Here is a 144179-nt window from a genome sequence, read left to right on the forward strand (position 1 = left end):
AAATACCGCAGTAATTTAGCAATATAACTGCAGTATGCTACAAATACCGCAGTAATTTAGCAGTATAACTGCAGTATGCTACAAATACCGCAGTAACTTAGCAGTATAACTGCAGTATGCTACAAATACCGCAGTAATTTAGCAGTATAACTGCAGTATGCTACAAATACCGCAGTAACTTAGCAGTGTAAATGCAGTATGCTACAAATACCGCAGTAACTTAGCAGTATAACTGCAGTATGCTACAAATACCGCAGTAATTTAGCAATATAACTGCAGTATGCTACAAATACCGCAGTAACTTAGCAATATAACTGCAGTATGCTACAAATACCGCAGTAACTTAGCAATATAACTGCAGTATGCTACAAATACCGCAGTAACTTAGCAGTGTAAATGCAGTATGCTACAAATACCGCATTAATTTAGCAGTATAACTGCAGTATGCTACAAATACCGCAGTAATTTAGCAGTGTAAATGCAGTATGCTACAAATACCGCATTAATTTAGCAGTATAACTGCAGTATGCTACAAATACCGCAGTAATTTAGCAGTGTAAATGCAGTATGCTACAAATACCGCATTAATTTAGCAGTATAACTGCAGTATGCTACAAATACCGCATTAATTTAGCAGTATAACTGCAGTATGCTACAAATACCGCATTAATTTAGCAGTATAACTGCAGTATGCTACAAATACCGCAGTAATTTAGCAGTATAACTACAGTATGCTACAAATACCGCAGTAATTTAGCAGTATAACTGCAGTATGCTACAAATACCGCAGTAACTTAGCAATATAACTGCAGTATGCTACAAATACCGCAGTAACTTAGCAGTATAACTGCAGTATGCTACAAATACCGCAGTAATTTAGCAGTGTAAATGCAGTATGCTACAAATACCGCATTAATTTAGCAGTATAACTGCAGTATGCTACAAATACCGCAGTAATTTAGCAGTATAACTGCAGTATGCTACAAATACCGCAGTAACTTAGCAGTATAACTGCAGTATGCTACAAATACCGCAGTAACTTAGCAGTATAACTGCAGTATGCTACAAATACCGCAGTAACTTAGCAGTATAACTGCAGTATGCTACAAATACCGCAGTAACTTAGCAGTATAACTGCAGTATGCTACAAATACCGCAGTAACTTAGCAGTATAACTGCAGTATGCTACAAATACCGCAGTAACTTAGCAGTATAACTGCAGTATGCTACAAATACCGCAGTAACTTAGCAGTATAACTGCAGTATGCTACAAATACCGCAGTAACTTAGCAGTATAACTGCAGTATGCTACAAATACCGCAGTAACTTAGCAGTATAACTGCAGTATGCTACAAATACCGCAGTAACTTAGCAGTATAACTGCAGTATGCTACAAATACCGCAGTAACTTAGCAGTATAACTGCAGTATGCTACAAATACCGCAGTAACTTAGCAGTATAACTGCAGTATGCTACAAATACCGCAGTTATACTTAGCAGTATAACTGCAGTTGCAGTTGGAGTTAATGTGCAATAACTGCTTCCAAAAAAAAACACAGTCCACAGCAGTTACTGCACTTTTACTGCAGTTTTAAAAACTGCAATCTTTTTTTTAGTAAGAGTAAAACCTTTCTTTAAAATGACATATCACATTTGCATCCAAATCAAATGCTATTGGTCGCATACACATATTTAGCAGTAGTATCTAATAATACACAACAATACACACAAATCTAAAAGTAAAAGAATGGAATTTAAAAATATATAAATACTAGGATAAGCAATGTCGGAGTCCAGATTATAAATATATAGATATATATACAGTACCACCTACTCATTCCAGGGTTTTTCTTTATTTTTGCTATTTTTTACATTGTTGATGCCGGAGGGGAGGGCTACTGTATAATCAGATCTTAACCAACCATGCCAATTTGTTTGTTTTTCACATTTTTCGTAACTTGTTTTGTACATAATGTTGCTGCTACTATCTCTTATGACCGAAAAGAGCTTCTGGACATCTGACCTGCGATTGCTCACCTCAATCTGGACAAAGAGTTCTTCTTCAATGAGTCGGATGGGAGGGACATACTACTACAGACACCCGACCAGGCCCAGATCCTCAATGACTCGGACGGGTGGGATATAATACAGACACCCGACCAGGCCCAGATCCGACCAGGCCCAGATCCGACCAGGCCCAGATCCGACCAGGCCCAGATCCGACCAGGCCCAGATCCTCAATGAGTCGGATGGGAGGGACATACTACTACAGACACCCGACCAGGCCCAGATCCTCAATGAGTCGGACAGGAGGGATATACCACTACAGACACCCGACCAGGCCCAGATCCGACCAGGCCCAGATCCGACCAGGCCCAGATCTGACCAGGCCCAGATCCTCAATGAGTCGGATGGGAGGGACATACTACTACAGACACCAGACCAGGCCCAGATCCGACCAGGCCCAGATCCGACCAGGCCCAGATCCTCAATGAGTTGGACGGGAGGGATATACTACTACAGACACCCGACCAAGCCCAGATCCGACCAGGCCCAGATCCGACCAGGCCCAGATCCGACCAGGCCCAGATCCGACCAGGCCCAGATCCGACCAGGCCCAGATCCTCAATGAGTTGGACGGGAGGGATATACTACTACAGACACCCGACCAAGCCCAGATCCGACCAGGCCCAGATCCGACCAGGCCCAGATCCGACCAGGCCCAGATCCGACCAGGCCCAGATCCGACCAGGCCCAGATCCTCAATGAGTCGGATGGGAGGGATATACTACTACAGACACCAGACCAGGCCCAGATCCTCAATGAGTCAGACAGGAGGGATATAATACAGACACCCGACCAGATCTGACCAGGCCCAGATCCTCAATGAGTCGGACAGGAGGGATATACTACTACAGACACCCGACCAGGCCCAGATCCGACCAGGCCCAGATCCGACCAGGCCCAGATCCGACCAGGCCCAGATCCGACCAGGCCCAGATCCTCAATGAGTTGGACGGGAGGGATATACTACTACAGACACCCGACCTGGCCCAGATCCGACCAGGCCCAGATCCTCAATGAGTCGGACGGGAGGAATATACTACTACAGACACCAGACCAGGCCCTGATCCTCAATGAGTCGGACGGGAGGGATATAGTACTACAGACACCCGACCAGATCTGACCAGGCCCAGATCCTCAATGAGTCGGACGGGAGGGATATACTACTACAGACACCAGACCAGATCTGACCAGGCCCAGATCCTCAATGAGTCGGACGGGAGGGATATACTACTATAGACACCAGACCGCTGGAGAAGGAAACTGAGAAAAGATCAGGGTGCCTTGTGAGGATCAGGCGAGGATTGGCTAATCTGCCCTTGCCTTCCGTCCTGCTAGCTAATGTTCAATCACCGGAAAATAAATGGGACGAGCTGAGAGCATGTATATCCTAATGGGACATTAAAAATCTTATGTTTATAGGATAAAACAGCAGCCTCTGGTAAGACATGGGGAAGGGGCCTATGCATACATGTGAACAACAGCTGGTGCACGATATCTAAGGAAGTCTCAAGGTTTTGCTCGCCTGAGGTAGAGTATCTCATGATAAGCTGTAGACCACACTATCTACCTAGAGAGTTTATCTGTATTTTTCGTAGCTGTCTACATACCACCACAGGCCGATGCTGGCACTAAGACCGCACTCAATGAGCTGTATAAGGCCATAAGCAAACAGGAAAATGCTCATCCAGAGGCGGCGCTCCTAGTGGCCGGGGACTTTAATGCAGGGAAACTTAAATCAGTTGTACCTAATTTCTATCAGCATGTTAAATGTGCAACCAGAGGGAAAAAAAACTCTAGACCACCTTTACTCCACACACAGAGACACGTACAAAGCTCTCCCTCTCCCTTCATTTGGCAAATCTGTCCATAATTATATCCTCCTGATTCCTGCTTACAAGGAAAAACTAAAGCAGGAAGCACCAGTGACTTGCTCAATACGGAAGTGGTCAGATAAATTAGATGCTAAACTACAGGACTGCTTTTCTAGCACAAACTGGAATATTTTCTGGGATTTTTCCGATGGAATTGAGGAGTGCACCACATCAGTCACTGGCTTCATCAATAAGTACATCGAGGACGTCGTCCCCGCAGTGACTGAACGTATATACCCCAACCAGAAACCATAGATTACAGGAAACATTCACACTGAGCTAAAGGGTAAAAGAGGTTTCAAGGAGCGGGACTCTAACCCAGAATATTATAAGAAATCCCGCTATGCCCTCCGATGAACCATCAAACAGGCAAAGCGTCTATACAGGGCTAAGATCGAATCGTACTACAATGGCTCTGACGCTCGTTGGACGTGACAGGGCTTGCAAACTATTACAGACTACAAAGGGAAGCACAGCCGAGAGCTGGCCAGTGACATGAGCCTACCAGATGAGCTCAATAACTTCTATGCTCGCTTCTCTCAACCAGCTTCACCTGGAATGCTTTTCCAACAGTCTTGAAGGATTTCCCACATATCCTAAGCACTTGTTGGCAGCTTTTCCTTCACTCTGCGGTCCAACTCATCCCAAACCATCTCAATTGGGTTGATGTCGGGTGATTGTGGAGGCCAGGTCATCTGATGCAGCACTCCATCACTCTCCTTCCTGGTCAAATAGCCCTTACACAGCCTGGAGGTGTCCTGTTGAAAAACAAATGATAGTCCCACTAAGCGCAAACCAGGTGGGATGGTGTATCGCTGCAGAATACTGTGGTAGCCATGCTGGTTAAGTGTGCCTTGAATTCTAAATAAATCCCTGTCAGTGTCACCAGCGAAGCACCCCCACACCATCACATCACCTCCTCCATGCTTCACGGTGGGAAACACACATGCAGAGATCATCTGTTCACCTACTCTTATTCTCACAAAGACACTGCAGTTGGAACCAAAAATCTTAAATTTGGACTCATCAGACTAAAGGACAGATTTCCACCGTTCTAATGTCCATCGCTCGTGTTTCTTGGCCCAAGCAAGTCTCTTCTTCTTATTGGTGGCCTTTCTTCGCAGCAGTTCGACCATGAAGGCCTGATTCACACACACTCCTCTGAACAGTTGATGTTGAGATGTGTCTGTTACTTGAACTCTGTGAAGCATTTATTTGGGCTGAAATGTCTGAGGCTGGTAACTCTAATGAACTTATCCTCTGCAGCAGAGGTAACTCTGGGTCTTCCTTTCCTATGGCGGTCCTCATGAGAGCCACTTTCATCATAGCGCTTGATGTTTTTTGAGACTGCACTTGAAGAAAAATGTCAAGAACTTTGAAATTTTCCGGATTGACTGACCTTCATGTCTTAAAGTAATGATGACCGTCGTTTCTCTTTGCTTATTTGAGCTGTTCTTGCCATAATGTGGACGTGGTCTTTTACCAAATAGGTCTATCTTCTGTATACCACCCCCCTACCGTGTCACAACACAACTGATTTGCTCAAACGCGTTAAGAAGGAAAGAAATTACACAAGTTAACTTTTTAACAAGGCACACCTGTTAATTAAAATGCATTCCAGGTGACTACCTCATGGGATGTATAGACATTATGGACGGTATGTGGATAGAATACATAGTTTATCTGACGAATACGTGGATCCAATAGTACATTCACAGCAATAGTTGAATAGGATGGACTTGACTAGAATACAGCAGATATATATGAAGTGGGTAAAACAGTGTGCAAACATTAAAGTGACCAGTGTTCCATTATTAAAGTGACCAGTGTTCCATTATTAAAGGGACCAGTGTTCCATTATTAAAGTGACCAGTGTTCCATTATTAAAGTGACCAGTGTTCCATTATTAAAGTGACCAGTGTTCCATTATTAAAGGGACCAGTGTTCCATTATTAAAGTGACCAGTGTTCCATTATTAAAATGACCAGTGTTCCATTATTAAAGGGACCAGTGTTCCATTATTAAAGTGACCAGTGTTCCATTATTAAAGTGACCAGTGTTCCATTATTAAAGGGACCAGTGTTCCATTATTAAAGTGACCAGTGTTCCATTATTAAAGTGACCAGTGTTCCATTATTAAAGGGACCAGTGTTCCATTATTAAAGTGACCAGTGTTCCATTATTAAAGTGACCAGTGTTCCATTATTAAAGTGACCAGTGTTCCATTATTAAAGTGACCAGTGTTCCATTATTAAAGTGACCAGTGTTCCATTATTAAAATGACCAGTGTTCCATTATTAAAGGGACCAGTGTTCCATTATTAAAGGGACCAGTGTTCCATTATTAAAGTGACCAGTGTTCCATTATTAAAGTGACCAGTGTTCCATTATTAAAGTGACCAGTGTTCCATTATTAAAGGGACCAGTGTTCCATTATTAAAGTGACCAGTGTTCCATTATTAAAGTGACCAGTGTTCCATTATTAAAGGGACCAGTGTTCCATTATTAAAGTGACCAGTGTTCCATTATTAAAGGGACCAGTGTTCCATTATTAAAGTGACCAGTGTTCCATTATTAAAATGACCAGTGTTCCATTATTAAAGGGACCAGTGTTCCATTATTAAAGTGACCAGTGTTCCATTATTAAAGTGACCAGTGTTCCATTATTAATGTGACCAGTGTTCCATTATTAAAGTGACCAGTGTTCCATTATTATAGTGACCAGTGTTCCATTATTAAAGGGACCAGTGTTCCATTATTAAAGTGACCAGTGTTCCATTATTAAAGGGACCAGTGTTCCATTATTAAAGTGACCAGTGTTCCATTATTAAAGTGACTAGTGTTCCATTATTAAAGTGACCAGTGTTCCATGTTTATGTACACAGGGCAGCAGCCTCTAAGGTGCAGGGATGAGTACCCGGGTGGTAGCCGCCTAGTGACGAGGTTCAGGGCAGGGTACTTGGTGGAGGCCGGCTAGTGATGACTATTTAACAGTATGATAGCCTTGAGATAGAAGCTGTTTTTCAGTCTCTCGGTCCCAGCTTTGAAGCACCTGTACTGACCTCGCCTCCTGGATGACAGCTGGGTGAACAGGCCCTGGCTCGGGTTGGCTGAGGTCCTTGATGATCTTCCTGTGACACCAGGTGCTGTAGATGTCCTGAAGGGCAGGCAATAGCACCCGTTAATATACAAGAATCATGCAATGAAAATAATGTATTTAAAAAAATAATTGTATTGTCATTTTATATATATATATATATATACATTTTTTAATATATTTTTTTACCAGTAGGCTACTATGTTCTTTACATTAATTTACTTACGCTCTAACCATTGCTTAATGTGGTCCACTTTACAATATTCTTTATCTTATATAAAGTAGTAATTGTCATTAGTTTAGATTCCCCCATGTTGTTATACAATTACATTAAAAAATTAACATGATGCACTATGAAAAGCTGCAAAAAATATTCATTTTTTGATTTCATACAAATAGTGTTTAATAGACCAGATGCTTTTCAACTTTCTTTGGAGAAACTGTTGTAATGAACACTTATGAGAATGGTGGACTGAATTTTCTGGACTTTTCTACTTTAAATAATACTCTTAAGATCAATTGGATAAAACAATTCCTAAGAAGACCCACTTCTATCTGGAATTTTATTCCTCATCGTGTCTTCTCTACTTTTGGTGGCCTTAACTTCATGTTGTTTTGCAATTATAATATTGACAAAGTTCCAGTGAAACTTTCTGCTTTTCATCGGCAGGTTTTCTTGTCATGGTCCTTAACTTATAAACACAATTTTTCTCCACACAGATATTATATATGGAATAATCGGGATATATTGTATAAAAATACCTCTCTGTTTTTAGAATATTGGTTCCGAAATAATCTATAAATATAAATAAGTAATAAAATAATATCCTATTGGTGAGCCAACTGGTAAATGCAGAGGGTCTTTTACCCTCAGGTGTTGCTTTGTTATTCAGGAACATGTCAAGACCTGACCCTCAGAGCCTACCTTCTATTGACCCTGTTGACTCATCAGTAGGAAAGATTTGTTTCTCTTTTGGTCCATTCAACAACAGAGCGATATGATCCTTCTTTCAGCAGGATGTTGTATCTATACCTTATGTCATTCCCTCAGGCGGGGCTGGGGCTGGGCTTTTCTGCTGCTTCCCTCACTTGAATCGGACCATTTGTCCTTCCTTGTCGGAAGTGGTCACATTTTTTTTTTAATTCATGATTATTGGGTTCTGGGCTTTCCTGTGTCCTTTTCGGAATGGGAGGTATAACTCCTATAACATTAGTCCTCATCATTCAAATTTTTCAAATTAAATCATGAAGTGATTAGAGGGACAATAGAGCACTGAGTATCAGGCCATCAATGAGGGACATTAGAACGCTGAGTATCAGGTCATCAATGAGGGACATTAGAACGCTGAGTACCAGGTCATCAATGAGGGACATTAGAACGCTGAGTATCAGGTCATCAATGAGGGCCTTATTGGAATGGATTTATTGACTGTTGGAAAAAAGTTTGGATGTTGCCACACACATACCTACTTGTTAACAAAATTAAGGAAGTTTCCTTTAAAATTATTCATAAATATTATCCTGCCAACCACTATATGAAGAAGTTTAAGGAAAACATCAACTCAAATAGCTCCTTATGTAATGACCACCCAGAAACAGTGTTGCATCTTTTTTGGCATTGTATGCATGTAAGAAAACTGTGGCAAGACATCAGTAGGTTTATAATTGAACACATTTATGAAGATTTTACACTATTGTGGAGAGATGTACTGTTTGGATTCTTTACATACAATAGAAATAAGCGGAATCATTTTTATGTCATTAATTTCATTTATTCCAAATTTCATATACACAAATGTAAATTTACAAACAGAAAACCACATTTTCGTACCCTACAAAAAGAAATTGAACTGTATTTTAAGACGGTTAAATGCTCTACTAACAAAAAAGCTGTTAGAATTGTAAGTATATGCATGTCCCTTAAGGTCCTTGTGTAATTGTAATGTGATATTGTAGCCCCCAGCCCCGCCCCCAGCCCCGCCCCGAGCCCAGCCCCAGCCCCGCCCCAGCCCAGCCCCCGCCCCCAGCGGGGCGGGGGCTGGGCTTTTCTGCTGCTTCCCTCACTTGAATCGGACCATTTGTCCTTCCTTGTCGGAAGTGGTCACATTTTTTTTAAATTCATGATTATTGGGTTCTGGGCTTTCCTGTGTCCTTTTCGGAATGGGAGGTATAACTCCTATAACATTAGTCCTCATCATTCAAATTTTTCAAATTAAATCATGAAGTGATTAGAGGGACAATAGAGCACTGAGTATCAGGCCATCAATGAGGGACATTAGAACGCTGAGTATCAGGTCATCAATGAGGGACATTAGAACGCTGAGTACCAGGTCATCAATGAGGGACATTAGAACGCTGAGTATCAGGTCATCAATGAGGGACATTAGAGCGCTGAGTATCAGGTCATCAATGAGGGACATTAGAGCGCTGAGTATCAGGTCATCAATGAGGGACATTAGAGCGCTGAGTATCAGGTCATCAATGAGGGACATTAGAGCGCTGAGTATCAGGTCATCAATGAGGGACATTAGAGCGCTGAGTATCAGGTCATCAATGAGGGACATTAGAACGCTGAGTACCAGGTCATCAATGAGGGACATTAGAGTGCTGAGTATCAGGCCATCAATGAGGGACATTAAAACACTGAGTACCAGGTCATCAATGAGGGACATTAGAACGCTGAGTACCAGGTCATCAATGAGGGACATTAGAACGCTGAGTACCAGGTCATCAATGAGGGACATTAGAACGCTGAGTACCAGGTCATCAATGAGGGACATTAGAACGCTGAGTACCAGGTCATCAATGAGGGACATTAGAGCGCTGAGTATCAGGTCATCAATGAGGGACATTAGAGCGCTGAGTACCAGGTCATCAATGAGGGACATTAGAGCGCTGAGTACCAGGTCATCAATGAGGGACATTAGAGCGCTGAGTACCAGGTCATCAATGAGGGACGTTAGAGTGCTGGGTACCAGGTCATCAATGAGGGACATTAGAGCGCTGAGTACCAGGCCAGACGACATGGCTCTGGATACACAAACGTGGTTGGCCCGATAAGTGTGACACCTCAACGTTGTTGTTATTACTGGAGTTACTGTCACCGCCGGTGAGGATCCTACCTCATAAATGGGAGGGTTTTGGTTGACTCAATGAATGATGAGTAGCCTGGTCCCCTATATGGCTTTCATTTTAGTTGGTAAGACGGCACAAACAGATCTGGGACCAGGCTAGTTAACGACCATAGGAGTTGACAAGACAACACAAACAGATCTGGGACCAGGCTAGTTAACGACCATAGGAGTTGACAAGACAACACAAACAGATCTGGGACCAGGCTAGTTAACGACCATAGGAGTTGACAAGACAACACAAACAGATCTGGGACCAGGCTAAATTATATCAGCCATGTTATTCTGTGATGCTGTATGCCGATTGTCCCCACAGTTGTGAACAGAAACACAGAAATATTGATCGATGTGCGTTTCCCCTGTTAAACAGGTCCCCCTCTGTTCCCCCTCCAGGCGACTAAGGCTCCAGTGCCAACCCAGAACCAGCCCACCGAGCTGAGGGTACGGGCCAGAGGCGGGGGCGTGGTGGAGCAGAATGGACAGCCCGCCATCACAGCCCCCCCACAACGCCCCCCCCCCAGGTGGTAGAGAGCGAGGAGGACGAGGATGAAGAGTTGACACTGAAGTACGGGGCCAAGCACGTCATCATGCTGTTCGTCCCATCACGCTCTGCATGGTGGCCGTCGCGGCAACCATCAAGTCCGTCAGCTTCCACACCCAGAACGACGGACAGAGGGCTGTGAGTACTGGCGACGTTATGACAATGTACTGGTGACGCTATGACAACGTACTGGTGACGTTATGACAACGTACTGACAACATACTGACAACATACTGACAACGTACTGGCGACGTTATGACAGTGTACTGACAACGTACTGACTACGTACTGACAACGTACTGGTGACGTTATGACAACGTACTGACAACGTACTGACAACGTACTGGTGACGTTATGACAACGTACTGACAACGTACTGGTGATGTTATGACAACGTACTGACAACGTACTGGTGACGTTATGACAACGTACTGACAACGTACTGGTGATGTTATGACAACGTACTGACAACGTACTGGTGACGTTATGACAACGTACTGACAACGTACTGGCGACGTTATGTCAGCGTACTGACAACGTACTGACAACGTACTGGTGACGTTATGACAACGTACTGACAACGTACTGACAACGTACTGGTGACGTTATGACAACGTACTGACAACGTACTGATAACGTACTGACTACGTACTGACAACGTACTGGTGACGTTATGACAACGTACTGACAACGTACTGACAACGTACTGACTACGTACTGACAACGTACTGGTGACGTTATGACAACGTACTGACAACGTACTGACAACGTACTGACAACGTACTGACAACGTACTGGTGACGTTATGACAACGTACTGACAACGTACTGACAACGTACTGGTGACGTTATGACAACGTACTGACAACGTGGTGATGTTCTGAGTTAAGGAGATGGAGGAAATAGAACGGGGGAGAGAGGGGGTTGTTGTAACCACGGTTACAGATTGAACGGGGAGAGAGAGGGTTGTTGTAACCACGGTTACAGATTGAACGGGGAGAGAGAGGGTTGTAAGCACGGTTACAGAGATTGAACGGGGAGAGAGAGGGTTGTAAGCACGGTTACAGAGATTGAACGGGGAGAGAGAGGGTTGTAAGCACGGTTACAGAGATTGAACGGGAGGGAGGGTTGTTGTAACCACGGTTACAGATTGAGAGAGAGAGAGAGGGTTGTTGTAACCACGGCTACAGATTGAACGGGGGGGACGGAGGGTTGTTGTAACCACGGCTACAGATTGAACGGGGGGAGGGAGGGTTGTTGTAACCCCGGCTACAGATTGAACGGGGGGAGGGTTGTTGTAACCACGGTTACAGATTGAACGGGAGGGAGGGTTGTTGTAACCACGGTTACAGATTGAACGGGAGGGAGGGTTGTTGTAACCACGGTTACAGATTGAACGGGGAGAGAGAGAGGGTTGTTGTAACCACGGCTACAGATTGAACGGGGGGGAGGGAGGGTTGTTGTAACCACGGCTACAGATTGAACGGGGGGAGGGAGGGTTGTTGTAACCCCGGCTACAGATTGAACGGGGGGAGGGTTGTTGTAACCACGGTTACAGATTGAACGGGGGAGAGGGAGGGTTGTTGTAACCACGGCTACAGGTGGTCTCAGAGTGAGTCAGGATTGCAGAATATGGAACAAGGAGTGACTTGTTGTTTGACATTGGGTGCAGTTGATCAGCAGAACCACTAGATGGCGATAATACAACACATAATATGTTGATGGGCCATCGTTACAGATCTAACCGGGCCACTGGCAGAACTATGTGCTTGACCTAATAACAAAAAGGCCCATTGTTCAGTGTTTTTTACCTGTAGGCTGTAGGTCAAACACCAGAAACACAGACTAGATAATAATACAAAGTAAAGGGAGGGTTTGTATATATTCAAGATAAGATGCTCTTTGAGTATTTCTGATAGTTGTCTGCAGCTGTAACAATGTTGTCTGGGATCATGATACAGTGCCTTCAAAAACTATTTATGCCGCTTATTAAACTTATTCCACGTCTTGTTTTTATAGCTTGAATTCAGAATGTATTAAATACCTAAAAATCCTCGCCCATCTAATAACCCATAATGACAAAGTGAAAACATGTTTATATAATTATATAATATATAATATATAATTATATAATAACAGAAAAATATTTCCTGTACTTGGCTCCATTTAGTTTCTTTTTGAGTATTCCCACCCCTGAGTCAACACATGTTGGAATCACCATTGGCAACGCCAGCGATTACAGTTGAGTCATTCTGGGTAAGTCTCTCAGAGCATTCTGGGTAAGTCTCTCAGAGCATTCTGGGTAAGTCTCTCAGAGCTTTCCACACCTCGATTGTACAATATTTGCCCATTTATTTATTATTTTCAACATTCTTCAAGCTCTGTCAAATTGGTTGTTGATCATTGCTAGACAGCCATTTTCAAGTTTTGCCATAGATTTTCAAGTGGATTTTAAGTCAAAATATGTATTTAATTCAGGACAAAAAAAAGTGAACTGCTTTGCCACATATTACTATATATTACATATATTACTATATATTACTATATATTACTACATATTACATATATTACTATATATTACTATATATTACTATATATTACATATATTACTATATATGACTATATATTACATATATTACTATATATTACTATATATTACATATATTACTATATATTACTATATATTACATATATTACTATATATTACATATATTACTATATATTACTATATATTACATATATTACTATATATTACTATATATTACATATATTACTATATATTACATATATTACTATATATTACTATATATTACATATATTACTATATATTACTATATATTACATATATTACTATATATTACTATATATTACATATATTACTATATATTACTATATATTACATATATTACTATATATTACTATATATTACTATATATTACTATATATTACATTACTATATATTACTATATATTACATATATGACTATATATTACTATATATTACTATATATTACTATATATTACATATATTACTATATATTACTATATATTACATATATTACTATATATTACTATATATTACATTTTTACTATATATTACTATATATTACTATATATTACATATATTACTATATATTACTATATATTACTATATATTACATATATTACTATATATTACTATATATTACTATATATTATATATATTACTATATATTACTATATATTACTATATATTATATATATTACTATATATTACATATATTACTATATATTACATATATTACTATATATTACTATATATTACTATATTTTACATATATTACTATATATTACTATATATTACTATATATTACATATATTACTATATATTACTATATATTACATATATTACTATATATTACTATATATTACATATATTACTATATATTACTATATATTACTATATATTACTTTAGTGCTTTGTTGCAAACAGGATGCATGTTTTTGGGATATTTTTTATTCTGTACAGACTTCTCTTCACTCTGTCATTTAGGTCAACGCATCAAAAACACACCTTCCACGTTGTTCATTACTTTCAATAGAACGCATAGCCCCTCGTTGATTATCCCTGACACGGAACCCAAACCGGCTGCGCGTGTGCGCCACCGTGCGCTATTTTGCATGCTATTGATGACCCTCTTGCTTTACAGTTGTCTATCACTGCTGTTTCTACTGGATACTACGCTAGACAAGGCAGTGAATCTGGTGTCCAGATGATATCTTGTGGATGTATGACGTTTGTCGTCTTAAACAGCCTCTGCCACAGTTTTCCAGCTCAACTTCTTCTAATCTCATATCCCCATAGCTGCCTAGCTAATGCATCTACCTCTCTCCCTCTCCAGCAACCATGGTGTGGCTGCTCAACATGGCAGACACTGGCCTCGGAAACAGACGGAGAGTCTCAGCCTGATAGTCAAGGTGACTCTACTTCACCTGTAGGAGAGTCTCAGCCTGATAGTCAAGGTGACTCTACTTCACCTGTAGGAGAGTCTCAGCCTGATAGTCAAGGTGACTCTTCTTCACCTGTAGGAGGGTCTCAGCCTGATAGTCGAGGTGATCTCTTCTTCACCTGTAGGAGAGTCTCAGCCTGATAGTCAAGGTGACTCTTCTTCACCTGTAGGAGGGTCTCAGCCTGATAGTCGAGGTGATCTCTTCTTCACCTGTTGGAGAGTCTCAGCCTGATAGTCAAGGTGACTCTTCTTCACCTGTAGGAGAGTCTCAGCCTTATAGTCAAGGTGACTCTTCTTCACCTGTAGGAGGGTCTCAGCCTGATAGTCAAGGTGACTCTTCTTCACCTGTAGGAGAGTCTCAGCCTGATAGTCAAGGTGACTCTTCTTCACCTGTAGGAGAGTCTCAGCCTGATAGTCGAGGTGACTCTACTTCACCTGTAGGAGGGTCTCAGCCTGATAGTCGAGGTGACTCTACTTCACCTGTAGGAGGGTCTCAGCCTGATAGTCAAGGTGATCTCTTCTTCACCTGTAGGAGAGTCTCAGCCTGATAGTCGAGGTGATCTCTTCTTCACCTGTAGGAGAGTCTCAGCCTGATAGTCGAGGTGATCTCTTCTTCACCTGTAGGAGGGTCTCAGCCTGATAGTCGAGGTGATCTCTTCTTCACCTGTAGGAGGGTCTCAGCCTGATAGTCGAGGTGATCTCTTCTTCACCTGTAGGAGGGTCTCAGCCTGATAGTCGAGGTGATCTCTTCTTCACCTGTAGGAGGGTCTCAGCCTGATAGTCAAGGTGACTCTTCTTCACCTGTAGGAGGGTCTCAGCCTGATAGTCAAGGTGACTCTTCTTCACCTGTAGGAGAGTCTCAGCCTGATAGTCGAGGTGATCTCTTCTTCACCTGTAGGAGGGTCTCAGCCTGATAGTCAAGGTGACTCTTCTTCACCTGTAGGAGGGTCTCAGCCTGATAGTCAAGGTGATCTCTTCTTCACCTGTAGGAGAGTCTCAGCCTGATAGTCGAGGTGATCTCTTCTTCACCTGTAGGAGGGTCTCAGCCTGATAGTCGAGGTGATCTCTTCTTCACCTGTAGGAGCGTCTCAGCCTGATAGTCGAGGTGATCTCTTCTTCACCTGTAGGAGGGTCTCAGCCTGATAGTCGAGGTGATCTCTTCTTCACCTGTAGGAGGGTCTCAGCCTGATAGTCAAGGTGACTCTTCTTCACCTGTAGGAGGGTCTCAGCCTGATAGTCAAGGTGACTCTTCTTCACCTGTAGGAGAGTCTCAGCCTGATAGTCGAGGTGATCTCTTCTTCACCTGTAGGAGGGTCTCAGCCTGATAGTCAAGGTGACTCTTCTTCACCTGTAGGAGGGTCTCAGCCTGATAGTCAAGGTGATCTCTTCTTCACCTGTAGGAGAGTCTCAGCCTGATAGTCGAGGTGATCTCTTCTTCACCTGTAGGAGGGTCTCAGCCTGATAGTCGAGGTGATCTCTTCTTCACCTGTAGGAGGGTCTCAGCCTGATAGTCAAGGTGACTCTTCTTCACCTGTAGGAGGGTCTCAGCCTGATAGTCAAGGTGACTCTTCTTCACCTGTAGGAGAGTCTCAGCCTGATAGTCGAGGTGATCTCTTCTTCACCTGTAGGAGGGTCTCAGCCTGATAGTCAAGGTGACTCTTCTTCACCTGTAGGAGGGTCTCAGCCTGATAGTCAAGGTGATCTCTTCTTCACCTGTAGGAGAGTCTCAGCCTGATAGTCGAGGTGATCTCTTCTTCACCTGTAGGAGGGTCTCAGCCTGATAGTCGAGGTGATCTCTTCTTCACCTGTAGGAGCGTCTCAGCCTGATAGTCGAGGTGATCTCTTCTTCACCTGTAGGAGGGTCTCAGCCTGATAGTCGAGGTGATCTCTTCTTCACCTGTAGGAGGGTCTCAGCCTGATAGTCAAGGTGACTCTTCTTCACCTGTAGGAGGGTCTCAGCCTGATAGTCAAGGTGACTCTTCTTCACCTGTAGGAGAGTCTCAGCCTGATAGTCGAGGTGATCTCTTCTTCACCTGTAGGAGGGTCTCAGCCTGATAGTCAAGGTGACTCTTCTTCACCTGTAGGAGGGTCTCAGCCTGATAGTCAAGGTGATCTCTTCTTCACCTGTAGGAGAGTCTCAGCCTGGTAGTCGAGGTGATCTCTTCTTCACCTGTAGGAGGGTCTCAGCCTGATAGTCAAGGTGACTCTTCTTCACCTGTAGGAGCGTCTCAGCCTGATAGTCGAGGTGATCTCTTCTTCACCTGTAGGAGGGTCTCAGCCTGATAGTCGAGGTGATCTCTTCTTCACCTGTCCACTAAAACTTCCTCTTTAAGTATTATGTTGGTTTAGCTTTGGAAATTGGGCTCTGAACTGTCAACTTTCATAATCTCAATGAGTTGTGCTCATGAGCAAGGTACTTAAAACCCTTCCTTTGTCTTCTCCAGTGTTTTATTTAAATGCCTCTCTATCCCCCCCCCGGCCCGGGGCCCAGACATCCACTTCCAGTGTATTATAGTTGATTCATGGGGAGGCAGGGTAGCCTTGTGGTTAGAGAGGGGTAGCCTTGTGGTTAGAGGAGGTAGCCTTGTGGTTAGAGAGGGGTAGCCTTGTGGTTAGAGGAGGTAGCCTAGTGGTTAGAGGAGGTAGCCTAGTGGTTAGAGGAGGTAGCCTAGTGGTTAGAGGAGGTAGCCTAGTGGTTAGAGGGGGTAGCCTTGTGGTTAGAGGAGGTAGCCTAGTGGTTAGAGGGGGTAGCCTTGTGGTTAGAGGAGGTAGCCTAGTGGTTAGAGGGGGTAGCCTCGTGGTTAGAGGGGGTAGCCTTGTGGTTAGAGGAGGTAGCCTAGTGGTTAGAGGGGGTAGCCTCGTGGTTAGAGCAGGTAGCCTAGTGGTTAGAGGGGGTAGCCTTGTGGTTAGAGGAGGTAGCCTAGTGGTTAGAGGGGGTAGCCTTGTGGTTAGAGGAGGTAGCCTAGTGGTTAGCGGGGGTAGCCTCGTGGTTAGAGCAGGTAGCCTAGTGGTTAGAGGGGGTAGCCTAGTGGTTAGAGGAGGTAGCCTAGTGGTTAGAGGGGGTAGCCTAATGGTTAGAGGAGGTAGCCTAATGGTTAGAGGTGGTAGCCTAGTGGTTAGAGGGGGTAGCCTTGTGGTTAGAGGAGGTAGCCTAGTGGTTAGAGGGGGTAGCCTTGTGGTTAGAGGAGGTAGCCTAGTGGTTAGCGGGGGTAGCCTCGTGGTTAGAGCAGGTAGCCTAGTGGTTAGAGGGGGTAGCCTAGTGGTTAGAGGGGGTAGCCTAGTGGTTAGAGGGGGTAGCCTTGTGGTTAGAGAGGGGTAGCCTCGTGGTTAGAGGGGGTAGCCTAATGGTTAGAGGAGGTAGCCTAATGGTTAGAGGTGGTAGCCTAGTGGTTAGAGGGGGTAGCCTTGTGGTTAGAGGAGGTAGCCTAGTGGTTAGAGGAGGTAGCCTAGTGGTTAGAGGAGGTAGCCTAGTGGTTAGAGGAGGTAGCCTAGTGGTTAGAGGGGGTAGCCTAATGGTTAGAGGAGGTAGCCTAATGGTTAGAGGTGGTAGCCTAGTGGTTAGAGGGGGTAGCCTAATGGTTAGAGGAGGTAGCCTAATGGTTAGAGGTGGTAGCCTAGTGGTTAGAGGGGGTAGCCTTGTGGTTAGAGCAGGTAGCCTAGTGGTTAGAGGGGGTAGCCTAGTGGTTAGAGGGGGTAGCCTAGTGGTTAGAGGGGGTAGCCTAATGGTTAGAGGAGGTAGCCTAATGGTTAGAGGTGGTAGCCTAGTGGTTAGAGGGGGTAGCCTTGTGGTTAGAGGAGGTAGCCTAGTGGTTAGAGGGGGTAGCCTTGTGGTTAGAGGAGGTAGCCTAGTGGTTAGAGGGGGTAGCCTTGTGGTTAGAGCAGGTAGCCTAGTGGTTAGAGGGGGTAGCCTAGTGGTTAGAGGGGGTAGCCTAGTGGTTAGAGGTGGTAGCCTAGTGGTTAGAGGAGGTAGCCTAGTGGTTAGAGGAGGTAGCCTAGTGGTTAGAGGAGGTAGCCTAGTGGTTAGAGGGGGTAGCCTAGTGGTTAGAGGGGGTAGCCTAGTGGTTAGAGGAGGTAGCCTAGTGGTTAGAGGAGGTAGCCTAGTGGTTAGAGGAGGTAGCCTAGTGGTTAGAGGGGGTAGCCTAGTGGTTAGAGGGGGTAGCCTAGTGGTTAGAGGAGGTAGCCTAGTGGTTAGAGGAGGTAGCCTAGTGGTTAGAGGTGGTAGCCTAGTGGTTAGAAGTGGTAGCCTCGTGGTTAGAGGTGGTAGCCTAGTGGTTAGAGGGGGTAGCCTAGTGGTTAGAGGACGTAGCCTAGTGGTTAGAGGAGGTAGCCTAGTGGTTAGAGCAGGTAGCCTAGTGGTTAGAGGTGGTAGCCTAGTGGTTAGAGGGGGTAGCCTAGTGGTTAGAGGTGGTACAGAAGGGTAGCAGTAGAGAACAGTAACAGAACGGTGCATAACAGAAACATTACCTAGCAGTAACAGATCGGAAACGTTACCTAGCAGTAACAGAACGGAAACGTTACCTAGCAGTAACAGAACGGAAACGTTACCTAGCAGTAACAGAACGGAAACGTTACCAAGCAGTACAGAACGGAAACGTTACCTAGCAGTAACAGATCGGAAACGTTACCTAGCAGTAACAGAACGGAAACGTTACCTAGCAGTAACAGAACGGAAACGTTACCTAGCAGTAACAGAACGGAAACGTTACCAAGCAGTACAGAACGGAAACGTTACCTAGCAGTAACAGATCGGAAACGTTACCTAGCAGTAACAGAACGGAAACGTTACCAAGCAGTACAGAACGGAAACGTTACCAAGCAGTACAGAACGGAAACGTTACCTAGCAGTAACAGAACGGAAACGTTACCAAGCAGTACAGAACGGAAACGTTACCTAGCAGTAACAGATCGGAAACGTTACCTAGCAGTAACAGATCGGAAACGTTACCTAGCAAACGTTACCTAGCAGTAACAGATCGGAAACGTTACCTAGCAGTAACAGATCGGAAACGTTACCTAGCAGTAACAGATTGGAAACGTTACCTAGCAGTAACAGAACGGAAACGTTACCTAGCAGTAACAGAACGGAAACGTTACCTAGCAGTAACAGAACGGAAACGTTACCAAGCAGTACAGAACGGAAACGTTACCTAGCAGTAACAGATCGGAAACGTTACCTAGCAGTAACAGAACGGAAACGTTACCTAGCAGTAACAGAACGGAAACGTTACCAAGCAGTACAGAACGGAAACGTTACCTAGCAGTAACAGAACGGAAACGTTACCAAGCAGTACAGAACGGAAACGTTACCTAGCAGTAACAGAACGGTGCATAACAGAAACGTTACCTAGCAGTAACAGATCGGAAACGTTACCTAGCAGTAACAGAACGGAAACGTTACCTAGCAGTACAGAACGGAAACGTTACCTAGCAGTACAGAACGGAAACGTTACCTAGCAGTAACAGAACGGAAACGTTACCTAGCGGTATAGAACGGAAATGTTACCTAGCAGTACAAAACGGAAACGTTACCTAGCAGTACAGAACGGAAACGTTACCTAGCTGTACAGAACGGAAACGTTACCTAGCAGTACAGAACGGAAACATTACCTAGCTGTACAGAACGGAAACGTTACCTAGCAGTACAGAACAGAAACGTTACCTAGCAGTACAGAACGGAAACGTTACCTAGCAGTACAGAACGGAAATGTTACCTAGCGGTACAGAACGGAAATGTTACCTAGCAGTAGAGAACGGAAACGTTACCTAGCAGTACAGAACGGAAACGTTACCTAGCTGTACTGAACGGAAACGTTACCTAGCAGTACAGAACGGAAACGTTACCTAGCAGTACAGAACGGAAATGTTACCAAGCAGTACAGAACGGAAACGTTACCTAGCAGTAACAGAACGGAAACGTTACCTAGCAGTACAGAACGGAAACGTTACCTAGCAGTAACAGAACGGAAACGTTACCTAGCTGTACAGAATGGAAACGTTACCTAGCAGTACAGAACGGAAACATTACCTAGCAGTACAGAACGGAAACGTTACCTAGCAGTACAGAACGGAAACGTTACCTAGCAGTACAGAACAGAAACGTTACCTAGCAGTACAGAACGGAAACGTTACCAAGCAGTACAGAACGGAAACGTTACCTAGCAGTACAGAACGGAAACGTTACCTATCAGTACAGAACGGAAACGTTACCTAGCAGTACAGAATGGAAACGTTACCTAGCAGTTCAGAACGATAACGTTGCCTAGCAGTACAGAACCGAAACGTTACCTAGCAGTAACAGAACGGAAACGTTACCTAGCAGTCCAGAACGGAAACGTTACCAAGCAGTACAGAAGTAGTTCAGAACGATAACGTTGCCTAGCAGTACAGAAGTAGTTCAGAACGATTACGTTGCCGAGCAAAACAGTAGCAGAACCGTAACGTTGCAGAACAGGAGCAGGACCTGGAACGTTACGGAGCAGAACCAAAACACATAGTAGTGTAAAATGTTTTATTAGAATAGGCATTGAAGCTTGCTAAATGTAATTATACCGCAGACACCGCTCTGTACCTCAGACACCGCTCTGTACCTCAGACACCGCTCTGTATCTCAGACACCGCTCCATACCTCAGACACCGCTCTGTACCTCAGACACCGCTCTGTACCTCAGACACCGCTCTGTATCTCAGACACCGCTCCGTACCTCAGACACCGCTCTGTACCACAGACACCGCTCTGTATCTCAGACACCGCTCCATACCTCAGACACCGCTCTGTACCACAGACACCGCTCTGTACCGCAGACACCGCTCTGTACCTCTGACACCGCTCTGTACCTCAGACACTGCTCTGTACCTCAGACACCGCTCTGTATCTCAGACACCGCTCCATACCTCAGACACCGCTCTGTACCTCAGACACCGCTCTGTATCTCAGACACCGCTCCATACCTCAGACACCGCTCTGTACCTCAGACACCGCTCTGTACCGCAGACACCGCTCTAAACCTCAGACACCGCTCTGTACCTCAGACACTGCTCTGTACCTCAGACACCACTCTGTACCTCAGACACCGCTCCATACCTCAGACACCGCTCCATACCTCAGACACCGCAGACACCGCTCTATACCTCAGACACCGCTCTGTACCACAGACACCGCTCTGTACCACAGACACCGCTCTGTATCTCAGACACCGCTCTGTACCTCAGACACCGCTCTGTATCTCAGACACCGCTCCGTACCTCAGACACCGCTCTGTACTACAGACACCGCTCTGTATCTCAGACACCGCTCCATACCTCAGACACCGCTCTGTACCACAGACACCGCTCTGTACCGCAGACACCGCTCTGTACCTCTGACACCGCTCTGTACCTCAGACACTGCTCTGTACCTCAGACACCGCTCTGTATCTCAGACACCGCTCCATACCTCAGACACCGCTCTGTACCTCAGACACCGCTCTGTACCTCAGACACCGCTCCATACCTCAGACACCGCTCTGTACCTCAGACACCGCTCTGTACCGCAGACACCGCTCTAAACCTCAGACACCGCTCTGTACCTCAGACACTGCTCTGTACCTCAGACACCACTCTGTACCTCAGACACCGCTCCATACCTCAGACACCGCTCCATACCTCAGACACCGCAGACACCGCTCTGTACCACAGACACCGCTCTGTACCACAGACACCGCTCTGTATCTCAGACACCGCTCTGTACCACAGACACCGCTCTATACCGCAGACACCGCCCCATATACCTCAGACACCGCTCCATACCTCAGACACCGCAGACACCGCTCTGTACCTCAGACACCGCTCTGTATCTCAGACACCGCTCCATACCTCAGACACCGCTCTGTACCACAGACACCGCTCTGTATCTCAGACACCGCTCCATACCTCAGACACCGCTCTGTACCTCTGACACCGCTCTGTACCTCTGCCACCGCTCTGTACCTCAGACACCGCTCTGTACCTCAGACACCGCTCTGTACCTCAGACACTGCTCTGTATCTCAGACACCGCTCCGTACCTCAGACACCGCTCCGTACCTCAGACACCGCTCTGTACCTCAGACACTGCTCTGTACCTCAGACACCGCTCTGTACCTCAGACACCGCTCTGTACCTCAGACACCGCTCTGTATCCCAGACACCGCTCCATACCTCAGACACCGCTCCATACCTCAGACACTGCAGACACCGCTCTATACCACAGACACCGCTCTGTATCACAGACACCGTTCTGTTTCTCAGACACCGCTCTGTACCACAGACACCGCCCCATACCTCAGACACCGCTCCATACCTCAGACACCGCAGACACCGCTCTGTACCTCAGACACCGCTCGGTACCTCAGACACCGCTCCATACCTCAGACACCGCTCTGTACCACAGACACCGCTCTGTATCTCAGAAACCGCTCCATACCTCAGACACCGCTCTATACCACAGACACCGCTCTGTATCACAGACACCGTTCTGTTTCTCAGACACCGCTCTGTACCACAGACACCGCCCCATACCTCAGACACCGCTCCATACCTCAGACACCGCAGACACCGCTCTGTACCTCAGACACCGCTCGGTACCTCAGACACCGCTCCATACCTCAGACACCGCTCTGTACCACAGACACCGCTCTGTATCTCAGAAACCGCTCCATACCTCAGACACCGCTCTGTACCACAGACATCGCTCTGTACCGCAGACACCACTCTGTACCTCTGACACCACTCTGTACCTCTGACACCGCTCTGTACCTCAGACACCGCCCCGTACCTCAGACACCGCTCTGTACCTCAGACACCGCTCTGTACCTCAGACACCGCTCTGTACCTCAGACACTGCTCTGTATCTCAGACACCGCTCCATACCTCAGACACCGCTCTGTACCTCAGACACCGCTCTGTACCGCAGACACCACTCTAAACCTCAGACACCGCTCTGTACCTCAGACACCGCTCTGTACCTCAGACACTGCTCTGTATCTCAGACACCGCTCCATACTTCAGACACCGCTCTGTACCTCAGACACCGCTCTGTACCGCAGACACCACTCTAAACCTCAGACACCGCTCTGTACCTCAGACACTGCTCTGTACCTCAGACACCGCTCTATACCTCAGACACCGCTCCATACCTCAGACACCGCTCCATACCTCAGACACCGCAGACACCGCTCTATACCTCAGACACCACTCTGTACCACAGACACCGCTCTGTACCACAGAACCCGCTCTGTTTCTCAGACACCGCTCTGTACCACAGACACCGCTCTGTACCGCAGACACCGCCCCATACCTCAGACACCGCTCTGTACCTCAGACACCGCTCTGTACCGCAGACACCACTCTAAACCTCAGACACCGCTCTGTACCTCAGACACTGCTCTGTACCTCAGACACCGCTCTATACCTCAGACACCGCTCCATACCTCAGACACCGCTCCATACCTCAGACACCGCAGACACCGCTCTATACCTCAGACACCACTCTGTACCACAGACACCGCTCTGTACCACAGAACCCGCTCTGTTTCTCAGACACCGCTCTGTACCACAGACACCGCTCTGTACCGCAGACACCGCCCCATACCTCAGACACCGCTCCATACCTCAGACACCACAGACGCCGCTCTGTACCTCAGACACCGCTCTGTACCACAGACACCGCTCTGTACAACAGACACCACTCTGTTTCTCAGACACCGCTCTGTACCACAGACACCGCTCTGTACCTCAGACACCGCTCCATACCTCAGACACCGCTCCATACCTCAGACACCGCTCCATACCTCAGACACCGCTCCATACCTCAGACACCGCTCTGTACATGCAAAACATGTGGCAAAGCAGTTAACCTTTTGTCCTGAATACGAAGTGTTATATTTGGGGCAAATACAACACATTACTGAGTACCACTCTCCATATTTTCAAGCATAATGGTGACTGCATCATGTTATGGGTATGTTTGTAGTCATTAGGGACTGAGGAGTTTTTCAGGATAAAAGAGAAATGGTATGGAACTAAGCAAAGGCTAAATCCTCGAGGAAAACCTGGTTCAATCTGATTTCCACTAGAAACTGGGAGATGAATTCACCTTTCAGCAGGACAATAACCTAAAACACAAGGCCAAATCTACACTGGAGTTGCTTACCAAGACGACAGTGAATGTTCCTGAGTGGACTAGTTACAGTTTGGACTTAAATCTGCTTGAAAATCTATGGCTAGACTTGAAAATGGTTGTCTAGCAGTGATCAACAACCAATTTGACACAGTTTGAAGACATTTGTAAAGTATAATGGGCTTATGTTGCACAATCCAGGTGTGAAAAGCTCTTAGAGACTTACCCAGAAACACTCACAACTGTAATCGCTGCCAAAGGTGATTCTAACATGTATTGACTGGTGTGAATACTTATGTAAAGGAGAGATTTCTGTAATTCATTAAAAAAAAAATCTTAAACATGTTTTCACTGTCATTATGGGGTATTTTGTGTTGATGGGTGAGAGAGAGAAAAAAAATATTTAATCTATTTTGAATTCAGGCTGTAGCACAACAAAATGTGGAATAAGTGAAGGGGTAGGAAGACTTTCTGAAGGTGCTGTATGTCCGTGGTGTTGTCCTGTGATATGTTGTGGTATCACATAGTCAAACAGCCATAGGTTCTACCAACAGAAAAATGTAATCTGTCAACATGACAGGAGAGAATTGGTTAAACAAATTATAATAATGTAAACTGTTTATAATAATTTATAATAATGTAATTCTTTTTAAATGTAAACTGTGCCTGGAAGGCTTCATCTTCTACAGAGTATGCTGTGGAGGATAAAGTTGGGGTTACAGGGTTAGGATCGGTGTGGTATTACATGGTTGTGTTCCCCAGAGGGAGTGAAGCTGGGTCTAGGAGACTTCATCTTCTACAGCATGCTGGTGGGGAAGGCCTCTGCTGCAGCTAGTGGAGACTGGAACACCATTCTGGTTTGCTTCGTAGCCGTACTCATCGTGCGTACACTACTCATTACCACAGTAACACACCTCTCTTCTTTCTCTCTCTTTCTATCTCTAAAAAACAGTTTTTTACTCACTTTTACATAAGTATTCAGACCCTCTACTCAGTACTACTTCAGACCCTTTACTCAGTACCACAGGGGCGCAGCCGACCCACTCGACAGCCAGGCCCACCCACTGGGGAGCCAGGCCCAGCCAATCAGAATGGGTTTTCCCCCACAAAAGAGCAGTAGGGCCTGTGGAGGTCCTGGGCTGGCGTTGTTACACGTGGTCTGTAGTTGTGAGGCCGGTTGGACGTACTGACACATTTTCTAAAATTACGTTGGAGGCGGCTTATGGTAGAGAAATTAACATTAAATTCTCTGACAACAGCTCTGGTGGACACTCCTGCAGTCAGTATGCCATTTGCTTCCTCAAAACTTGAGATGGCATTGTGTTGTGTGACACATTTTAGAGTGGCCTTTTATTGTCCCCCAGCACAAGGTGCACCTGTGTAATGATCATGCTGTTTAATCCGTTTCTTGATATTCTACACCTTGTCAGGGTGTTTGGATTTATCTCGGCGAAGGAGACATGCTCCCTTAACAGGGATGTAAACAAATGTGTGTGCAAAATTTGAGAGAAATAAGCTTTTTTGTGCGAAATGGAACATTTCTGGGATCTTTTATTTCAGCTCATAAAACACGTGACCCAACCACTTTTACATGTTGTGTTGATGTTTTTTGTTGTTGTTCTGTGTAGAATGAGGACTCTATTTCTATGGTTACTATCGTCATGCTGTTCTAATGTCGTCTTGGAGATCCACACAAACCGCCCCCCCCCCCCAAAAAAAAACAGAGGTGGAGGGAGAAGAACCCTGGCGCACTCAAAACGACCGACCTTCTGAAAAAGGACTTTTTAACAAAAAGGGGACTTTGTTTGTCATGTCTTGTCATATTATGTCTTGTTCCTGTTCTTTCTCTTCACTCTGTCTCCCTCTGCTGGTCGTATTAGGCTACCTTCTCTTTCTCTCCTCCAGCTGTTCCTCATCTCCTCTAACTACCTCGTTCACCCTTTTCCCACCTGTTCCCTTTTTCCCTCTGATTAGGTCTCTATTTCTCTCTCTGTTCCTGCTTCTTTCCTTGTCAGATTCTCGTTTGAGTTTCTTATGCCAGAACCAAACTATCGTCTTGTTTGCTTCACCCTTGTCCCATCCTGTTGGAATCTGCCTGTTCTTCTGATGCTACGTGTGATCAGGTACCTCTGTCCACTACGACCCGCGCCTACCCAGAGAGACCAGCAGTCTGTCGCCGCAACCCAGCTATTCTCCTCTGCTGCTAAGAAGGGGACTCTTTAGTAAATATCAGAAGGACTTTCTGTTTCATTTGTCGCCCTCTCTGAGGGTTGTCTATTTTGCCATTTTCTACATCTATGTCTTCCCTGTGTTTTTACATTAAAGGACTCTGTTTTTGTTAAATCGCTTTTGGGTCCTCACTCAAGTGCACTACATTGTTAAACTGACGGTTTAGGCCTCGACCTCCACTAACAGACGGTCACGTGACATGGTGATGTAACTGATGGTAATTAGCATAACTGGTCAACTTTTTTCTTCATAATTCCACATAGAATTTTGCTTTGTCCATCCATCAGAACTCCAGAGCCGTGCCCTAAACGGCACCATATTCCCTATATAGTGCACTACTATAGACCAGAGCCCTATAGAACCCTATTCCCTAATATAGTGCACTACTTTAGACCAGAGCCCTATTCCCTTCATAGTGCACTACTTTAGACCAGAGCCCTATTCCCTATATAGTGCACTACTCTAGACCATAGCCCTATTCCCTAATATAGTGCACTACTTTAGACCAGAGCCCTATTCCCTTCATAGTGCACTACTATAGACCAGAGCCCTATAGAACCCTATTCCCTAATATAGTGCACTACTTTAGACCAGAGCCCTATTCCCTTCATAGTGCACTACTTTAGACCAGAGCCCTATTCCCTATATAGTGCACTACTTTAGACCAGAGCCCTATTCCCTTCATAGTGCACTACTATAGACCAGAGCCCTATGGAACCCTATTCCCTATATAGTGCACTACTTTAGACCAGAGCCCTATTCCCTTCATAGTGCACTACTATAGACCAGAGCCCTATTCCCTAATATAGTGCACTACTATAGACCAGAGCCCTATTCCCTATATAGTGCACTACTTTAGACCAGAGCCCTATTCCCTATATAGTGCACTACTATAGACCAGAGCCCTATTCCCTTCATAGTGCACTACTTTAGACCGGAGCCCTATTCCCTATATAGTGCACTCCTTTAGACCAGAGCCCTATTCCCTTCATAGTGCACTACTATAGACCAGAGCCCTATGGAACCCTATTCCCTAATATAGTGCACTACTTTAGACCAGAGCCCTATTCCCTTCATAGTGCACTACTATAGACCAGAGCCCTGTAGAACCCTATTCCCTAATATAGTGCACTACTTTAGACCAGAGCCCTATTCCCTTCATAGTGCACTACTTTAGACCAGAGCCCTATTCCCTATATAGTGCACTACTTTAGACCATAGCCCTATTCCCTTCATAGTGCACTACTATAGAACAGAGCCCTATGGAACCCAATTCCCTAATGTAGTGCACAACTTTCGACCAGAGCCCTATTCCCTTCATAGTGCACTACTTTAGACCAGAGCCCTATTCCCTATATAGTGCACTACTTTAGACCATAGCCCTATTCCCTAATATAGTGCACTACTTTAGACCAGAGCCCTATTCCCTTCATAGTGCACTACTATAGACCAGAGCCCTATTCCCTATATAGTGCAGTACTATAGACCAGAGCCCTATTCCCTATATAGTGCACTACCATAGACCAGAGCCCTATTCCCTAATATAGTGCACTACTATAGACCAGAGCCCTATTCCCTATATAGTGCACTACTATAGACCAGAGCCCTATTCCCTATATAGTGCACTACCATAGACCAGAGCCCTATTCCCTATATAGTGTACTACTATAGACCAGAGCCCTATTCCCTAAATAGAGCACTACTTATGACCAGAGCCCTATTCCCTTCATAGTGCACTACTATAGACCAGAGCCCCTATTCCCTATATAGTGCACTACTTTAGACCAGAGCCCTATAGAACCCTATTCCCTAATATAGTGCACTACTTTAGACCAGAGCCCTATTCCCTTCATAGTGCACTACTTTAGACCAGAGCCCTATTCCCTGTATAGTGCACTACTTTAGACCATAGCCCTATTCCCTAATATAGTGCACTACTTTAGACCAGAGCCCTATTCCCTATATAGTGCACTACCATAGACCAGAGCCCTATTCCCTATATAGTGTACTACTTTAGACCAGAGCCCTATTCCCTATATAGTGCACTACTTTAGACCAGAGCCCTATTCCCTAATATAGTGCACTACTATAGACCAGAGCCCTATTCCCTATATAGTGCACTACTATAGACCAGAGCCCTATTCCCTATATAGTGCACTACCATAGACCAGAGCCCTATTCCCTATATAGTGTACTACTTTAGACCAGAGCCCTATTCCCTATATAGTGCACTACTTTAGACCAGAGCCCTATTCCCTAATATAGTGCACTACTTTAGACCAGAGCCCTATTCCCTAATATAGTGCACTAATATAGACCAGAGCCCTATTCCCTATATAGTGCACTACTATAGACCAGAGCCCTATTCCCTATATAGTGCACTACCATAGACCAGAGCCCTATTCCCTATATAGTGTACTACTATAGACCAGAGCCCTATTCCCTAAATAGAGCACTACTTATGACCAGAGCCCTATTCCCTTCATAGTGCACTACTATAGACCAGAGCCCCTATTCCCTATATAGTGCACTACTATAGACCAGAGCCCTATTCCCTATATAGTGCACTACTTTAGACCAGAGCCCTATTCCCTATATAGTGCACTACTTTAGACCAGAGCCCTATTCCCTAATATAGTGCACTACTATAGACCAGAGCCCTATTCCCTTCATAGTGCACTACTTTAGACCAGAGCCCTATTCCCTATATAGTGCACTACTTTAGACCAGAGCCCTATTCCCTTCATAGTGCACTACTATAGACCAGAGCCCTATGGAACCCTATTCCCTAATATAGTGCACTACTTTAGACCAGAGCCCTATTCCCTTCATAGTGCACTACTATAGACCAGAGCCCTGTAGAACCCTATTCCCTAATATAGTGCACTACTTTAGACCAGAGCCCTATTCCCTTCATAGTGCACTACTTTAGACCAGAGCCCTATTCCCTATATAGTGCACTACTTTAGACCATAACCCTATTCCCTTCATAGTGCACTACTATAGAACAGAGCCCTATGGAACCCTATTCCCTAATGTAGTGCACTACTTTCGACCAGAGCCCTATTCCCTTCATAGTGCACTACTTTAGACCAGAGCCCTATTCCCTATATAGTGCACTACTTTAGACCAGAGCCCTATTCCCTATATAGTGCACTACTTTAGACCAGAGCCCTATTCCCTAATATAGTGCACTACTTTAGACCAGAGCCCTATTCCCTATATAGTGCACTACTATAGACCAGAGCACTATTCCCTATATAGTGCACTACTGTAGACCAGAGCCCTATTCCCTTCATAGTGCACTACTTTAGACCAGAGCCCTATTCCCTATATAGTGCACTACTTTAGACCAGAGCCCTATTCCCTTCATAGTGCACTACTATAGACCAGAGCCCTATGGAACCCAATTCCCTAATATAGTGCACTACTTTAGACCAAAGCCCTATTCCCTTCATAGTGCACTACTTTAGACCAGAGCCCTATTACCTATATAGTGCACTACTTTAGACCAGAGCCCTATTCCCTTCATAGTGCACTACTATAGACCAGAGCCCTATGGAACCCTATTCCCTAATATAGTGCACTACTTTAGACCAGAGCCCTATTCCCTTCATAGTGCACTACTATAGACCAGAGCCCTATAGAACCCTATTCCCTAATATAGTGCACTACTTTAGACCAGAGCCCTATTCCCTATATAGTGCAATACTTTAGACCATAGCCCTATTCCCTAATATAGTGCACTACTTTAGACCAGAGCCCTATTCCCTTCATAGTGCACTACTATAGACCAGAGCCCTATTCCCCATATAGTGCAGTACTATAGACCAGAGCCCTATTCCCTAATATAGTGCACTACTATAGACCAGAGCCCTATTCCCTATATAGTGCACTACTATAGACCAGAGCCCTATTCCCTATATAGTGTACTACTATAGACCAGAGCCCTATTCCCTAAATAGAGCACTACTTATGACCAGAGCCCTATTCCCTTCATAGTGCACTACTATAGACCAGAGCCCCTATTCCCTATATAGTGCACTACTTTAGACCAGAGCCCTATAGAACCCTATTCCCTAATATAGTGCACTACTTTAGACCAGAGCCCTATTCCCTTCATAGTGCACTACTTTAGACCAGAGCCCTATTCCCTGTATAGTGCACTACTTTAGACCATAGCCCTATTCCCTAATATAGTGCACTACTTTAGACCAGAGCCCTATTCCCTTCATATTGCACTACTATAGACCAGAGCCCTATTCCCTATATAGTGCAGTACTATAGACCAGAGCCCTATTCCCTAATATAGTGCACTACTATAGACCAGAGCCCTATTCCCTATATAGTGCACTACTATAGACCAGAGCCCTATTCCCTATATAGTGCACTACTTTAGACCAGAGCCCTATTCCCTATATAGTGCACTACTTTAGACCAGAGCCCTATTCCCTAATATAGTGCACTACTATAGACCAGAGCCCTATTCCCTTCATAGTGCACTACTTTAGACCAGAGCCCTATTCCCTATATAGTGCACTACTTTAGACCAGAGCCCTATTCCCTTCATAGTGCACTACTATAGACCAGAGCCCCTATTCCCTATATAGTGCACTACTATAGACCAGAGCCCTATTCCCTATATAGTGCACTACTTTAGACCAGAGCTCTATTCCCTATATAGTGCACTACTTTAGACCAGAGCCCTATTCCCTATATAGTGTACTACTATAGACCAGAGCCCTATTCCCTATATAGTGCACTACTGTAGACCAGAGCCCTATTCCCTATATAGTGCACTACTGTAGACCAGGGCCCTATTCCCTATATAGTGCACTACTATAGACCAGAGCCCTATTCCCTATATAGTGCACTACTGTTGACCAGAGCCCTATTCCCTAATATAGTACACTACTGTTGACCAGAGCCCTATTCCCTATATAGTGCACTACTATAGACCAGAGCCCTATTCCCTTCATAGTGCACTACTACAGACCAGAGCCCTATTCCCTTCATAGTGCACTACTACAGACCAGAGCCCTATTCCCTTCATAGTGCACTACTACAGACCAGAGCCCTATTCCCTTCATAGTGCACTACTACAGACCAGAGCCCTATTCCCTATATAGTGCACTACTGTTGACCAGAGCCCTATTCCCTAATATAGTACACTACTGTTGACCAGAGCCCTATTCCCTATATAGTGCACTACTGTAGACCAGAGCCCTATTCCCTATATAGTGCCCACTCCATAGATCATAGGGTTGCTGTGTGTCCTGCATGCCAGGAGTCATTGGTTTTGTTTTTTCTCCACTCAGTCAGTCGCTCAGACCACGAAACCCAAGCCCTGTGAGTTTTACACAGTGTTGCCTCCACACAATGCTGTTTTTCACTGAACAAGATATTTTGGAACTTAACTGTACCTTAACAGCTTTGAGTTTGGTCACCCCCCCCCCCCCTCTCAGAGTTACATCTAAATCTAGACTCTGATACTAGCCTGGTTCCAGTGTTTTTTTGGAAATGACAAATGACTAACAAGGAATTAACGTGTTATAGCACGTATAAATACATGGGAGTACAGCGAAATACTTACTAAAAGGTTCACTGTATTGTGTAGTACTCTCATCATGTGAAGAAGTCTACTTCCTGTTTGTTTCTGCTCACTCCGAGGCATGACAAACCAAAATATATTGGGACAGGGCTACTCCTGTTCTGCTTTTTAAGGGAAAGCAAAACAAGTGAATCATTGCACTGAATGAGGCACACTAACTAGTTCTTTAGGGGGCAGGTTTCCTGGACACACACAAAAAAAAAAAAAAAAGCCCATTTTTTTTTAAAATCGTTTTTTACTCCAGGATTAGGCTTTATATGTGTCTGGGGAAACTGGGCCTAAATGTTGCATTAGATTAAATGCTTCGCTGCAGAGAGACCTGCACCTGGGACAAGAGATCAAATGCAACTTTGTCACGTGTGCCGAATACAACAGGTGTAGACCTTACAGTGAAATGCTGAATACAACAGGTGTAGTAGACCTTACAGTGAAATGCTGAATACAACAGGTGTAGTAGACCTTACAGTGAAATGCTGAATACAACAGGTGTAGTAGACCTCACAGTGAAATGCTGAATACAACAGGTGTAGTAGACCTTACAGTGAAATGCTGAATACAACAGGTGTAGACCTTACAGTGAAATGCTGAATACAACAGGTGTAGTAGACCTTACAGTGAAATGCTGAATACAACAGGTGTAGTAGACCTTACAGTGAAATGCTGAATACAACAGGTGTAGACCTTACAGTGAAATGCTGAATACAACAGGTGTAGTAGACCTTACAGTGAAATGCTGAATACAACAGGTGTAGTAGACCTTACAGTGAAATGCTGAATACAACAGGTGTAGTAGACCTTACAGTGAAATGCCGAATACAACAGGTGTAGTAGACCTTACAGTGAAATGCTGAATACAACAGGTGTAGTAGACCTTACAGTGAAATGCCGAATACAACAGGTGTAGTAGACCTTACAGTGAAATGCTGAATACAACAGGTGTAGTAGACCTTACAGTGAAATGCTGAATACAACAGGTGTAGAAGACCTCACAGTGAAATGCTGAATACAACAGGTGTAGTAGACCTTACAGTGAAATGCTGAATACAACAGGTGTAGTAGACCTTACAGTGAAATGCTGAATACAACAGGTGTAGTAGACCTTAGAGTGAAATGCTGAATACAACAGGTGTAGTAGACCTTACAGTGAAATGCTGAATATAACAGGTGTAGAAGACCTCACAGTGAAATGCTGAATACAACAGGTGTAGTAGACCTTACAGTGAAATGCTGAATACAACAGGTGTAGTAGACCTCACAGTGAAATGCTGAATACAACAGGTGTAGTAGTCCTTACAGTGAAATGCTGAATACAACAGGTGTAGTAGACCTTACAGTGAAATGCTGAATACAACAGGTGTAGAAGACCTCACAGTGAAATGCTGAATACAACAGGTGTAGTAGACCTATTTAGAGTAGAGGCTGTATACAGTAGAGAGGCTATATACATTAGAGAGGCTATATACAGTAGAGAGGCTATGTACAGTAGAGAGGCTATATACAGTAGAGAGGTTATATACAGTAGAGAGGCTATATACAGTAGAGAGGCTATATACAGTAGAGGCTATATACAGTAGAGGCTATATACAGTAGAGAGGCTATATACAGTAGAGAGGTTGTATACAGTAGAGATACTATATACAGTAGAGAGGTTATATACAGTAGAGAGGCTATATACAGTAGAGAGGATGTATACAGTAGAGATACTATATACAGTAGAGAGGTTATATACAGTAGAGAGGCTATATACAGTAGAGAAGCTATATACAGTAGAGAGGCTATATACAGTAGAGAGGCTATATACAGTAGAGAGGCTATATACAGTAGAGGGGCTATATACAGTAGAGAGGTTATATACAGTAGAGAGGTTATATACAGTAGAGAGGCTATATACAGTAGAGAGGCTATATACAGTAGAGAGGCTATATACAGTAGGGAGGCTATATACAGTAGTGAGGCTATATACAGTAGAGAGGCTATATACAGTAGAGAGGCTATATACAGTAGAGAGGCTATATACAGTAGAGAGGCTATATACAGTAGGGAGGCTATATACAGTAGTGAGGCTATATACAGTAGAGAGGCTATATACAGTAGGGAGGCTATATACAGTAGTGAGGCTATATACAGTAGGGAGGCTATATACAGTAGAGAGGCTATATACAGTAGAGAGGTTATATACAGTAGAGAGGCTATATACAGTAGAGAGGCTATATACAGTAGAGGCTATATACAGTAGAGGCTATATACAGTAGAGGCTATATACAGTAGAGAGGCTATATACAGTAGAGAGGTTGTATACAGTAGAGATACTATATACAGTAGAGAGGTTATATACAGTAGAGAGGCTATATACAGTAGAGAGGATGTATACAGTAGAGATACTATATACAGTAGAGAGGCTATATACAGTAGAGAGGCTATATACAGTAGAGAGGCTATATACAGTAGAGAGGCTATATACAGTAGAGAGGGTATATACAGTAGAGAGGCTATATACAGTAGAGAGGCTATATACAGTAGAGAGGCTATATACAGTAGAGAGGCTATGTACAGTAGAGAGGCTATATACAGTAGAGAGGTTATATACAGTAGAGAGGCTATATACAGTAGAGAGGCTATATACAGTAGAGGCTATATACAGTAGAGGCTATATACAGTAGAGGCTATATACAGTAGAGAGGCTATATACAGTAGAGAGGTTGTATACAGTAGAGATACTATATACAGTAGAGAGGTTATATACAGTAGAGAGGCTATATACAGTAGAGAGGATGTATACAGTAGAGATACTATATACAGTAGAGAGGTTATATACAGTAGAGAGGCTATATACAGTAGAGAAGCTATATACAGTAGAGAGGCTATATACAGTAGAGAGGCTATATACAGTAGAGAGGCTATATACAGTAGAGGGGCTATATACAGTAGAGAGGCTATATACAGTAGAGAGGCTATATACAGTAGAGAGGGTATATACAGTAGAGGGGCTATATACAGTAGAGAGGCTATATACAGTAGAGAGGCTATATACAGTAGAGATACTATATACAGTAGAGAGGCTATATACAGTAGAGAGGGTATATACAGTAGAGAGGCTATATACAGTAGAGAGGCTATTTAGAGTAGAGGCTGTATACAGTAGAGAGGCTATATACATTAGAGAGGCTATATACAGTAGAGAGGCTATGTACAGTAGAGAGGCTATATACAGTAGAGAGACTATATACAGTAGAGAGACAATATACAGTAGAGAGACTATATACAGTAGAGAGGCTATGTACAGTAGAGAGGCTATGTACAGTAGAGAGGCTATATACAGTAGAGAGACTATATACAGTAGAGAGACAATATACAGTAGAGAGGCTATATACAGTAGAGAGGCTATATACAGTAGAGAGGGTATATACAGTAGAGATACTATATACTGTAGAGAGGCTATATACAATAGAGAGGCTATATACAGTAGAGAGGCTATATACAGTAGAGGCTATATACAGTAGAGAGGCTATATACAGTAGAGGCTATATACAGTAGAGGCTATATACAGTAGAGGGGTTATATACAGTAGAGAGGCAATTTAGAGTAGAGGCTGTATACAGTAGAGAGGCTATATACAGTAGAGGCTATATACAGTAGAGGGGCTATATACAGTAGAGAGGCTATATACAGTAGAGAGGTTATATACAGTAGAGAGGTTATATTGTAGAGAGGCTATATACAGTAGAGAGGCTATATACAGTAGAGAGGTTATATACAGTAGAGAGGTTATATACAGTAGAGAGGCTATATACAGTAGAAAGGCTATATACAGTAGAAAGGCTATATACAGTAGAGAGGCTATATACAGTAGAGAGGCTATATACAGTAGAAAGGCTATATACAGTAGAAAGGCTATATACAGTAGAGAGGCTATATACAGTAGAAAGGCTATATACAGTAGAAAGGCTATATACAGTAGAGAGGCTATATACAGTAGAGAGGCTCTATACAGTAGAGAGGCTATATACAGTAGAGAGGCTATATACAGTAGAGAGGCTATATACAGTAGAAAGGCTATATACAGTAGAGAGGCTATATACAGCAGAGGGGCTATATACAGTAGAGAGGCTACATACAGTAGAGAGGCTATTCGTCATTGTGCAGAATTTTTTTTCTTTCCTTTCTGAGAAATGATGACGTTGGTTTGTCTTTGTCTCCACATGCAGACGATGATGTCTGCATTATGTTATTAGGCCATTCATTACAAAAAAGGTAATCCCATTCATTACCTGTTGTGTATTTAACCCTCTGTTTCCCCTCATGTCTTGGTCAGAGATTCTGTCAGGCAAATGTGTATAGGTGGCAGGGAAGTCAGGCGCAGGAGATTCAAACGGAGTGTAAAATGGAGTCTTTTAATAATGTCCCAGTAACATGCTCCATAACACTAAACAGGAAAAGAATATAAACAAATATGGGTACGAGGACCCGTCACGCACCTATACAACAAAAACACACTACACTGACAATAAACAATCTCTGACAAAGACATGAGCGGAAACAGAGGGTTAAATACACAACAGGTAATGAATGGGAATGAAAACAGGTGTGTGGGAAGACAAGACAAAACCAATGGAAAATCAAAAATGGATCAATGATGGCTAGAAGACCGGTGAAGTCGAACGCCGAGCACCGCCCGAACAAGGAGAGGCAACGAATTCGGCAGAAGTCGTGACACATGTACGGGGTTGCCTATGTGATTGCAGGGTACAGTGGGAAAACCTTAGGCTCCAAACTCAAACATGCTGGACAAAGTGAAATAAAATTATGAAAATGGTGTTTTAAAAACAATTAGAACTAGGACTATATACATAGCTGTGGCAGTGATGAATTAATAAATAAATATCCATTGGGGGTGGGGACAGAGTAAAGACTGTGGAGGGGGGTGTCCATGGTGGGAGCAGCAGAATGATCATGGGGGGGCGGGGGGTCCATGGTGGGAGCAGCAGAATGATCATGGGCAGGGGGGTATCCATGGTGGGAGCAGCAGAATGATCATTGGGGGGGGGGGGGGGGGGTGACCATGGTGGGAGCAGCAGAATGATCATTGGGGTGGGGGGGGGGGTGACCATGGTGGGAGCAGCAGAATGATCATTGGGGTGGGGGGGGGGGGGGGGGGGGGGGGATGACCATGGTGGGAGCAGCAGAATGATCATTGGGGTGGGGGGGGAATGACCATGGTGGGAGCAGCAGAATGATTATTAGGGTGGGGGGGGGGTGTCCATGGTGGGAGCAGTAGAATGATCATTGGGGTGGGAGCAGAAGAATGATCATTGGGATGGGAGCAGCAGAATGATCATTTGGGGGGGGGGGGTGTCCATGGTGGGGAGCAGAAGAATGATCATTGGGGGAGGTGTCCATGGCGGGAGCAGCAGAATGATAATGGGGGGGTGTCCATGGTGGGAGCAGCAGAATGATCATTGGGGTGGGAACAGCAGAATGATCATGGGGGGGGCAGTTTCCTCTGGAGATGGACTAGGCTCTGTGGGTAAGGACAGAGGTGTGACAGTTTCCTCTGTAGACAGAATGTGCTCTGGATCAGGCTCGGTGTGGGAGGGTGTGTAGGTCCTATAAGGCGCTCTGATCAGGCTCGGTGTGGGAGGGTGTGTAGGTCCTTTAAGGCGCTCTGGATCAGGCTCGGTGTGGGAGGGTGTGTAGGTCCTGTAAGGCGCTCTGGATCAGGCTCGGTGTGGGAGGGTGTGTAGGTCCTGTAAGGCGCTCTGATCAGGCTCGGTGTGGGAGGGTGTGTAGGTCCTGTAAGGCGCTCTGATCAGGCTCGGTGTGGGAGGGTGTGTAGGTCCTGTAAGGCGCTCTGATCAGGCTCGGTGTGGGAGGGTGTGTAGGTCCTGTAAGGCGCTCTGATCAGGCCCGGTGTGGGAGGGTGTGTAGGTCCTGTAAGGCGCTCTGATCAGGCTCGGTGTGGGAGGGTGTGTAGGTCCTGTAAGGCGCTCTGATCAGGCTCGGTGTGGGAGGGTGTGTAGGTCCTGTAAGGCGCTTTGATCAGGCTCGGTGTGGGAGGGTGTGTAGGTCCTGTAAGGCGCTCAGATCAGGCTCGGTGTGGGAGGGTGTGTAGGTCCTGTAAGGCGCTCTGATCAGGCTCGGTGTGGGAGGGTGTGTAGGTCCTGTAAGGCGCTCTGGATCAGGCTCGGTGTGGGCGGGTGTGTAGGTCCTTTAAGGCGCTCTGATCAGGCTCGGTGTGGGAGGGTGTGTAGGTCCTGTAAGGCGCTCTGATCAGGCTCGGTGTGGGAGGGTGTGTAGGTCCTGTAAGGCGCTCTGATCAGGCTCGGTGTGGGAGGGTGTGTAGGTCCTTTAAGGCGCTCTGACTGTCATTGTAATGTGCGTCTACGTGTAACCCTACGTGGGCTGTGGCCCAGGATAGCTCTCCGCTAACGGGATTAGAGACGGAGTGAGGAGGAGGGAGCGGCCCAATGTGAGACACGCAGAGACTAGGGGATTAGGCTTTAAATAGTCCCGTCCCCCCCCCCCCCCGGAACAGGACAGGACAGGACGGGTAACTAACAGGTAACCAACCAACACAGACGTTGGTCAACCTGAGAGGAGACGAATATCCTAATTTACCACTTGGGATAGCAGCTTCCTTTAAACACCTTTTGTCTTTCGGCCAAATCAGGCGACCACCTGCAGAAGCTTAGGCCACAAAGTGAGGAATTCAACAAGCTCTCGTCTATACAAGTACAAGAAGCTTATCACGAAGCTTGACGAAAACCACCTGAACGACCACCTGTAGAAACTCTCCATCTACACAGTGAGTACAAGAAGCTTTGACCCGACTTGGCAAAGGACAACAAGATGTCGTCGAAGGATAAATTGGAGGGTCTGGTGAAGCGTATGGAGTTGACCCTGACGGAGATGGAGGCTCTGAAGCTCCACTGTGGGAAGCAGAGTGAGGAACTTAGCCAGCTGGTGGTGGACCTCCGCAGGGAGAACCAGGAGCTTCTGGAGAAATATAGTCAGCTAACTCTGGACATGAAGGAAGCCAAGGAGATTATAGAACGACTACAGGACACAAAGTACGCCTTTGATGCCAAGGAGAGACAGGCACGCAAACTCAGCAAGCAACTGTGAGAAAGAGCGAAGGAGATGACGGTTGAAATTGGCTCTGAGGATCTTAGGGGGGGGGGGGGGGGGGGGGGGTGAATAATCCCACTGGGGCATGAACTGGAACGAATCAATGGAGAGGGAGAATGGACTGTGTAAAAGGGAGCATGGAGGGGTTGACGGTGGGTGAGAAGGTTAGGCTGGGTTATTAGATGGATGGGAAAAAGTGGGTAAAAAGTCTGAAACAACGAGGATGGGATATATGTCATATGCAAAAGGAAAATGCCTGTTTTTTTGGGGGGGTTTGAGTTGTTCAAATGAATTAGGGCAAAGGGTTTGGCATGTCATGTAAGGTTGGTGTGGTTTGTTCTTCTAAATGTATAGACTGTATAATTTGTGTGTGTGTGTGTGTGTGTGTGAGTGTGTGTGTGTGTGTGTGTGTGTATGTGTGTGTGTGTGTGTGAGTGTGTATGTGAGTGTGTGTGTGTGTGTGTGTGTATGTGAGTGTGTGTGTATGTGAGTGTGTGTGTATGTGTGTGTGTGTATGTGAGTGTGTATGTGAGTGTGTGTGTGAGTGTGTATGTGTGTGTGTGTGTATGTGAGTGTGTGTGTATGTGTGTGTGTGTATGTGAGTGTGTATGTGAGTGTGTGTGTGAGTGTGTATGTGTGTGTGTGTGTGTGTGTGTGTGTGTGTGTGTGTGTGTGTGTGTGTGTGTGTGTGTGTGTGTGTGTGTGTGTGTGTGTGTGTGTGAGTGTGTATGTGAGTGTGTGTGTGTGTGTGTGTGTGTGTGTGTGTGTGTGTGTGTGTATGTGAGTGTGTATGTGAGTGTGTGTGTGAGTGTGTGTGTGTACATTTTAACCGACGTCGAGGATAGGATGAATGTAAAGTGGAGTAATTCCAATGTGAACTTAAATGCTGTGGCTTAGTGTGTACTATAACACTGTATTTAGATGCAATGACCAAGACAGCAGATTGGGGATTTCTGTGAGGAGAGGATGTGGGGACTGTGGATTCTAGCAGAGGGCCCATCCTTGTGGCCACCATGGTTTATGAGGCATAACCAGGCCTCTCCAACCCTGTCCCTGGAGAGATACCCTCTTGTAGGTTTACACCAGGGCTCTCCAACCCTGTTCCTGGAGAGATACCCTCTTGTAGGTTTAAACCAGGCCTCTCCAACCCTGTTCCTGGAGAGATACCTTCCTGTAGGTTTACACCAGGGCTCTCCAACCCTGTTCCTGGAGAGATACCCTCCTGTAGGTTTACACCAGGGCTCTCCAACCCTGTTCCTGGAGAGATACCCTCTTGTAGGTTTAAACCAGGCCTCTCCGACCCTGTTCCTGGAGAGATACCCTCCTGTAGGTTTTTGCTCCAACCCTGTTCCCGGAGAGCTACCCTCCTGTAGGTTTTTGCTCCAACCCTGTTCCTGGAGAGCTACCCTCCTGTAGGTTTTTGCTCCAACCCTGTTCCTGGAGAGCTACCCTCCTGTAGGTTTTTGCTCCAACCCGTTGTAACCTGGTTCATCTTTTCAACCAGCTAATCATTAGAATCAGGTGCGCTAGAATAGGGTTAGAGTGGAAACCTACAGGATGGTGGCTCTCTGGGAACAGGGCTAGAGAGCTCTGAGGTAAACTGTAACGGAGACATTTAAAAGGGTACCCTAGTCCCTATTTAGTGCACTACTTTTGACCAGGGCCTATAGTCCCACCTGGCACCCTATACCCTATAAGTAGTGCACTAAATAGGAAATTGTGTGCCATCATTGTGCTCACATGATGTTCTACAGGGGGGAAAAAAACTGTAGTTAGTAACAGCCAGGTTGGAAGATCCTCAAACGAAAGCTTAAGCATCTATCAAATTACAGTGGCTGGGTTGGTTCAGTGTGATAGTGTCAATTAGACACAAAAACAACAAAAAAACATCTGATACTGGATTTGGGTGATCACGTGTTCACTGCCTGACTATAAGCACACCCTGGTGCGTGAACACGTCCTGTTCTATAGAGATTTACTAGAGCCCATCTGGACCACTTCTTTCTTTTCTTCTTTCTTTAATTCTTCCCCTTTTCATTTTTGTTGTTGTTTGTTTTTTGTTTTTTTTGTAATGTAACCTTTATTTAACTAGGCTGATTTAGACCTGGGACACCAGGTGGGGTTGATATTACTGATCAGGGCCTGATTTAGACCTGGGACACCAGGTGGGGTTGATATTACTGATCAGGGCCTGATTTAGATCTGGGACACCAGGTGGGGTTGATATTACTGATCAGGGTCTGATTTAGATCTGGGACACCAGGTGGGGTTGATATTACTGATCAGGGCCTGATTTAGATCTGGGACACCAGGTGGGGTTGATATTACTGATCAGGGCCTGATTTAGATCTGGGACACCAGGTGGGGTTGATATTACTGATCAGGGCCTGATTTAGATCTGGGACACCAGGTGGGGTTGATATTACTGATCAGGGCCTGATTTAGATCTGGGACACCAGGTGGGGTTGATATTAAGGATCAGGGCCTGATTTAGACCTGGGACACCAGGTGGGGTTGATATTACTGATCAGGGCCTGATTTAGACCTGGGACACCAGGTGGGGTTGATATTACTGATCAGGGCCTGATTTAGACCTGGGACACCAGGTGGGGTTGATATTACTGATCAGGGCCTGATTTAGACCTGGGACACCAGGTGGGGTTGATATTACTGATCAGGGCCTGATTTAGACCTGGGACACCAGGTGGGGTTGATATTAAGGATCAGGGGCTGATTTGTGTGTGTGTGTGTGTGTGTATGTGAGTGTGTATGTGAGTGTGTGTGTGAGTGTGTGTGTGTACATTTTAACCGACGTCGAGGATAGGATGAATGTAAAGTGGAGTAATTCCAATGTGAACTTAAATGCTGTGGCTTAGTGTGTACTATAACACTGTATTTAGATGCAATGACCAAGACAGCAGATTGGGGATTTCTGTGAGGAGAGGATGTGGGGACTGTGGATTCTAGCAGAGGGCCCATCCTTGTGGCCACCATGGTTTATGAGGCATAACCAGGCCTCTCCAACCCTGTCCCTGGAGAGATACCCTCTTGTAGGTTTACACCAGGGCTCTCCAACCCTGTTCCTGGAGAGATACCCTCTTGTAGGTTTAAACCAGGCCTCTCCAACCCTGTTCCTGGAGAGATACCTTCCTGTAGGTTTACACCAGGGCTCTCCAACCCTGTTCCTGGAGAGATACCCTCCTGTAGGTTTACACCAGGGCTCTCCAACCCTGTTCCTGGAGAGATACCCTCTTGTAGGTTTAAACCAGGCCTCTCCGACCCTGTTCCTGGAGAGATACCCTCCTGTAGGTTTTTGCTCCAACCCTGTTCCCGGAGAGCTACCCTCCTGTAGGTTTTTGCTCCAACCCTGTTCCTGGAGAGCTACCCTCCTGTAGGTTTTTGCTCCAACCCTGTTCCTGGAGAGCTACCCTCCTGTAGGTTTTTGCTCCAACCCGTTGTAACCTGGTTCATCTTTTCAACCAGCTAATCATTAGAATCAGGTGCGCTAGAATAGGGTTAGAGTGGAAACCTACAGGATGGTGGCTCTCTGGGAACAGGGCTAGAGAGCTCTGAGGTAAACTGTAACGGAGACATTTAAAAGGGTACCCTAGTCCCTATTTAGTGCACTACTTTTGACCAGGGCCTATAGTCCCACCTGGCACCCTATACCCTATAAGTAGTGCACTAAATAGGAAATTGTGTGCCATCATTGTGCTCACATGATGTTCTACAGGGGGGAAAAAAACTGTAGTTAGTAACAGCCAGGTTGGAAGATCCTCAAACGAAAGCTTAAGCATCTATCAAATTACAGTGGCTGGGTTGGTTCAGTGTGATAGTGTCAATTAGACACAAAAACAACAAAAAAACATCTGATACTGGATTTGGGTGATCACGTGTTCACTGCCTGACTATAAGCACACCCTGGTGCGTGAACACGTCCTGTTCTATAGAGATTTACTAGAGCCCATCTGGACCACTTCTTTCTTTTCTTCTTTCTTTAATTCTTCCCCTTTTCATTTTTGTTGTTGTTTGTTTTTTGTTTTTTTTGTAATGTAACCTTTATTTAACTAGGCTGATTTAGACCTGGGACACCAGGTGGGGTTGATATTACTGATCAGGGCCTGATTTAGACCTGGGACACCAGGTGGGGTTGATATTACTGATCAGGGCCTGATTTAGATCTGGGACACCAGGTGGGGTTGATATTACTGATCAGGGTCTGATTTAGATCTGGGACACCAGGTGGGGTTGATATTACTGATCAGGGCCTGATTTAGATCTGGGACACCAGGTGGGGTTGATATTACTGATCAGGGCCTGATTTAGATCTGGGACACCAGGTGGGGTTGATATTACTGATCAGGGCCTGATTTAGATCTGGGACACCAGGTGGGGTTGATATTACTGATCAGGGCCTGATTTAGATCTGGGACACCAGGTGGGGTTGATATTAAGGATCAGGGCCTGATTTAGACCTGGGACACCAGGTGGGGTTGATATTACTGATCAGGGCCTGATTTAGACCTGGGACACCAGGTGGGGTTGATATTACTGATCAGGGCCTGATTTAGACCTGGGACACCAGGTGGGGTTGATATTACTGATCAGGGCCTGATTTAGACCTGGGACACCAGGTGGGGTTGATATTACTGATCAGGGCCTGATTTAGACCTGGGACACCAGGTGGGGTTGATATTAAGGATCAGGGGCTGATTTAGATCTGGGACACCAGGTGGGGTTGATATTACTGATCAGGGCCTGATTTAGACCTGGGACACCAGGTGGGGTTGATATTAAGGATCAGGGGCTGATTTAGATCTGGGACACCAGGTGGGGTTGATATTACTGATCAGGGCCTGATTTAGACCTGGGACACCAGGTGGGGTTGATATTACTGATCAGGGGCTGATTTAGATCTGGGACACCAGGTGGGGTTGATATTACTGATCAGGGCCTGATTTAGACCTGGGACACCAGGTGGGGTTGATATTAAGGATCAGGGGCTGATTTAGATCTGGGACACCAGGTGGGGTTGATATTACTGATCAGGGCCTGATTTAGACCTGGGACACCAGGTGGGGTTGATATTACTGATCAGGGGCTGATTTAGATCTGGGACACCAGGTGGGGTTGATATTAAGGATCAGGGGCTGATTTAGATCTGGGACACCTGGTGGGGTGATATTAAGGATCAGGGCCTGATTTAGACCTGGGACACCTGGTGGGATGATATTAAGGATCAGGGCCTGATTTAGACCTGGGACCCCTGTTGGAGTGATATTAAGGATCAGGGCCTGATTTAGACCTGGGACACCAGGTGGGGTTGATATTAAGGATCAGGGCCTGATTTAGACCTGGGACCCCAGGTGGGGTGATATTAAGGATCAGGGCCTGATTTAGACCTGGGACACCAGGTGGGGTGATATTAACGATCAGATAGAACAAATAAATCAGCTGTACTCCGGACCTTGTAGGGTAAGAGTTGAGTACCCCTCTACTAGATTACCATCAAATGCACCCTCTATCCACCTCTATGCCATGCGCGCTCAGACGGCGGCGGCGGGAGGAGATCAAGACGCCCCGACACACAGAGGATTACATCACTGCTGGGCATTGAGCCAGGTCCGGCCGTGGAACTGCTTGGGGTATACAGGAGATCAAATGGACACTTGGCAATCACAGAGTTGTCATTATTTACAGTCTTTGGTACCTACATTTATGGGGATACATAGGATGGACATGACAAAAATGGACAATGGCTATTCTACTTTGTCATAGAGTATGAGTCACTTTGTGAATATGGACCCTGATTGCTCTCTGGCTATCATAGACCCAAGTCTTCCCCTTCTAGCTATCATAGACCCATGTCTTCCCCCTCTGGCTATCATAGACCCAAGTCCTCCCCCTCTGTCTATCATAGACCCAAGTCCTCCCCCTCTGGCTATCATAGACCCAAGTCTTCCTCTTCTAGCTATCATAGACCCAAGTCTTCCCCTTCTAGCTATCATAGACCCAAGTCCTCCCCCTCTGGCTATCATAGACCCATGTCTTCCCCTTCTAGCTATCATAGACCCAAGTCTTCCCCATCTAGCTATCATAGACCCATGTCTTCTCCCTCTGGCTATCATAGACCCAAGTCTGAGTGATGACCACTTTATAGTACTACTGTCTTATTTGGTCTTTCATCAGAGACCATTACATGCTTTCCCTACAATTTGATGACTTAATTCCCTTAAATTTCAATGACATAATTTCGGGAAAACATCCAGGTCCTAAATTATACAAATGTATCAAAGTTCGAAGCTTTTATGATCAAGTTGAACGATAAAAAAAAAAAATGTAATTGAAGAGAAAGATTGTAATAAAGATCTTGATGATTATGTGACAGCTACCATTGGTCTTTATTGAGAATGTTATATCGCTCATTCTGTTTACATGCGGAGGGAGAAATCTCATAGTGGCTCTTGAATTGATATTTTAAAAGCATTTAACGGTAAGGTATTTGGCGCATGCGACAAATAAAAATGTAATTTTACCCATAATTCCACAGAGCAGATCTACCACTAGGTACTACTGGGCTGTACATAATAGCAGTTTGTTTTCGGTATTTCTGCCTAAAAACGAGTTGAAGCTAAAATCACTGTGCTAGTAAAATGACCTCAACCCCCCCCCCCCCCCCCCACCAAAAGAGAGGAGAGAAACTTCACCCCTGAAAGAGACATGGTGGGGAGGGGAAGCCGGTTCTGGGAACACATGGAGGTAATTTTCTTAAACACAGTCTTTGTACGGGCTCTGGCGGTTTCCTGTTTTTTAAAACCCAAAATAACCTATCTGTTTACTAACTAACTGATCCTCTCTGTTTAACTAACTAACTGATCCTCTCTGTTTACTAAACTAACTAATCGTCTCTGTTTACTAACTAACTGATCCTCTCTGTACTTCTCAAGTGATAGTTTAACAAGAGATCAATGGTCATGGATACAACAAATATTAACATGTTAACGTCTAAACGTCTCTTTCACAAGGTCTTTCTTTTGGATTATATTTAGTTCCTCTCGTGGTTTCTTTCCCATTTCTGTACTTCATTTCCTAAAGGAAAATTCTCCAAAATGTTTGGGAAAACACAACTAATTGCTAGTGATTATAACAATCTGCCTTGAAGCCGTTCATGCTTTAGGCTTATGACACCCCTTATTTATAGTGTATGTTTGACATGTTCAACCTCAGATGTATTACTTTGGTATATTTCATTTCTCTCCTTTTATGATCCTTAACTGCCGAGGCGGAAGGTAGCCTAGTGGTTAGAGCGTAGGGCCAGTTACCAGCAGGTAGCCTAGTGGTTAGAGCGTAGGGCCAGTTACCAGCAGGTAGCCTAGTGGTTAGAGTGTTGGGCCAGTAACCAGAAGGTAGCCTAGTGGTTAGAGCGTAGGGCCAGTTACCAGCAGGTAGCCTAGTGGTTAGAGCGTAGGGCCAGTAACCAGCAGGTAGCCTAGTGGTTAGAGCGTAGGGCCAGTTACCAGAAGGTAGCCTAGTGGTTAGAGCGTAGGGCCAGTTACCAGAAGGTAGCCTAGTGGTTAGAGCGTAGGGCCAGTAACCAGAAGGTAGCCTAGTGGTTAGAGCGTAGGGCCAGTTACCAGCAGGTAGCCTAGTGGTTAGAGCGTAGGCACAGTAACCAGAAGGTAGCCTAGTGGTTAGAGCGTAGGGCCAGTTACCAGCAGGTAGCCTAGTGGTTAGAGCGTAGGGCCAGTTACCAGCAGGTAGCCTAGTGGTTAGAGCGTAGGGCCAGTTACCAGCAGGTAGCCTAGTGGTAAGAGAGTTGGGCCAGTTACCAGCAGGTAGCCTAGTGGTTAGAGCGTAGGGCCAGTTCCCAGCAGGTAGCCTAGTGGTTAGAGCGTAGGGCCAGTTACCAGCAGGTAGCCTAGTGGTTAGAGCGTAGGGCCAGTAACCAGCAGGTAGCCTAGTGGTTAGAGCGTAGGGCCAGTAACCAGAAGGTAGCCTAGTGGTTAGAGCGTAGGGCCAGTTACCAGCAGGTAGCCTAGTGGTTAGAGAGTTGGGCCAGTAACCAGCAGGTAGCCTAGTGGTTAGAGCGTAGGGCCAGTTACCAGCAGGTAGCCTAGTGGTTAGAGCGTAGGGCCAGTAACCAGCAGGTAGCCTAGTGGTTAGAGCGTAGGGCCAGTTACCAGCAGGTAGCCTAGTGGTTAGAGCGTAGGGCCAGTTACCAGCAGGTAGCCTAGTGGTTAGAGCGTAGGGCCAGTTACCAGCAGGTAGCCTAGTGGTAAGAGAGTTGGGCCAGTTACCAGCAGGTAGCCTAGTGGTTAGAGCGTAGGGCCAGTTCCCAGCAGGTAGCCTAGTGGTTAGAGCGTAGGGCCAGTAACCAGCAGGTAGCCTAGTGGTTAGAGCGTAGGGCCAGTAACCAGAAGGTAGCCTAGTGGTTAGAGTGTTGGGCCAGTAACCAGTAGGTAGCCTAGTGGTTAGAGCGTAGGGCCAGTTACCAGCAGGTAGCCTAGTGGTAAGAGAGTTGGGCCAGTTACCAGCAGGTAGCCTAGTGGTTAGAGAGTTGGGCCAGTAACCAGCAGGTAGCCTAGTGGTTAGAGCGTAGGGCCAGTTACCAGCAGGTAGCCTAGTGGTTAGAGCGTAGGGCCAGTAACCAGCAGGTAGCCTAGTGGTTAGAGCGTAGGGCCAGTAACCAGCAGGTAGCCTAGTGGTTAGAGCGTAGGGCCAGTAACCAGCAGGTAGCCTAGTGGTTAGAGCGTAGGGCCAGTAACCAGCAGTTAGCCTAGTGGTTAGAGTGTAGGGCCAGTAATCAGCAGGTAGCCTAGTGGTTAGAGCGTAGGGCCAGTAACCGAAACGTAGCCTAGTGGTTAGAGCGTAGGGCCAGTAACCAGCAGGTAGCCTAGTGGTTAGAGCGTAGGGCCAGTAACCAGCAGTTAGCCTAGTGGTTAGAGTGTAGGGCCAGTAATCAGCAGGTAGCCTAGTGGTTAGAGCGTAGGGCCAGTAACCGAAAGGAAGCCTAGTGGTTAGAGCGTAGGGCCAGTAACCAGAAGGTAGCCTAGTGGTTAGAGCGTAGGGCCAGTAACCAGCAGGTAGCCTAGTGGTTAGAGCGTAGGGCCAGTAACCGAAAGGTTGCTAGATTGAATCCCAGAGCTGACAAGGTAAGACATCTCTTGTTCTGTCCCTGAACAAGGCAGTTAAGCCACTGTTTTAAGGCTGTCATTGTAAATAAGAATGTATTCTTAACTGACGTGCCTAGTTAAATAACATAAAATCAATCATTAATGTCTCCAAAATGTAGAAAACACAACCAGCTCTTTTGAGACCTGATTTAGGGCTAGGTATACTGGAGCTACCTGCCTAGTATACTGGAGCTACCAGCCTAGTATACTGGAGCTACCTGCCTAGTGTACTGGAGCTACCTGCCTAGTATACTGGAGCTACCTGCCTAGTATACTGGAGCTACCTGCCTAGTATACTGGAGCTACCTGCCTAGTATACTGGAGCTACCTGCCTAGTATACTGGAGCTACCTGCCTAGTATACTGGAGCTACCTGCCTAGTATACTGGAGCTACCTGCCTAGTATACTGGAGCTACCTGCCTAGTATACTGGAGCTACCTGCCCAGTATACTGGAGCTACGTGCCTAGTATACTGGAGCTACCTGCCGAGTATACTGGAGCTACATGCCTAGTATACTGGAGCTACGTGCCTAGTATACTGGAGCTACCTGCCTAGTGTACTAGAGCTACCTGCCTAGTATACTGGAGCTACATGCCTAGTATACTGGAGCTACCTGCCTAGTATACTGGAGCTACCTGCCTAGTATACTGGAGCTACCTGCCTAGTATACTGGAGCTACCTGCCTAGTATACTGGAGCTACCTGCCCAGTATACTGGAGCTACGTGCCTAGTATACTGGAGCTACCTGCCGAGTATACTGGAGCTACATGCCTAGTATACTGGAGCTACGTGCCTAGTATACTGGAGCTACCTGCCTAGTGTACTAGAGCTACCTGCCTAGTATACTGGAGCTACATGCCTAGTATACTGGAGCTATCAGCCTAGTATACTGGAGCTACCAGCCTAGTATACTGGAGCTACGTGCCTAGTATACTGGAGCTATCAGCCTAGTATACTGGAGCTACATGCCTAGTATACTGGAGCTACCAGCCTAGTATACTGGAGCTACCTGCCTAGTATACTGGAGCTACCTGCCTAGTATACTGGAGCTACCAGCCTAGTATACTGGAGCTTACCAGCCTAGTATACTGGAGCTACGTGCCTAGTATACTGGAGCTACCTGCCTAGTATACTGGAGCTACCTGCCTAGTATACTGGAGCTACCAGCCTAGTATACTGGAGCTACCAGCCTAGTATACTGGAGCTACGTGCCTAGTATACTGGAGCTACCTGCCGAGTATACTGGAGCTACCTGCCTAGTATACTGGAGCTACCCGCCTAGTATACTGGAGCTACCTGCCTAGTATACTGGAGTTACCTGCCGAGTATACTGGAGCTACCTGCCTAGTATACTGGAGCTACCAGCCTAGTATACTGGAGCTACCTGCCTAGTGTACTGGAGCTACCTGCCTAGTATACTGGAGCTACCTGCCTAGTATACTGGAGCTACCAGCCTAGTATACTGGAGCTTACCAGCCTAGTATACTGGAGCTACGTGCCTAGTATACTGGAGCTACCTGCCTAGTGTACTGGAGCTACCTGCCTAGTATACTGGAGCTACGTGCCTAGTATACTGGAGCTACATGCCTAGTATACTGGAGCTACCAGCCTAGTATACTGGAGCTACCTGCTGAGTGTACTGGAGCTACCTACCTAGTATACTGGAGCTACGTGCCTAGTATACTGGAGCTACCTGCCTAGTATACTGGAGCTACCTGCCGAGTATACTGGAGCTACCTGCCTACTATACTGGAGCTACCAGCCTAGTATACTGGAGCTTACCCGCCTAGTATACTGGAGCTACCAGCCTAGTATACTGGAGCTACCTGCCTAGTATACTGGAGCTACCTGCCAAGTATACTGGAGCTACCTAGCCTCGTATACTGGAGCTTACCCAGAGGGCTACAGGTAGCCTCCTAGCCTGGTATACTGGAGCTTACCCAGAGGGCTACAGGTAGCCTCCTAGCCTGGTATACTGGAGCTTACCCAGAGGGCTACAGGTAGCCTCCTAGCCTGGTATACTGGAGAGGTATACCAGAGGGCTACAGGTAGCCTCCTAGCCGGTTCCAAGACCTGATTGTGCTGTCTTTCCAACTCCTATTTGTCATTGGCCACCAAACATAACGCCCGTAGGAGTTGACATTGGCAAGACAGCACAAACACAAATGTACATTAGTAATTGTAACACCCTGGTAATAAGGGTGATATGACACATAACCTGACACCGCTATTTATATAGTTTTATTTATTTAAGACAGTTAATAACAAATTCTTATTTATAATGTTCACGTGCAGAATAACATATTTTTTTATTTTGTCAGCTCGGGGGTTTCAATCCAACATTTTCTTTGGTTACTAGTCCAACGCTCTAACCACTAGGCTACCTGCCGCTTGTAATGCTATAACCACTGGCATGTAAAAACGAAATAACAAATTAAAAGTTAATCCTGCATATTCATTCTGAGAAGAAGGATATTTAAATCTTCAAACTTTCATTAACAGTTATTTTTTACAATCTGAAATTATAGCCTCAAAAAATAAAGTCTCGATTTGAATTCTGCACATAGGCGCAATGTAACCACCACCACGAAGATAAGGCAAGATGCGGTTAACCTGAGTGACGCTGACAGAGGAGGTTTTAACACCGACTGGACCATAGTTGCTGGAAGTAAGGGTACTGCAGCACCCCACCCCCCACGAACGAAAAGAAAAACGTTTCCTCCCCCACAAAAGTAGTGGACTGAGCCTTTAATAATTAGGCGTCTGTAGCGCGGGTAACTCTCCTCTTTGAAGAAAACAATTTGCTGCACCCACAAACTACTTCCAGTGGCTATGGACTCGACTGTTTCTCCTGGTTTCAATATACTGTTGTTAAAAAGAGAAAGTAGAAGTGTCTAGTAGCTAGAGAACCTGTTCAGAACAGGGGTTGTCTTACAACGACATAGACAGGGCTCTATACTCCAGAACTAAAACCCTCCCCTGTACACCGGAGGCACCACAACACCAGCACAGCGAAAATTCACAAGGTGTTTTTGGAGAGTTCAAGGGACGCAGAAACGCTCAACAGGTAAATTCGACCAACTTTTATTAGGATTTTGAGGCATATTGTAAGAATTTTTTGGGGGGTAGTTTCTGGAAAACCAAGACTTTTCCAAGAGTTGTTTTTCACATTTGTAACCTACTACTGGGCTATTTATTTCCGAGTTTACAAATGAACTAACGTTAGCAGAACTCACCGATGATAAACCGAGGTTACCTATAGTTTTTTTTTCTGGCAAATAGTTTCCCCCACAGGGTTTTGGCTATCTCCACCCTGCTGCAGGACTCTTAATAACAGCAGCATGCACAGACTGGCAGTGTGGACAGCATCACTTTTTTTTCACTCCAAAGAAAATTCCCTGTTTCTATTTTATTCTATGCAATACTTAGTGTTCAGGATGTACACACAAAAACACGTAACTGTACTTGCTTTCTCCTGTTATCACAACACTGATTAAATAAGGTATTCACAATATGCATTACTTTTTTGATGGACCATTCCTTCAGTGTGTGTACAGTATGTATGCGTGCATGTGTGTATTCGACGCGCGCGCTCACGTGTGTGTGTGTGTGTGTGTGTGTGAAGTGTGTTTTTACATCTATGTGTCTTTGCTACTGCGGACAAGGAATGGGTCTGGTCTGTGAGTACAGAGTTCGTGCAGCTCAGTCCATTGATGGTGTCACGCTTCGATCACAACCGACAGTGTTGTTGCATTGTAGTACACCAGAATTACATTAATTTCCCATGAAGCTGCGTTTGCCTTGCAGCATTGCGTTGCGGAAGGCAGGTTGCAGTGCGTTCGGTGTGGCGCATACTTTGGATTTATCGAACGTATGCGTCGGACAGTATGCGTAGACGGCTTGACAGAAATGGTAGCAGGAGGTGAATGTTGAACTGTTGCTGCATACATATCCAGATGATGCCGCGTGCTATTTGACGCAATGATGCTGTCGGAGTGTTCGAAGCGTTAGTGAGAGTTGAACCCTTGCCCTAACAGGTTGAGCACAATAGGTTCATAGAGACGCTGACACCAATAACAAGCTTCAAGTGAGTGCAATTATGGGTAGTCAGATCAGTCCCGAGCAGTGTCCGCTATGTTGCCCCCGACTCGGCCCCTCACTGCCTCCCAGACGTCTTGGCAGCATCAAATCAAATCAAGCGTTATTTATACAACACATTTCAGACATGGAATACAACGCAATGTGTTTTACAGGAAAAAAAACGAGAAAAAAATATACAAATGAAAGCTGAAATATTTACTACTGTAAGGACAGACGCTGGTAAACGAGAAGCAAGTACAGGGAGTGAACATCATTGAAAATAAGAATGTGTTCTTAACTGACTTGCCTGGTTAAATAAAGGTAAAAAATAAATAAAATAAAAAACATTTGAATACATATTGGAAGTGAAACAGAACAAGGACAGGGTCTGGACAGGGGAAACAAAACGACATTAATGCAGACACGGGGAAGAAACTGAGGAAGTGACAGATAGAGGGGATGCAATCAATGAAGTAAAATAGTCCAGGTGAGTCCCGTGAATCGCTGATGCGCGTAACCTTGGTGACAGGTGTGCGTGTGTGTAATGATGGACCGTCGAGCGCCAGATAGGGGGGCAGGCGTGACTACACAACAAACATAAGATGAAAACAAAAGAATGACTAACTGAAAAACGAAAAAGCCCCCTGAGGAAAAGCAAAGCTAAGAAGATGGTTCTGACCCCCAGCCTCCCGCTCTGCCCCCCCCCCCCCCCCCCCAGCTTCTGGGTCAGTCAGGCTAGCCTCAGGGGGTAGAGAGGGTCTACTGGGTCAGTCAGGCTAGCCTCAGGGGGTTGAGAAGGTCTACTGGGTCAGTCAGGCTAGGCTCAGGGGGTAGAGAGGGTCTACTGGGTCAGTCAGGCTCAGGGGTTAGAGAGGGTCTACTGGGTCAGTCAGGCTAGCCTCAGGGGGTAGAGATGGTCTACTGGGTCCATCAGGCTAGGCTCAGGGGGTAGAGAGGGTCTACTGGTTCAGTCAGGCTAGCCTCAGGGGGTTGAGAAGGTCTACTGGGTCAGTCAGGCTAGCCTCAGGGGGTAGAGAGGGTCTACTGGGTCAGTCAGGCTAGCCTCAGGGGGTAGAGAGGGTCTACTGGGTCAGTCAGTCTAGGCTCAGGGGGTAGAGAGGGTCTACTGGGTCAGTCAGGCTAGCCTCAGGGGGTTGAGAAGGTCTACTGTGTCAGTCAGGCTAGGCTCAGGGGGTAGAGAGGGTCTACTGGGTCAGTCAGGCTAGGCTCAGGGGGTAGAGAGGGTCTACTGGGTCAGTCAGGCTAGGCTCAGGGGGTAGAGAGGGTCTACTGGGTCAGTCAGGCTAGCCTCAGGGGGTGAGAGGGTCTACTGGGTCCAGCAGGCTAGGCTAGCCTCAGGGGGTTTAGAGGGTCTACTGGGTCCAGCAGGCTAGGCTAGCCTCAGGGGGTTTAGAGAGTCTACTGGGTCAGTCAGGCTAGCCTCAGGGAGTTGAGAGGGTCTACTGGGTCAGTCAGGCTAGGCTCAGGGGGTAGAGAGGGTCTACTGGGTCAGTCAGGCTAGCCTCAGGGGGTGAGAGGGTCTACTGGGTCCAGCAGGCTAGGCTAGCCTCAGGGGGTTTAGAGGGTCTACTGGGTCCAGCAGGCTAGGCTAGCCTCAGGGGGTTTAGAGAGTCTACTGGGTCAGTCAGGCTAGCCTCAGGGAGTTGAGAGGGTCTACTGGGTCAGTCAGGCTAGGCTCAGGGGGTGAGAGGGTCTACTGGGTCAGTCAGGCTAGCCTCAGGGGGTTGAGAGCGTCTACTGGGTCAGTCAGGCTAGTCTCAGGGGGTAGAGAGGGTCTACTGGGTCAGTCCGGCTAGCATCAGGGGGTTGAGAGGGTCTACTGGGTCAGTCAGGCTAGCCCCAGGGGGTAGAGAGGGTCTACTGGGTCAGTCAGGCTAGCCTCAGGGGGTAGAGAGATTCTACTGGGTCCAGCAGGCTAGGCTAGCCTCAAGGGGTGAGAGTGTCTATTGGGTCCATCATGCTAGCCTCAGGGGGTAGAGAGATTCTACTGGGTCAGTCAGGCTAGCCCCAGGGTGTAGAGATAATCTACTGGGTCAGTCAGGCTAGCATAGCAGCCAAGGAAAATAAACAACAGTCTGTCCAGCTGATCACCACACAGAACATCACAGCGTAGCGACAATATTTCATCTCAATAAAGCAGAGAGAGGGAGAAAGGTCAGGTTCCTGTGCACTCTTCTGCTGTACAGATGGTTCTGGTTCCAATGCTGACTATTCTGTTTAATTACAGAAAGGGAAAGTCCAAAGTGATGCCCTGAAATGGTTTGGTTTCCCAACACAAACTCTCTCTCAGTCATTACAGATATAGATGGGCTGGTGGTGCCTTCTCTCTTGAGATTGGCTGGCTGGTTGGAGGTTAGGTAGGTTGGCTGGTTGTTAGGTAGGTTGGCTGGTTGTTAGGTAGGTTGGCTGGTTGTTAGGTAGGTTGGCTGGTTGTTAGGTAGGTTGGCTTGCTGTTTATTAGGTAGGTTGGCTTGCTGGTTGTTAGGTAGGTTGGCTTGCTGGTTGTTAGGTAGGTTGGCTGGCTGGTTGTTAGGTAGGTTGGCTGGCTGGTTGTTAGGTAGGTTGGCTGGCTGGTTGTTACGTAGGTTGGCTGGTTGTTAGGTAGGTTGGCTGGCTGGTTGTTAGGTAGGTTGGCTGGTTGTTAGGTAGGTTGGCTGGTTGATTGATTCGTTGGTTGGTTGGTTGGAGGTTGGTTGAAGGCTGGCTGGTAGGTTGGTATGTAGGTTGGTTGGTTGGTTGGCTAGTTGATTCGTTGGTTGGAAGTTGGTTGAAGGTTGGTTGAAGGTTGGTTGGCTGGTTGATTGGCTGGTTGATTGGCTGGTTGGTTTGTTGGAGGTTGGTTGGTTGGCTGGTTGATTGGCTGGTTGATTCGTTGGTTGGTTGGCTGGTTGATTGCCTGGTTGGTTGGAGGTTGGTTGGTTGGTTGGTTGGCTGGCTGGTTGATTGGCTGGTTGATTCGTTGGTTGGTTGGTTGGCTGGTTGATTGGCTGGTTGATTGGCTGGTTGATTCGTTGGTTGGTTGGTTGGCTAGCTGGGAGGTATGTAGGTTGGTTGGTTGGTTGATTCGTTGGTTGGAGGTTGGTTGGCTGGTTGATTGGCTGGTTGATTCGTTGGTTGGAGGTTGGTTGGTTGGCTAGCTGGCCGGCCATAGCCGACCAAAACTTCCAACGTAAATGACAGAACTGTAGCTCCCACACTGCTCCGTTTAGCATCACTGCTGACATTGTGCAAAACAAAAAACAAAAATATGGATACAGAGTATACGGTCTACAGACTGTAACAGACTATAAGTGGCTGTGACACTCGTCGGATGTGGCAGGGCTTGACAACTATTACAGACTACAAAGGGAAAACAGGACTCGAGCCTACCAGACGAGCTAAATGCCTTTTATGCTCGCTTCGAGGCAAGCAACACTGAAGCATGCACGAGAGCACCAGCTGTTCTGGTGATAACGCTCTCTGTAGCCGATGTGAGCAAGACCTTTAAACAGGTCAGCATTCAAAAAGCCGTGGGCCAGACGGATTGCCAGGACGTGTACTCAAAGCATGCGCTGATACACTAGCAAGTGTCTTCACTGACATTTTCAATCTCTCCCTGATTGAGTCTATAATACCTACATGTTTCAAGCAGACCACCATAGTCCCTGTGCCCAAGGAAACCTGCTTAAATGATTACCGCCCCCCACACTCACGTTGATAGCTATGAAGTGCTTTGAAAGGCTGGTCATGGCTCACATCAACAGCATCCTCCCGGATACCCTAGACCCACTCCAATTTGCATACCGCCCCAACAGATCCACAGATGACGTAATCTCAATTGCGCTCCACACTGCCCTTTCCCATTTGGACAAAAAGAACACCTACTATGTAAGAATGCTGTTCATTGGCTATAGCTCAGCATTCAACACCATAGTGCCCTCAAAGCTCATCACTTAGCTAAATTCCCTGGGACTAAAAACCTCCATCTGGAAATGGATCCTGGACTTCCTGACGGGCCGCCCCCAGGTGGTGAGGGTAGGCAACAACACATCAGCCACGCTGATCCTCAACACTGGGGCCCCTCAGGGGTGTGTACTTAGTCCCCTCCTGTACTCCCTGTTCACCCATGACTGCGTGGCCAAACACGACTCCAACACCATCATTAAGTTTGCTGACGACACAACCGTGTTAGACCTGATCCCCAACAGTGATGAGACAGCCTATAGGGAGGAGGTCAGAGACATGGCAGTGTGGTGCCAGGACACAACCTCTCCCTCAATGTGAGCAAGACAAAGGAGCTGACTGTGGACTACAGGAATAGGAGAGCCGAACAGGCCCCCATTAACACGAAGACAGTCGTGAAGAAGGCACGACAAAACCTATTCCCCCTCAGGAGACTGAAAAGATTTGGCAATGGGTCCTCAGATCCTCAAAGTTCTACAGCTGCATCATCGAGAGCATCCTGACCGGTTGCATCACCGCCTGGTATGGCAACTGCTCGGCCTCTGACCGTAAGTCACTACAGAGGGTAGTGTGTACGACCCAGTACATCAGTGGGGCCAAGCTTCCTGCAATCCAGGACCTATATAATAGGCGATATCAGAGCAAAGGCCATAAAATTGTCAGAGACTCCAGTCACCGAAGTCATAGACTTCTCTGCTACCGCACGGCAAGCGGTACCGGGCGCCAAGTCTAGGACAAAAAGGCTCCTAAACAGCTTCTACCCCCAAGCCATAAGACTGTTGAACAATTAATCAAATGGCCACCGGACAATGACACTGCTGCTACTCGCTGTTTACTATCTATGCATAGTCACTTCACCCCTACCTACATGTACAAATAACCTCTAACCTGTAACCCCACACACTGACTCGGTACTGGTTCCCCCTGTATATAGCCTCCACATTGACTCTGTACCGGTATCCCCTGTATATAGCCTCCACATTGACTCTGTACCGGTACCCCCTGTATATAGCCTCCACATTGACTCTGTACTGGTATCCCCTGTATATAGCCTCCACATTGACTCTGTACTGGTACCCCCTGTATATAACCTCCACATTGACACGGTACCGGTACCCCCTGTATATAGTATCCACACTGACTCGGTACCGGAACCCCCTGTATATAGCCTCCACACTGACTCGGTACCGGTACCCCCTGTATATAGCCTCCACATTGACTCGGTACCGGTACCCCCTGTATATAGCCTCCACACTGACTAGAAGGTCTACAGACTAGAAGGTCTACTGAGTATAAGGTCTACAGACTAGAAGGTCTACAGACTAGAAGGTCTTCAGACTAGAAGGTCTACAGACTAGAAGGTCTACTGACTAGAAGGTCTACAGACTAGAAGGTCTACAGACTAGAAGGTCTACTGAGTAGAAGGTCTACAGACTAGAAGGTCTACAGGCTAGAAGGTCTTCAGACTAGAAAGTCTACAGACTAGAAGGTCTACAGACTAGAAGGTCTACAGACTAGAAGGTCTTCAGACTAGAAAGTCTACAGACTAGAAGGTCTACTGACTAGAAGGTCTACACACTAGAAGGTCTACAGACTAGAAGGTCTACAGACCAGAAGGTCTACAGACTAGAAGGTCTATTGACTAGAAGGTCTACTGAGTAGAAAGTCTACAGACTAGAAGGTCTACAGACTAGAAGGTCTACAGACTAGAAGGTCTACAGGTCATTAGAATAACGACAGTATAACTTTATACGACTAACTTGTTGTCCTTTCATCTCCACCAGTGAAATATGAAGATGCTGTGGTATCTGTCTGCTCTGCAGCTGTTCCTGGCTCCAGCTCTCCTGGTAAGCAGACGTGATGTTCATCTGAATAGTATTGTATAATATTGTTATTATATTCTGTGACTACATATAGTCAGGTACAGGGGTCACATCTAACCTAGTTACAGTAAGGTGTTATGTATGATTATACAGAGGTCACATACAGCACCCCCTGTCCTTTGGATCGATCCAGTGCCTTCAGAAGGTAGGGTCAAAACCGAGAGGACTAGAAAAAGGAGAATAGCAAAAGGAATACGGGGAAAACACGCTGGTTGACTTGACTAAACATACAAGACGAACTGGCACAGAGAGACAGGAAACACAGGGATAAATACACTGGTACAGAGAGACAGGAAACACAGGGATAAATACACTGGCACGGAGAGACAGGAAACACAGGGATAAATACACTGGTACAGAGAGACAGGAAACACAGGGATAAATACACTGGCACAGAGAGACAGGAAACACAGGGATAAATACACTGGTACAGAGAGACAGGAAACACAGGGATAAATACACTGGCACGGAGAGACAGGAAACACAGGGATAAATACACTGGTACAGAGAGACAGGAAACACAGGGATAAATACACTGGCCCAGAGAGACAGGAAACACAGGGATAAATACACTGGCACAGAGAGACAGGAAACACAGGGATAAATACACTGGTACAGAGAGACAGGAAACACAGGGATAAATACACTGGTACAGAGAGACAGGAAACACAGGGATAAATACACTGGTAGATGACAGGATAGTGGTGACAGGATAGTGGTGAGGTAGATGACAGGATAGTGGTGAGGTAGATGACAGGATAGTGTTGAGGTAGATGACAGGATAGTTGTGAGGTAGATGACAGGATAGTTGTGAGGTAGATGACAGGTTAGTGGTGAGGTAGATGACAGGATAGTGTTGAGGTAGATGACAGGATAGTGGTGAGGTAGATGACAGGATAGTGTTGAGGTAGATGACAGGATAGTGGTGACAGGATTGTAGTGAGGTAGATGACAGGATAGTAGTTAGGTAGATGACAGGATAGTAGTTAGGTAGATGACAGGATAGTCATGAGGTAGATGTTAGGATAGTGGTGAGGTAGATGACAGGATAGTGGTAAGGTAGATGACAGGATAGTGTTGAGGTAGATGACAGGATAGTGGTGACAGGATTGTAGTGAGGTAGATGACAGGATAGTAGTTAGGTAGATGACAGGATAGTAGTTAGGTAGATGACAGGATAGTCATGAGGTAGATGTTAGGATAGTGGTGAGGTAGATGACAGGATAGTGGTGAGGTAGATGACAGGATAGTGGTGAGGTAGATGACAGGATAGTGGTGAGGTAGATGACAGGATAGTGCTGAGGTAGATGACAGGATAGTGGTGACAGGATAGTGGTGAGGTAGATGACAGGATAGTAGTTAGGTAGATGACAGGATAGTAGTTAGGTAGATGACAGGATAGTCATGAGGTAGATGTTAGGATAGTGGTGAGGTAGATGACAGGATAGTGGTGAGGTAGATGACAGGATAGTGGTGAGGTAGATGACAGGATAGTGCTGAGGTAGATGACAGGATAGTGGTGACAGGATAGTGGTGAGGTAGATGACAGGATAGTGGTGACAGGATAGTGGTGAGGTAGATGACAGGATAGTGGTGAGGTAGATGACAGGATAGTGGTGAGGTAGATGACAGGATAGTGGTGAGGTAGATGACAGGATAGTGCTGAGGTAGATGACAGGATAGTGGTGACAGGATAGTGGTGAGGTAGATGACAGGATAGTGGTGACAGGATAGTGGTGAGGTAGATGACAGGATAGTGGTGAGGTAGATGACAGGATAGTGCTAAGGTAGATGACAGGATAGTCATGAGGTAGATGTTAGGATAGTGGTGTCAGGATAGTAGTGAGGTAGATGACAGGATAGTGGTGAGGTAGATGACAGGATAGTGGTAAGGTAGATGAAAGGATAGTGGTGAGGTAGATAATAGGATAGTGGTGAGGTTGATGACAGCATAGTGGTGACAGGATAGTAGTGAGGTAGATGACAGGATAGTGGTGAGGTAGATGACAGGATAGTGGTGAGGTAGATGACAGGATAGTGGTGAGATAGATGACAGGATAGGGGTGAGGTAGATGACAGGATAGTAGTGAGGTAGATGACAGGATAGTGGTGAGGTAGATGACAGGATAGTGTTGAGGTAGATGACAGGATAGTGGTGAGGTAGATGACAGGATAGTGGTGACAGGATAGTGGTGAGGTAGATGACAGGATAGTGGTGAGGTAGATGACAGGATAGTGGTGAGGTAGATGACAGGATAGTGGTGAGGTAGATGACAGGATAGTGGTGACAGGATAGTGTTGAGGTAGATGACAGGATAGTGTTGAGGTAGATGACAGGATAGTGGTGAGGTAGATGACAGGATAGTTCTGACAGGATAGTGGTGAGGTAGATGACAGGATAGTGGTGAGGTAGATGACAGGATAGTGGTGACAGGATTGTAGTGAGGTGGATGACAGGATAGTAGTTAGGTAGATGACAGGATAGTGGTGAGGTAGATGACAGGATAGTGGTGAGGTAGATGACAGGATAGTTGTGAGGTAGATGACAGGATAGTGGTGAGGTAGATGACAGGATAGTGGTGAGGTAGATGACAGGATAGTGGTGAGGTAGATGACAGGATAGTGCTGAGGTAGATGACAGGATAGTGCTGAGGTAGATGACAGGATAGTGGTGAGGTAGATGACAGGATAGTGGTGAGGTAGATGACAGGATAGTGGTGAGGTAGATGACAGGATAGTGGTGTAGGCCCTGGTCTAAAGTATCATGTTCCTATAAAACCCTGTGGGCCCTGGTCTAAAGTATCATGTTCCTATAAAGCCCTGTGGGCCCTGGTTGTAGTGCACTCAGTAGGGAATAGGGTGCCATTTGGGACACAGACCCATAATGTGTTGTTGTGTATGTCCAGCTGCCCAATGGGGACTACTGGGAGGAATGGAGTCCCTATGGAGAATGTAGTCGGAGCTGTGGGAGTGGGGTTACCATGAGAACCAGGAGATGTGTCAGCCAGAGGTAAGAGAGTGTTGTTCTTTCTTTCTTTCCTGTCTCTCTGTCCTCTCTAGGCTACGCCTGTGTCTCTCTGTCCTCTCTAGGCTACCCCTGTGTCTCTCTGTCCTCTCTAGGCTACCCCTGTGTCTCTCTGTCCTCTCTAGGCTACCCCTGTGTCTCTCTGTCCACTCTAGGCTACCCCTGTATCTCTCTGTCCTCTCTAGGCTACCCCTGTGTCTCTCTGTCCTCTCTAGGCTACCCCTGTGTCTCTCTGTCCTCTCTAGGCTACCCCTGTCTCTCTCTGTCCACTCTAGGCTACCCCTATGTCTCTCTGTCCTCTCTAGGCTACCCCTGTGTCTCTCTGTCCTCTCTAGGCTATCCCTGTGTCTCTCTGTCCTCTCTAGGCTACCCCTGTGTCTCTCTGTCCTCTCTAGGCTACCCCTGTGTCTCTCTGTCCTCTCTAGGCTACCCCTGTGTCTCTCTGTCCTCTCTAGGCTACCCCTGTGTCTCTCTGTCCTCTCTAGGCTACCCCTGTGTCTCTCTGTCCTCTCTAGGCTACCCCTGTGTCTCTCTGTCCTCTCTAGGCTACCCCTGTGTCTCTCTGTCCTCTCTAGGCTACCCCTGTGTCTCTCTGCCCTCTCTAGGCTACCCCTGTGTCTCTCTGTCCTCTCTAGGCTACCCCTGTGTCTCTCTGTCCTCTCTAGGCTACCCCTATGTCTCTCTGTCCTCTCTAGGCTACCCCTGTGTCTCTCTGTCCTCTCTAGGCTACCCCTGTGTCTCTCTGTCCTCTCTAGGCTACCCCTGTGTCTCTGTCCTCTCTAGGCTACCCCTGTGTCTCTCTGTCCTCTCTAGGCTACCCCTGTGTCTCTCTGTCCTCTCTAGGCTACCCCTGTGTCTCTCTGTCCTCTCTAGGCTACCCCTGTGTTTCTCTCTCTGTCCTCTCTAGGCTACCCCTGTGTCTCTCTGTCCTCTCTAGGCTACCCCTGTGTCTCTCTGTCCTCTCTAGGCTACCCCTGTGTTTCTCTGTCCTCTCTAGGCTACCCCTGTGTCTCTCTGTCTACTCTAGGCTACCCCTGTGTCTCTCTGTCCTATCTAGGCTACCCCTGTGTCTCTCTGTCCTCTCTAGGCTACCCCTGTGGCTCTCTGTCCTCTCTAGGCTACCCCTGTGTCTCTCTGTCCTCTCTAGGCTACCCCTGTGTCTCTCTGTCCTCTCTAGGCTACCCCTGTGTCTCTCTGTCCTCTCTAGGCTACCCCTGTGTCTCTCTGTCCACTCTAGGCTACCCCTGTCTCTCTGTCCTCTCTAGGCTACCCCTGTGTCTCTCTGTCCTCTCTAGGCTACCCCTGTGTCTCTCTGTCTACTCTAGGCTACCCCTGTGTCTCTCTGTCCACTCTAGGCTACCCCTGTGTTTCTCTGTCCACTCTAGGCTACCCCTGTGTCTCTCTGTCCACTCTAGGCTACCCCTGTGTTTCTCTGTCCACTCTAGGCTACCCCTGTGTCTCTCTGTCCACTCTAGGCTACCCCTGTGTCTCTCTGTCCTCTCTAGGCTACCTCTGTGTCTCTCTGTCCACTCTAGGCTACCCCTGTGTTTCTCTGTCCTCTCTAGGCTACCCCTGTGTCTCTCTGTCCTCTCTAGGCTACCTCTGTGTCTCTCTGTCCTCTCTAGGCTACCCCTGTGTCTCTCTGTCCACTCTAGGCTACCCCTATGTCTCTCTGTCCTCTCTAGGCTACCCCTGTGTCTCTCTGTCCTCTCTAGCCTACCCCTGTGTCTCTCTGTCCTCTCTAGGCTACCCCTGTGTCTCTCTGTCCTCTCTAGGCTACCCCTGTGTCTCTCTGTCCTCTCTAGGCTACCCCTGTGTCTCTCTGTCCACTCTAGGCTACCCCTGTGTCTCTCTGTCCTCTCTAGGCTACCCCTGTGTCTCTCTGTCCTCTCTAGGCTACTCCTGTGTCTCTCTGTCTACTCTAGGCTACCCCTGTGTCTCTCTGTCTACTCTAGGCTACCCCTGTGTCTCTCTGTCCTCTCTAGGCTACCCCTGTGTCTCTCTGTCCTCTCTAGGCTACCCCTGTGTCTCTCTGGCCTCTCTAGGCTACCCCTGTGTCTCTCTGTCTACTCTAGGCTACCCCTGTGTCTCTCTGTCCTCTCTAGGCTACCCCTGTGTCTCTCTGTCCTCTCTAGGCTACCCCTGTGTCTCTCTGTCCTCTCTAGGCTACCCCTGTGTCTCTCTGTCCACTCTAGGCTACCCCTGTGTCTCTTTGTCCACTCTAGGCTACCCCTGTGTCTCTCCGTCTACTCTAGGCTACCCCTGTGTTTCTCTCTCTGTCCTCTCTAGGCTACCCCTGTGTCTCTCTGTCGACTCTAGGCTACCCCTGTGTCTCTCTGTCTACTCTAGGCTACCCCTGTGTCTCTCTGTCCTCTCTAGGCTACCCCTGTGTCTCTCTGTCTACTCTAGGCTACCCCTGTGTCTCTCTGTCCTCTCTAGGCTACCCCTGTGTCTCTCTGTCCTCTCTAGGCTACCCCTGTGTCTCTCTGTCCTCTCTAGGCTACCCCTGTGTTTCTCTCTCTGTCCTCTCTAGGCTACCCCGGTGTTTCTCTCTCTGTCCTCTCTAGGCTACCCCTATATCTCTCTGTCCTCTCTAGGCTACCCCTGTGTCTCTCTGTCCACTCTAGGCTACCCCTGTGTCTCTCTGTCCACTCTAGGCTACCCCTGTGTCTCTTTGTCCACTCTAGGCTACCCCTGTGTCTCTCTGTCTACTCTAGGCTACCCCTGTGTTTCTCTCTCTGTCCTCTCTAGGCTACCCCGGTGTTTCTCTCTCTGTCCTCTCTAGGCTACCCCTATATCTCTCTGTCCTCTCTAGGCTACCCCTGTGTCTCTCTGTCCACTCTAGGCTACCCCTGTGTCTCTCTGTCCACTCTAGGCTACCCCTGTGTCTCTTTGTCCACTCTAGGCTACCCCTGTGTCTCTCTGTCTACTCTAGGCTACCCCTGTGTTTCTCTCTCTGTCCTCTCTAGGCTACCCCTGTGTTTCTCTGTCTACTCTAGGCTACCCCTATGTTTTACAAGGTCAAATCAAATCAAATGTTATTGGTCACATACACATGGTTAGCAGATGTTAACGTGAGTGTAGCGAAATGCTTGTGCTTCTAGTTCCGACCATGCAGTAATATCTAACAAGTAATCTAACAATTCCCCAACAACTACCTAATACACACAAATCTAAAGGGGTAAATGAGAATATGTACATATGAGTATATGGATGAGCGATGGCCGAGCGGCATAGGCAAGGTGCAGTAGATGGTATAAGGTACAGTATATACATGTGATATGAGTAATGTAAGATATGTAAACATTATTAAAGTGGCATTATTTAAGGTGGCATTGTATAAACTGACTAGTGATCCATTTATTAGTGTCCAATGACTGGGTCTCAGTGTAGGCAGCAACCTTGCTGAGTTAGTGATGGCTGTTTAACAGTCTGATGGCCTTGAGAAAGAAGCTGTTTTTCAATCTCTCGGTCCGAGTTTTGCACCTGTACTGACCTCGCCTTCTGGATGGTAGCGGGGTGAACAGGCAGTGGCTCGGGTGGTTGTTGTCCTTGATGATCTTTTTGGCCTTCCTGTGACATCAGGTGCTGTATGTGTCATGGAGGGCAGGTAGTTTGCCCCCGGTGATGCGTTGTGCAGACCCGCACCGCCCTCTGGAGAGCCTGGCGGTTGAGGGCGGTGCAGTTGCTGTACCAGGCTGTGACACTGCCCGACAGTGCATCTGTAAAAGTTTGTCAGGGTTTTAGGTGACAAGCCAAGTTTCTTCAGCCTCCTGCTGTTGCACCTTCTTCACCACACTGTCTCTGTTTGACCCAGAAACTTAAAACGTTCCACCTTCTCCACTGCGGTCCCATCGATGTGGATAGGGGGGGTGCTCCCTCTGCTGTTTCCTGAAGTCCACAATCATCTTCTTTGTTTTGTTGACATTGAGTGCAAGGTTGTTTTCCTGCCACCACACTCCGAGTGCCCTCACCTCCTCCCTGTAGGCTGTCTTGTCGTTGTTGGTGATCAGGCCCACTACTGTTGTGTCGTCTGCAAACTTGATGATTGAGTTGGAGGCGTGCGTGGCCAAACAGTCGCGGGTGAACACAATAGTACAGGAGAGGGCTGAGCACACACCCTTGTGGGGCCACCAGTGTTGAGGGTCAGCAAAGTGGAGATGTTGTTTCCTACCTTCACCACCTGGGGGCGGCCCATCAGAAAGTCCAGGACCCAGTTTCACAGGGCGGGGTTGAGACCCAGGGCCTCCAGCTTGATGATGAGCTTGGAGGTTACTATGGTGTTGAATGCAGAGTCAATGAACAGCATTCTTACATACAGTGGGGCAAAAACGTATTTAGTCAGCCACCAATTGTGCAAGTTCTCCCACTTAAAAAGATGAGAGAGGCCTGTCATTTTCATCATAGGTACACTTCAACTATGACGGACAAAATGAGAAGAAAAAAATCCAGAAAATCACATTGTAGGATTTTTTATTAATTTATTTGCAAATTACGGTGGAAAATATGTATTTATAAAAAGTATTTTATACTTTTTTGCCCCACTGTAAGTGTTATTTTTGTCCAGATGTGCAGTGTGATGGTGATTGCGTCATCTGTGGACCTTTTGGGGCGGTATGCAAACTGAAGTGGGTCTAGGGTGGCCGGTATGGTGGCGGTGATATGATCAAAGCACCTCATGATGACAGAAGTAACGGGGCGATAGTAATTTAGTTCAGTTATCTTTGTTTTCTTGGGTATGGGAAAAATGGTAGCCATCTTGAAGCAAGTGGGGACAACAGACTGGGATAGGGAGAGAGATTGAATATGTCCGTAAACACACCAGCCAGCTGGTCTGCGCATGCTTTGAGGACACGGCTAGGGATGCTGTCTGGGTCAGCAGCCTTCCGAGGGTTAACACGTTTAAATGTCATACTCACGTCAGCCACGGAGAAGGAGAGGAGGGGGGCCGTAGTCCTTGTTAGCGTGACGGTGGCACTGTATTATCCTCAAAACGTGCAAAGAAGGTGTTTAGTTTGTCTGGAAGCGTGACTTTGGTGTCTGTGACGTGGCTGTTTTTGTTTTTGTAGTCCGTGATTTCCTGTATACCCTGCCACATACGTCTCGTGTCCAGCTTGTCCCTGTACTGACATTTCGCTTGTTTGATTGCCTTGCGGAGGGAATAACTATACTGTTTATATTTAGCTATATTTCCAGACCTCTTTCCATGGTTAAATGCGGTGGATCGCATTTTCAGTTTTGTGCAAATGCCGCCATCCATCCACGGTTTCTGGTTAGGGTAGGTTTTAATAGTCACAGTGGGTACAACATCTTCAATGCACTTCTTTATAAACGCACTCACCGAGTCAGCGTATAGGTCGATGTTGTTCTCTGAGGCTGACCGGGACATATTCCAGTCCGCGTCATCAAAACAATCTTGAAGCATGGATTCCGATTGATCAGACCAGCGGTGAATGGTTCTCGTCACTGGTACATCCTGTTTGAGGTTCTGCCTATAAGACGGAACGAGCAAGATGGCGACGTGGTCGGATTTGCTGAAGGGAGGGCGGGGGAGGGCTTTGTATGCGTCGCAGAAGTTAGAGTAGCAGTGATCGAGAGTATTAGCCCTGCGAGTCGTGCAATCAATATGCTGATAGAATTTAGGTAGCCTTGTTCTCAAATTTGCTTTGTTAAAATCCCCAGCTACAATAAATGCAGCCTCCAGATATATGGTTTCCAGTTTAGAGTCCAGTGAAGTTCCTTGAGGGCCGTCTTGGTGTTCGCTTGAGGGGGAATGTACACATCTGTGACTATAACTGACGAGAATTCTCTTGGTAGGTAAAATGGCTGGCATTTGATTGTAAGGAAATCTAAGTCGGGTGAGCAGAAGGACTTGAGTTCCCGTATGTTGTTACACCATGAGTTGTTAATCATGAAGCATACACCCCCACCCTTCCTCTTCCCAGTGAGGTGTTTATCTCTGTCAGCGCCATGAATGGAGAAGCCCGGTGGCTGAACCGATTTCGACAACAAATCCCGAGAGAGCCATGTTTCCGTGAAACAGAGAATATTACAATCTATGATGCCTCTCTGGAAGGCAACCCTTGGCTCTAATTTCGTCTACCTTGTTCTCAGGAGACGGGACATTGGCAAGTAGTATTCTTTAGAGCGATGTGCACGTCTACAGAGCCTGACCAGAAGGCCACTCTCTCTGCCTCTTCTGCGGCACCTTTGTTTTGCTTCTGCTACTGGGGATTAGATCCTTTTTCCTGGGTGGTGGTTCGAAAAGAGGATCTGCTTTGGGAAAGTCGTATTCCTTATCGTAATGTTGGTCAGTTGACATCACTCTTATATCCAATAGTTCTTCCCGGCTCTATGTAATACGACTTAATATTTACCGGGGTAACAGTGTAAGAAATAATACATACAAAACAAAATACTGCTTAGTTTCCTAAGAACGCGAAGCAAGGCGACCATCTCTGTCGGTGCCATATTTGATTGTAGGGAGTGGCAGTTTAACTTCGAATAGGATCTCTATCTTTAAGCTGGGTGTTGCCTTCTACACCCTCAGCGTGCTGCGAAGCCAACAGAAGATGAAGAGGGAACTTATTACTGTGTTACAGCAACACTCGTGAACCAATTATACAGCAACTTTCCTTCTTGAGAGGTTTTACTAGCAGTGTTTGTTCTTGACAGATTTAGCTAGCGGTGGTTGAGTGTGTGTTCTTGTGCGTGTGTTGAAAGGAATCTATATTTGTGGCTTGTTGTGCTGGAGGTTGATTATGCAGGAGAGAGAGAGAGGAGCAATGGAGAGAGGGGAGGGATAGAGCTAAGCTAAGCGCTTTGTCCATAAATCATATAGTTGGAATCCAGCCTGCTTGTTCCCTCTTGCACCTGATAATATTATGAAGAGAGGAAAGTAAAGTACATGTCTCCCCATGTACAGCCGGATGATAGTGTAGTCTCCCATTCTGACTGGATGAGGAGGTACAGACTCAAGGAGTCTTACATGACATGTCATCCCCCTGGGGTCACTACACCCCAAATCCTTCCTAAGGTGTTTGGTTGTATATGAGTGTCTTTGACTTTGTTCTTCATAGTTCATCCCCCTTTCCCAGCAGTAATCTATACTGCCCGGCAGACACAGACAAATCAGATATTTATGCTGCTATCGCAAATCGCCAGCAGCAACTTTTTCAGTACGATTTAGTGATGGCAGCTTGAGGTTTACGATGCAGTGGTATGGTAAAGGAACAGTCTGTGGGCACTGGGCCGAAGGCTGGGTCTGTGGGCACTGGGCCGAAGGCTGGGTCTGTGGGCACTGGGCCTAAGGCTGGGTCTGTGGGCACTGGGCCGATGGGCTGAAGGCTGGGTCTGTGGGCGCTGGGCCGAAGGCTGGGTCTGTGGGCACTGGGCCGAAGGCTGGGTCTGTGGGCACTGGGCCGAAGGCTGGGTCTGTGGGCGCTGGGCCGAAGGCTGGGTCTGTGAGCACTGGGCCGAAGGCTGGGTCTGTGGGCGCTGGGCCGAAGGCTGGGTCTGTGGGCACTGGGCCGAAGGCTGGGTCTGTGGGCACTGGGCCGAAGGCTGGGTCTGTGGGCACTGGGCCGATGGGCTGAAGGCTGGGTCTGTGGGCACTGGGCCTAAGGCTGGGTCGGTGGGCACTGGGCTGAAGGCTGGGTCTGTGGGCACTGGGCTGAAGGCTGGGTCTGCGGGCACTGGGCTGAAGGCTGGGTCTGTGGGCACTGGGCTGAAGGCTGGGTCTGTGGGCACTGGGCTGAAGGCTGGGTCTGCGGGCACTGGGCTGAAGGCTGGGTCTGTGGGCACTGGGCTGAAGGCTGAGTCTGCGGGCACTGGGCTGAAGGCTGGGTCTGAGGGCACTGGGCTGAAGGCTGGGTCTTAGGGCACTGGGCTGAAGGCTGGGTCGGTGGGCACTGGGCTGAAGGCTGGGTCTGAGGGCACTGGGCTGAAGGCTAGGTCGGTGGGCACTGGGCTGAAGGCTGGGTCTGATTAGATCTCAGTTAGGAGGAATTTATTAAACAGAAATGGCTTCCTAGACGTGCTGAAGCACACTGATGTCATTGGTTATTTTCATTTCACATTTTGGAACAGAAATTAAACAAATGTCTTGACAGCGGAGTCAAAATCCATTTAATTTACTGTCAGTTGAAGGGACATGGATATAGAAGTCTGTGATTTGGCACATGAGATGAAGAGAGAGCTTTGTATCACTGTACAGGGAAAAGTATATTGTACCTTTATCTCCATCCACGCCCTAGCACCCATGGCTACCATTAAATACTCTCTGCCTGTTGAATCATTAATGCTGTCACTGTTAGTCTAACACGCCCAAATGCTGCTCTACCCCGTTACACGCCAGACAGTCAGTTAGCCAGCCAGCCAGTCAGTTAGCCAGCCAGCCAGCCAGCCAGCCAGCCAGCCAGCCAGTCAGTTGGCCAGCCAGACAGTCAGTTAGCCAGCCAGCCAGCCAGTCAGTTAGCCAGCCAGACAGTCAATTAGCCAGCCAGACAGTCAGTTGGCCAGCCAGACAGTCAGTTAGCCAGCCAGACAGTCAGTTGGTGAATTAGCCAGCCAGACAGTCAGTTAGCCAGCCAAACAGTCAGTTGGCCAGCCAGACAGTCAGTTAGCCAGCCAGACAGTCAGTTTGCCAGCCATCCAGCCAGACAGTTAGCCAGCCAGCCAGTTAGCCAGCCAGACAGTCAGTCAGTCAGTTAGTTAGCCAGCCAGACAGTCAGTTCAATAACAGTTGGCTGAACAGAAATAAGACAAATGTCGTGACAGTAGTTACCTGCCTCCCCCAACTGGTACACCCAGTCCAGCCTCCATGCTACCTGCCTCCACCCAGCTGGTACACCCAGCCTCCATGCTACCTGCCTCCACCCAGCTGGTACACCCAGCCTCCATGCTACCTGCCTTCACCCAGCTGGTACACCCAGCCTCCATGCTACCTGCCTCCACCCAGCTGGTACACCCAGCCTCCATGCTACCTGCCTCCACCCAGCTGGTACACCCAGTCCAGCCTCCATGCTACCTGCCTCCACCCAGCTGTTACACCCAGCCTCCGTGCTACCTGCCTCCACCCAGCTGGTACACCCAGCCTCTGTGCTACCTGCCTCCACCCAGCTGGTACACCCAGCCTCCGTGCTACCTGCCTCCCCCAACTGGTACACCCAGTCCAGCCTCCATGCTACCTGCCTCCACCCAGCTGGTACAACCAGTCCAGCCTCCGTGCTACCTGCCTCCCCCAGCTGGTGCACCCAGCCTCCATGCTACCTGCCTCCACCCAGCTGGTACACCCAGCCTCCATGCTACCTGCCTCCACCCAGCTGGTACACCCAGCCTCCATGCTACCTGCCTTCACCCAGCTGGTACACCCAGCCTCCATGCTACCTGCCTCCACCCAGCTGGTACACCCAGCCTCCGTGCTACCTGCCTCCACCCAGCTGGTACACCCAGCCTCCGTGCTACCTGCCTCCACCCAGCTGGTACACCCAGCCTCTGTGCTACCTGCCTCCACCCAGCTGGTACACCCAGCCTCTGTGCTACCTGCCTCCACCCAGCTGGTACACCCAGCCTCCGTGCTACCTGCCTCCCCCAACTGGTACACACAGTCCAGCCTCCATGCTACCTGCCTCCCCCAACTGGTGCACCCAGTCCAGCCTCCATGCTACCTGCCTCCACCCAGCTGGTACACCCAGCCTCCATGCTACCTGCCTCCACCCAGCTGGTACACCCAGTCCAGCCTCCATGCTACCTGCCTCCACCCAGCTGGTACACCCAGCCTCCGTGCTACCTGCCTCCACCCAGCTGGTACACCCAGCCTCTGTGCTACCTGCCTCCACCCAGCTGGTACACCCATCCTCCGTGCTACCTGCCTCCCCCAACTGGTACACCCAGTCCAGCCTCCATGCTACCTGCCTCCACCCAGCTGGTACAACCAGTCCAGCCTCCGTGCTACCTGCCTCCCCCAGCTGGTGCACCCAGCCTCCATGCTACCTGCCTCCACCCAGCTGGTACACCCAGCCTCCATGCTACCTGCCTCCACCCAGCTGGTACACCCAGCCTCCATGCTACCTGCCTTCACCCAGCTGGTACACCCAGCCTCCATGCTACCTGCCTCCACCCAGCTGGTACACCCAGCCTCCGTGCTACCTGCCTCCACCCAGCTGGTACACCCAGCCTCCGTGCTACCTGCCTCCACCCAGCTGGTACACCCAGCCTCTGTGCTACCTGCCTCCACCCAGCTGGTACACCCAGCCTCTGTGCTACCTGCCTCCACCCAGCTGGTACACCCAGCCTCCGTGCTACCTGCCTCCCCCAACTGGTACACACAGTCCAGCCTCCATGCTACCTGCCTCCCCCAACTGGTGCACCCAGCCTCCGTGCTACCTGCCTCCCCCCAGCTGGTACACCCAGCCTCCATGCTACCTGCCTCCCCCAACTGGTACACCCAGTCCAGCCTCCATGCTACCTGCCTCCCCCCAACTGGTACACCCAGTCCAGCCTCCGTGCTACCTGCCTCCCCCCAACTGGTACACCCAGTCCAGCCTCCGTGCTACCTGCCTCCCCCAACTAGTGCACCCAGCCTCCGTGCTACCTGCCTCCCCCAGCTGATACAACCAGTCCAGCCTCCGTGCTACCTGTCTCCCCCCAACTGGTACACCCAGTCCAGCCTCCGTGCTACCTGCCTCCCCCAGCTGGTGCACCCAGCCTCCATGCTACCTGCCTCCCCCAGCTGGTACACCCAGCCTCCATGCTACCTGCCTCCACCAGCTGGTACACCCAGCCTCCATGCTACCTCCCTCCCCCAACTGGTGCACCCAGCCTCCGTGCTACCTGCCTCCCCCCAACTGGTGCACCCAGCCTCCGTGCTACCTGCCTCCCCCAGCTGGTGCATTGCTACTTCCTGAGGTTGCCGTCCACCTGGTCTGTTGTGTTGTGCTCGTCAGGAACATTAGTCAGCCTGTCCAGTACCTATCTTCAATTATTAGACCACATCACTCTTTTGACTTGAACTCCTCCTGCCCCCTATTACAGTATGCGTTAATGTTCCCTTAACAAATACCAGTTACCATGTTGCCAACAGTTACCATGTTGCAGACAGTTACCATGTTGCCAACAGTTACCATGTTGCTGACAGTTACCATGTTGCCAACAGTTACCGTGTTGCCGACAGTTACCATGTTGCCAACAGTTACCATGTTGTTCAAACCGAAAGGGAGGAGGAGGAGGATAGTCTGAGCCTGGGTGAAGTGAATAACCCTTAGGATACGTCCCAAATGGCTCCCTATTCCCTGTTTAGTGCCCTACTTTAGACCAGAGCCCATAGTGCTCTACTGTTGACCAGGGATCATAGAGCTCTACTGTTGACCAGGACCCATAGGGCTCTACTGTTGACCAGGGCCCATAGAGCTCTACTGTTGACCAGGGATCATAGAGCTCTACTGTTGACCAGGACCCATAGAGCTCTACTGTTGACCAGGGATCATAGGGCTCTACTGTCGACCAGGGATCATAGAGCTCTACTGTCGACCAGGGATCATAGAGCTCTTCTGTTGACCAGGGACATTAGAGCTCTACTGTCAACCAGGGATCATGGAGCTCTACTGTTGACCAGGGATCATAGGGCTCTACTGTTGACCATGGACCATAGAGCTCTACTGTTGACCAGCCTTACCGTTAACCCACTGTTCCCCTGAACAAGGCAGTTAACCCACTGTTCCCCTGAGCAAGGCAGTTAACCCACTGTTACCCGGGCGCCGACGAAGTGGATGTCGTTAATGGCAGCCCCCCGCACCTCTCTGATTCAGAGGGTTGGGTTAAATGCGCAAGACACATTTCAGTTGAATGCATTCAGTTGTACAACTGACTAGGTATCCCCCTTTCCCTCCCCTCTCTTACGCGTTCCAGCTTCAGGCTCTTACTTGTGGAATCATAAAAATGGGACATGTCTGGTATTTAGTCTCAGGCATAACACGCCTGGCTAAACACCTTGTTATTGATAGAACACAGGTCTGGAGGGAAAGCTCTTACCAACACCACCCTATGAATACCAGCTCTTACCAACACCACCCTCTGAATACCAGCTCTTACCAACACCACCCTCTGAATACCAGCTCTTACCAACACCAACCTCTGAATACCAGCTCTTACCAACACCACCCTCTGAATACCAGCTCTTACCAACACCACCCTCTGAATACCAGCTCTTACCAACACCACCCTCTGAATACCAGCTCTTACCAACACCACCCTCTGAATACCAGCTCTTACCAACACCACCCTCTGAATACCAGCTCTTACCATCACCACCCTCTGAATACCAGCTCTTACCAACACCACGCTCTGAATACCAGCTCTTACCAACACCACTCTCTGAATACCAGCTCTTACCAACACCACCCTCTGAATAGCAGCTCTTACCATCACCACCCTCTGAATACCAGCACCAACTTGTGTGGGCTACAGGGAATTTCCCTTTGGTGCAGATCTAGGATTAGCTTCCCTTCCCCCTAACCCCCCCTATCCTCCAGATGTCATCCAGTGATTTTGTAACTTTTTCCTCAAGTATAAATAGAGTCAAGTACACACACTAAATATGTTTTTAACATCACATTAGACAATTGCACACTTCAAGGAGATTGGACATTCAAGGAGATGGGACATTGTAAGGAGATTGGACATTCAAGGAGATGGGACATTGTAAGGAGATGGGACATTCAAGGAGATGGGACATTGTAAGGAGATTGGACATTCAAGGAGATGGGACATTGTAAGGAGATTGGACATTCAAGGAGATGGGACATTGTAAGGAGATGGGACATTCAAGGAGATTGGACATTGAAGGAGATGGGACATTCAAGGAGTTTGGACATTCAAGGAGGTTGGACATTCAAGGAGGTTGGACATTGAAGGAGATGGGACATTCAAGGAGGTTGGACATTCAAGGAGGTTGGACATTCAAGGAGGTTGGACATTCAAGGAGATTGGACATTCAAGGAGGTTGGACATTCAAGGAGGTTGGACATTCAAGGAGGTTGGACATTCAAGGAGATTGGACATTCAAGGAGGTTGGACATTCAAGGAGATTGGACATTCAAGGAGATTGGACATTCAAGGAGGTTGGACATTCAAGGAGATTGGACATTGAAGTAGATTGGACATTCAAGGAGATGGGACATTCAAGGAGATTGGACATTCAAGGAGATTGGACATTCAAGGAGGTTGGACATTCAAGGAGATTGGACATTCAAGGAGGTTGGACATTCAAGGAGATGGGACATTCAAGGAGATGGGACATTCAAGGAGGTTGGACATTCAAGGAGGTTGGACATTCAAGGAGATGGACTGATTGTCAGATGTGATGTCATCCCAATGCTTGCGTGAACAATAAAGGACCCCCCCCCCATGTCATGTCATGTTATACCTGGCCCACCTATTGAGATGTGCCTTTTGTTAAGTAAATCAAGTGATAAATGAGGTGAAAAGGAATGGATTTGTATGAATTTGTAGGGTCCCCTCATATAATTGCAGACCAATACCCAACTACCCACTTAATTAGTTAGGTCTGTTCAGAGGCGTTAAGGGGGTAGGGTGTTGGGTGGTGGTGGGGGGCCGTATAAACTACATCTTATGTTTCTGTACATAGTTATTGTTAAAGCTTAAATACAAATATATCTTTTTTTAAATTCAAAAAGATGAAAAGGAGACTGGAAGAGGACCTGACCCAGGATCAGCGCGGAGGGGCAACTTCACCCTACACCTCCTGTACATCAGCGGAGGCTGGTGGGAGGAGCTATAGGAGGACAGGCTCAATGTAGGCTGGAACGGAATCAACGGAACGGAGTCAAACGTGTGGTTTCCGTTTCGTTTGACACAAGTTCCATTTATTCCATTCCAGGTTTTACAACTAGCCCATCCTCCTATAGCTCCTCCCACCAGCCTCCTCTGCTGTACATACTGCAGGAAGCCAAACGCTCTTGTAGGGACTGTGTACCAAATGGTACCCTATTCCTTTTATAGGGTACTACTTTTGACCAGGACCCAGAGAGCTGTGGTTGAAAGTAGTGCACTACGTAGGGAATAGAGTGTCATTTGGCGTGAACTTTCACTGCCTGCAGCCTGCCTGTGTACTGATGTAGGTGAAAGGTCAGCCTTAATGACTACATTATCTTCATCGTGTAATTATCTCTGTAATCTCTAACTCCCGGTTAAGAGGGCGAAGTTGCCCCCAAATGCTGATCCAGGGTCATTTTAGCTTAAGGTTAGGGTTGATGAAGATGATCCTAGGTCTGTACCTAGGGGAAAGTTCAGCCTTGGAGCTCTGAGCCCACTGATTGTAGCCCGGTCCCAGGTCTGTTTATGCTGTTTTGCCAACTTCCAGGATGTTGTCATGCCGAACATGTATTGGCAAGACAGAACAGATCTGGGACCAGATTACTCATGAATTAGCTCTAATCTTTATCCTTTCTTTAAACCATGAATAACCTCTGATGTCTCCTTTAATCCGTGTTACAGGACTGACGGAGGGAATAACTGTGTGGGACCAGACAAGTCCTACAGCTCCTGTAATATCCAGGTAAACAACATGCTAGGGTTGCAAAGTTCCCCAAATCCCCAAAAACGTTCTCTCACAGACTATTCATCTTGGTGGAATTCTCTCTCAGTCTATTACTGTTGGTGTAGCTCTCTCTCAGTCTATTACTGTTGGTGTAGCTCTCTCTCAGTCTATTACTGTTGGTGTAGCTCTCTCTCAGTCTATTACTGTTGGTGTAACTCTCTCTCAGTCTATTACTGTTGGTGTAGCTCTCTCTCAGTCTATTACTGTTGGTGTAACTCTCTCTCTGTCTATTACTGTTGGTGTAGCTCTCTCTCAGTCTATTACTGTTGGTGTAGCTCTCTCTCAGTCTATTACTGTTGGTGTAGCTCTCTCAGTCTATTACTGTTGGTGTAGCTCTCTCTCAGTCTATTACTGTTGGTGTAGCTCTCTCTCAGTCTATTACTGTTGGTGTAGCTCTCTCTCAGTCTATTACTGTTGGTGTAGCTCTCTCTCAGTCTATTACTGTTGGTGTAGCTCTCTCTCAGTCTATTACTGTTGGTGTAACTCTCTCTCAGTCTATTACTGTTGGTGTAGCTCTCTCTCAGTCTATTACTGTTGGTGTAGCTCTCTCTCAGTCTATTACTGTTGGTGTAGCTCTCTCTCAGTCTATTACTGTTGGTGTAGCTCTCTCTCAGTCTATTACTGTTGGTGTAGCTCTCTCTCAGTCTATTACTGTTGGTGTAGCTCTCTCTCAGTCTATTACTGTTGGTGTAGCTCTCTCTCAGTCTATTACAGTTGGTGTAACTCTCTCTCAGTCTATTACTGTTGGTGTAGCTCTCTCTCAGTCTATTACTGTTGGTGTAGCTCTCTCTCAGTCTATTACTTTTGGTGTAGCTCTCTCTCAGTCTATTACTGTTGGTGTAGCTCTCTCTCTGTCTATTACTGTTGGTGTAGCTCTCTCTCTGTCTATTACTGTTGGTGTAGCTCTCTCTCAGTCTATTACTGTTGGTGTAGCTCTCTCTCAGTCTATTACTGTTGGTGTAGCTCTCTCTCAGTCTATTACTGTTGGTGTAGCTCTCTCTCAGTCTATTACTGTTGGTGTAGCTCTCTCTCAGTCTATTACTGTTGGTGTAGCTCTCTCTCAGTCTATTACTGTTGGTGTAGCTCTCTCTCAGTCTATTACTGTTGGTGTAGCTCTCTCTCAGTCTATTACTGTTGGTGTAGCTCTCTCTGTCTATTACTGTTGGTGTAGCTCTCTCTCAGTCTATTACTGTTGGTGTAGCTCTCTACACACACTCTCTACACTTCTTCAAAGGCACCGAATTGGCAGAACGACTCAGTTGTTAATCTTTGGGAATAAACCATTTATTTTATGTTCAGTTCATATCACTGACAGGAAAGAGCCAACAGGGTGTTATACAGTAATATACTCTCTGTCGGCCTATGCCCTGACTTCTAATTACCCCTCTGATTACCCCTTACCCCATTACCTCTCCCTGTGTATCACCCAGGACTGCCCAGAGGGATCTCGGGACTTCAGAGAGGAGCAGTGTTCTCAGTTTGATGGATCTGACTTCCAGGGAAAACGATACAAATGGCTCCCATACTATGGAGGTGAGTCAGGAGGGCCTGAGGGCCGGGGCTTTATAAAGACTGTATAATGTTTGGTAATGACTGTATACTGTTTGGTAAAGACTGTATACTGTTTGGTAAAGACTGTATAACGTTTGGTAAAGACTATATAATAATAACAGCAATGTTCAGCAGACCACTGGAATATATTACTGGTAATGTTATGCAAATTACAGGTGAAGAAGGGTGAACTAAAGGTGTGTTTGTGTTTCCCACCAGCCGACAACCTGTGTGAGCTGAACTGTATGCCCAGAGGAGAGAACTTCTTCTACCGCCACAGGACAGCTGTGGCCGACGGCACGCCCTGCCACCCCGGGAGGAAGGATGTCTGTGTTGATGGAGTCTGTAAGGTAAGTGTGTGTGCGTGTGTGTGTTCGTGTGTGTGTGTGCGTGTTTGTTTGTGTGTGTTCGTGTGTGTGTGTGTGTTCGTGTGTGTGTGTATGTGTGTGTGTGTGTTCGTGTGTGTGTGTTTGTGTGTGTGTGTGTGTGTGTGTGTTCGTGTGTGTGTGTGTGTGTGTGTGTGTGTGTTCGTGTGTGTGTGTTCGTGTGTGTGTGTGTGTGTGTGTGTGTGTGTGTGTGTGTGTGTGTGTGTGTGTGTGTGTGTGAGAGAGGTAGGATTACATTTGAGGCTTAATAACAGAAGGGCATTGTGATTATCAAGGGGGGGGGGGGGGTTTGATGGAATTTATCAACACTTTCACTCAATTCATCAATTTCACTCTGACCTCAACATGTTGATGAGGCCTGGTTTAAACCTACAGGAGGGTATCTCTCCAGGAACAGGGTCGGAGAGGCCTGCTCTAATCCATGTCCCCATCTCCCTCCCTATCCCCCTCCCCCTGTAGCGTCTGGGCTGTGACAACATGCTGGAGTCCCCCCAGCAGGAGGACCCCTGTCTGCAGTGTGGGGGCAACGGACAGTCCTGCTACCCCGTCAGGAGCACCTTCAGCATGACCAACCTGCCCAAAGGTACAGTTCTCTTACCTCTTCAACAGGATCCATGGATAGAGCTCCCGTTACAGCCCACTCTCTGTACATCAGTGTGTTAACATAGCATCTCTCCATGGTATCGACTCTTCATGTCTCATGTCTCTGATGTGTTTTATGTCTCCTGTTCTCCTCCCTCCCAGGCTATAACCAGGTGTTTTATCTCTCCTGTTCTCCTCCCTCCCAGGCTATAACCAGGTGTTTTATCTCTCCTATTCTCCTCCCTCCCAGGCTATAACCAGGTGTTTTATCTCTCCTGTTCTCTTCCCTCCCAGGCTATAACCAGGTGTTTTATCTCTCCTGTTCTCTTCCCTCCCAGGCTATAACCAGGTGTTTTATCTCTCCTATTCTCCTCCCTCCCAGGCTATAACCAGGTGTTTTATCTCTCCTATTCTCCTCCCTCCCAGGCTATAACCAGGTGTTTTATCTCTCCTATTCTCCTCCCTCCCAGGCTATAACCAGGTGTTTTATCTCTCCTGCTCTCTTCCCTCCCAGGCTATAACCAGGTGTTTTATCTCTCCTGTTCTCTTCCCTCCCAGGCTATAACCAGGTGTTTTATCTCTCCTATTCTCCTCCCTCCCAGGCTATAACCAGGTGTTTTATCTCTCCAGTTCTCTTCCCTCCCAGGCTATAACCAGGTGTTTTATCTCTCCTGCTCTCTTCCCTCCCAGGCTATAACCAGGTGTTTTATCTCTCCTATTCTCCTCCCTCCCAGGCTATAACCAGGTGTTTTATCTCTCCTGTTCTCTTCCCTCCCAGGCTATAACCAGGTGTTTTATGTCTCCTATTCTCCTCCCTCCCAGGCTATAACCAGGTGTTTTATCTCTCCTGTTCTCTTCCCTCCCAGGCTATAACCAGGTGTTTTATCTCTCCTATTCTCCTCCCTCCCAGGCTATAACCAGGTGTTTTATCTCTCCTGTTCTCTTCCCTCCCAGGCTATAACCAGGTGTTTTATGTCTCCTGTTCTCCTCCCTCCCAGGCTATAACCAGGTGTTTTATCTCTCCTATTCTCCTCCCTCCCAGGCTATAACCAGGTGTTTTATCTCTCCTGTTCTCTTCCCTCCCAGGCTATAACCAGGTGTTTTATCTCTCCTGCTCTCTTCCCTCCCAGGCTATAACCAGGTGTTTTATCTCTCCTGTTCTCTTCCCTCCCAGGCTATAACCAGGTGTTTTATCTCTCCAGTTCTCTTCCCTCCCAGGCTATAACCAGGTGTTTTATCTCTCCTGCTCTCTTCCCTCCCAGGCTATAACCAGGTGTTTTATCTCTCCTATTCTCCTCCCTCCCAGGCTATAACCAGGTGTTTTATCTCTCCTGTTCTCTTCCCTCCCAGGCTATAACCAGGTGTTTTATGTCTCCTATTCTCCTCCCTCCCAGGCTATAACCAGGTGTTTTATCTCTCCTGTTCTCTTCCCTCCCAGGCTATAACCAGGTGTTTTATCTCTCCTATTCTCCTCCCTCCCAGGCTATAACCAGGTGTTTTATCTCTCCTGTTCTCTTCCCTCCCAGGCTATAACCAGGTGTTTTATGTCTCCTGTTCTCCTCCCTCCCAGGCTATAACCAGGTGTTTTATCTCTCCTATTCTCCTCCCTCCCAGGCTATAACCAGGTGTTTTATCTCTCCTGTTCTCTTCCCTCCCAGGCTATAACCAGGTGTTTTATCTCTCCTGCTCTCTTCCCTCCCAGGCTATAACCAGGTGTTTTATCTCTCCTGTTCTCTTCCCTCCCAGGCTATAACCAGGTGTTTTATCTCTCCTGTTCTCTTTCCTCCCAGGCTATAACCAGGTGTTTATCATCCCTGTGGGAGCCACCTCCATCCACATCAGAGAGACTGTTGCCACTCGTAATTACCTGGGTGAGTCCCTAACTGCCCGGGTAAGTCCCTAACTGCCCGGGTGAGTCCCTAACTGCCCAGGTGAGTCCCTAACTGCCCAGGCGAGTCCCTAACTGCCCGGGTGAGTCCCTAACTGCCCAGGTGAGTCCCTAACTGCCCAGGTGAGTCCCTAACTGCCCAGGCGAGTCCCTAACTGCCCGGGTGAGTCCCTAACTGCCCGGGCGAGTCCCTAACTGCCCAGGTGAGTTCCTAACTGCCCAGGCGAGTCCCTAACTGCCCAGGTGAGTCCCTAACTGCCCAGGTGAGTCCCTAACTGCCCGGGTGAGTCCCTAACTGCCCAGGTGAGTCCCTAACTGTCCAGGCAAGTCCCTAACTGCCCTTGCGAGTCCCTAACTGCCCGGGTGAGTCCCTAACTGCCCGGGCGAGTCCCTAATTGCCCGGCGAGTCCCTAACTGCCCAGGTGAGTCCCTAACTGCCCGGGCGAGTCTTTACTGCCTTGGATGACTGGGCTAGAGATGACAGGACATGAGATGGCAATAGGACAGTTGTACCAGAAAAGCTGTGTTCTATGGTGGTGTAATGATCTGTGACTCTGAACTCTAGTCCTTCTGTCTATAATGATCTGTGACTCTGAACTCTAGTCCTTCTGTCTCTAATGATCTGTGACTGAACTCTAGTCCTTCTGTCTATAATGATCTGTGACTCTGAACTCTAGTCCTTCTTTCTATAATGATCTGTGACTCTGAACTCTAGTCCTTCTGTCTCTAATGATCTGTGACTGAACTCTAGTCCTTCTGTCTCTAATGATCTGTGACTCTGAACTCTAGTCCTTCTGTCTCTAATGATCTGTGACTCTGAACTCTAGTCCTTCTGTCTCTAATGATCTGTGACTCTGAACTCTGTGTCTGTCTCTGTCTGTCTCTCTGTCTCTCGCTGTGTCTGTCTGTGTCTGTCTATCTCTGCCCATCTCTGCCCGTCTCTGTCTGTGTCTGCCTGTCTTTGTCTCTGCCTGTATCTGTTTGTCTCTGCCTGTCTCTGTCTCTGCCTGTCTCTGTTTGTCTCTGCCTGTCTCTGTCTCTGCCTGTCTCTGCCATCTCTGTCTGTGTCTGCCTGTCTCTGTCTCTACCTGTCTCTGTGTCTGCCTGTCTTTGTCTCTGTCTGTCTGTCTCTGTCTGTCTGTGTCTGTTTCACCAGCCGTTAAGAACCTGCGTGGTGAGTACTACCTGAACGGCCACTGGGTGATTGAGTTCTCCAGGGCTACTCCAGTAGCAGGCACCATGCTATACTACCAGAGAGGGGCTGAGGGAGAGATGACTCCTGAGACCATCATTGGTCGTGGACCCACCACCGAGCCGCTGGTTATAGAGGTCAGAGTCAGTTGATCCTTTAGGTCCTTGGGAGGTGTGGGATTAGGTTCTCGTCCTTCTGTCTCTAATGATCTGTGACTCTGAACTCTAGTCCTTCTGTCTCTAATGATCTGTGACTCTGAACTATAGTCCTTCTGTCTCTAATGATCTGTGACTCTGAACTCTAGTCCTTCTGTCTCTAATGATCTGTGACTGAACTCTAGTCCTTCTGTCTGTAATGATCTGTGACTCTGAACTCTAGTCCTTCTTTCTCTAATGATCTGTGACTCTGAACTCTAGTCCTTCTGTCTCTAATGATCTGTGACTCTGAACTCTAGTCCTTCTGTCTGTAATGATCTGTGACTCTGAACTCTAGTCCTTCTGTCTCTAATGATCTGTGACTCTGAACTCTAGTCCTTCTGTCTGTAATGATCTGTGACTCTGAACTCTAGTCCTTCTGTCTATAATGATCTGTGACTCTGAACTCTAGTCCTTCTGTCTCTAATGATCTGTGACTCTGAACTCTAGTCCTTCTGTCTCTAATGATCTGTGACTCTGAACTCTAGTCCTTCTGTCTGTAAGGATCTGTGACTCTGAACTCTAGTCCTTCTGTCTATAATGATCTGTGACTCTGAACTCTAGTCCTTCTGTCTCTAATGATCTGTGACTCTGAACTCTAGTCCTTCTGTCTCTAATGATCTGTGACTCTGAACTCTAGTCCTTCTGTCTGTAATGATCTGTGACTGAACTCTAGTCCTTCTGTCTCTAATGATCTGTGACTCTGAACTCTAATCCTTCTGTCTATAATGATCTGTGACTCTGAACACTAGTCCTTCTGTCTCTAATGATCTGTGACTCTGAACTCTAGTACTTCTGTCTCTAATGATCTGTGACTCTGAACTCTAGTCCTTCTGTCTGTAATGATCTGTGACTGAACTCTAGTCCTTCTGTCTCTAATGATCTGTGACTCTGAACTCTAGTCCTTCTGTCTGTAATGATCTGTGACTGAACTCTAGTCCTTCTGTCTCTAATGATCTGTGACTCTGAACTCTAATCCTTCTGTCTATAATGATCTGTGACTCTGAACTCTAGTCCTTCTGTCTCTAATGATCTGTGACTCTGAACTCTAGTCCTTCTGTCTGTAATGATCTGTGACTCTGAACTCTAGTCCTTCTGTCTATAATGATCTGTGACTCTGAACTCTAGTCCTTCTGTCTCTAATGATCTGTGACTCTGAACTCTAGTCCTTCTGTCTCTAATGATCTGTGACTCTGAACTCTAGTCCTTCTGTCTGTAAGGATCTGTGACTCTGAACTCTAGTCCTTCTGTCTATAATGATCTGTGACTCTGAACTCTAGTCCTTCTGTCTCTAATGATCTGTGACTCTGAACTCTAGTCCTTCTGTCTCTAATGATCTGTGACTCTGAACTCTAGTCCTTCTGTCTGTAATGATCTGTGACTGAACTCTAGTCCTTCTGTCTCTAATGATCTGTGACTCTGAACTCTAATCCTTCTGTCTATAATGATCTGTGACTCTGAACTCTAGTCCTTCTGTCTCTAATGATCTGTGACTCTGAACTCTAGTCCTTCTGTCTATAATGATCTGTGACTCTGAACTCTAGTCCTTCTGTCTCTAATGATCTGTGACTCTGAACTCTAGTACTTCTGTCTCTAATGATCTGTGACTCTGAACTCTAGTCCTTCTGTCTGTAATGATCTGTGACTGAACTCTAGTCCTTCTGTCTCTAATGATCTGTGACTCTGAACTCTAGTCCTTCTGTCTGTAATGATCTGTGACTGAACTCTAGTCCTTCTGTCTCTAATGATCTGTGACTCTGAACTCTAATCCTTCTGTCTATAATGATCTGTGACTCTGAACTCTAGTCCTTCTGTCTCTAATGATCTGTGACTCTGAACTCTAGTCCTTCTGTCTGTAATGATCTGTGACTCTGAACTCTAGTCCTTCTGTCTATAATGATCTGTGACTCTGAACTCTAGTCCTTCTGTCTCTAATGATCTGTGACTCTGAACTCTAGTCCTTCTGTCTCTAATGATCTGTGACTCTGAACTCTAGTCCTTCTGTCTGTAAGGATCTGTGACTCTGAACTCTAGTCCTTCTGTCTATAATGATCTGTGACTCTGAACTCTAGTCCTTCTGTCTCTAATGATCTGTGACTCTGAACTCTAGTCCTTCTGTCTCTAATGATCTGTGACTCTGAACTCTAGTCCTTCTGTCTGTAATGATCTGTGACTGAACTCTAGTCCTTCTGTCTCTAATGATCTGTGACTCTGAACTCTAATCCTTCTGTCTATAATGATCTGTGACTCTGAACTCTAGTCCTTCTGTCTCTAATGATCTGTGACTCTGAACTCTAGTCCTTCTGTTTCTAATGATCTGTGACTGAACTCTAGTCCTTCTGTCTGTAATGATCTGTGACTCTGAACTCTAGTCCTTCTGTTTCTAATGATCTGTGACTCTGAACTCTAGTCCTTCTGTCTCTAATGATCTGGGGGGGGGGGGTTGTAGTAACTTCATTTTGTATGTATGTATGTATTCATGTTTTCTGCCAATTATTATGAAAAAATAAATATCACAACAACAAAAAAAGAGGTCAGAGTCACACAACTACCTCCTCGGCTGTTATAGACCTGAAACATTGGGGTTTATGTCATGTGTTTTAAAGTGCCTTCTAATTTGACATTGTAGTCATATACGGGCAGTTTCCCGGAACACAGATCTCCATAAAAAAATGCTTTAGTCCAGGACAAGACTTAATCTGTGTTTGGTCTGTTGTAGTCTGTTCCTAGGTCTGTTGTAAGTCTGGTCTCAGGTCTGTTGTAGTCTGGTCCCAGGTCTGTTGTAGTCTGGTCTCAGGTCTGTTGTAGTCTGGTCTTAGGTCTGTTGTAGTCTGGTCTCAGGTCTGTTGTAGTCTGGTCCCAGGTCTGTTGTAGTCTGGTCTCAGGTCTGTTGTAGTCTGGTCTCAGGTCTGTTGTAGTCTGTTCCTAGGTCTGTTGTAGTCTGATCTCAGGTCTGTTGTAGTCTGGTCTCAGGTCTGTTGTAGTCTGGTCTCAGGTCTGTTGTAGTCTGGTCTCAGGTCTGTTGTAGTCTGGTCTCAGGTCTGTTGTAGTCTGATCCCAGGTCTGTTGTAGTCTGATCCCAGGTCTGTTGTAGTCTGATCCCAGGTATGTTGTAGTCTGGTCAGGTCTGTTGTAGTCTGATCCCAGGTCTGTTGTAGTCTGATCCCAGGTCTGTTGTAGTCTGGTCCCAGGTCTGTTGTAGTCTGGTCCCAGGTCTGTTGTAGTCTGGTCCCAGGTCTGTTGTAGTCTGGTCCCAGGTCTGTTGTAGTCTGGTCCCAGGTCTGTTGTAGTCTGGTCCCAGGTCTGTTGTAGTCTGGTCCCAGGTCTGTTGTAGTCTGGTCTCAGGTCTGTTGTAGTCTGGTCTCAGGTCTGTTGTAGTCTGATCCCAGGTCTGTTGGAGTCTGATCCCAGGTCTGTTGTAGTGTGGTCCCAGGTCTGTTGTAATCTGATCCCAGGTCTGTTGTAGTCTGGTAGAGGTTTTGATGTATTTCTCTCTTTCTCTCCCCCCTCAGTTGATCATCCAGGAGCATAACCAGGGAGTAGAGTACGAGTACTACCTCCCTAACGGTCGGTCCAGAGAGGGATACTACTGGAGCTTCGGCTCCTGGTCTACCTGCAGCAGAGAGTGTGGATCAGGTACGTGTCCTTCTGGGGTTGCAATATTTTGGTTACTTTCCCCAAATTCCCAGGTTTTTCAGAAAGTACATTCGAAAGAATCCCGGAAACAGAAAGGGAATACGCAGGAATTCGGGAATCTTCCATTTAGGAAATTGACTCTGAATTTGACTCTGAATTTTGCAACCCTAGTCCCTCTTTACTATCATCTTATGTCACCTTATTTTAATCTAATGTCACCTTACTTTAATCGAATGTCACCTTATTTAATCTAATGTCACTTTATTTTAATCTAATGTCACCTTTTTTAAAATCTAATGTCACCTTATTTTAATCTAATGTCACCTTATTTTAATCTAATGTCACCTTATTTAATCTAATGTCACCTTATTTAATCTAATGTCACCTTATTTTAATCTAATGTCACCTTATTTAATCTAATGTCACCTTATTTTAATCTAATGTCACCTTATTTTAATCTACTGTCACCTTATTTAATCTAATGTCACCTTATTTAATCTAATGTCACCTTATTTAATCTAATGTCACCTTATTTAATCTAATGTCACCTTATTTAATCTAATGTCAATTTACTTTAATCTAATGTCACCTTATTTAATCGAATGTCACCTTATTTAATCTAATGCCACCTTATTTTAATCTAATGTCACCTTATTTTAATCTAATGTCACCTTATTTAATCTAATGTCACCTTATTTAATCTAATGTCACTGGAGTCTTTTTGTTTACATGATGTTTCTGACATATCTTGACTTGGTCCTTCTTCTTCTTCTTCTTCTTCCTCCTTGACTGATTCCTCCTTCTGTTCCCTCTTCCTCCCTCCACTAGGCTACCAGTCCCGTCTGGTGTTCTGTGCCATCGATAACGAGGCCTACCCAGACTACCTGTGCACCGCCCTGCCACGCCCCCTCACCAACCGCACCTGCAACCCTCAGACGTGCCCTCAGACCCGTCGGTGAGTCAGCCGGGCACTAGTGGGGGGGCTACGTATCACAATAACTCCTTTTGGGAAATCAACAACAGACTTTTCAAGTAAATGGTGTTAGTTATTTACAGTCAGTGCCTCAAAAGCTGCAAAACGTAGTCCAGAGTTAACAAATGTGTGTGTGATTACGGGATAAGCTAGCCCAGAGCCAGTCTTAGCCGGAGGGCTAAGGACAATGTGGTGTGAAAAGGCTTTTGGAGGAGTACAATGATACCCCTTGTTATGACTGATCTGGGTTCAGTAGTGTGTGAGTCCATGCAGGAGCACTGGCTGGGCTCCTAGCTGTCTGTCTGGACTCCTAGCTGTCTGGCTGGGCTCCTAGCTGTCTGGCTGGGCTCCTAGCTGTCTGTCTGGACTCCTAGCTGTCTGGCTGGGCTCCTAGCTGTCTGTCTGGACTCCTAGCTGTCTGGCTGGGCTCCTAGCTGTCTGTCTGGACTCCTAGCTGTCTGGCTGGGCTCCTAGCTGTCTGTCTGGACTCCTAGCTGTCTGGCTGGGCTCCTAGCTGTCTGTCTGGACTCCTAGCTGTCTGTCTGGACTCCTAGCTGTCTGGCTGGGCTCCTAGCTGTCGGTCTGGACTCCTAGCTGTCTGGCTGGGCTCCTAGCTGTCTGTCTGGACTCCTAGCTGTCTGGCTGGGCTCCTAGCTGTCTGGCTGGGCTCCTAGTTGTCTGTCTGGACTCCTAGCTGTCTGTCTGGACTCCTAGCTGTCTGTCTGGACTCCTAGCTGTCTGGCTGGGCTCCTAGCTGTCTGTCTGGACTCCTAGCTGTCTGGATGGGCTCCTAGCTGTCTGTCTGGACTCCTAGCTGTCTGTCTGGACTCCTAGCTGTCTGGCTGGGCTCCTAGCTGTCGGTCTGGACTCCTAGCTGTCTGGCTGGGCTCCTAGCTGTCTGTCTGGACTCCTAGCTGTCTGTTTGGACTCCTAGCTGTCTGTCTGGGCTCCTAGCTGTCGGTCTGGACTCCTAGCTATCTGGCTGGGCTCCTAGCTGTCTGGGGTGTATTCACTAGAAACTGAATTGAAGCAAACAGAAGCAAACGTAACGAAACAGGGCGGGACCTACCAGAATTTGTCCAAAGTAAACTCTTGTTTTTGTTGAAAAACGTTTTTTTCCCCCGTTACGAATTTTTTTGCTACGATGTGCACTAATGAATACACCCCAGGTCTCACTGTTGTGGGTGATGTTGTTGTTGTTGTCCCTGTTCATAAAGGATGGCGTACCTGTATCAGCCAAATGCGTGGACGCCCTCTGAAAGCCCCAGAACATATGTGTACAGGTAACCCAGGGCCTACGGTGGCCCCGCTGATCCCCGGAGCTCAAACACAGGGGATATATATTTACACAGTTAGTCATTTAGAAGACACTCTTATCCAGAGAGATTTACTGTTAGTGCGTATATGAGATCATGTCTTCATATACACTAGGTCAAATAGGCCAAAGATTCAATATATTTCATTTACTACAGCATCCACTATAGGCGTGTAATGCTAACCTGGACATTATAGACACATCATCCACTATAGGAATGTAATGCTAACCTGGACATTATAGACACATCATCCACTATAGGAATGTAATGCTAACCTGGACATTATAGACACATCATCCACTATAGGAATGTAATGCTAACCTGGACATTATAGACACATCATCCACTATAGGAATGTAATGCTAACCTGGACATTATAGACACATCATCCACTATAGGAATGTAATGCTAACCTGGACATTATAGACACATCATCCACTATAGGCATGTAATGCTGACCTGGACATTATAGACACATCATCCACTATAGGAATGTAATGCTAACCTGTACACATCATCCACTATAGGAATGTAATGCTAACCTGGACATTATAGACACATCATCCACTATAGGCATGTAATGCTGACCTGGGCATTATAGACACCTGCTGGTAAAAGGTTAAAGAAAGCCTGTACACCTCTAACACACAGCTACAGTGCAGCAGTCCTCCCTGTGTTTGAGTTCAGGCTGAGTGTCTCAAGTCTGTGTTCAGTGTTGAAGCCTGTCCTCCAGGTTGGGTGAGGGGCAAATATCCAGCTCAGAGATCCAAACTCTCTCCCCTCCTCCTCCTCCTCCTGCAGCCAGCTCAGAGATCCAAACTCTCTCTCCTTCTCATCCTCCTCCTCCCTTCTCCTTCACCTCTCCTCCCTCCTCATTCACCTCTCCTCCTCCTGCAACCAGCTCAGAGATGCATACTTTTTCTCCTCCTCCTCCTTCTCCTTCCATCTCCTTCCCATGGTGGTCTGGTCTATACAGTTGAAGTCAGAAGTTTAAATACACTTTAGCCAAATACATTTAAACTCAGTTTTTCACAATTCCTGACATTTAATCCTAGTAAAAAATCCCTATTTTAGGTCAGTTAGGATCACCACTTTATTTTAAGAATGTGAAATGTCAGAATAATAGTAGAGAGAATGATTTATTTCAGCTTTTAGTTCTTTCACCACATTCCCAGTGGGTCAGAAGTTTACATACACTCAATTAGTGTTTGGTAGCATTGCCTTTCAATTGTTTAACTTGGGTCAAAAGTTTCGGGTAGCCTTCCACAAGCTTCCCACAATAAGTTAGGTGAATTATGGCCCATTCCTCCTGACAGAGCTGGTGTAACTGAGTCAGGTTTGTAGGCCTCCTTGCTCGCACTCGCTTTTTCAATTCTGCCGCCAGATTTTCTATAGGATTGAGGTCAGGACTTTGTGATGGCCACTCCAATACTTTGACTTTGTTGTCCTTAAGCCATTTTGCCTCAACTTTGGAAGTATGCTTGGGGTCATTGTCCATTTGGAAGACCCATTTGCGACCAAGGTTTAACTTCCTGACTGATGTCTTGAGATGTTGCTTCATTATATCCACATAATTTTCCTCCTCATGATGCTGTCTATTTTGTTAAGTGCACCAGTCCCTCCTGCAGCAAAGCACCCCCACAACATGATGCTGTCATCCTCATGCTTCACGGTTGGGATGGTGTTCTTCGGCTTGCAAGCTCCCCCCTTTTCCTCCAAACATAACTATGGTCATTATGGCCAAACTGTTTCATCAGACCAGAGGACATTTCTCCAAAAATTACGATCTTTGTCCCCATGTGCAGTTGCAAACTGTAGTCTGGCTTTTTATGTCGGTTTTGGATCAGTGGCCTTTTCCTTGCTGAGCTGCCTTTCAGGTTATGTCGTTTTACTGTGGATATAGATACTTTTGTACCTGTTTCCTCCAGCATCTTCACAGGGACCTTTGTTGTTGTTATGGGATTGATTTGCACTTTTTGCACCAAAGTACGTTCATCTCTAGGAGACAGAAAGCGTCTCCTTCCTGAGCAGTATGACGGCTGCGTGGTCTCATGGTGTTTATACTTGCGTACTATTGTTTGTACAGATGAACGTGGTACCATCAGGCGTTTGAAAATTGTTCCCAAGGATGAACCAAACTTGTGGAGGTCTACAATTTTTTTTCTGAGGTCTTGGCTGATTTATTTTGATTTTCCCATGATGTCAAGCAAAGAGGCACTGCGTTTGAAGGTAGGCCTTACATCCACAGGTACACCTCTAATTAACTCAAATTATGTAAATTGCCTATCAGAAGCTTCTAAAGCTATGACATCATTTTCTGGAATTTTCCAAGCTGTTTAAAGGCAGAGTCAACTTAGTGTGTGTAAACTTCTGAACCACTGGAATTGTGATACAGTGAATTATACGTGGAATAATATGTCTGTAAACAATTGTTGGAAAAATTACTTGTGTCATGCACAAAGTAGATGTCCTAACCAACTTGCCAAAACTATAGTTTGTTAACAAGAAATTTGTGGAGTGGTTGAAAAACAAGTTTTAATGACTCCAACTGTATGTAAACCTCCTACTTCAAGTGTTTATCAGTATGTCTGGGTGTTTGGTATTCAGAAAGAGTTTTAATGACTCCAACCTGTGTGTAAACTTCCTACTTCAAGTGTTTATCAGTATGTCTGGGTGTTTGGTCCTCAGAAAGAGTTTTAATGACTCCAACCTGTATGTAAACTTCCTACTTCAAGTGTTTATCAGTATGTCTGGGTGTTTGGTATTCAGAAAGAGTTTTAATGACTCCAACCTGTATGTAAACTTCCTACTTCAAGTGTTTATCAGTATGTCTGGGTGTTTGGTATTCAGAAAGAGTTTTAATGACTCCAACATGTGTGTAAACTTCCTACTTCAAGAGTTTATCAGTATGTCTGGGTGTTTGGTCCTCAGAAAGAGTTTTAATGACTCCAACCTGTATGTAAACTTCCTACTTCAAGTGTTTATCAGTATGTCTGGGTGTTTGGTCCTCAGAAAGAGTTTTAATGACTCCAACCTGTATGTAAACTTCCTACTTCAAGTGTTTATCAGTATGTCTGGGTGTTTGGTCCTCAGAAAGAGTTTTAATGACTCCAACCTGTATGTAAACTTCCTACTTCAAGTGTTTATCAGTATGTCTGGGTGTTTGGTCCTCAGAAAGAGTTTTAATGACTCCAACCTGTATGTAAACTTCCTACTTCAAGTGTTTATCAGTATGTCTGGATGTTTGGTATTCAGAAAGAGTTTTAATGACTCCAACCTGTATGTAAACTTCCTACTTCAAGTGTTTATCAGTATGTCTGGGTGTTTGGTCCTCAGAAAGAGTTTTAATGACTCCAACCTGTATGTAAACTTCCTACTTCAAGTGTTTATCAGTATGTCTGGGTGTTTGGTATTCAGAAAGAGTTTTAATGACTCCAACCTGTATGTAAACTTCCTACTTCAAGAGTTTATCAGTATGTCTGGATGTTTGGTATTCAGAAAGAGTTTTAATGACTCCAACCTGTATGTAAACTTCCTACTTCAAGTGTTTATCAGTATGTCTGGATGTTTGGTATTCAGAAAGAGTTTTAATGACTCCAACATGTATGTAAACTTCCTACTTCAAGTGTTTATCAGTATGTCTGGATGTTTGGTATTCAGAAAGAGTTTTAATGTCTCCAACCTGTGTGTAAACTTCCTACTTCAAGTGTTTATCAGTATGTCTGGATGTTTGGTATTCAGAAAGAGTTTTAATGACTCCAACATGTATGTAAACTTCCTACTTCAAGTGTTTATCAGTATGTCTGGATGTTTGGTATTCAGAAAGTATTCATAAAGTATTTTTCCATATTTTGTTGTTACATTCTGAATTTAAATTATTAGATTAATTTGAGAGTTTGTGTCACTGGCCTAAACACAATACCCCATAATGTCAAAGTTGAGTTAGGTTTTTAGAAATGTTTACAAAATCATTCAAAATGAAAAGCTGAAATGTCTTGAGTCAATAAATATTCAACCCTTTTGTTATGGCAAGCCTGTAACGGTTCTCTTGTGGTGAAGGAGAGTCGGACCAAAATGCGAATGTAGATTGCGATCCATGTTTAATAAACAAATGTAAAACACGAATCAATTATAAACACTACAAAACAAATAACGTAACAAACGTAATGAAAACCGAAACAGCCTATACTTGCGTAAACTAACACAGCGACAGGACCAAAGACACTAAGGACAATCACCCACAAAACCCAACACAAAACAGGCTACCTAAATATGGTTCCCAATCAGAGACAATGACTAACACCTGCCTCTGATTGAGAACCATATCAGGCCAAACATAGAAATAGACAAACCAGACACACAACACAGAATGCCCACCCAGCTCACGTCCTGACCAACACTAAAACAAGGAAAACACATACGAACGATGGTCAGACCGTGACAAAGCCTAAATAAGTTCAGTAGGAAATATTTGCCTAACAAGTCACATGGACTAACTCTGTAAAAATGTGCTCAACAAGTCACATAATAAGTTCCACGGACTCACTCTGTGTGGAATAATAGTGTTTATCATGATTTTTTAATGACTCTCTGTATCCCACACATACAATTATCTGTAAGGTCCCTCAGTCGAGCAGTGACTTTCCACCACAAAGACCAGGGAGGTTTTTCAATGCCTCGCAAAGAAGGGCACCTATTGGTAGATGTGTAAAAATAGAAAAGCAGACATTGAATATCCCTTTGAGCACGAGGAAGTTATTAATTACACTTTGGATGGTGTATCAATACACCCAGTCACTACAAAGATACAGGTGTCCTTTCTAACTCAGTTGCCGGAGAGGAAGGAAACTGCTCAGGGATTTCAACATGAGGCCAATGATGACTTTAAAACAGTCACAGAGTTTAATGGCGGTGATAGGAGACTCTGAGGATGGATCAACAACATTGTAGTTACTCCACAATACTAACCTAATTGACTGAGTGAAAAGAAGGAAGCCTGTACAGGTACAAAATATTCCAAAACATGCTTCCTGTTTGCAACAAGGCACTAAAGTTAAACTGAAAAAAATGTGGACAGGAAATTCATTTAAAGTTCTGAATACAAAGTGTTATGTTTGGGGCAAATCCAACACATCACTGAGTTCCACTTTTCATATTTTCAAGCATGGTGGTGTCTGCATCATGTTATGGGTATGCTTGTTATTGTTAAGGACTGGGGAGGTTGTTTAGGATAAAAATAAATGGAATAGAGCTAAGCACAGGTATAGGTCTAGAGGAAAACCTGTCTCAGTCTGCTTTATACCCTGATGAAGACAGCTTGGCTGTCAAAACGTCGGTAATTACATTTTTGCATCTGAGCGCCTTCAAGTTTTCTACTCCGCTAGCCAGCACCTCGCCTAAATAGGTGTGCGTTTCTTTTTTCTTCTAGATCAGTCTGCTTTCCAACAGAAACTGGGAGACACATTTCAGGAGGACAATAAACCTAGAGCACAAGGTCAAATATACACTGAATTGAATGTTCCTGAGTGGCCTAGTAACAGTTTAGACTTGAAAATCTATGGCAAGACTTGAAAATGGCTGTGTAGCCAACCAACTTGACAGAGCTTTTACAAAATAATAATGTGCAAATATTGTACAATCCAGGTGTGAAAAGCTCTTCGAGACTTACCCAGAAAGACTCACAGCTCTTAGAGACTTACCCAGAAAGACTCACAGCTCTTAGAGACTTACCCAGAAAGACTCACAGCTCTTAGAGACTTACCCAGAAAGACTCACAGCTCTTAGAGACTTACCCAGAAAGACTCACAGCTCTTAGAGATTTACCCAGAAAGACTCACATTTCCAACATGTATTGTCTCAGGGCTGTGAATACTTATGTAAATGATTATGGGGTATTGTGTATAGACAGGTGAGAAATCTATTTACATTTTAGGCTGTAATACAAGAACATTTGGAAAAAGTCAAGGGGTATGAATACTTTCCGAAGGTACTGTAGTTGTGTATATATCAGTATTAACCCCAGTAGAGTACTAGTGTGTATATATCAGTATTAACTCAGTAGAGTACTAGTGTGTATATATCAGTATTAACTCAGTGGAGTACTAGTGTGTATATATCAGTATTAACCCCAGTAGAGTACTAGTGTGTATATATCAGTATTAACTCAGTAGAGTACTAGTGTGTATATATCAGTATAGACACCAGTAGAGTACTAGTGTGTATATATCAGTATTAACTCAGTAGAGTACTAGTGTGTATATATCAGTATTAACTCAGTAGAGTACTAGTGTGTATATATCAGTATTAACTCAGTGGAGTACTAGTGTGTATATATCAGTATTAACCCCAGTGGAGTACTAGTGTGTATATATCAGTATTAACTCAGTAGAGTACTAGTGTGTATATATCAGTATAGACACCAGTAGAGTACTAGTGTGTATATATCAGTATTAACCCCAGTAGAGTACTAGTGTGTATATATCAGTATTAACTCAGTAGAGTACTAGTGTGTATATATCAGTATTAACTCAGTAGAGTACTAGTGTGTATATATCAGTATTAACTCAGTGGAGTACTAGTGTGTATATATCAGTATTAACCCCAGTGGAGTACTAGTGTGTATATATCAGTATTAACTCAGTAGAGTACTAGTGTGTATATATCAGTATAGACACCAGTAGAGTACTAGTGTGTATAAATCAGTATTAACCCCAGTAGAGTACTAGTGTGTATATATCAGTATAGACACCAGTAGAGTACTAGTGTGTATATATCAGTATTAACTCAGTAGAGTACTAGTGTGTATATATCAGTATTAACTCAGTAGAGTACTAGTGTGTATATATCAGTATTAACTCAGTAGAGTACTAGTGTGTATAAATCAGTATTAACCCCAGTAGAGTACTAGTGTGTATATATCAGTATAGACACCAGTAGAGTATTAGTGTGTATATATCAGTATTAACTCAGTAGAGTACTAGTGTGTATATATCAGTATTAACCCCAGTAGAGTACTAGTGTGTATATATCAGTATTAACTCAGTAGAGTACTAGTGTGTATATATCAGTATAGACACCAGTAGAGTACTAGTGTGTATATATCAGTATTAACCCCAGTAGAGTACTAGTGTGTATATATCAGTATAGACACCAGTAGAGTACTAGTGTGTATATATCAGTATTAACCCCAGTAGAGTACTAGTGTGTATATATCGGTATAGACACCAGTAGAGTACTAGTGTGTATATATCAGTATAGACACCAGTAGAGTACTAGTGTGTATATATCAGTAAAGACCCCAGTAGAGTACTAGTGTGTATATATCAGTATTAACTCAGGAGAGTACTAGTGTGTATATATCAGTATTAACTCAGTAGAGTACTAGTGTGTATATATCAGTATTAACTCAGTAGAGTACTTGTGTGTATATATCAGTATTAACCCCAGTAGAGTGCGAGTGTGTATATATCAGTATTTACCCCAGTAGAGTACTAGTGTGTATATATCAATATAGACCCCAGTAGAGCACTAGTGTGTAAATATCAGTATTAACCCCAGTAGAGTACTAGTGTGTATATATCAGTATTAACTCAGTAGAGTACTAGTGTGTATATATCAGTATTAACCCCAGGAGAGTACTAGTGTGTATATATCAGTATTAACTCAGTAGAGTACTAGTGTGTATATATCAGTATTAACTCAGCAGAGTACTAGTGTGTATATATCAGTATTTACCCCAGTAGAGTACTAGTGTGTATATATCAGTATAGACCCCAGTAGAGCACTAGTGTGTAAATATCAGTATTGACCCCCAGTAGAGTACTAGTGTGTATATATCAGTATTTACCCCAGTAGAGTACTAGTGTGTATATATCAGTATTTACCCCAGTAGAGTACTAGTGTGTATATATCAGTATTTACCCCAGTAGAGTACTAGTGTGTATATATCAGTATTTACCCCAGTAGAGTACTAGTGTGTATATATCAGTATAGACACCAGTAGAGTACTAGTGTGTATATATCAGTATAGACACCAGTAGAGTACTAGTGTTTATATATCAGTATTAACTCAGTAGAGTACTAGTGTGTATATATCAGTATTAACTCAGTAGAGCAGTAGTGTGTATATATTAGTATTAACTCAGTAGAGTACCAGTGTCTAGGGGCACTATGTTGCTATGTGTTGCTATGTGTATGTATATGATCACAGGAAACCTCTGTCAGCTAACTGTCTGTTTTATGTGTATTCAGCACTGCCTGTTGACTTTAGTGTGTTAAAGTCTAGCCTAACCAGTGAGGGGTAGTAACCTGGAATAGCCCTCCTGATTAGTTGCTTGCTTTGAGGTTTGTAGCATCAGCTTATGACTGTGGTGTGGATAGCTGCGGGTGGAGGGGGCCTGGGGTTGTGGTGTGGGTAGCTATGGGTGGAAGGGGCCTGGGGTTGTGGTGTTGGTAGCTGCAGGTGGAGGGGCCTGGGGTTGTGGTGTGGGTATCTATGGGTGGAGGGGGCCTGGGGTTGTGGTGTGGGTAGCTGTGGGTGGAGGGGGCCTGGGGTTGTGGTGTGGGTAGCTATGGGTGGAGGGGGCCTGGGGCTGTGGTGTGGGTAGCTGTGGGTGGAGGGGGCCTGGGGCTGTAGTGTGGGTAGCTGCAGGTGGAGAGGTTTGTGGCTACAGTACTGAGTCTGACCAGGAATAGAATAGCTTCTAACCCTCAGACATGTTTGTACACTCAGAGACACGCCATTGGACAGGGCTGTCAAACTCACTTCCTGGAAGGCCGAGTGCCTGCTGGTAGTTTAATCCTTTCCATTTGTGTCCAATGACGACCTAGACAACCAGGTGAGGGGAGGTCCTAACTCATTAATAAAGACCTAGACAACCAGGTGAGGGGAGGTCCTAACTCATCAATGAAGACCTAGACAACCAGGTGAAGGAAGTTCCTAACTCATTAATGAAGACCTAGACAACCAGGTGAAGGAAGTTCCTAACTCATTAATGAAGACCTAGACAACCAGGTGAGAGGAGGTCCTAACTCATTAATGAAGACCTAGACAAGCAGGTGAGGTGAGGTCCTAACTCATTAATGAAGACCTAGACAACCAGGTGAGAGGAGGTCCTAACTCATTAATGAAGACCTAGACAACCAGGTGAGGGGAGGTCCTAACTCATTAATGAAGAACTACACAACCAGGTGATGGGAGTTCCTAACTCATTAATGAAGACCTAGACAACCAGGTGAGGGGAGGTCCTAACTCATTAATGAAGAACTACACAACCAGGTGATGGGAGTTCCTAACTCATTAATGAAGACCTAGACAACCAGGTGAGGGGAGATCCTAACTCATTAATGAAGACCTAGACAACCAGGTGAGAGGAGGTCCTAACTCATTAATGAAGACCTAGACAACCAGGTGAGAGGAGGTCCTAACTCATTAATGAAGATCTAGACAACCAGGTGAAGGAAGTTCCTAACTCATTAATGAAGACCTAGACAACCAGGTGAAGGAAGTTCCTAACTCATTAATGAAGACCTAGACAACCAGGTGAAGGAAGTTCCTAACTCATTAATGACGACCTAGACAACCAGGTGAGGGGAGGTCCTAACTCATTAATAAAGACCTAGACAACCAGGTGAGGGGAGGTCCTAACTCATCAATGAAGACCTAGACAACCAGGTGAAGGAAGTTCCTAACTCATTAATGAAGACCTAGACAACCAGGTGAAGGAAGTTCCTAACTCATTAATGAAGACCTAGACAACCAGGTGAGGTGAGGTCCTAACTCATCAATGAAGACCGAGACAACCAGGTGATGGGAGGTCCTAACTCATCAATGAAGACCTAGACAACCAGGTGAGAGGAGGTCCTAACTCATTAATGAAGACCGAGACAACCAGGTGATGGGAGGTCCTAACTCATCAATGAAGACCTAGACAACCAGGTGAGAGGAGGACCTAACTCATTAATGAAGACCTAGACAACCAGGTGAGAGGAGGTCCTAACTCATTAATGAAGACCTAGACAACCAGGTGAGAGGAGGTCCTAACTCATTAATGAAGACCTAGACAACCAGGTGAAGGAAGTTCCCAACTCATTAATGAAGACCTAGACAACCAGGTGAAGGAAGTTCCTAACTCATTAATGAAGACCGAGACAACCAGGTGATGGGAGGTCCTAACTCATCAATGAAGACCTAGACAACCAGGTGAAGGAAGTTCCTAACTCATTAATGAAGACCTAGACAACCAGGTGAGAGGAGGTCCTAACTCATTAATGAAGACCTAGACAACCAGGTGAGAGAAGGTCCTAACTCATTAATGAAGACCGAGACAACCAGGTGATGGGAGGTCCTGACTCATCAATGAAGACCTAGACAACCAGGTGAGAGGAGGTCCTAACTCATAAATGAAGACCTAGATAACCAGGTGAGAGGAGGTCCTAACTCATTAATGAAGACCTAGACAACCAGGTGAGGGGAGGTCCTAACTCATTAATGAAGAACTACACAACCAGGTGATGGGAGTTCCTAACTCATTAATGAAGACCTAGACAACCAGGTGAGGGGAGGTCCTAACTCATTAATGAAGACCTAGACAACCAGGTGAAGGATGTTCCTAACTCATTAATGAAGACCTAGACAACCAGGTGAGAGGAGGTCCTAACTCATTAATGAAGACCTAGACAACCAGGTGAAGGAAGTTCCTAACTCATTAATGAAGACCTAGACAACCAGGTGAGGTGAGGTCCTAACTCATTAATGAAGACCTAGACAACCAGGTGACACTGGGCCCTCCATGAATTGAGTTTGACTCCCTGCCATAGGAGTTTACAGCCGTGTCTCAGGGCTAAGTAACATCAAAACGTTAACCTCTGTCTCTCTTTACATCCTGTTAGCTGGACAACAGGTGAGTGGAACGCATGCTCAGTGTCGTGCGGCGGTGGTTCCCAGGTGCGCAGCGTGCAGTGTGTCTCCCATGATGCATCGGGGCCCCGCGTGGTGGAGGACGGCGTCTGTGCAGCCTACACTCCAGCCCCGCCCACCCTGCAGACCTGTAGCATGCAGCGGTGTGCCTCCTGGAGGGCCTCTGGCTGGAGCTTGGTAGGTACTGAAGCTGAGCAGCGGAGCGATGGGGGTTGACTAATGAGAGAGTCATACGTAGATTGTCACCATGGTTGGAGTGAATTCCTTAAACTATTGTATTCGTCAATTGTTTGTATGTCTCTCTTTGAATGTTCTGTACATATAGCACATCCATTTATTTAAAGAACAGACAATAATTAATGACTCAAATCCAATTGAATCCAATCTAATCCAATTTAATCTGATCCAATCTAATCCAATCTAATTTAATCTAATCCAATCTAATCCAATTAATCTAATCCAATTTAATCTGATCCAATCTAATTTAATCCAATCTAATCCAATTTAATCTAATCCAATCCAATTTAATCTGATCTAATCCAATCCAATTTAATCTGATCCAATCTAATCCAATCTAATCCAATCCAATCCAATCCAATCCAATTTAATTCAGTCAATTTACCTGAATTGACAGCATTGAAGTGGAATTCACCCCAACCCTACTAGTCCCATTTTTTCAGTCTGACTGGTTCTCTCCCGGGTTCAGTCTGACTGGTTCTCTGCCGTGTTCAGTCTGACTGGTTCTCTGCCGTGTTCAGTCTGACTGGTTCTCTGCCGTGTTCAGTCTGACTGGTTCTCTGCCGTGTTCAGTCTGACTGGTTCTCTGCCGTGTTCAGTCTGACTGGTTCTCTGCCGTGTTCAGTCTGACTGGTTCGCTGCCGTGTTCAGTCTGACTGGTTCTCTGCCGTGTTCAGTCTGACTGGTTCTCTGCCGGGTTCAGTCTGACTGGTTCTCTGCTGGGTTCAGTCTGACTGGTTCTCTGCCGGGTTCAGTCTAATTGTGGTGTGTTAATCTGTCGTGTTCTGTCTAACTGTGGTGTGTTAATCTGTAGTGTTCTGTCTAACTGTGGTGTGTTAATCTGTAGTGTTCAGTCTAACTGTGGTGTGTTAATCTGTAGTGTTCTGTCTAACTGTGGTGTGTTAATCTGTAGTGTTCTGTCTAACTGTGGTGTGTTAATCTGTAGTGTTCAGTCTAACTGTGGTGTGTTAATCTGTAGTGTTCTGTCTAACTGTGGTGTGTTAATCTGTAGTGTTCAGTCTAACTGTGGTGTGTTAATCTGTAGTGTTCTGTCTAACTGTGGTGTGTTAATCTGTAGTGTTCAGTCTAACTGTGGTGTGTTAATCTGCAGTGTTCAGTCTTAACTGTGGTGTGTTAATCTGCAGTGTTCAGTCTTAACTGTGGTGTGTTAATCTGCCATGTTCAGTCTTAACTGTGGTGTGTTAATCTGCAGTGTTCAGTCTTAACTGTGGTGTGTTAATCTGCATTGTTCAGTCTAACTGTGGTGTGTTAATCTGCCGTGTTCAGTTTTAACTGTGGTGTGTTAATCTGCGGTGTTCTGTCTAACTGTGGTGTGTTACTCTGCAGTGTTCAGTAACATGTGGGACAGGGGATCAGTCCAGAGAGGTGATGTGTGTAGGAGAAGCATCAGTCCAGCTAGCAGACACCTCCTGCTCCGCCTCACTCCGCCCTGTAGCCGCCCAGCCCTGCTCCATGCCCGCATGCCTACTCGCTGTCAGCTGGCACGTTGGAGACTGGGGACTGGTGAGTGGCACAGACTGACAGACAGACGTTACAAACACATACACACACAGTTAACACACACTCAAGCTCAGACACACACATACATACACACATGCTTAAACACTCATATCATTCCTCTCCTCCTCTCCTCCCCTCCTCCTGCCCTCCTCCTAAACCTGCTACCCTCTTCCCCTCCTCCTCCCCTCTTCCTACCCTCCTACCCTCTTCCCATCCTCCTCCTCCCCTCTTCTCCTCCTCTCCTCCTCCTACCCTCTCCTCCTCTCCTCCACCTCTCCTCCTCTTCTCCCCTTATCCTCCCCTCTCCTCCTCCCCTCCTCCTCTCCTCCTCTCCTGTCTCCTCTCCTCCTCCCCTCCTCCTCTCCTCTCCTCCTCCTCTCCTGTCTCCTCTCCTCCTCCCCTCCTCTCCTCCTCTCCCGTCTCCTCTCCTCTCCTCCTCTCCCGTCTCCTCTCCTCTCCTCCTCTCCCGTCTCCTCTCCTCTCCTCCTCTCCCGTCTCCTCTCCTCCTCTCCCGTCTCCTCTCCTCTCCTCCTCTCCCGTCTCCTCTCCTCCTCCCCTCCTCCTCTCCTCCCCTCCTCCTCTCTTCCTCTCCCGTCTCCTCTCCTCTCCTACTCTCCCGTCTCCTCTCCTACTTTCCTCCTCCTCTCCTCCCCTCCTCTCCCATCTCCTCTCCTCCTCCCCTCCTCCTCTCCTCCCCTCCTCCTCTCCTCTCCTCCTCTCCCATCTCCAGTGCTCTAAGAGCTGTGAGTCAGGTCTGCGTGAGCGCCAGGTGATGTGTTCTGACAGAGAGAGGAACCTGTACCCAGTGGAACGTTGTAACTATGTCCCCAAACCCCTCACATTGGAGACCTGCAACACACAGCCCTGCTACCACCCACAAGGTGAAAACATGCTGTCTCTCTGTGTGTGTGTCTCCATCTCTCTGTCCAATGACCCCCAGTCTACTATAGCTGGCTATATATTTATGCCTGTCTCCATCTCTCTGTCCAGCGACCCCCAGTATGCAGGATCCCAGAGGACATGACAACACACAGTATGGTTTCACTCCCTACATGCCAGACCACGCCACAGGTAGCTGACTCATTCTTTCATCCTTCTGTCCACTTGTCCTTGTCCTTTCATCCATCTGTCTATCTGTCCAAGTCAACTTGTCCTTGTCCTTTCATCCATCTGTCTATCTGTCCAAGTCAACTTGTCCTTGTCCTTTCATCTATCTGTCCATGTCAACTTGTCCTAATCTACTTCTACTCACCATCTGTCCATCTTTTCACTGCCCCCACTAATTATCCTGTTGTGACGGACAAGTTTTCGGGGGTCCGTGGGCTTTGTCGGTCTGATTCAAATATGTGTGAGTGAGCGCCGGTCTGGACTGTGTGATATCTCTCTGCTGTGTGTTCTCTATGTGACTAGTTCTCTGTGTGATCTGTCATCATGTTGCTGTGCTGTTGATAGTTTGTTCATGCTGTGTGTTCTCTCACTGTGGTTCTACTAACAGTAGTCATTACTGTAATCCAGTCTCTTTCTGCCCTGACCTCTGCCCCCTGACCTCTATGTGAGCTGTACTCTCTGACAAGACTGATGTTTAACTCTGACAGCAGCTCTCCTTCCATTGACATGTTCAACCCTGACCCCTGGCCCCTGACCTCTGACCCCTGTGTGAGCTGTATTCTCTGACAGCAGCTCTCCTTCCATTGATGTGTTCTACCTTAACCCCTAACCCCTGACCCCTGTGTGAGCTGTACTCCCTGACAGCAGCTCTCCTATTGATGTGTTCTACCCTGACCCCTGGCCCCTGACCTCTGATCCCTGTGTGAGCTGTACTTTCTGACAGCAGCTCTCCTTCCATTGACATGTTCTACCCTGACCCCTAACCCTTAACCCCTGACCCCTGTGTGAGCTGTATTCTCTGACAGCAGCTCTCCTTCCATTGATGTGTTCTACCCTGACCCCTAACCCCTAACCCCTGACCCCTGTGTGAGCGGTACTCTCTGACAGCAGCTCTCCTTCTATTGATGTGTTCTACCCTGACCCCTGGCCCCTGACCTCTGATCCCTGTGTGAGCTGTACTTTCTGACAGCAGCTCTCCTTCCATTGACGTGTTCTACCCTGACCCCTAACCCTTAACCCCTGACCCCTGTGTGAGCTGTATTCTCTGACAGCAGCTCTCCTTCCATTGGTGTGTTCTACCCTGACCCCTGACCTCTGATCCCTGTGTGAGCTGTATTCTCTGACAGCAGCTCTCCTTCCATTGGTGTGTTCTACCCTGACCCCTGACCCCTGATCCCTGTGTGAGCTGTATTCTCTGACAGCAGCTCTCCTTCCATTGGTGTGTTCTACCCTGACCCCTGACCCCTGTGTGAGCTGTATTCTCTGACAGCAGCTCTCCTTCCATTGGTGTGTTCTACCCTGACCCCTGACCTCTGATCCCTGTGTGAGCTGTATTCTCTGACAGCAGCTCTCCTTCCATTGGTGTGTTCTACCCTGACCCCTGATCCCTGTGTGAGCTGTATTCTCTGACAGCAGCTCTCCTTCCATTGGTGTGTTCTACCCTGACCCCTAACCCCTGACCCCTGACCCCTGACCCCTGTGTGAGCTGTACTCCCTGACAGCAGTTCTCCTTCTATTGACCGTTCTCCCTTCTCCCACTCTCACCAAGGTCCCCATGTAATCCAATGTTTCTGTCAGTCCACAGACCAGACAGTGTTGACCCCCAGACCAGCACAGTGTACCACCCTCACGGCTTCGGGCCGGCCCAACACTGTAGCCAGTCCTACTACGGCTGCTGCCCAGATGGCGCAACGGCAGCTGGGGGGGCAGGGGGTCTAGGCTGCCCACAGGTGTCCCGCTGGGCTCCACGCCCCGAGCAGGCTTTCTGCACAACCACCAGGTAGACCACACACACGCACACACACAGCTCTGGGGTCTAGAATGGGGTCTACCGTACCAGCCTACATACATTTTGGTCAACATGGGCGTGGGCACAGTTCTCTGCTCAAACTCTCCCTCCCTCTCTCTCTCTGTCTCTCTCTCTGTCTGTCTGTCTGTCTGTCTGACTAAATCCCCCCTCTCTGTCTGTCTGACTAAATCCCTCCCTCGCTGACTGACTAAATCCCTCCCTCTCTGACTGTCTGACTAAATCCCTCCCTCTCTGACTGTCTGACTAAATCCCTCCCTCTCTGACTGTCTGACTAAATCCCTCCCTCTTTGACTGTCTGACTATATCCCTCCCTCTCTGTCTGTCTGACTAAATCCCCCCTCTCTGACTGTATGACTAAATCCCCCCCTCTCTGTCTGTCTGACTAAATCCCTCCCTCTCTCTCTGACTAAATACCTCCCTCTCTGTCTCCTCTGACTAAATCCCTCCCTCTCTGTCTGTCTGACTAAATCCCCCCTCTCTGTCTGTCTGACTAAATCCCTCCCTCTCTGTCTGTCTGACTAAATCCCTCTCTGTCTGACTAAATCCCTCTCTGTCTGACTAAATCCCTCTCTGTCTGACTAAATCCCTATCTGTCTGACTAAATCCCTCTCTGTCTGACTACATCCATCCCCCTCTGTCTGTCTGACTAAATCCCAGACTCTCTGTCTGTCTGACTAAATCCCTCCCTCTCTGTCTGTCTGACTAAATCCCTCCCTCTCTGTCTGTCTGACTAAATCCCTCCCTCTCTGTCTGACTAAATCCCTCCCTCTCTGATTGTCTGACTAAATCCCCCCTCTCTGACTGTCTGACTAAATCCCCCCCTCTCTGTCTGTCTGACTAAATCCCTCTCTGTATGACTAATTCCCCCCTCTCTGTCTGTCTGACTAAATCCCTCCCGCTCTGTCTGTCTGACTAAATCCCTCTCCGTCTGACTAAATCCCCCTCTGTCTGATTAAATCCCCCCCCTTTGTCTGTCTGACTAAATCCCACCATCTCTGTCTGTCTGTCTGACTAAATCCCTCCCTCTCTGTCTGTCTGACTAAATCCATCTCTGTCTGCCTAAATCCCCCCCCCCCCCTCTGTCTGTCTGACTAAATCCCCCCCTCCCTCTCTGACTGTCTGACTAAATCCCTCCCTCTCTGACTGTCTGACTAACCCCCCCCCCCCCCTCTCTCTGTCTGTCTGACTAAATCCCTCCCTCCCTCCCTGTCTGTCTGACTAAATCCCCCCTCTCTGTCTGTCTGACTAAATCCATTCCTCTCTATTTGTCTGTCTGACTAAATCCCTCCCTCTCTGTCTGTCTGTCTGACTAAATCCCCCCCTCTCTGTCTGTCAAACTCCCTCCCTCCCTCTCTGACTGTCTGACTAAATCCCTCCCTCTCTGACTGTCTGACTAAATCCCTCCCTCCCTGACTGTCTGACAAAATCCCTCCCTCTCTGTCTGTCTGGCAAAATCCCTCTCTGTATGACTAATTACCCCCCCCCCCCTCTCTGTCTGACAAAATCCCCCCCGCTCTGTCTGTCTGACTAAATCCCCCTCTGTCTGACTAAATCCCCCCCCCTTTGTCTGCCGGACTAAATCCCTCCCTCTATGTCTGTCTGTCTGACTAAATCCCTCCCCCTCTGTCTGTCTGACTAAATCCCTCTCTGTCTTACTAAACCCCTCTCTGTCTGACTAAATCCCTCTCTGTCTGACTAAATACCCCCCCCCCCCCCCCCCCCCCCCCCCCTCTGTCTGTCTGCCTAAATCCCTCCCTCCCTCTCTGACTGTCTGACTAAATCTCTCCCTCTCTGACTGTCTGACTAAATCCCCCCTCACTCTCTCTGTCTGTTTGTCTGTCTGTCTGACTAAATTCATCCCTCTCTGTTTGTCTGTCTGACTAAATCCCTCCCTCTCTGTCTGTCTGTCTGTCTGTCTGTCTGTCTGACTAAATCCCCCCCCCTCTCTGTCTGTCTGACTAAATCCATCCCTCTCTGTTTGTCTGTCTGACTAAATCCCCCAGGTATGGATGTTGCAGGGATGGTGTGACTGTATCACAGAGGCCCAACAGGGAAGACTGTCTGGAATATGTTCCTCAAGTAAGGACCTGTACTTCCTCTATCCTATAACCTCCTCTCTGAGCCCCTCTCTATCCTATAACCTGCTCTCTGAGCCCCTCTCTATCCTATAACCTCCTCTCTGAGCCCCTCTCTATCCTATAACCTCTCTGAGCCCCTCTCTATCATATAACCTCCTCTCTGAGCCCCTCTCTATCCTATAACCTCCTCTCTGAGCCCCTCTCTATCCTATAACCTCCTCTCTGAGCCCCTCTCTATCATATAACCTCCTCTCTGAGCCCCTCTCTATCCTATAACCTCCTCCCTGAGCCCCTCTCAATCCTATAACTCCTCTCTATCAAAACCTCATGTCTCTCTCTCTCTCTCTCTCTCTCTCTCTCTCTCTCTCTCTCTCAAAACCGTATGTCCCTCTCTCTCTCTATCAAAACCTCATGTCCCCCTCTCTTTCTCTCGCTCTCTCTCTATCAAAACCGTATGTCCCTCTCTCTCTCTCTCTCTCTCTCTCTCTCTCTCTCTCTCTCTCTCTCTCTCTCTCTATCAAAACCTTATGTCTCTCTCTCTCGCTCTCTCTATATCAAAACCTTGTTTGTCTCTCTCTCTCTCTCTCTCTCTCTCTCTATCAAAACCTTATGTTCCCCCTCTTTCCATATCCAAGGTAAGTTGCCAGCTAGCATTAAACTTATCTTATAAAAAAACAATCAATCTTAACATAATCACTAGTTAACTACACATGGTTTATGATATTACTAGGTTAACTAACTTGTCCTGCGTTGTATCATCAAAGCACAGCCTACTTCGCCAAACGCCAAACGGGGGATGATTTAACAAAAGCGCACTCGCAAAAAAAAGCACAATCGTTGCACGAATGCACCTAACCATAAACATCAATGCCTTTCTTAAAATCAATATCAAATCAAATGTATTTATAAAGCCCTTCTTACATCAGCTGATATCTCAAAGTGCTGTACAGAAACCCAGCCTAAAATCCCAAACAGCAAGCAATGCAGGTGTAGAAGCACGGTGGCTAGGAAAAACTCCCTAGAAAGGTCAGAACCTAGGAAGAAACGTAGAGATGAACCAGGCTATGAGGAGTGGCCAGTACTCTTCTGGCTGTGCCGGGTGGAGATTATAACAGAACATGGCCAAGATGTTCAAATGTTCATAGATGACCAGCATGGTCAAATAATAATAATCACAGTGGTTGTAGAGGGTGCAACAGGTCAGCACCACAGGAGTAAATGTCAGTTGGCTTTTCATAGCCGATCATTAAGAGTATCTCTTCCCGCTCCTGCTGTCTCTAGAGAGTTGAAAACAGCAGGTCTGGGACAGGTAGCACGTCCGGTGAACAGGTCAGGGTTCCATTGCCGCAGGCAGAACAGTTGAAACTGGAGCAGCAGCACGGCCAGGTGGACTGGGGACAGCAAGGAGTCATCATGCCAGGTAGTCCTGAGGCATGGTCCTAGGGCTCAGGTCCTCCGAGAGAGAGAAAGAAAGAGAGAAAGAGAGAATTAGAGAGAGCATACTTAAATTCACACAGGACACCGGATAGGACAGGAGAAGTACTCCAGATATAACAAACTGACCCTAGCCCCCCGACACATAAACTACTGCAGCATAAATACTGGAGGCTGAGACAGGAGGGGTCCACTAGAGGGATATCTTCAACCACCAACTTACCATCCTGAGACAAGGCCGAGTATAGCCCACAAAGATCTCCGCCATGGCACAACCCAAGGGGGGGCGCCAACCCAGACAGGAAGATCAATACACAGAAGTACAGTGGGTAAAAAAATTATTTTGTCAGCCACAAATTGTGCAAGTTCTCCCACTTAAAAAGATGAGAGAGGCCTGTAATTTTCATCATAGGTACACTTCAACTATGACAGACAAAATGAGCAAAAAAATCCAGAAAATCACATTGTAGGATTTTTCATGCACAAAGTAGATGTCCTAACCGACTTGTCAAGACATTTGTAGAGTGGTTGAAAAACGAGTTTTAATGACTCCAACCCAAGCATATGTAATCTTCCGACTTCAACTGTACATATAAAAATCGTCCGATGTAATATAGTATTGGCTTTTTTTGGTCCTCCGATTATCGGTATCGCCACTAAAAAAATCATATTCAGTTGACCTCTAGTTGACCTCTAGTTTAGTGTGTTTCAATTGTCCCAGAAGTGGTTCTATTCTATGGATTCTTCAGTTACATTGAGCTGATTTCTGATGTGCTGTTCCTTCTTTTTCAGAAATATTGTATATTTCTGTATTGTTTTAGTGATTCACCATAGTGTAGGCTCATGTTTTCTGGGTCTCTGTTTTTGGTTGGATAGGTTTCTCAATTTCTTTCTTAGGTTCTCGCATTCTTCATCAAACCATTTGTCATTGTTGTTCATTTGCTTGACATTTCTAGATTGATTAGGGAAGCTGAGAGGTCAAATATACGGTTTAGGTTTTCTACTACCAAGTTTACACCTTCACTATTACAGTGAAATGTTTTGTCCAGGAAGTTGTCTGAAAGGGATTGAATGTGTTGTTGCCTAATTGTTTTTTGGTATGTATCCACACTACTTTCCTTCCATCTATAGCATTTCTTAATATTATTCAGTTCCTTTGGCTTTGATGCCTCATGACCATTCTGTATACTTCCGGCCCTTCTTTGGACACTGTGTTAACAACCCTCCAGGCAAGCTTCAATGCCATATAACTCTCCTTCCGTGGCCTCCAATTGCTCTTAAATACAAGTAAAACTAAATGCATGCTCTTCAACCGATCGCTACCTGCACCTACCCGCCTGTCCAACATCACTACTCTGGACGGCTCTGACTTAGAATACGTGGACAACTACAAATACTTAGGTGTCTGGTTAGACTGTAAACTCTCCTTCCAGACCCATATCAAACATCTCCAATCCAAAGTTAAATCTAGAATTGGCTTCCTATTTCGCAACAAAGCATCCTTCACTCATGCTGCCAAACATACCCTTGTAAAACTGACCATCCTACCAATCCTCGACTTTGGCGATGTCATTTACAAAATAGCCTCCAATACCCTACTCAACAAATTGGATGCAGTCTATCACAGTGCAATCCGTTTGATCACCAAAGCCCCATATACTACCCGCCATTGCGACCTGTACGCTCTCGTTGGCTGGCCCTCGCTTCATACTCGTCGCCAAACCCACTGGCTCCATGTCATCTACAAGACCCTGCTAGGTAAAGTCGCCCCTTATCTCAGCTCGCTGGTCACCATAGCATCTCCCACCTGTAGCACACGCTCCAGCAGGTATATCTCTCTAGTCACCCCCAAAACCAATTCTTTCTTTGGCCGCCTCTCCTTCCAGTTCTCTGCTGCCAATGACTGGAACGAACTACAAAAATCTCTGAAACTGGAAACACTTATCTCCCTCACTAGCTTTAAGCACCAACTGTCAGAGCAGCTCACAGATTACTGCACCTGTACATAGCCCACCTATAATTTTGCCCAAACAACTACCTCTTTCCCAACTGTATTTAATTTTTATTTATTTATTTATTTTGCTCCTTTGCACCCCATTATTTTTATTTCTACTTTGCACATTCTTCCATTGCAAAACTACCATTCCAGTGTTTTACTTGCTATATTGTATTTACTTTGCCACCATGGCCTTTTTTGCCTTTACCTCCCTTCTCACCTCATTTGCTCACATTGTATATAGACTTGTTTATACTGTATTATTGACTGTATGTTTGTTTTACTCCATGTGTAACTCTGTGTCGTTGTATCTGTCGAACTGCTTTGCTTTATCTTGGCCAGGTCGCAATTGTAAATGAGAACTTGTTCTCAACTTGCCTACCTGGTTAAATAAAGGTGTTCTCAACTAGCCTACCTGGTTAAATAAAGGTGTTCTCAACTAGCCTACCTGGTTAAATAAAGGTGTTCTCAACTAGCCTACCTGGTTAAATAAAGGTGTTCTCAACTAGCCTACCTGGTTAAATAAAGGTGTTCTCAACTAGCCTACCTGGTTAAATAAAGGTGTTCTCAACTAGCCTACCTGGTTAAATAAAGGTGTTCTCAACTAGCCTACCTGGTTAAATAAAGGTGTTCTCAACTTGCCTACCTGGTTAAATAAAGGTGTTCTCAACTAGCCTACCTGGTTAAATAAAGGTGTTCTCAACTAGCCTACCTGGTTAAATAAAGGTGTTCTCAACTTGCCTACCTGGTTAAATAAAGGTGTTCTCAACTAGCCTACCTGGTTAAATAAAGGTGTTCTCAACTAGCCTACCTGGTTAAATAAAGGTGTTCTCAACTAGCCTACCTGGTTAAATAAAGGTGTTCTCAACTAGCCTACCTGGTTAAATAAAGGTGTTCTCAACTAGCCTACCTGGTTAAATAAAGGTGTTCTCAACTAGCCTACCTGGTTAAATAAAGGTGTTCTCAACTAGCCTACCTGGTTAAATAAAGGTGTTCTCAACTAGCCTACCTGGTTAAATAAAGGTGTTCTCAACTAGCCTACCTGGTTAAATAAAGGTGTTCTCAACTAGCCTACCTGGTTAAATAAAGGTGTTCTCAACTAGCCTACCTGGTTAAATAAAGGTGTTCTCAACTAGCCTACCTGGTTAAATAAAGGTGTTCTCAACTAGCCTACCTGGTTAAATAAAGGTGTTCTCAACTAGCCTACCTGGTTAAATAAAGGTGTTCTCAACTAGCCTACCTGGTTAAATAAAGGTGTTCTCAACTAGCCTACCTGGTTAAATAAAGGTGTTCTCAACTTGCCTACCTGGTTAAATAAAGGTGTTCTCAACTTGCCTACCTGGTTAAATAAAGGTGTTCTCAACTAGCCTACCTGGTTAAATAAAGGTGTTCTCAACTAGCCTACCTGGTTAAATAAAGGTGTTCTCAACTAGCCTACCTGGTTAAATAAAGGTGTTCTCAACTAGCCTACCTGGTTAAATAAAGGTGTTCTCAACTAGCCTACCTGGTTAAATAAAGGTGTTCTCAACTAGCCTACCTGGTTAAATAAAGGTGTTCTCAACTAGCCTACCTGGTTAAATAAAGGTGTTCTCAACTGGCCTACCTGGTTAAATAAAGGTGTTCTCAACTAGCCTACCTGGTTAAATAAAGGTAAAATAAATAAATAAATAAATACATTTGAGTATTGCTCTGTTCAAGTAGACTGTGATTTTGCTGTGATCTGATAGGGGTATCTCTCTCTCTCTCTCTCTCTCTCTCTCTCTCTATCTCTCTCTCTCTCTCTCTCTCTCTCTCTCTCTCTCTCTCTCTCTCTCTCTCTCTCTCTCTCTCTCTCTCTCTCTCTCTCTCTCTCTCTCTCTCTCTCTCTCTCTCTCTCTCTCTCTCTCACTGGCTCTTACTGTCTCACTCTCTTCCTCTCTCCTCCTCCCAGGCTCCTCCTCCAGCTGAGAACAGTATCCAGTGTCGCCTGACCACCTACGGGTGCTGTTTCGACCGTATGTTCGTAGCCGCAGGTCCCAATGGAGAGGGCTGCCCCAACCCACCATACAACGGTAGGACAGGGGAGGGGGATGAGGGAATGGTAGGAGGGGGGGAGCGAATGAGAGGAGTGGGAGGGGAGCGGGAGAAGGGAACGAGGGGAGGAGGGAGAAGGGAACCGGAGGAGGGTGAAGGGAAGAGAGAATAGGTGCGGTGAGGAAGGGAGAGGGGTATTATCTCTGCTCGATAGAAAGACAGTAGCGGAGAGAAGGAGTAAAGGAGAGAAGTGTGACATGTCTTCCTGTTTCTTTGTAGTTCCCAGAACCACCTGTTCTCTGCCCAAGGCGGCCGGCTCCTGCAGTGGCTGGACGGGCCGATACTTCTACGACGTCACCGCCTCCAGGTGCTCCCACTTCTGGTACGGCGGCTGCCACGGCAACAACAACAACTTCCTGACGATTGTCGAGTGCCAAAGGACGTGCCCCGGTGCCCAGGTCAACCAGATGAGCCAATCAATCCAGACGATTCAGCTGAGTCATCCCAGTCAGCCGGGAACAGGTCAGGACATGAGCAAGGTCTTGACGGTGCAGCGCGGCAGCTCAAGGGGCTCAACCGGCGGGCGCCAGGGGACCAGCGCTGCCGACCACGCCCACCGGGCCAGAGTTCATGTCCGCCGCCCCGCCCCCTACGGCGTCCTGCACACCCACCCTGCAGCGAGGTAAGAACCCGAGGACCGTCCAGGGGCGTCTAGCCATGCCCACCCCTGCTGCCTCTGCTCGCTGCCCCGCCCGCGCGCTGCCCCGCCCACAGCCCCGCCCACAGCCCCGCGCGCTGCCCCGCCCACAGCCAGCCGCCTGGCTAGGTGACGCTTCAACCCTGAGAAGGAAGCTGAGATGAGCCAGTGAGAAACAAAGAAGCTTAACAACATCCGACGGACCAAAGACAGACTTACACACACACACACACACACACACACACACACACACACACACACACACACACATACATAAACACACACACACACGCACACACACGCACACACACACGCACACACACACACGCACACGCACGCATACGCGCACAGACACACACACACACGCACACGCGCACACACACGCACGCACGCACGCATACATACATACATAAACACACACACACACACACACGCACGCACGCATACATACATACATAAACACACACACACACACACACCAATACTGTATATATCAACCTCAAAGCCCACTATCGCCACACTGCGCTACCACAGATACCTCTCTCACACAGCGACACACATGCTTGACCTATAGCTTTTATAACTTTTCATCTTGACTATAATCCCAGATGTTGTTTACCTGACAGCGGCCATATTGGACAGTGCCATCTATACCTCTGTTGTCCCATAGATGAATCATATTTACTGTCCATGTCATGAGTCATCGCCACGTCTGTGTGACTTTCTGGTGTCATTCAATAAAACTAATATGTCATTCAATAAAACTAGTAAAGAGTCTTCTCTTCCTTTTATCTGTGTGTTGGTCTGTCTGTGTATCTGTCTGTGTGTTGGTCTGTCTGTGTATCTGTCTGTGTGTTGGTCTGTCTGTTTATCTGTCTGTGTGTTGGTCTGTCTGTTTATCTGTCTGTGTGTTGGTCTGTCTGTGTGTTGCTCTGTCTGTATATCTGTCTGTGTGTTGGTCTGTCTGTGTATCTGTCTGTGTGTTTGTCTGTCTGTGTGTTGGTCTGTCTGTATATCTGTCTGTGTGTTGGTCTGTCTGTGTATCTGTCTGTGTGTTGGTCTGTCTCTGTATCTGTCTGTGTGTTGGTCTGTCTGTATCTGTCTGTGTGTTGGTCTGTCTGTGTGTTGGTCTGTCTCTATATCTGTCTGTGTGTTGGTCTGTCTCTATATCTGTCTGTGTGTTGGTCTGTCTGTATATCTGTCTGTGTGTTGGTCTGTCTCTATAAATCTGTCTGTGTATCTGTCTGTGTGTTGGTCTGTCTCTGTCTATCTGTGTGTTGGTCTGTCTCTATATCTGTCTGTGTGTTGGTCTGTCTCTATATATCTGTCTGTGTATCTGTCTGTGTGTTGGTCTGTCTCTGTCTATCTGTGTGTTGGTCTGTCTCTATATATCTATCTGTGTGTTGGTCTGTCTGTGTGTTGGTCTGTCTCTATATCTGTCTGTGTGTTGGTCTGTCTGTGTGTTGGTCTGTCTCTATATCTGTCTGTGTGTTGGTCTGTCTCTATATCTGTCTGTGTGTTGGTCTGTCTGTCAATCTGTCTGTGTGTTGCTCTGTCTGTATATCTGTCTGTGTGTTGGTCTGTCTCTATATCTGTCTGTGTGTTGGTCTGTCTCTATATATCTGTCTGTGTGTTGGTCTGTCTCTATATATCTGTGTGTTGGTCTGTCTGTATATCTGTCTGTGTGTTGGTCTGTCTGTATATCTGTCTGTGTGTTGGTCTGTCTCTATATCTGTCTGTGTGTTGGTCTGTCTATCTGTGTGTTGGTCTGTCTATCTGTGTGTTGGTCTGTCTATCTGTGTGTTGGTCTGTCTTTATATCTGTCTGTGTGTTGGTCTGTCTATCTGTGTGTTGGTCTGTCTGTATATCTGTCTGTGTGTTGGTCTGTCTATCTGTGTGTTGGTCTGTCTCTATATCTGTCTGTGTGTTGGTCTGTCTATCTGTGTGTTGGTCTGTCTCTATATCTGTCTGTGTGTTGGTCTGTCTATCTGTGTGTTGGTCTGTCTCTATATCTATCTGTGTGTTGGTTTGTCTTTATGTCTTTATGTGTGTTGGTCTGTCTCTGTTTATCTGTGTGTTGGTCTGTCTCTGTCTATCTGTGTGTTCGTCTGTCTCTATATCTATCTGTGTGTTGGTCTGTGTCTGTCTATCTGTGTGTTGGTCTGTCTCTGTCTATCTGTGTGTTGGTCTGTCTCTAGGTCTATCTGTGTGTTGTAACCGAGAACAGATTATTTTTACGTGCTTCAGCACTCAGTGGTCCCGTTCTGTGAGCTTGTGTGGTCTACCACTTCGCGGCTGAGCCGTTGTTGCCCCTAAACGTTTCCATAACAGCACTTACAGTTGACAGGACAGCTCTAGCAGGGCAGAAATTTGACGAACTGACTTGTTGGAAAGGTGGCATCTTATGACGGTGCCACGTTGAAAGTCACTGAGCTCTTCAGTAAGGCCATTCTACTGTTTGTCTATGGAGATTGCATGGCAGTGTGCTCGATTTTATACACCTGTCAGCAACGGGTGTGGCTGAAATAGCCAAATCCACTAGTTTGAAAGGGGGGTCCACATCAACATCAACATGGGCTGGTCCAGGTGAGTTATATAGTGGTGTCTGGGGTCAACATCAACGCGGGCTGGTCCAGGTGAGTTATATAGTGGTGTCTGGGGTCAACATGGGCTGGTCCAGGTGAGTTATATAGTGGTGTCTGGGGTCAACGTGGGCTGGTCCAGGTGAGTTATATAGTGGTGTCTGGGGTCAACATCAACATGGGCTGGTCCAGGTGAGGTATATAGTGGTGTCTGGGGTCAACGTGGGCTGGTCCAGGTGAGTTATATAGTGGTGTCTGGGGTCAACATCAACATGGGCTGGTCCAGGTGAGGTATATAGTGGTGTCTGGGGTCAACGTGGGCTGGTCCAGGTGAGTTATATAGTGGTGTCTGGGGTCAACGTGGGCTGGTCCAGGTGAGTTATATAGTGGTGTCTGGGGTCAACATCAACGCGGGCTGGTCCAGGTGAGTTATATAGTGGTGTCTGGGGTCAACATGGGCTGGTCCAGGTGAGTTATATAGTGGTGTCTGGGGTCAAAGTGGGCTGGTCCAGGTGAGTTATATAGTGGTGTCTGGGATCAAAGTGGGCTGGTCCAGTTGAGTTATATAGTGGTGTCTGGGGTCAACATCAACATGGGCTGGTCCATGTGAGTTATATAGTGGTGTCTGGGGTCAACATCAACGTGGGCTGGTCCAGGTGAGTTATATAGTGGTGTCTGGGGTCAACATGGGCTGGTCCAGGTGAGTTATATAGTGGTGTCTGGGGTCAACATAAACATGGGCTGGTCCAGGTGAGGTATATAGTGGTGTCTGGGGTCAACGTGGGCTGGTCCAGGTGAGTTATATAGTGGTGTCTGGGGTCAACGTGGGCTGGTCCAGGTGAGTTATACAGTGGTGTCTGGGGTCAGCGTGGGCTGGTCCAGGCGAGTTATATTGTGGTGTCTGGGGTCAACGTGGGCTGTTCCAGGTGAGTTATATAGTGGTGTCTGGGGTCAACATCAACGCGGGCTGGTCCAGGTGAGTTATATAGTGGTGTCTGGGGTCAAAGTGGGCTGGTCCAGGTGAGTTATATAGTGGTGTCTGGGGTCAAAGTGGGCTGGTCCAGGTGAGTTATATAGTGGTGTCTGGGGTCAACATCAACATGGGCTGGTCCATGTGAGTTATATAGTGGTGTCTGGGGTCAACATCAACGTGGGCTGGTCCATGTGAGTTATATAGTGTTGTCTGGGGTCAACGTGGGCTGGTCCAGGTGAGTTATATAGTGGTGTCTGGGGTCAATGTGGGCTGGTCCAGGTGAGTTATATAGTGGTGTCTGGGGTCAACGTGTGCTGGTCCAGGTGAGTTATATAGTGGTGTCTGGGGTCAACGTGGGCTGGTCCAGGTGAGTTATATAGTGGTGTCTGGGGTCAGCGTGGGCTGGTCCAGGTGAGTTATATTGTGGTGTCTGGGGTCAATATCAACGTGGGCTGGTCCAGGTGAGTTATATAGTGGTGTCTGGGGTCAACGTGGGCTGGTCCAGGTGAGTTATATAGTGGTGTCTGGGGTCAACATCAACGTGGGCTGGTCCAGGTGAGTTATATAGTGGTGTCTGGGGTCAACATCAACGTTGGCTGGTCCAGGTGAGTTATATAGTGGTTTCTGGGGTCAACATCAACGTGGGCTGGTCCAGGTAAGTTATATAGTGGTGTCTGGGGTCAATGTGGGCTGGTCCAGGTGAGTTATATAGGGGTGTCTGGGGTCAACATCAACATGGGCTGGTCCAGGTGAGTTATATTGTGGTGTCTGGGGTCAACATCAACGTGGGCTGGTCCAGGTGAGTTATATAGTGGTGTCTGGGGTCAACATGGGCTGGTCCAGGTGAGTTATATAGTGGTGTCTGTCTGGGGTCAACATGGGCTGGTCCAGGTAAGTTATAGTGTGGTGTCTGGGGTCAACATGGGCTGGTCCAGGTGAGTTATATAGTGGTGTCTGGGATCAACGTGGGCTGGTCCAGGTGAGTTATATAGTGGTGTCTGGGGTCAACATCAACGTGGGGTGGTCCAGGTAAGTTATAGTGTGGTGTCTGGGGTCAACATGGGCTGGTCCAGGTGAGTTATATAGTGGTGTCTGGGGTCAACGTGGGCTGGTCCAGGTGAGTTATATAGTGGTGTCTGGGGTCAACATGGGCTGGTCCAGGTGAGTTATATAGTGGTGTCTGGGGTCAACATCAACATGGGCTGGTCCAGGTGAGTTATATAGTAGTGTCTCGGGTCAACATCAACGTGGGCTGGTCCAGGTAAGTTATAGTGTGGTGTCTGGAGTCAACATGGGCTGGTCCACGTGAGTTATATAGTGGTGTCTGGGGTCAACATGGGCTGGTCCAGGTGAGTTATATAGTGGTGTCTGGGGTCAACATCAACGTGGGCTGGTCCAGTTGAGTTATATAGTGGTGTCTGGGGTCAACATCAACGTGGGCTGGTCCAGGTGAGTTATATAGTGGTGTCTGGGGTGAACGTGGGCTGGTCCAGGTGAGTTATATAGTGGTGTCTGGCGTCAACATCAATGTGGGCTGGTCCAGGTGAGTTATATAGATGTGTCTGGGTCAACATCAACATGGGCTGGTCCAGGTGAGTTATATAGTGGTGTCTTGGGTCAACATGGGCTGGTCCAGGTGAGTTATATAGTGGTGTCTGGGGTCAACATCAACGTGGGCTGGTCCAGTTGAGTTATATAGTGGTGTCTGGGGTCAACATCAACGTGGGCTGGTCCAGGTGAGTTATATAGTGGTGTCTGGGGTCAACATCAATGTGGGCTGGTCCAGGTGAGTTATATAGTGGTGTCTGGGGTCAACATCAACATGGGCTGGTCCAGGTGAGTTATATAGTGGTGTCTGGGGTCAACATGGGCTGGTCCAGGTGAGTTATATAGTGGTGTCTGGGGTCAACATCAACGTGGGCTGGTCCAGTTGAGTTATATAGTGGTGTCTGGGGTCAACATCAACGTGGGCTGGTCCAGGTGAGTTATATAGTGGTGTCTGGGGTCAACATCAACATGGGCTGGTCCAGGTGGGTTATATAGTGGTGTCTGGGGTCAACATCAATATGGGCTGGTCCAGGTGAGTTATATAGTGGTGTCTTGGGTCAACGTGGGCTGGTCCAGGTGAGTTATATAGTGCTGTCTGGGGTCAACATCAACGTGGTCTGGTCCAGGTGAGTTATATAGATGTGTCTGGGGTCAACATCAACATGGGCTGGTCCAGGTGATTTATATAGTGGTGTCTGGGGTCAACGTGGGCTGGTCCAGGTGAGTTATATAGTGGTGTCTGGGGTCAACATCAACGTGGGCTGGTCCAGGTGAGTTATATAGTGGTGTCTGCGGTCAACATCAACGTGGGCTGGTCCAGGTGAGTTATATAGTGGTGTCTGGGGTCAACGTGGGCTGGTCCAAGTGAGTTATATAGTGTTGTCTGGGGTCAACATCAACGTGGGCTGGTCCAGGTGAGTTATATAGTGGTGTCTGGGGTCAACATGGGCTGGTCCAGGTGAGTTATATAGTGTGTCTGGGTTCAACATGGGCTGGTCCAGGTGAGTTATATAGTGGTGTCTGGGGTCAACATGGGCTGGTCCAGGTGAGTTATATAGTGGTGTCTGGGTTCAACGTGGGCTGGTCCAGGTGAGTTCTATAGTGGTGTCTGGGGTCAACATGGGCTGGTCCAGGTGAGTTATATAGTGGTGTCTGGGGTCAACGTGGGCTGGTCCAGGTGAGTTATAGTGTTTAGTTTAGTATGACCATTAGAGGTGTATTACCACTCATTACCACGAGAGGTCAGGCTAAACCTGAGACTGGTGTAGTACCACTCATAACCACTAGAGGTCAGGCTAAACCTGAGACTGGTGTAGTAACACTCATAACCACTAGAGGTCATACTAAACCTGAGACTGGTGTAGTACCACTCATAACCACTAGAGGACATACTAAACCTGAGACTGGTGTAGTACCACTCATAACCACTAGAGGACATACTAAACCTGAAACTGGCGTAGTACCACTCATAACCACTAGAGGTCAGGCTAAACCTGAGACTGGTGTAGTAACACTCATAACCACTAGAGGTCATACTAAACCTGAGACTGGTGTAGTACCACTCATAACCACTAGAGGTCATACTAGACCTGAGGCGGGTGTAGTACCACTCATAACCACTAGAGGCCATGCTAAACCCGAGAATGGTGTAGTACTTCTCCTAACCACTAGAGGACATACTAAACCTGAGATTGGTGTACTACCACTCATAACCACTAGAGGACATACTAAACCTGAGACTGGTGTAGTACCACTCATAACCACAAAAGGTCCTACTAAACCTGAGACTGGTGTACTACCACTCATAACCACTAGAGGACATACTAAACCTGAGACTGGTGTAGTACCACTCATAACCACTAGAGGACATACTAAACCTGCGACTGGTGTAGTACCACTCATAACCACTAGAGGCCATGCTAAACCTGAGACAGTGTGAACTCCCACCTCAGTGTGACTTGTAGATGGGGTTTTAGAATGTGGTGACACCTGTATTTTCCTCTCAAGTCATTTGTTCAGGAACCAGTCATGAAGTCGCCCCACTCTTCAATGGAAGTGTAAGTTTAAACCCTGCATTAGATCACTGGTTGTAATCTCTCCTCAGGGTCCCCAGACATCTATATACTATAACACTAGTCTAGTTTAACCCTCCATTAGATCACTGGTTGTAACCTCTCCTCAGGGTCCCCTGACGTCTATATACTATAACACTAGTCTAGTTTAACCCTCCATTAGACAACATAACACTAATCTGTAAGATTATATAGTAGACCAGGACCTATAGGGAATACAGTGGACCAGGACCTATAGGGAATATAGTGGACCAGGACCTATAGGGAATATAGTGGACCAGGACCTATAGGGAATATAGTGGACCAGGACCTATAGGGAATATAGTAGACCAGGACCTATAGGGAATACAGTGGACCAGGACCTATAGGGAATATAGTGGACCAGGACCTATAGGGAATATAGTGGACCAGGACCTATAGGGAATATAGTGGACCAGGACCTATATGGAATATAGTAGACCAGGACCTATAGGGAATACAGTGGACCAGGACCTATAGGGAATATAGTGGACCAGGACCTATAGGGAATATAGTGGACCAGGACCTATAGGGAATATAGTGGACCAGGACCTATAGGGAATATAGTGGACCAGGACCTATAGGGAATATAGGGGACCAGGACCTATAGGGAATATAGTGGACCAGGACCTATAGGGAATATAGTAGACCAGGACCTATAGGGAATATAGTGGACCAGGACCTATAGGGAATATAGTGGACCAGGACCTATAGGGAATATAGGGGACCAGGACCTATAGGGAATATAGTGGACCAGGATCTATAGGGAATATAGTAGACCAGGACCTATAGGGAATATAGTGGACCAGGACCTATAGGGAATATAGTGGACCAGGACCTATAGGGAATATAGTAGACCAGGACCTATAGGGAATATAGTGGACCAGGACCTATAGGGAATATAGTGGATCAGGGCCTATAGGGAATATAGTGGACCAGGACCTATAGGGAATATTGTGGACCAGGACCTATAGGGAATATAGTGGACCAGGACCTATAGGGAATACAGTGGACCAGGATCTATAGGGAATATCGTGGACCAGGACCTATAGGGAATATAGTGGACCAGGACCTATAGGGAATACAGTGGACCAGGATCTATAAGGAATATAGTGGACAAGGACCTATAGGGAATATAGTGGATCAGGGCCTATAGGGAATATAGTGGACCAGGACCTATAGGGAATATAGTGGACCAGGACCTATAGGGAATATAGTGGACCAGGACCTATAGGGAATATAGTGGACCAGGACCTATAGGGAATATAGTGGACCAGGACCTATAGGGAATATAGTGGACCAGGACCTATAGGGAATATAGTGGACCAGGACCTATAGGGAATATAGTAGACCAGGACCTATAGGGAATATAGTAGACCAGGACCTATAGGGAATACAGTGGACCAGGACCTATAGGGAATATAGTGGACCAGGACCTATAGGGAATATAGTGGACCAGGACCTATAGGGAATATAGGGGACCAGGACCTATAGGGAATATAGTAGACCAGGACCTATAGGGAATACAGTGGACCAGGACCTATAGGGAATATAGTGGACCAGGACATATAGGGAATATAGTGGACCAGGACCTATAGGGAATATAGTGGACCAGGACCTATAGGGAATACAGTGGACCAGGACCTATAGGGAATATAGTGGACCAGGACCTATAGGGAATATAGTGGACCAGGACCTATAGGGAATATAGTGGACCAGGACCTATATGGAATATAGTAGACCAGGACCTATAGGGAATACAGTGGACCAGGACCTATAGGGAATATAGTGGACCAGGACCTATAGGGAATATAGTGGACCAGGACCTATAGGGAATATAGTGGACCAGGACCTATAGGGAATATAGTGGACCAGGACCTATAGGGAATATAGGGGACCAGGACCTATAGGGAATATAGTGGACCAGGACCTATAGGGAATATAGTAGACCAGGACCTATAGGGAATATAGTGGACCAGGACCTATAGGGAATATAGTGGACCAGGACCTATAGGGAATATAGGGGACCAGGACCTATAGGGAATATAGTGGACCAGGATCTATAGGGAATATAGTAGACCAGGACCTATAGGGAATATAGTGGACCAGGACCTATAGGGAATATAGTGGACCAGGACATATAGGGAATATAGTAGACCAGGACCTATAGGGAATATAGTGGACCAGGACCTATAGGGAATATAGTGGATCAGGGCCTATAGGGAATATAGTGGACCAGGACCTATAGGGAATATTGTGGACCAGGACCTATAGGGAATATAGTGGACCAGGACCTATAGGGAATACAGTGGACCAGGATCTATAGGGAATATCGTGGACCAGGACCTATAGGGAATATAGTGGACCAGGACCTATAGGGAATACAGTGGACCAGGATCTATAGGGAATATAGTGGACAAGGACCTATAGGGAATATAGTGGATCAGGGCCTATAGGGAATATAGTGGACCAGGACCTATAGGGAATATAGTGGACCAGGACCTATAGGGAATATAGTGGACCAGGACCTATAGGGAATATAGTGGACCAGGACCTATAGGGAATATAGTGGACCAGGACCTATAGGGAATATAGGCGACCAGGACCTATAGGGAATATAGTGCCCTATAGTGGACCAGGACCTATAGGGAATACAGTGGACCAGGATCTATAGGGAATATAGTGGACCAGGACCTATAGGGAATATAGTGGACTAGGACCTATAGGGAATATAGTGGACCAGGACCTATAGGGAATATAGTGGACCAGGACCTATAGGGAATATAGTGCCCTATAGTGGACCAGGACCTATAGGGAATATAGTGGACCAGGACCTATAGGGAATATAGATCCTGTAGTGGACCAGGACCTATATGGAATATAGTGGACCAGGACCTATAGGGAATATAGTGGACCAGGACCTATAGGGAATATAGTGGACCAGGACCTATAGGGAATATAGTGGACCAGGACCTATAGGGAATATAGGGGACCAGGACCTATAGGGAATATAGTGGACCAGGACCTATAGGGAATATAGTAGACCAGGACCTATAGGGAATATAGTGGACCAGGACCTATAGGGAATATAGTGGACCAGGACCTATAGGGAATATAGGGGACCAGGACCTATAGGGAATATAGTGGACCAGGATCTATAGGGAATATAGTAGACCAGGACCTATAGGGAATATAGTGGACCAGGACCTATAGGGAATATAGTGGACCAGGACCTATAGGGAATATAGTAGACCAGGACCTATAGGGAATATAGTGGACCAGGACCTATAGGGAATATAGTGGATCAGGGCCTATAGGGAATATAGTGGACCAGGACCTATAGGGAATATTGTGGACCAGGACCTATAGGGAATATAGTGGACCAGGACCTATAGGGAATACAGTGGACCAGGATCTATAGGGAATATCGTGGACCAGGACCTATAGGGAATATAGTGGACCAGGACCTATAGGGAATACAGTGGACCAGGATCTATAGGGAATATAGTGGACAAGGACCTATAGGGAATATAGTGGATCAGGGCCTATAGGGAATATAGTGGACCAGGACCTATAGGGAATATAGTGGACCAGGACCTATAGGGAATATAGTGGACCAGGACCTATAGGGAATATAGTGGACCAGGACCTATAGGGAATATAGTGGACCAGGACCTATAGGGAATATAGGCGACCAGGACCTATAGGGAATATAGTGCCCTATAGTGGACCAGGACCTATAGGGAATACAGTGGACCAGGATCTATAGGGAATATAGTGGACCAGGACCTATAGGGAATATAGTGGACTAGGACCTATAGGGAATATAGTGGACCAGGACCTATAGGGAATATAGTGGACCAGGACCTATAGGGAATATAGTGCCCTATAGTGGACCAGGACCTATAGGGAATATAGTGGACCAGGACCTATAGGGAATATAGATCCTGTAGTGGACCAGGACCTATATGGAATATAGTGGACCAGGACCTATAGGGAATATAGTGGACCAGGACCTATAGGGAATATAGTGGACCAGGACCTATAGGGAATATAGTGGACCAGGACCTATAGGGAATATAGTGGACCAGGACCTATAGGGAATATAGGGGACCAGGACCTATAGGGAATATAGTGGACCAGGACCTATAGGGAATATAGTAGACCAGGACATATAGGGAATATAGTGGACCAGGACCTATAGGGAATATAGTGGACCAGGACCTATAGGGAATATAGGGGACCAGGACCTATAGGGAATATAGTGGACCAGGATCTATAGGGAATATAGTAGACCAGGACCTATAGGGAATATAGTGGACCAGGACCTATAGGGAATACAGTGGACCAGGATCTATAGGGAATATAGTGGACAAGGACCTATAGGGAATATAGTGGATCAGGGCCTATAGGGAATATAGTGGACCAGGACCTATAGGGAATATAGTGGACCAGGACCTATAGGGAATATAGTGGACCAGGACCTATAGGGAATATAGTGGACCAGGACCTATAGGGAATATAGTGGACCAGGACCTATAGGGAATATAGGCGACCAGGACCTATAGGGAATATAGTGCCCTATAGTGGACCAGGACCTATAGGGAATTACAGTGGACCAGGATCTATAGGGAATATAGTGGACCAGGACCTATAGGGAATATAGTGGACTAGGACCTATAGGGAATATAGTGGACCAGGACCTATAGGGAATATAGTGGACCAGGACCTATAGGGAATATAGTGCCCTATAGTGGACCAGGACCTATAGGGAATATAGTGGACCAGGACCTATAGGGAATATAGATCCTGTAGTGGACCAGGACCTATATGGAATATAGTGGACCAGGACCTATAGGGAATATAGTGGACCAGGACCTATAGGGAATATAGTGGACCAGGACCTATAGGGAATATAGTGGACCAGGACCTATAGGGAATATAGTGGACCAGGACCTATAGGGAATATAGGGGACCAGGACCTATAGGGAATATAGTGGACCAGGACCTATAGGGAATATAGTAGACCAGGACATATAGGGAATATAGTGGACCAGGACCTATAGGGAATATAGTGGACCAGGACCTATAGGGAATATAGGGGACCAGGACCTATAGGGAATATAGTGGACCAGGATCTATAGGGAATATAGTAGACCAGGACCTATAGGGAATATAGTGGACCAGGACCTATAGGAAATATAGTGGACCAGGACCTATAGGGAATATAGTAGACCAGGACCTATAGGGAATATAGTGGACCAGGACCTATAGGGAATATAGTGGATCAGGGCCTATAGGGAATATAGTGGACCAGGACCTATAGGGAATATTGTGGACCAGGACCTATAGGGAATATAGTGGACCAGGACCTGTAGGGAATACAGTGGACCAGGATCTATAGGGAATATCGTGGACCAGGACCTATAGGGAATATAGTGGACCAGGACCTATAGGGAATACAGTGGACCAGGATCTATAGGGAATATAGTGGACAAGGACCTATAGGGAATATAGTGGATCAGGGCCTATAGGGAATATAGTGGACCAGGACCTATAGGGAATATAGTGGACCAGGACCTATAGGGAATATAGTGGACCAGGACCTATAGGGAATATAGTGGACCAGGACCTATAGGGAATATAGTGGACCAGGACCTATAGGGAATATAGGCGACCAGGACCTATAGGGAATATAGTGCCCTATAGTGGACCAGGACCTATAGGGAATACAGTGGACCAGGATCTATAGGGAATATAGTGGACCAGGACCTATAGGGAATATAGTGGACCAGGACCTATAGGGAATATAGTGCCCTATAGTGGACCAGGACCTATAGGGAATATAGTGGACCAGGACCTATAGGGAATATAGTGGACCAGGACCTATAGGGAATATAGGGGACCAGGACCTATAGGGAATATAGTGGACCAGGATCTATAGGGAATATAGTAGACCAGGACCTATAGGGAATATAGTGGACCAGGACCTATAGGGAATATAGTGGACCAGGACCTATAGGGAATATAGTAGACCAGGACCTATAGGGAATATAGTGGACCAGGACCTATAGGGAATATAGTGGATCAGGGCCTATAGGGAATATAGTGGACCAGGACCTATAGGGAATATTGTGGACCAGGACCTATAGGGAATATAGTGGACCAGGACCTATAGGGAATACAGTGGACCAGGATCTATAGGGAATATCGTGGACCAGGACCTATAGGGAATATAGTGGACCAGGACCTATAGGGAATACAGTGGACCAGGATCTATAGGGAATATAGTGGACAAGGACCTATAGGGAATATAGTGGATCAGGGCCTATAGGGAATATAGTGGACCAGGACCTATAGGGAATATAGTGGACCAGGACCTATAGGGAATATAGTGGACCAGGACCTATAGGGAATATAGTGGACCAGGACCTATAGGGAATATAGTGGACCAGGACCTATAGGGAATATAGGCGACCAGGACCTATAGGGAATATAGTGCCCTATAGTGGACCAGGACCTATAGGGAATACAGTGGACCAGGATCTATAGGGAATATAGTGGACCAGGACCTATAGGGAATATAGTGGACTAGGACCTATAGGGAATATAGTGGACCAGGACCTATAGGGAATATAGTGGACCAGGACCTATAGGGAATATAGTGCCCTATAGTGGACCAGGACCTATAGGGAATATAGTGGACCAGGACCTATAGGGAATATAGATCCTGTAGTGGACCAGGACCTATATGGAATATAGTGGACCAGGACCTATAGGGAATATAGTGGACCAGGACCTATAGGGAATATAGTGGACCAGGACCTATAGGGAATATAGTGGACCAGGACCTATAGGGAATATAGTGGACCAGGACCTATAGGGAATATAGGGGACCAGGACCTATAGGGAATATAGTGGACCAGGACCTATAGGGAATATAGTAGACCAGGACATATAGGGAATATAGTGGACCAGGACCTATAGGGAATATAGTGGACCAGGACCTATAGGGAATATAGGGGACCAGGACCTATAGGGAATATAGTGGACCAGGATCTATAGGGAATATAGTAGACCAGGACCTATAGGGAATATAGTGGACCAGGACCTATAGGGAATACAGTGGACCAGGATCTATAGGGAATATAGTGGACAAGGACCTATAGGGAATATAGTGGATCAGGGCCTATAGGGAATATAGTGGACCAGGACCTATAGGGAATATAGTGGACCAGGACCTATAGGGAATATAGTGGACCAGGACCTATAGGGAATATAGTGGACCAGGACCTATAGGGAATATAGTGGACCAGGACCTATAGGGAATATAGGCGACCAGGACCTATAGGGAATATAGTGCCCTATAGTGGACCAGGACCTATAGGGAATTACAGTGGACCAGGATCTATAGGGAATATAGTGGACCAGGACCTATAGGGAATATAGTGGACTAGGACCTATAGGGAATATAGTGGACCAGGACCTATAGGGAATATAGTGGACCAGGACCTATAGGGAATATAGTGCCCTATAGTGGACCAGGACCTATAGGGAATATAGTGGACCAGGACCTATAGGGAATATAGATCCTGTAGTGGACCAGGACCTATATGGAATATAGTGGACCAGGACCTATAGGGAATATAGTGGACCAGGACCTATAGGGAATATAGTGGACCAGGACCTATAGGGAATATAGTGGACCAGGACCTATAGGGAATATAGTGGACCAGGACCTATAGGGAATATAGGGGACCAGGACCTATAGGGAATATAGTGGACCAGGACCTATAGGGAATATAGTAGACCAGGACATATAGGGAATATAGTGGACCAGGACCTATAGGGAATATAGTGGACCAGGACCTATAGGGAATATAGGGGACCAGGACCTATAGGGAATATAGTGGACCAGGATCTATAGGGAATATAGTAGACCAGGACCTATAGGGAATATAGTGGACCAGGACCTATAGGAAATATAGTGGACCAGGACCTATAGGGAATATAGTAGACCAGGACCTATAGGGAATATAGTGGACCAGGACCTATAGGGAATATAGTGGATCAGGGCCTATAGGGAATATAGTGGACCAGGACCTATAGGGAATATTGTGGACCAGGACCTATAGGGAATATAGTGGACCAGGACCTGTAGGGAATACAGTGGACCAGGATCTATAGGGAATATCGTGGACCAGGACCTATAGGGAATATAGTGGACCAGGACCTATAGGGAATACAGTGGACCAGGATCTATAGGGAATATAGTGGACAAGGACCTATAGGGAATATAGTGGATCAGGGCCTATAGGGAATATAGTGGACCAGGACCTATAGGGAATATAGTGGACCAGGACCTATAGGGAATATAGTGGACCAGGACCTATAGGGAATATAGTGGACCAGGACCTATAGGGAATATAGGCGACCAGGACCTATAGGGAATATAGGCGACCAGGACCTATAGGGAATATAGTGCCCTATAGTGGACCAGGACCTATAGGGAATACAGTGGACCAGGATCTATAGGGAATATAGTGGACCAGGACCTATAGGGAATATAGTGGACCAGGACCTATAGGGAATATAGTGCCCTATAGTGGACCAGGACCTATAGGGAATATAGTGGACCAGGACCTATAGGGAATATAGATCCTGTAGTGGACCAGGACCTATATGGAATATAGTGGACCAGGACCTATAGGGAATATAGTGGACCAGGACCTATAGGGAATATAGTGGACCAGGACCTATAGGGAATATAGTGGACCAGGACCTATAGGGAATATAGTGGACCAGGACCTATAGGGAATACAGTGGACCAGGACCTATAGGGAATATAGTGGACCAGGACCTATAGGGAATATAGTGGACCAGGACCTATAGGGAATATAGTGGACCAGGTCCTATAGGGAATATAGTGGACCAGGACCTACAGGGAATATAGTGGACCAGGACCTACAGGGAATAGAGTGCCCTATAGTGGACCAGGACCGATAGGGAATATAGTGGACCAGGACCTATAGAGAATAGAGTGGACCAGGACCTATAGGGAATATAGTGGACCAGGTCATATAGGGAATATAGTGGACTGCCTTATTATTATTCGACCATGATGGTCATTTATGAACATTTGAACATCTTGGCCATGTTCTGTTAAAAATCCACCCGGCACAGCCAGAAGAGGACTGTCCACCCCAAATATGCTCTCTCTAATTCTCTCTTTCTTTCTCTCTCTCGGAGGATCTGAGCCCTAGGATCATGCCCAAGGACTACCTGACATGATGACTCCTTGCTGTCCCCAGTCCATCTGACCGTGCTGCTGCTCCAGTTTCTACTGTTCTGCCTTATTATTATACGACCATGCTGGTCATTTATGAACATTCGAACATCTTGGCCATGTTCTGTTATAATCTCCACCCGGCACAGCCAGAAGAAGACTGGCCACCCCTCATAGCCTGGTTCCTCTCTAGGTTTCTTCCTAGGTTTTGGCCTTTCTAGGGAGTTTTTCCTAGCCACCGTGCTTCTACACCTACATTGCTTGCTGTTTGGGGTTTTAGGCTGGGTTTCTGTACAGCACTTTGAGATATCAGCTGATGTACGAAGGGCTATATAAATAAATTTGATTTGATTTGATTTGATTTGATTTGGACCAGGACCTATAGGGAATAATGTGCCCTATAGTGGACCAGGACCTATAGAGAATAGAGTGGACCAGGTCTGGACCGCTGTAGAGGGGTTTTGAGTGCTTTACTGGTACCGCTGAAGAGGGGTTTAGAGTGCTGTACTGGTACCACTGTAGAGGGGTTTAGAGTGCTGTACTGGTACCACTATAGAGGGGTTTAGAGTGCTGTACTGGTACCTCTGGACCACTATAGAGGGGTTTAGAGTACTGTACTGGTACCGCTGTAGAGGGGTTTAGAGTGCTGTACTGGTACCTCTGGACCACTGTAGAGGGGTTAGAGTGCTGTACTGGTACCGCTGTAGAGGGGTTTAGAGTGCTGTACTGGTACCTCTGGACCACTGTAGAGGGGTTTAGAGTGCTGTACTGGTACCTCTGTAGAGGGGTTTAGAGTACTGTACTGGTACCGCTGTAGAGGGCTTTAGAGTGCTGTACTGGTACCTCTGTAGAGGGGTTTAGAGTACTGTACTGGTACCTCTGTAGAGGGGTTTAGAGTGCTGTACTGGTACCTCTGTAGAGGAGTTTAGAGTGCTGTACTGGTACCTCTGGACTGCTGTAGAGGGGTTTAGAGTGCTGTACTGGTACCTCTGGACTGCTGTAGAGGGGTTTAGAGTGCTGTACTGGTACCTCTGGACCACTATAGAGGAGTTTAGAGTTATGTACTGGTACCACTATAGAGGGGTTTAGAGTGCTGTACTGGTACCATTATGGAGGGGTTTAGAGTGCTTTACTGGTACCACTGTAGAGGGGTTTAGAGTGCTGTACTGGTACCACTATAGAGGGGTTTAGAGTGCTTTACTGGTACCACTGTAGAGGGGTTTAAAGTGCTGTACTGGTACCACTATAGAGGGGTTTAGAGTGCTTTACTGGTACCACTGTAGAGGGGTTTAGAGTGCTGTACTGGTACCACTGTAGAGGGGTTTAGAGTGCTTTACTGGTACCACTATAGAGGGGTTTAGAGTGCTTTACTGGTACCACTATAGAGGGGTTTAGAGTGCTGTACTGGTACCTCTGGACTGCTGTATAGGGGTTTAGAGTGCTGTACTGGTACCACTATAGAAGGGTTTAGAGTGCTGTACTGGTACCTCTGGACTGCTATAGAGGGGTTTAGAGTGCTGTACTGGTACCACTGTAGAGGGGTTTAGAGTGCTGTACTGGTACCACTATAGAGGGGTTTAGAGTGCTGTACTGGTACCTCTGGACTGCTATAGAGGGGTTTAGAGTGCTGTACTGGTACCACTATAGAGGGGTTTAGAGTGCTTTACTGGTACCACTATAGAGGGGTTTAGAGTGCTGTACTGGTACCTCTGTAGAGGGGTTTAGAGTGCTTTACTGGTACCACTGTAGAGGGGTTTAGAGTGCTGTACTGGTACCTCTGGACCACTGTAGAGGGGTTTAGAGTGCTGTACTGGTACCACTGTAGAGGGGTTTAGAGTGTTGTACTGGTACCTCTGTAGAGGGGTTTAGAGTGCTGTACTGGTACCTCTGGACCACTGTAGAGGGGTTTAGAGTACTGCACTGGTACCGCTGTAGAGGGGTTTAGAGTGCTGTACTGGTACCTCTGGACCTCTGTAGAGGGGTTTAGAGTGCTGTACTGGTACCTCTGTAGAGGGGTTTAGAGTGCTGTACTGGTACCGCTGTAGAGGGGTTTAGAGTGCTGTACTGGTACCTCTGTAGAGGGGTTTAGAGTACTGTACTGGTACCGCTGTAGAGTGCTTTAGAGTGCTGTACTGGTACCTCTGTAGAGGGGTTTAGAGTACTGTACTGGTACCTCTGTAGAGGGGTTTAGAGTGCTGTACTGGTACCTCTGTAGAGGAGTTTAGAGTGCTGTACTGGTACCTCTGGACTGCTGTAGAGGGGTTTAGAGTGCTGTACTGGTACCTCTGGACTGCTATAGAGGGGTTTAGAGTGCTGTACTGGTACCTCTGGACCACTATAGAGGAGTTTAGAGTTATGTACTGGTACCACTATAGAGGGGTTTAGAGTGCTGTACTGGTACCATTATGGAGGGGTTTAGAGTGCTTTACTGGTACCACTGTAGAGGGGTTTAGAGTGCTGTACTGGTACCACTATAGAGGGGTTTAGAGTGCTTTACTGGTACCACTGTAGAGGGGTTTAGAGTGCTGTACTGGTACCACTGTAGAGGGGTTTAGAGTGCTTTACTGGTACCACTATAGAGGGGTTTAGAGTGCTGTACTGGTACCTCTGGACTGCTGTATAGGGGTTTAGAGTGCTGTACTGGTACCACTATAGAAGGGTTTAGAGTGCTTTACTGGTACCACTGTAGAGGGGTTTAGAGTGCTGTACTGGTACCACTATAGAGGGGTTTAGAGTGCTGTACTGGTACCTCTGGACTGCTATAGAGGGGTTTAGAGTGCTGTACTGGTACCACTATAGAGGGGTTTAGAGTGCTTTACTGGTACCACTATAGAGGGGTTTAGAGTGCTGTACTGGTACCTCTGTAGAGGGGTTTAGAGTGCTTTACTGGTACCACTATAGAGGGGTTTAGAGTGCTGTACTGGTACCTCTGGACTGCTTTATAGGGGTTTAGAGTGCTGTACTGGTACCACTATAGAGGGGTTTAGAGTGCTGTACTGGTACCACTATAGAGGGGTTTAGAGTGCTGTACTGGTACCACTGTAGAGGGGTTTAGAGTGCTGTACTGGTACCTCTGGACCACTGTAGAGGGGTTTAGAGTGCTGTACTGGTACCACTGTAGAGGGGTTTAGAGTGTTGTACTGGTACCTCTGTAGAGGGGTTTAGAGTGCTGTACTGGTACCTCTGGACCACTGTAGAGGGGTTTAGAGTACTGTACTGGTACCGCTGTAGAGGGGTTTAGAGTGCTGTACTGGTACCTCTGGACCTCTGTAGAGGGGTTTAGAGTGCTGTACTGGTACCTCTGTAGAGGGGTTTAGAGTGCTGTACTGGTACCACTGTATGGGGGTTTAGAGTGCTGTACTGGTACCTCTGTAGAGGGGTTTAGAGTACTGTACTGGTACCACTGTAGAGGGGTTTAGAGTGCTGTACTGGTACCTCTGTAGAGGAGTTTAGAGTGCTGTACTGGTACCTCTGGACCACTATAGAGGAGTTTAGAGTGCTGTTCTGGTACCTCTGGACCACTATAGAGGGGTTTAGAGTGCTGTACTGGTACCTCTGTAGAGGGGTTTAGAGTGCTTTACTGGTACCACTGTAGAGGGGTTTAGAGTGCTGTACTGGTACCACTATAGAGGGGTTTAGAGTGCTGTACGGGTACCTCTGGACCACTATAGAGGGGTTTAGAGTGCTGTACTGGTACCTCTGTAGAGGGGTTTAGAGTGCTTTACTGGTACCACTATAGAGGGGTTTAGAGTGCTGTACTGGTACCACTATAGAGGGGTTTAGAGTGCTTTACTGGTACCACTATAGAGGGGTTTAGAGTGCTGTACTGGTACCTCTGTAGAGGGGTTTAGAGTGCTGTACTGGTACCACTATAGAGGGGTTTAGAGTGCTGTACTGGTACCTCTGGACCTCTGTAGAGGGGTTTAGAGTGCTGTACTGGTACCTCTGGACCACTGTAGAGGGGTTTATAGTGCTGTTCACACCAATAGGAGCAGGGATTGTGGACCCAGTCAGTGTAGATGGGTTCAGGGTCAAGAGACCAGAGGGTGATCCTGGAGTCAGATGGAGTGGGTCTGGAGCAATCTGCTTTCACGTCTGTTTGGTACTGTGCTGCCAGAACCCACAGTATGACAGATCAGACACAGGTTCTGTACAAAAACCCACCAACACAATCAAACATTAAGACCCCAAGAGACAGATTGTCACAGCTCCACACCATCATTAAGACTCATTAAGACACCAAGAGACAGATTGTCACAGCTCCACACACTGTCAATGGCCTTCTGGGCCATGATGAAACAGTATGTTTCGATGTGGTGTTATTGACTGGTCTCAGTACCAGTCTCTCTAGCTAACGTTCCTCTCCTTGCCTCTCTTTGTCTTTACCAAATACAATGACATGGCGTACAGGGAGTGGATTAGCTAAATCCAGACTGGGACCCAGGCTAAATCCGGACTGGGACCCAGGCTAAATCAAGACTGGTACCCAGGCTACATCCAGACTGCTACCCAGGCTAAATCAAGACTGCTACCCAGGCTAAATCAAGACTAGTATACAGGATTTATCAAGACTGGTACCGAGGCTAAATAAAGACTGGTACCCAGGCTAAATGCAGACTGGTACCCAGGCTAAATGCAGACTGGTACCCAGGGTAAATCAAGACTGGTACCCAGGCTAAATCAAGACTGGTACCCAGGCTAAATCCAGACTGGGACCCAGGCTAAATCCAGACTGGGACCCAGGATAAGTCAAGACTGGGACCCAGGCTAAATCAAGACTGGGACCCAGGCTAAATCCAGACTGGGAGCCAGGCTAAATCCAGACTGGGACCCAGGCTAAATCCAGACTGGTACCCGGGCTAAATCCAGACTGGGACCCAGGCTAAATCCAGACTGGTACCCAGGCTAAATCCAGACTGGGACCCAGGCAAAATCCAGACTGGGACCCAGGCTAAATCCAGACTGGTACCCTGGCTAAATCCAGACTGGTACCTGGGCTAAATCCAGACTGGGACCCAGGCTAAATCCAGACTGGGACCCAGGCTAAATCCAGACTGGGACCCAGGCTAAATCCAGACTGGGACCCAGGCTAGCTATTTAGTCAGTGATTATAGGTACCGTCCTCTTCTACAAGTTCCATTGCTATTACAGTCATCAGAGATGGAGCTATGGGACTCTATTACAGTCATCAGAGATGGAGCTATAGGACTCTATTACAGTCATCAGTGATGGAGCTATAGGACTCTATTACAGTCATCAGAGATGGAGCTATAGGACTCTATTACAGTCATCAGAGATGGAGCTATAGGACTCTATTACAGTCATCAGAGATGGAGCTATAGGACTCTATTACAGTCATCAGAGATGGAGCTATAGGACTCTCTATTACAGTCATCAGAGATGGAGCTATAGGACTCTATTACAGTCATCAGAGATGGAGCTATAGAACTCTATTACAGTCATCAGAGATGGAGCTATAGAAACCTCTTCCACAACACTACATGGAAAAGTAGAATGAACAACCAAACACCGTAGAAGAGAGACTACACTACTTGTCATTTCTTTACAACAGGTTGAACAAACAGCTGTGTGTGTGTGACGGTGACAACATGTGACTCAGAAAGGTCTCTGGGCCTTGTTATGCCAGTTGACATAGAAATGGAACATTATCTGTGGCTGTTGTGTTTGCAGAGAGGAGAGGAGAGGAGAGGAGAGGGGAGGGGAGGGGAGAGGAGAGGGGAGGGGAGAGGAGAGGAGAGGAGAGGAGAGGAGAGGAGAGGAGAGGAGAGGAGAGGAGAGGAGAGGAGAGGAGAGGAGAGGAGAGGAGAGGAGAGGAGAGGAGAGGAGAGGAGAGGAGAGGAGAGGAAGTTTCAGGCTAGGAGAGGAGAGGAGAGGAGAGGAGAGGAGAGGAGAGGAGAGGAGAGGAGAGGAGAGGAGAGGAGATTGCAAAGCTGCAGGTGTGTGTTGCACAGTGTGGGTTGGGTAAAGGTTGTGGTGAGATGGAAGGCTGTTTCTCAGCATCCTGCCTGTGCTTCAGCGCGTTCTCTCTCTGTCACCACATCCTCTCCTCGGCTGTCTCTCTCTTTCTCTCTACCTCCACCTCCACCCCTGCAGAGCTGCAAGGCTCAGTTTCACAACAACCACTAACATACACCACCCCCACTCTTCTATGCGATGGGAGCATCAATTTCCTGTTATAAGGTAGAAATACAGCTATGTGATAATCACCACACTGTTTCTCCCCCAGACCATAAATGTATTTAGCAAAAAGGACAATTTATAACTTATATAGAGCCATTAAACTTGCAGACGTCAACTGAAAGTGTTGAACTGCTGTGAATGTAGCCTGAAACTTCCTTTTGACTCAGAGGGAAATATGATCTGAGCCAGATAAACCCTATCTGGGTCAGATATAACTTTTCCACTTGCGTGTATAGGCCATGAGACCCACGATGCACTGCAGCGCTGCAGAGCATCATGGAAACGTCCTCTCTGTGTGGGCAGGAAGTGGTGAGTTTCTCAGAAACAGGTGTGATACAGACACACAACAGAATGAAAATAACTGAGAGAAAACATCCTCCCTTCATGGGATCAAGCTACTGTTGAAATCACAACTGTGGAGAGAGTTTCTGCTCCAACGAGCTTTGAGTAAATCAACCACCTTGTGATGGATTCAATTATATACATTTGTTAATTTGATAAAGAGTGTGTATTATTGTCAGTTTAAATTATATACATTTGTTAATTTGACAGTATCTATTTTCAGATGAAATATAAACTTGTTAATGTGACAAAGTGTCTATTGTCAGATTAAATGATATACATTTGTTAATTTGACAGTCTATTATTGTCAGAATGGTCATTGCCAAGCCCTTTCCATAAATGATGACATGAGTTCGGTTTCAACATCACTAACTTCTCTCAGCTGGAAATAAGTATCAGAGTCACAATCTGTCATTTACAACTTTACTACTGAGTAAAGAGAGACAGTTTATGTTTTCCAGCTGGTTGATATGGTAAAACTACACACAGGCAAACTAAGGGACAGATCAACATTTACTGGGAGGGGGGGGGGGGCAAATTACATTTGCTCTTCTGCTTGTATTTTCCTAATAAACTATGGTTTGACTTTTGATATTAAGCTAATAAAGTTTGTGAAGGTTTGTGAAGGTTTGTTATGAAGTGGCTTTAATTAAGCTTTAGCTACTGCAGGTCTATGGTACGAAGGCAGCGCATCCCGGCGCTCCAACGGACTCCGACAGTTGGACTTGAGTTGAGGAAGACTGTTTCAGCAGAGCTCCAACGGACTCCGACAGTTGGACTTGAGTTGAGGAAGACTGTTTCAGCAGAGCTCCAACGGACTCTGACAGTTGGACTTGAGTTGAGGAAGACTGTTTCAGCAGAGCTCCAACGGACTCTGACAGTTGGACTTGAGTTGAGGAAGACTGTTTCAGCCCAACCAGAGTAACTCCTATAATCTAACAATATAATACTAATCTTTATACAAAATATTCAGATAGAAAATGTTTGAATTACCCTCCTTCTGTAAGTCTATGTCTGTATAGCAGATGCAGTAGCCATCTAACATAAAGAAATGCATGTGGGTGTCGTAGTTTGCCACGGGCAAATCTCTATCTCTCTGGAGTTATTCTGGCCTAAGCTTCTCTTCCTTTAAATAGGCTACATATATATATACACACTACCGTTCAAAAGTTTGGGGTCACTTAGAAATGTCCTTGTTTTTGAAAGAAAAGCACATTTATGTCCATTAAAATAACATCAAATTGATCAGAAATACAGTGTAGACATTGTTAATGTTGTAAAGGACTATTGTAGCTGAAAACGGCAAATTTTTTAATGAAATATCTATATAGGTGTACAGAGGCCCATTATCAGCAACCATCACTCCTGTGTTCCAATGGCACATTGTGTTAGCTAATCCAAGTTTATCATTTTAAAAGGCTAATTGATCATACTTGATCATTGATCAAGAAAACCCTTTTGCTATTGTGTTAGCACAGCTGAAAACTGTTGGTCTGATTAAAGAAGCAACAAAACTGGCCTTCTTTAAGACTAGTTGAGTATCTGGAGCATCAGCATTTGTAGGTTTGATTACAGACTCAAAATGGCCAGAAACAAATAGCTTTCTTCTGAAACTCGTCAGTCTATTCTTGTTCTGAGAAATGAAGGCTATTCCGTGTGAGTAATTGCCAAGAAACTGAAGATCTCGTACTACTCCCTTCACAGAACAGCGCAAACTGTGTGGGAGGCTCCGGTGCACAACTGAGCAAGAGTACAAGTATTTTAGAGTGTCTAGTTTGAGAAACAAACGCCTCACAAGTCCTCAACTGGCAGCTTCATTAAATAGTACCCGCAAAACACCAGTCTCAACGTCAACAGTGAAGAGGTGACTCCGGGATGCTGGCCTTCTAGGCAGAGTTCCTCTGTCCAGTCTCAACGTCAACAGTGAAGAGGCGACTCCGGGATGCTGGCCTTCTAGGCAGAGTTCCTCTGTCCAGTGTCTGTGTTCTTTTGCCCATCTTTATCTTTTCTTTTTATTGGCCAGTCTGAGATATAGCTTTTTCTTTGCAACTCTGCCTAGAAGGCCAGCATCCCGGAATCGCCTCTTCACTGTTGACGTTGAGACTGGTGTTTTGCGGGTACTACACAGCGTGCCATTGGAACACAGTAGTGATGGTCGCTGATAATGGGCCTCTGTGCATCTATGTAGATATTCCATTAAAACTCAGCCGTTTCCAGCTATAATAGTCATTTACAACATCAACAATGTCTACATTGTATTTCTGATCAATTTGATGTTATTTTAATGTGCTTTTCTTTCAAAAACAAGGACGTTTCTGAGTGACCCCAAACCTTTAAACGGTAGTGTATATATTAAAATGTCATACATACATTTAAGCCTTTACATTCAATGCCCTGATACATTTAATGCTCACATCTCTGACAGCTGAACCGTGAGGGAGACAATGATTGTTTTAGGAAAGTATTTCCCCCCAAAATACAGGCTATAAAGTTGATCATATACTACACATAGAAACACAATGATGCCAGCAGCATACCACCCTGCATCCCACTGCTGGCTTGCTTCTGAAGCTAAGCAGGGTTGGTCCTGGTCAGCAGCATACCACCCTGCATACCACTGCTGGCTTGCTTCTGAAGCTCAGCAGGGTTGGTCCTGGTCAGCAGCATACCACCCTGGATAGCACTGCTGGCTTGCTTCTGAAGCTACACAGGGTTGGTCCTGGTCAGTCCCTGGATGGGAGACCAGATGCTGCTGGAGGTGATGTTGGAGGGCCAGTAAGAAGCACTCTTCTCTATAGTCTAAAAAAAAATATCCCAATGCCCCAGACACTGCCCTGTGTAGGGTGCCGTCTTTCGGATGGGACGTTAAACAGGTGTCCTGACTCTCTGAGGTCATTAAAGATCCCATGGCACTTATCGTAAGAGTTGGGGTGTTAACCTCGGTGTCCTGGCTAAATTCCCAATCTGGCCCTCAAACCATCACGGCCACCTAATAATCCCCAGTTTACAATTGTCTCATTCACCCCCCCTCCTCTCCCCTGTAACTATTCCCCAGGTCGTTGCTGCAAATGAGAACGTGTTCTCAGTCAACTTACCTGGTAAAATAACAGATAAAATAAATGAGCCAATAGAAACACATTGAATAACAGATAGCCAATAGAATAACAGATAGTCCTTACTCCTATTAGCCCATAGAAACACATTGAATAACAGATAGTCCTTACTCCTATTAGCCAATAGAAACACATTGAATAACAGATAGTCCTTACTCCTATTAGCCCATAGAAACACATTGAATAACAGATAGTCCTTACTCCTATTAGCCCATAGAAACACATTGAATAACAGATACAGAACCCAATAATCCAAACTTTACTCTGAAATGGCATATTGTTTTTATGAAGATTGTTGAATATTCTCATGAAAATCTGTCGACCAATTGGATGAAAACCTAGAAGGTACACACACCATAAAGACTCAAACACATCATGGTTCCCCCCAGCAGCCCCAAACATCTAGTCTAGTGTCTGATTATGCTGCACATCATGGTTCACCAGCAGCCCCAAACATCTAGTCTAGTGTCTGATTGTGCTGCACATCATGGTTCACCAGCAGCCCCAAACATCTAGTCTAGTGTCTGATTATGCTGCACATCATGGTTCCCCAGCAGCGTCTGATTATGCTGCACATCATGGTTCCCCCCAGCAGCCCCAAACATCTAGTCTAGTGTCTGATTATGCTGCACATCATGGTTCCCCCCAGCAGCCCCAAACATCTAGTCTAGTGTCTGATTATGCTGCACATCATGGTTCCCCCCAGCAGCCCCAAACATATAGTCTAGTGTCTGATTATGCTGCACATCATGGTTCCCCAGCAGCCCCAAACAACTAGTCTAGTGTCTGATTATGCTGCACATCATGGTTCCCCCCAGCAGCCCCAAACATCTAGTCTAGTGTCTGATTATGCTGCACATCATGGTTCCCCCCAGCAGCCCCAAACATCTAGTCTAGTGTCTGATTATGCTGCACATCATGGTCCCCCAGCAGCCCCAAACATCTAGTCTAGTGTCTGATTATGCTGCACATCATGGTTCCCCAGCAGCCCCAAATATCTAGTCTAGTGTCTGATAATGCTGCACATCATGGTTCCCCAGCAGCCCCAAACATCTAGTCTAGTGTCTGATTATGCTGCACATCATGGTTCCCCAGCAGCGTCTGATTATGCTGCACATCATGGTTCCCCCCAGCAGCCCCAAACATCTAGTCTAGTGTCTGATTATGCTGCACATCATGGTTCCCCCCAGCAGCCCCAAACTTCTAGTCTAGTGTCTGATTATGCTGCACATCATGGTTCCCCCCAGCAGCCCCAAACATCTAGTCTAGTGTCTGATTATGCTGCACATCATGGTTCCCCAGCAGCCCCAAACAACTAGTCTAGTGTCTGATTATGCTGCACATCATGGTTCCCCCCAGCAGCCCCAAACATCTAGTCTAGTGTCTGATTATGCTGCACATCATGGTCCCCCAGCAGCCCCAAACATCTAGTCTAGTGTCTGATTATGCTGCACATCATGGTCCCCCAAACATCTAGTCTAGTGTCTGATTATGCTGCACATCATGGTCCCCCAGCAGCCCCAAACATCTAGTCTAGTGTCTGATTATGCTGCACATCATGGTCCCCCAGCAGCCCCAAACATCTAGTATAGTGTCTGATTATGCTGAACATCATGGTTCCCCCCAGCAGCCCCAAACATCTAGAGAACAAGCTACCGGCCAAACAAGCTGGTCAGAATTGTATTTCCCCTCATACTCATCTGGAGGTTGAGAATGTTTCTGTCTCTATGTATGTAATTGTATATGTATTTATGTTAAAATAAATATGGACCACAATGGAAATAAGTCCCAGACTTTATTGTGCAATCCCAGTCACTTATATATGTATTTTACAGACAAATAAAATCAATCAATCCAAACTGTGCAGTGGCCAAATGATGAATGAAAAGAGACATTGTTCCAAAACACTATAAAGTTTAATGACACTAGGAGATTGTCAAGCCAAGCCTTCAATACTGGGTAAGTCTACAAGGTAGGGAGGGGTGTATGTTCTGTTTGTTCACAACACAAACCGTGATATTGAAGTGCCAGAAGGTGGTTTGCTTTGTTCATTGGTTATTAAACCTGTCGGTGGAAGATTCGTTGAATATATTTTATATAAATATGGCATCAAAATGTTGAAAATCTGATTTCCCCCTAGCTGATCATGGTCTGCCTCCGACTCTGATCGTAATGTGATGAAACAGGCAGGGAGAGGGAGCTTGTCTGTGGTGGTCGGTGAACCTTCAACCTTCTGGCCCAAAGCCCTGCGTGGCATCAACTGTGCCAGAAAAGCAGACTGAAGTGGCAAAGTCAATATCCACGTTGATAAAAACAGGGTCGCTACAGTTCTTGTTATTGTGGTCGTAAACATTATATTGAGTTAATTCTATGAGGGGGAGGGTCCTGAAAATATTTAACTGTGGAGAGGTACATTTTGATCTGTCCCTAATTATATACAGTTTATTATTCACAAACTAACATTTAGAAATTGGAAAGCAAAGTGTATCGATACATACTCTACTGTAATTACTGGAAAAACAAACAGTCATTGATTTTGTAAGTTAATGGAAAGATTGGTTTGGCTGAATTGATTCAAATATACATTTAAATTGCAAGTTCATGTTCATAGGAGATTCTAAAAAGCACATCTTCACATAGACAGGGCAATAAAAAGATACTGGCAACAATAAGCACAATGGACAATACAATTACATGCAGGGGCAAACTGGGACCAGAAACCGGCCCAGGCATTTCTAACACACCTGCCCATGTTTTTCTTTAAGACCCTCTTTACTAGACAAATTATTATTATTTTGCTAAAAAAATGATACTATTTAGACAGGCCCACTGGGCTAAAGATGAATCGGTCCATCTGGCATTTGCCAGAATTGCCCATTTGCCAGTCCGTTCTTGATCACATGGAAGAATCAACACCCATGCAGGACATCCTCCTTGGGCCGCTTGTATTCCGTTAAATCTGTTTCTCTGAGGAGCCCTGCATGTGAAACACAGACACAGAGATTAAAGACAGTATGGTGTCTGTATGGGAACACAGAGCTACAGGATAAAGACAGTATGGTGTCTGTATGGGGACACAGAGATACAGGATAAAGACAGTATGGTGCCTGTATGGGGATAAAGACAGTATGGTGCCTGTATGGGGATAAAGACAGTATGGTGCCTGTATGGGGATAAAGACAGTATGGTGCCTGTATGGGGATAAAGACAGTATGGTGCCTGTATGGGAATAAAGACAGTATGGTGCCTGTATGGGGATAAAGACAGTATGGTGCCTGTATGGGGATAAAGACAGTATGGTGCCTGTATGGGGATAAAGACAGTATGGTGCCTGTATGGGGATAAAGACAGTATGGTGCCTGTATGGGGATAAAGACAGTATGGTGCCTGTATGGGAACACAGAGCTACAGGATAAAGACAGTATGGTGTCTGTATGGGGACACAGAGATACAGGATAAAGACAGTATGGTGTCTGTATGGGGACACAGAGATACAGGATAAAGACAGTATGGTGTCTGTATGGGGAACACAGAGATACAGGATAAAGACAGTATGGTGCCTGTATGGGAACACAGAGCTACAGGATAAAGACAGTATGGTGTCTGTATGGGGAACACAGAGATACAGGATAAAGACAGTATGGTGCCTGTATGGGAACACAGAGCTACAGGATAAAGACAGTATGGTGTCTGTATGGGGAACACAGAGATACAGGATAAAGACAGTATGGTGTCTGTATGGGGAACACAGAGATACAGGATAAAGACAGTATGGTGCCTGTATGGGGAACACAGAGATACAGGATAAAGACAGTATGGTGTCTGTATGGGGAACACAGAGATACAGGATAAAGACAGTATGGTGTCTGTATGGGGAACACAGAGATACAGGATAAAGACAGTATGGTGCCTGTATGGGGATAAAGACAGTATGGTGTCTGTATGGGAACACAGAGATACAGGATAAAGACAGTATGGTGCCTGTATGGGGATAAAGACAGTATGGTGCCTGTATGGGGATAAAGACAGTATGGTGCCTGTATGGGGATAAAGACAGTATGGTGCCTGTATGGGGATAAAGACAGTATGGTGCCTGTATGGGAACACAGAGCTACAGGATAAAGACAGTATGGTGTCTGTATGGGGACACAGAGATACAGGATAAAGACAGTATGGTGCCTGTATGGGGATAAAGACAGTATGGTGCCTGTATGGGGATAAAGACAGTATGGTGCCTGTATGGGGATAAAGACAGTATGGTGCCTGTATGGGGATAAAGACAGTATGGTGCCTGTATGGGAATAAAGACAGTATGGTGCCTGTATGGGGATAAAGACAGTATGGTGCCTGTATGGGGATAAAGACAGTATGGTGCCTGTATGGGGATAAAGACAGTATGGTGCCTGTATGGGGATAAAGACAGTATGGTGCCTGTATGGGGATAAAGACAGTATGGTGCCTGTATGGGAACACAGAGCTACAGGATAAAGACAGTATGGTGTCTGTATGGGGACACAGAGATACAGGATAAAGACAGTATGGTGTCTGTATGGGGACACAGAGATACAGGATAAAGACAGTATGGTGTCTGTATGGGGAACACAGAGATACAGGATAAAGACAGTATGGTGCCTGTATGGGAACACAGAGCTACAGGATAAAGACAGTATGGTGTCTGTATGGGGAACACAGAGATACAGGATAAAGACAGTATGGTGCCTGTATGGGAACACAGAGCTACAGGATAAAGACAGTATGGTGTCTGTATGGGGAACACAGAGATACAGGATAAAGACAGTATGGTGTCTGTATGGGGAACACAGAGATACAGGATAAAGACAGTATGGTGCCTGTATGGGGAACACAGAGATACAGGATAAAGACAGTATGGTGTCTGTATGGGGAACACAGAGATACAGGATAAAGACAGTATGGTGTCTGTATGGGGAACACAGAGATACAGGATAAAGACAGTATGGTGCCTGTATGGGGATAAAGACAGTATGGTGTCTGTATGGGAACACAGAGATACAGGATAAAGACAGTATGGTGCCTGTATGGGGATAAAGACAGTATGGTGCCTGTATGGGGATAAAGACAGTATGGTGCCTGTATGGGGATAAAGACAGTATGGTGCCTGTATGGGGATAAAGACAGTATGGTGCCTGTATGGGGATAAAGACAGTATGGTGCCTGTATGGGAACACAGAGCTACAGGATAAAGACAGTATGGTGTCTGTATGGGGACACAGAGATACAGGATAAAGACAGTATGGTGTCTGTATGGGGACACAGAGATACAGGATAAAGACAGTATGGTGTCTGTATGGGGAACACAGAGATACAGGATAAAGACAGTATGGTGCCTGTATGGGAACACAGAGCTACAGGATAAAGACAGTATGGTGTCTGTATGGGGAACACAGAGATACAGGATAAAGACAGTATGGTGCCTGTATGGGAACACAGAGCTACAGGATAAAGACAGTATGGTGTCTGTATGGGGAACACAGAGATACAGGATAAAGACAGTATGGTGTCTGTATGGGGAACACAGAGATACAGGATAAAGACAGTATGGTGCCTGTATGGGAACACAGAGCTACAGGATAAAGACAGTATGGTGTCTGTATGGGGAACACAGAGATACAGGATAAAGACAGTATGGTGTCTGTATGGGGAACACAGAGATACAGGATAAAGACAGTATGGTGCCTGTATGGGAACACAGAGCTACAGGATAAAGACAGTATGGTGTCTGTATGGGGAACACAGAGATACAGGATAAAGACAGTATGGTGCCTGTATGGGAACACAGAGCTACAGGATAAAGACAGTATGGTGTCTGTATGGGGAACACAGAGATACAGGATAAAGACAGTATGGTGTCTGTATGGGGAACACAGAGATACAGGATAAAGACAGTATGGTGTCTGTATGGGGAACACAGAGATACAGGATAAAGACAGTATGGTGCCTGT

The 144179-nt window shown here is 46.5% G+C and overlaps 1 protein-coding gene, 1 long non-coding RNA gene and 1 gene segment (V, D, J or C); 2 read left to right on the forward strand and 1 right to left on the reverse strand.

Annotated features, from left to right (window-relative positions):
* The first annotated feature begins 41011 nt into the window (after nt 1–41011).
* LOC116353321 (uncharacterized) lies at nt 41012–46183 on the forward strand. The gene is made up of 2 exons (XR_004202636.1): nt 41012–41071; nt 42898–46183. It is a non-coding gene; the product is annotated as an uncharacterized LOC116353321 (long non-coding RNA).
* Nucleotides 46184–51722: 5539 nt separating this feature from the next.
* LOC109904620 (papilin) lies at nt 51723–112827 on the forward strand. Of its 2 annotated transcripts, XM_031787661.1 has the most exons (20): nt 51723–52033; nt 58794–58856; nt 61799–61902; nt 76432–76492; nt 77965–78067; nt 78305–78435; nt 78931–79054; nt 80844–80924; nt 82098–82270; nt 85840–85963; nt 86792–86918; nt 88154–88219; nt 99143–99347; nt 100755–100931; nt 101659–101809; nt 101919–101999; nt 103614–103815; nt 105849–105924; nt 111284–111404; nt 111646–112827. In XM_031787661.1, exons 2-20 carry the CDS (start codon nt 58800–58802, stop codon nt 112050–112052), a joined length of 2571 nt encoding a protein of 856 aa, XP_031643521.1. In that variant the 5' UTR covers nt 51723–52033; nt 58794–58799; the 3' UTR covers nt 112053–112827. The 2 variants fall into 2 exon arrangements, with proteins under 2 accessions (XP_031643521.1, XP_031643522.1); XM_031787662.1 differs by lacking the exon at nt 88154–88219.
* A 27149-nt stretch (nt 112828–139976) lies between these two features.
* LOC116353305 (M1-specific T cell receptor beta chain-like) overlaps nt 139977–144179 on the reverse strand; it is a 17144-nt gene continuing 12941 nt past the window's right edge. The window contains 1 exon segment of the C gene segment in view: nt 139977–141175. Coding sequence covers nt 141152–141175 — 24 coding nt within the window.

Source organism: Oncorhynchus kisutch, linkage group LG14, assembly GCF_002021735.2.
Source record: "Oncorhynchus kisutch isolate 150728-3 linkage group LG14, Okis_V2, whole genome shotgun sequence".
NCBI lineage: Eukaryota > Metazoa > Chordata > Actinopteri > Salmoniformes > Salmonidae > Oncorhynchus > Oncorhynchus kisutch.

Excerpts from the sequence above, each read along its gene's own strand:
- LOC109904620 (XM_031787661.1), top strand. The coding sequence starts at position 58,800 with ATGAAGATGCTGTGGTATCTGTCTGCTCTGCAGCTGTTCCTGGCTCCA. Across the intron at positions 86,919-88,153 it reads ACGTGCCCTCAGACCCGTCG|GATGGCGTACCTGTATCAGC; the intron begins GTGAGTCAGCCG and ends CTGTTCATAAAG. Across the intron at positions 99,348-100,754 it reads GGGCCTCTGGCTGGAGCTTG|TGTTCAGTAACATGTGGGAC; the intron begins GTAGGTACTGAA and ends GTTACTCTGCAG.